Source organism: Neoarius graeffei, chromosome 3 (assembly GCF_027579695.1).
Source record: "Neoarius graeffei isolate fNeoGra1 chromosome 3, fNeoGra1.pri, whole genome shotgun sequence".
Taxonomy (NCBI): Eukaryota; Metazoa; Chordata; class Actinopteri; order Siluriformes; family Ariidae; genus Neoarius; species Neoarius graeffei.
Window position 1 is genome coordinate 8,316,524 of NC_083571.1, and position 144,179 is coordinate 8,460,702.

The 144,179-nt window shown below is 40.8% G+C and overlaps 3 protein-coding genes across 7 annotated transcripts in view; 2 read left to right on the plus strand and 1 right to left on the minus strand.

Moving 5' to 3' along the window:
* The first annotated feature begins 6,155 nt into the window (after positions 1–6,155).
* armt1 (acidic residue methyltransferase 1) lies at positions 6,156–99,141 on the plus strand. Of its 2 annotated transcripts, XR_009654284.1 has the most exons (6): positions 6,156–6,221; positions 10,605–10,710; positions 12,053–12,294; positions 17,630–17,795; positions 26,794–27,839; positions 99,127–99,141. XR_009654284.1 is itself a non-coding variant. In XM_060916353.1 (5 exons), exons 1-5 carry the CDS (start codon positions 6,166–6,168, stop codon positions 27,595–27,597), a joined length of 1,374 nt encoding a protein of 457 aa, XP_060772336.1. In that variant the 5' UTR covers positions 6,156–6,165; the 3' UTR covers positions 27,598–27,842. The 2 variants fall into 2 exon arrangements, 1 of the variants encoding a protein (XP_060772336.1); XM_060916353.1 differs by lacking the exon at positions 99,127–99,141 and having other exon boundaries at positions 26,794–27,842.
* Positions 37,260–115,366, plus strand: esr1 (estrogen receptor 1). Of its 4 annotated transcripts, none has more exons than XM_060916350.1 (12): positions 37,260–37,882; positions 37,968–37,992; positions 60,504–60,537; positions 60,817–60,976; positions 61,417–61,864; positions 84,090–84,328; positions 89,801–89,917; positions 98,136–98,480; positions 101,835–101,973; positions 107,170–107,303; positions 107,881–108,064; positions 108,167–111,948. In XM_060916350.1, exons 5-12 carry the CDS (start codon positions 61,518–61,520, stop codon positions 108,441–108,443), a joined length of 1,782 nt encoding a protein of 593 aa, XP_060772333.1. In that variant the 5' UTR covers positions 37,260–37,882; positions 37,968–37,992; positions 60,504–60,537; positions 60,817–60,976; positions 61,417–61,517; the 3' UTR covers positions 108,444–111,948. The 4 variants fall into 4 exon arrangements, with proteins under 4 accessions (XP_060772333.1, XP_060772335.1, XP_060772332.1 ...); XM_060916352.1 differs by having other exon boundaries at positions 61,425–61,864; XM_060916349.1 differs by lacking the exons at positions 37,260–37,882; positions 37,968–37,992; positions 60,504–60,537; positions 60,817–60,976 and adding an exon at positions 114,955–115,366 and having other exon boundaries at positions 61,410–61,864; positions 108,167–108,465.
* A 3,689-nt stretch (positions 115,367–119,055) lies between these two features.
* syne1a (spectrin repeat containing, nuclear envelope 1a) overlaps positions 119,056–144,179 on the minus strand; it is a 491,960-nt gene continuing 466,836 nt past the window's right edge. Inside the window, 9 exon segments of the mRNA XM_060915606.1 lie at positions 119,056–120,044; positions 127,210–127,268; positions 127,712–127,804; positions 134,322–134,534; positions 134,611–134,739; positions 137,058–137,258; positions 138,287–138,486; positions 140,657–140,783; positions 142,356–142,414. Coding sequence (XP_060771589.1) covers positions 119,783–120,044; positions 127,210–127,268; positions 127,712–127,804; positions 134,322–134,534; positions 134,611–134,739; positions 137,058–137,258; positions 138,287–138,486; positions 140,657–140,783; positions 142,356–142,414 — 1,343 coding nt within the window. The 3' untranslated portion in view covers positions 119,056–119,782.

The window sequence follows — 144,179 nt, forward strand, 5'->3', positions numbered from 1 at the left end:
ATCGACGCTGTTCCACAATTATCGACACCTTTGTCCACAGTTATCGACACCGTTCCACAATTATCAACAACTTTGTCCAGTTATCGACACCATTCCACAATTATCGACACCTTTGTCCACAGTTATTGATACTGTTCCACAATTATTGACACCTTTGTCCACAGTTATCAACACCTTTGTCCACAGTTATTGATACTGTTCCACAATTATTGACACCTTTGTCCACAGATATCACCACCGTTCCACAATTATCGACACCTTTATCCACAGTTATTGACAGCGTTCCACAATTATCGACACCTTTGTCCACCGTTATCGACACCGTTCCACGATTATCGACACCTTTGTCCACAGTTATTGATACTGTTCCACAATTATTGACACCTTTGTCCACAGTTATCAACACCTTTGTCCACAGTTATTGATACTGTTCCACAATTATTGACACCTTTGTCCACAGATATCACCACCATTTCACAATTATCGACACCTTTATCCACAGTTATTGACAGCGTTCCACAATTATCGACACCTTTGTCCACCGTTATCGACACCGTTCCACGATTATCGACACCTTTGTCCACAGTTATTGACAGTGTTACACAATTATCGACACCTTTGTCCACAGTTATCAACAGTGTTACACAATTATCGACACCTTTGTCCACAGTTATCGACACCGTTCCACAATTATCAACACCTTTGTCCACAGTTATCGACACTGTTCCACAATTATCGACACCTTTGTCCACAGTTATTGATACTGTTCCACAATTATTGACACCTTTGTCCACAGATATCACCACCATTCCACAATTATCGACACCTTTATCCACAGTTATTGACAGCATTCCACAATTATCGACACCTTTGTCCACCATTATCGACACCTTTGTCCACAGTTATCGACACCGTTCCACAATTATCGACACCTTTGTCCACAGTTATCGACACTGTTCCACAATTATCGACACCTTTATCCACAGTTATTGACAGCGTTCCACAATTATCGACACCTTTGTCCACAGTTATCGACACCTTTGTCCACAGTTATCCACACCATTCCACAATTATCGACACCTTTATCCACAGTTATTGACATTGCTCCACAATTATCGACACCTTTGTCCAGCGTTATCACCACCGTTCCACAATTATCGACACCTTTGTCCACAGTTATCGAGACCGTTCCACAATTATCGACACCTTTTTCCACAGTTATTGACACTGTTCCACAATTATCGACACCTTTGTCCACAGTTATCGACACCGTTCCACAATTATCAACACCTTTGTCCACAGTTATCGACACCATTCCACAATTATCGACACCTTTGTCCACAGTTATTGATACTGTTCCACAATTATTGACACCTTTGTCCACAGTTATCGACACCGTTCCACAATTATCGACACCTTTGTCCACAGTTATTGATACTGTTCCACAATTATTGACACCTTTGTCCACAGATATCACCACCGTTCCACAATTATCGACACCTTTGTCCACAGTTATTGACAGCGTTCCACAATTATCGACACCTTTGTCCACAGTTATTGACAGCGTTCCACAATTATCGACACCTTTGTCCACCGTTATCGACACCGTTCCACGATTATCGACACCTTTATCCACAGTTATCGACACCGTTCCACAATTATCGACACCTTTGTCCACAGATATCGACACTTTCCACAATTATCGACACCTTTGTCCACAGTTATCGACACCGTTCCACAATTATCAACACCGTTCCACAATTATCAACACCCAGATAATTATTTATTTAAAAAAATAATCGGTATGTGGTATTAAGTTAACAAAACATAATTTTGATTTAAATTCTGTTTTCCACAGACTCCGGGAGCAAGCCGGAGCGCGCTGCTTAATTTGAGGGGGAGCAAGCCGGAGCGCGCTCCGGAACCTCGGCCGGAGCACTCCGGGAGCAAGCCGGAGCGCGCTGCTTAATTTGAGGGGGAGCAAGCCGGAGCGCGCTGCTTAATTTGAGGGGGAGCAAGCCGGAGCGCGCTGCTTAATTTGAGGGGGAGCAAGCCGGAGCGCGCTGCTTAATTTGAGGGGGAGCAAGCCGGAGCGCGCTGCTTAATTTGAGGGGGAGCAAGCCGGAGCGCGCTGCTTAATTTGAGGGGGAGCAAGCCGGAGCGCGCTGCTTAATTTGAGGGGGAGCAAGCCGGAGCGCGCTGCTTAATTTGAGGGGGAGCAAGCCGGAGCGCGCTCCGGCAGCTATTTACACTGGATCCGGTGTAAATAGCTGCCGGATCATAATTACAGTAAACTAGTAAATCCAGTAAAGGAAAAACTTGAGACTGAAAGGTTTTAACAGTCATCCAAATGACTGAACGTAAACATTGCTACAGTAACATACTAGCTACTATGTTATTGACATTAGCTAGCTTGATCTTCAAAATGGCGGACACCGGGGCGTCACGTGACCCTGTGACGTCAGGTGAAATACCTCAATTGAGTGTATAAATGAATATACTTTTCAGAAGTTGGACATTTCTGTATTGTAAATCCTTTTTTTGATTGATCTTAGGGAATATTCTAATAATTTGAGATACTGGATTTCTGATTTTCATGAGCTATAAGCCATAATCATCAAAAGTAAAACAAAAAAAGGCTTTAAATATTTCACTTTACATGTAATGAATAGAATATATGAAAGTTTACCTTTTTGAATTAAATTATGAAAAAAGGAACTTTTTCATGGTATTCTAATTTTTTGAGATGCACTGGTGTGTGTGTATATATATATATATATATATATATATATATATATATATATATATATATATATATAAATAAAAGAGAGCTAGGATTTCTTGTCGTGAATCAGGCGGTGTAATGGTCATTTATTTGTGTGAAGTGAAAGGGAGGAAGTGTAAATACCTTCAGTGCTTAAAATAAAAGAAAGCACTAAATGCCAAGTTATTACTCGACTAACTTGTCTGCTGTTAGTCGAATAACATTCTGAGCATTGTTTTCTTTTCAACAACTTTTTTGGCAGCTTAATTGTTTAACTACAAGGAAGAAATTGTTTATTAGATTATGGAAATACTTAGTAAACTGACACTGATAATACACTGCATTATGCACTTTGCATAATGGTTTGTATAATAATTTGTTGTTGTTGTGAGTCAGATATGATCGAAATCTTTTTGTGTGTGTGTATGAACAACATACAATATTTGGATATTTGTCCTGAATATTTTGACAGTTAAAGCTGTAAGCTGCTGCTCTCACAACACAGATACTGACGGAGTAAACAGACGAGGGCTTTGTGCTGCTGCGTAGCAGGATATGAGCTTAAGGGGAAGTACAACTTCAGAAAAAAAAAGTCAGGAAATGTGGAAGATATCACACACACACACACACACACCACAAAGCAAAGCGACAAAAGAGGAGGTATAGCTGTGTTCTTTCTTCACAATATGGATATTGAAAATCCAGATGTTTTTGACGTCCTGATAACAGCAGCTTCATTCGTGATTGATCAGGTTGCTGATAAGAGATTGAAAAGACAAATTAAGTAAAAAAAATCATAATTAACCATTAAACTATTCTATTATTGTTTCTATTAAAATGTCTATTATACTGTCTGTCTTTTATTACTTTGATACTGAAAAAGGTAAAGATGTAAAATTGTAAAACATCAGCATAACAGAAATTTTAAATAATGCATAATTTGCTTAAATGTCTTAACAATCTAATCATCAAATGATGAATTGTTCATTCCTTTTTTTCCCTGCATCATTTAATGAAAATATATTCCTGAAAATAAACATTACCAACAGCTGAATAGTTTCAAGATTGGGTTATATTATACAGTGGTGCTTGAAAGTTTGTGAACCCTTTAGAATTTTCAATATTTCTGCATAAATATGACCTAAAACATCATCAGATTTTCAAACAAGTCCTAAAAGTAGATAAAGAGAACCCAGTTAAACAAATGAGACAAAAATATTAGACTTGGTCATTTATTTATTGAGGAAAACGATCCAATATTACATATCTGTGAGTGGCAAAAGTATGTGAAACTCTAGGATTAGCAGCTAATTTGAAAGTGAAATTAGAGTCAGGTGTTTTCAATCAATGGGATGACAATCAGGTGTGAGTGGGCACCCTGTTTTATTTAAAGAACAGGGATCTATCAAAGTCTGATCTTCACAACACATGTTTGTGGAAGTGTATCATGACACGAACAAAGGAGATTTCTGAGGACCTCAGAAAAAGCGTCGTTGATGCTCATCAGGCTGGAAAAGGTTACAAAACCATCTCTAAAGAGTTTGGACTCCACCAATCCACAGTCAGACAGATTGTGTACAAATGGAGGATATTCAAGACCATTGTTACCCTCCCCAGGAGTGGTCGACCAACAAAGATCACTCCAAGAGCAAGGCGTGTAATAGTCCGCGAGGTCACAAAGGACCCCAGGGTAACTTCTAAGCAACTGAAGGCCTCTCTCACATTGGCTAATATTCATGAGTCCACCATCAGGAGAACACTGAACAACAATGGTGTGCATGGCAGGGTTGCAAGGAGAAAGCCACTGCTCTCCATAAAGAACATTAGCAAACTGCAGACAAGCAGCAAAGATCACGTGGACAAGCCAGAAGGCTATTGGAAAAATGTTTTATGGATGGATGAGACCAAAATAGAACTTTTTAGTTTATATGAGAAGTGTTATGTTTGGAGAAAGGAAAACACTGCATTCCAACATAAGAACCTTATCCCATCTGTGAAACATGGTGGTGGTGGTAGTATCATGGTTTGGACCTGTTTTGCTGCATCTGGGCCAGCACGGCTTGCCATCATTGATGGAACAATGAATTCTGAATTATACCAGCGAATTCTAAAGGAAAATGTCAGGACATCTGTCCATGAACTGAATCTCAAGAGAAGGTGGGTCATGCAGCAAGACAACGACCCTAAGCACACAAGTCGTTCTACCAAAGAATGGTTAAAGAAGAATAAAGTGAATGTTTTGGAATGGCCAAGTCAAAGTCCTGACCTTAATCCAATCGAAATGTTGTGGAAGGACCTGAAGCGAGCAGTTCATGTGAGGAAACCCACCAACATCCCAGAGTTGAAGCTGTTCTGTACGGAGGAACGGGCTAAAATTCCTCCAAGCCGGTGTGCAGGACTGATCAACAGTTACCGCAAACGTTTAGTTGCAGTTATTGCTGCACAAGGGGGTCACACCAGATACCGAAAGCAAAGGTTCACATACTTTTGCCACTCACAGATATGTAATATTGGATCATTTTCCTCAATAAATAAATGACCAAGTATAATATTTTTGTCTCATTTGTTTAACTGGGTTCTCTTTATCTACTTTTAGGACTTGTGTGAAAACCTGATGATGTTTTAGGTCAATAAATGCAGAAATATTGAAAATTCTAAAGGGTTCACAAACTTTCAAGCACCACTGTATCTTTATTATTTAGTCCTTTTTTTTTATCTCTAAACATTAAAAAATTTTAATATTTGAGTTACTCTTTGTCAAAGTATGTTCCATGAAATCCTGCTCTGCTTTGTAAAAACAACCAAACAAAAATAACCCCAAAACCTAACATTACTTAGCTTTGCAATGTATACATTTATATAAAAATTGTAAAATCATATACAAATGCATGTATATACACATACTGTAAAACAATTAAATTGTTTTTATTCTTAATATTAAATAAAATAAAAACATAACTACATTATTATTTTTTTAAATGTACATTTTGTATAACATTGTAATTATTAGTGTATATTATTTGTTTATAATAGCATAATTAAATTAATTTCTAATATTATTGTGGACTTTATATACACTGTAACACCATTATATATATTTTAATAAAGATTATAACATCATGAAAATATTTTAATGAAATGATTTCATATTAAAGAATTCTGCACGCGACCACTAGAGGGCAGTGCTGTCTACGGCGTGAAGTAGAGAGCGCTCGAAAGTCATTTTTAGCAACATTTTTTTTTGGTAAATTTATCATTTTGTTCAAAATATAAATGTTTCATAACATATAAGTATTACATTTTTGGTCAATCTCAAGGAAAATTCGCTTTTGTTGTTGGACCTTTTTAAATAAAGTTTTTTTTAAAGGATTCAGAACCACTTCCTGTTAACGTTAGCCAAGATGGCGGCGGGTCAAGATTTTACTCCTCCACCGTCACTGTCAGCTAAATTTGAAGGGTATGAACGTTGCATTTCATTTAATTACAGCTTTATTTTAATATTTAGGAAGATATCTAGACTTTGAGCACTGTCAAACAGGAGATAATATTTACTTAGAGCTCAGAGTGTTTGTTGTTCGCTGCCTGGCTAGCCTGCTAAAGCGCTTTTATGTGGCTGAATCGCAAATTGGTTCCTATTGGGTAAGTAGGGCACTATATAGGGCGTGTAGACGCTGTTAATGTGTACCCTACTTAGTGTACATATGTAGGGAGTGAGAGATATTTGGGATTTAGTCGCTGTATATTGCAGGCACTTGGGCAATTATTTATTATTGCAGTGCAACCAAGCCAGAGAAAATGTGTTGCAAGCTTTTATCAAAAATATTAACTTGTATTAAGATGCTCTTTAAAAAAAAAAAAGAGTTCAACATTTTTAGATAATAGATTTAATATTCATGTTTGTAATGAAAGTCCCACTTTAATAATAATAATAATACAACCCCGATTCCAAAAAAGTTGGGACAAAGTACAAATTGTAAATAAAAACTGAATGCAATAATTTACAAATCTCAAAAACTGATATTGTATTCACAATAAAACATAGACAACATATCAAATGTCGAAAGTGAGACATTTTGAAATTTCATGCCAAATATTGGCTCATTTGAAATTTCATGACAGCAACACATCTCAAAAAAGTTGGGACAGGGGCAATAAGAGGCTGGAAAAGTTAAAGGTACAAAAAAGGAACAGCTGGAGGACCAAATTGCAACTCATTAGGTCAATTGGCAATAGGTCATTAACATGACTGGGTATAAAAAGAGCATCTTGGAGTGGCAGCGGCTCTCAGAAGTAAAGATGGGAAGAGGATCACCAATCCCCCTAATTCTGCGCCGACAAATAGTGGAGCAATATCAGAAAGGAGTTCGACAGTGTAAAATTGCAAAGAGTTTGAACATATCATCATCTACAGTGCATAACATCATCAAAAGATTCAGAGAATCTGGAAGAATCTCTGTGCGTAAGGGTCGAGGCCGGAAAACCATACTGGGTGCCCGTGATCTTCGGGCCCTTAGACGGCACTGCATCACATACAGGCATGCTTCTGTATTGGAAATCACAAAATGGGCTCAGGAATATTTCCAGAGAACATTATCTGTGAACACAATTCACCGTGCCATCCGCCGTCGCCAGCTAAAACTCTATAGTTCAAAGAAGAAGCCGTATCTAAACACGATCCAGAAGCGCAGACGTCTTCTCTGGGCCAAGGCTCATTTAAAATGGACTGTGGCAAAGTGGAAAACTGTTCTGTAGTCAGACGAATCAAAATGTGAAGTTCTTTATGGAAATCAGGGACGCCGTGTCATTCGGACTAAAGAGGAGAAGGACGACCCGAGTTGTTATCAGCGCTCAGTTCAGAAGCCTGCATCTCTGATGGTATGGGGTTGCATTAGTGCGTGTGGCATGAGCAGCTTACACATCTGGAAAGACACCATCAATGCTGAAAGGTATATCCAGGTTCTAGAGCAACATATGCTCCCATCCAGATGACGTCTCTTTCAGGGAAGACCTTGCATTTTCTAACATGACAATGCCAAACCACATACTGCATCAATTACAGCATCATGGCTGCGTAGAAGAAGGGTCCGGGTACTGAACTGGCCAGCCTGCAGTCCAGATCTTTCACCCATAGAAAACATTTGGCGCATCATAAAACGGAAGATACGACAAAAAAGACCTAAGACAGTTGAGCAACTAGAATCCTACATCAGACAAGAATGGGTTAACATTCCTATCCCTAAACTTGAGCAACTTGTCTCCTCAGTCCCCAGACGTTTACAGACTGTTGTAAAGAGAAAAGGGGATGTCTCACAGTGGGAAACATGGCCTTGTCCCAACTTTTTTGAGATGTGTTGTTGTCATGAAATTTAAAATCACCTATTTTTTCTCTTTAAATGATACATTTTCTCAGTTTAAACATTTGATATGTCATCTATGTTCTATTCTGAATAAAATTTGGAATTTTGAAACTTCCACATCATTGCATTCCGTTTTTATTTACAATTTGTACTTTGTCCCAACTTTTTTGGAATCGGGGCTGTAATACTATTCTGTCAGATTTTGAATCAAACTCATAAAAAAATGTGAATTTGATTAATTGGTGACTGCAAACTGAATAAAATGAGTCTGTGATTTATATTTTGGGTTTGAAATGAGTACTTGGAAAGTGAATAAAAATTTAAAGATTTTTTTTTTTTTTAATGTGATTGTTGTTTTTAGTACAAATCCACCAAGAAAATACTTTGCTATCACAATGAAGTGCAGTTGTGTACATTTTTAGTATGTTTTTATTTTTATTTTATTTAGAGTATTAAAGCCACACCTAAGAGACGGTGAAAAAAAGAGAAGAAAATAAACTGGAAGGAAATTTTAAAAAAAATTATGAAAATATAAGTAATAAACTATAGTAGAGTGGCGACTACGATTATCAACACCTTAACGATCTTTAGGCCGTTGCGAAAGTAGAAAAGACTTTCAATACGTAAATTGTGCATGAATAATTACTCAAACTTCCACTGGGGGGGAAAAAAAAGAGTTGATTCCTGATTACTTCGCGTATCAGATCACGTGACACCATTCCACAATAATCGACACCTTTGTCCACAGTTATCAACGCTGTTCTACAATTATCGACATCCAGATAATTGCTTATTTAAAAAAATTAATAATCGGTATATTAACAAAACATAGTTTTGATTTAAATTCTGTTTTCCACAGACTTTTATATTTCGTCCAAAATATCTTTTATATAAATATCTGGATGTCGGTGTTTATGTAAATGAGGACGTAATTGTAATGTTTGTAAACAAATGAACCGATAATGTTTAATCTGCGTCAGAAAATCTTTTTGTTCCACTTTCTACCCGCTTTCTCAGTATTTTCGTAGATCACATTTTGTTCATCATTCGTTGTTGTTTGTATTAATTTCTAGTTTTGTCGTTTACCAATAAACGTCAACAGGAAATCGACACTGTAACCGCATGAACATCCAGGTCAAAGGTCGCATATCATTCCTCGAACCCAAATATAAAATGTCTCCTGATATTGTAATATGTGGTAGAGATTTACAACAAACTGCAAAAAAAAAAAATTCTGAATGGAATCGAAAAATCTGAATATTTCAAGCAGGTCATTTTTATATGCTCGGAATTTAATTCTGCTCTAATTCTATTTATTGCAATCGGATTCCAAATACTCTATAAACATTCCATTCTGTTATGAATCAGAAAAAAAATTATAATAAATCACAGCACTTTTTTATTTTTTTTTAAAGTACTTCATTGTTCTACTTCAGCAATGTTACACAAAGATCGATCCATAACAGTTGTAAATGTCCCTTAATCCCGCAGGGTGTCGATAATGGTGGACACCGTTAGTGGAAAGCGATCACTATTATCGACACCTCACGTGAGTGACTTCTCAAACGCACGTTTAGATACAAAATGGCGGCTGTCGAATGAAAGAGTGAGAAACAAAGTAGGTTTGGACGAGGAGATCATGAAATATCGGTGAATTTCCACCATGCTTACCTGCGATGATAACGTCCGGGTTTTCCGAAAAATTGCTGATCGTGCGGAAAAAAATTCCATCTCGGGTAACGAGCTGTGTCATCGGATGACAAGATCAAAGGGCGAGGGCGGGTCTTCCGGTTGATTGATTAACCAATAATAACTGTTGGAACTGAAACTCAGCTTTGGAAAATTGTTTTTATTGGTAAATCTGAAAAGGTGTCGATAATTGTAGTCACTGTTCTATTATCATTTTTTTTTTCAAGGATTAAAAATATTTTCTAATGAAGTGCAAATCTGAGAAGTCAAGAGTTTGTTAGCCACGTGTTTAAAAAAAAAAGGTTATAGTTTTTCATATATACTGTATAATATTTCCATTTTATTGTGTATTAAAGCTGGTCTTGTGAGAGGATGAGGGGGAAAAAGAAAAGGAAATAAATGACGAAAAAGGTGGAGAGAAAAAAAGAGAACAAATATGTACAAGTGCATACAGTCTACACATCAACAAATTAAAATAAAAGAATTTCACAGCAAAAAAAAGAATAAATACAAATGACGCCCACATACACTGCACTTTTATTATATATTCTGCATTTCCTGCCTTGATATTTCATAAACTGGTGTGTGTGTGTTAGTAACTGTTGATATATACGAAATATTATACACACTTTAAGTGTTTTTATATGAGTGAGCTGATGTTTTACTTTTGTAATAATCCTTATATAGTCACATGACCACAGGAACATCTGAATCTGATTTCTTCACACCCTCATCAGAGTTCCTTGTGTGTTATGGTACACATATATCTTTATTTTTCTTTCCCCCCCTCAAAGATCTTTTGCGTATCTGACGGTGAGAGACAGGCTGCCGACGATCCTCACCAAAGTCATCGATACCATTCATCGAAACAAAAACAACTTCTTCGAGAAACATGGAGAGGTAAAAATAAGAAAAGCTCATGTGCAGAAATTGTTGCTTCATGTTTTAGCACGCACACTGTCGCGTCCTGGGTTCTGTAAATGACGCCAGCCAGATTTACTAATCGTGATTTAGTTCATCGGGTTAATTCAGTTCTTTAACTGCACCTCAGAACGGGATTAATGCTAATTTAATAATTGAAAACCTGATGATGAAAGGCTATTGCGAATTGTACGGACGCCTGAAGAAGGCGTTTGAGGTTTTTTTTCCTTTTCTTAAACACGGTTACTTTGCATTAACAGAAAAAAAAAAAAGTTTGTCGTAGAGGTTAAGTTCACTTTGACCGGGGTGCACAAACTTTCGCAAACAAATGTATCTTGTTATAATGGATCATATTGTGTTGAACGTACTACTTTTAATATCAGTATAGTTTGCACTTTAAAGTGAAAATGCACTTGCATAAATATTCCCTGCCCCGCCCCTCCCCGCCCTAGCTGCGGTTTCAAACAACTCCAGAGTTTGTTCGAGAACGTACCGCGTGAACAAACGGCATCATAAAAGCCAAGGAGATCAAATCACGTCCTAGAAAAAAAAAAATCAATATCAGTCAGGGTTTGGATTTTGAACACGTGGCTCAGACCTGATCCGGTTCCTCCTACCTGGGCGGAGTCGAATCAAAATCCAGTGTGTGGAGACACCTCCAAGAGCCTCGGAGTGTAGAGGTCAGGGTTAGGTTTGTAGGACAAGTTGGAGCAGGACCAACTTGTAGCGACCGAGAGTGACTCTCAATGTGATGCTACCACCACCGTGCTTTAATCTTGATGCTTTAATATTAAAAACAATGGTGAGGCTTTAAGAACTATCAAGAAGGTAATTTAATTTAATTTTTTTAAACCTGGCTCGCTGATTAAAGCACTTGGATACGGGCTGAGTCCCAAAATGGGTCTGTATTGGATAAACAGAGAACTATGTAGGGTGTGTAGAATTTTATATACCCTTCGAAGTGCAAATACTAAGGACATGAGATACATTTAGGATTCAGCTGCCGCACACTGCAGAGTCTTTACGTATAGCGTGTATATAGAATGTTATTAGCTGTACGTAATGTTATAATTTTACAGATCAGTTAAAAACTTTTGCAGGTGTTTTTGTTCTTTAAATAGGTCGACATCCATTCATTCAGGGAACACATTTAGCAATAAAATTGTCACAATGAAAGTTCTGGAGTTTGGTAAAACGCAGCACGATGCTGCCACCACCGTGCTTTAATCCTGAGTTCAAAAACATCGTTGAGAAGCGGAACGGACAAATCTGAGATCACGTCACAGTCCAGTCCAGCTAAACCAGTAATTCATATCAACAGGTGGGCGTGGACGCAGAGAAAAGAGCCATCTCTTTCCTGTCCAAGCTGAGGAACGAGCTGCAGACGGACAAACCTGCGTTGCTCCTGACCGACGATGCGGACGATACGGAAGCGTGGAACCGGTACATGCAGACGCAACAGGATCTGATGGAGGACGGGCAGCCGGTCAGTTGGTTCAAGTCGCCATGGCTGTACGTGGAGTGCTACATGTACAGGAGGATCCAGGAGGCCTTGTGGCTAAGGTGAGGTTAACCTTTTTACTGAGGAGGAGGTTCCTCCTCACAGTACAGTATGAACTATCTGAGTAAGTCACAGTGTTGAGGTTAATCTGCATTCTAACATCTGAAAAATGCTTTTCTTCTTAGTTTTATGTATTTTTCTGTTAATAATTATTATATAGTACACGTCAGGAAAAGGGAATTCACTGAAGGGGAAAGGACGTGAAAGATGAGCGCTAACATCTGGGAGCAATTACTTTTGCTTCATGCTGACGTTGTTTAAAGGATGTACACAGAACCTTTATTTTTAAATACATTTTTGAGTGGATAGTATCTCCATCGTTGACTCTTGTATGCTGCATAAATGGGAATAAAAATATTTATTTTTTTCGCGGTCCCCTTTCCATCAAATCCTGCGCTCTGATTGGCTGGCGAGCGGGTCCATATCCTACGGTACGGACCCCGGTTACGGACCTCTGGCGACTTGCTGTTCACAACAACAAACATAGTAGCGTTTTTTTGTCAACATTTATCTTTTTTTTTTTTTTTTTAAATAAGATTTATTTATAAGATTATCAAAAATATTATAAATTTTTGCCAGCATTTCTCAGGAGAATAGCATTAATTTTACAGCATGGATAGCGATAACGACAGTGTTCACAGCGAAAGCGAGTTTTACTACCCTGAGGAAGGAGAAATAAAAGAAAACATTTCAGGAGAAAGCTAAAAACCTGTAACTTGCTAACGCCGAGCAAAAACATGGCTGAATCCTGAATGACTCCTATTTGTATAAATCGGGCACTACATAGGCGGTAAAATGTAGTTTTTTTCCTGCCATGGAAGTGCACTTGTATACCGAGGAGGAAGCCATTTGCATTACAGCCGTGAATGAGGATTCAAAATGGCGGCTCGGCTCGGTTTTCCCTTTCGGGCGCTCTCGTTTTCTGTTAGAATTTGGTAAAGAAAAGAATAAATATATTATTTACCAGCTTAAGGTCGGTCCGTATGATGAAATACCGTGACCTCGGCCTTAAATACTGACCTCGACCCAGAGGGCCTCGCTCAGTACTTTCAAGACCTCGGTCACGGTATTTCACCATACGGACCTCCCAGCTGGTAAATAACATATATATTTGTTTTTTTCGTGGTCCAAATCCTGCGCTCTGATTGGCTGGCGAGCGGGTCCGTATCCTATGGTACGGACCCCGGTTACGGACCTCTGGCGACTCGCTCGTTCACAACAACAAAAAACATAGTAGCATTTTTTGTCAACATTTATCTATTTTTTTAAATAAGATTTATTTATAAGATTATCAAAAATCTTATAAATGTTTGCCAGCATTTCTCAGGAGAATAGCATTAATTTTACAGCATGGATAGCGATAACGACAGTGTTCACAGCGAAAGTGAGTTTTACTACCCTGAGGAAGAAGAAATAAAAGAAAACATTTCAGGAGAAAGCTAAAAACCTCTAACTGTTGCGAACGCCGAGCAAAAACATGGCTGAATCATGAATGACTCCTATTTGTATAAATCGGGCACTACATAGGCGGCAAAATGTAGTTTTTTTTTCCTGCCATGGAAGTGCACTTGTATACTGAGGAGGAAGCCATTTGCATTACAGCCGTGAATGAGGATTCAAAATGGCGGCTCGGCTCGGTTTTCCCTTTCGGGCGCTCTTGTTTTCTGTTAGAATTTGGTAAAGAAAAAAATAAATATATTATTTACCAGCTTAAGGTCGGTCCGTATGGTGAAATACTGTGACCTCGGCCTTGAATACTGACCTCAGCCCAGAGGGCCTCGCTCAGTACTTTCAAGACCTCGGTCACGGTATTTCATGATCCGGACCTCCCAGCTGGTAAATAACACGTATATTTTTGAGAGTTAAAATCGACTGCAAAGTTGGCGTTCGAGCTGCCCCGCTGAGCCAGCCAGCCCTGAGTACGTGACTTCACGGCAGGAACCAGTTTTAAGGCCGAGGCCTTTGACAGCTATAGACCAAAGTCATATAAATAAAAATTAATGGTGAAAGTAAGAAATACCATTACTGACTTGCTCAAATAAGACTGATTTGACTTCATTGATTGTGGGTTGACTCTCATTAAAACAGGATCAGTGTTATAACTCATGCAACATACATGTACATGCATGCATTTTCACTGATAAAACGTAAAAGGCTAATTAAATAATCAGAACTGAGACAATCACATTCTGAAGCAAATAATCTTATACCGCGAACTTAAACACACAATACAAGTTACATGGATTAATCTAAATGCAGGTAAACAACGCGTTTTTGTTGTTTTGTATCCAAATGAGAGTCGGAGCTTACCCGTCTGTGTTCTCGCTACTTGTGGCCGATTGTTTTGAAACAATCTGACTTTCACTTGTTCGTTCAGTTCTCCGTTCATTTGCTTCTTCCACGTAAGGGCAAGATATTGCTGCTGAGGCAAGCATATCCAGCGGAGAAATATAACTCCGATTCCAAAAAAGTTGGGACAGAGTACAAATTGTAAATAAAAACGGAATGCAATAATTTACAAATCTCAAAAACTGATATTGTATTCACAATAGAACATAGACAACATATCAAAGTCGAAAGTGAGACATTTTGAAATTTCATGATAGCAACACATCTCGAAGTTGGGACAGGGGCAATAAGAGGCTGGAAAAGTTAAAGGTACAAAAAAGGAACAGCTGGAGGACCAAATTGCAACTCATTAGGTCAATTGGCAATAGGTCATTAACATGACTGGGTATAAAAAGAGTATCTTGGAGTGGCAGCGGCTCTCAGAAGTAAAGATGGGAAGAGGATCACCAATCCCCCTAATTCTGCGCCGACAAATAGTGGAGCAATATCAGAAAGGAGTTCGACAGTGTAAAATTGCAAAGAGTTTGAACATATCATCATCTACAGTGCATAATATCATCAGAAGATTCAGAGAATCTGGAAGAATCTCTGTGCGTAAGGGTCAAGGCCGGAAAACCATACTGGGTGCCCGTGATCTTCGGGCCCTTAGACGCCACTGCATCACATACAGGCATGCTTCTGTATTGGAAATCACAAAATGGGCTCAGGAATATTTCCAGAGAACATTATCTGTGAACACAATTCACCGTGCCATCCGCCGTTGCCAGCTAAAACTCTATAGTTCAAAGAAGAAGCCGTATCTAAACATGATCCAGAAGCGCAGATGTCTTCTCTGGGCCAAGGCTCATTTAAAATGGACTGTGGCAAAGTGGAAAACTGTTCTGTGGTCAGACGAATCAAAATTTGAAGTTCTTTATGGAAATCAGGGACGCCGTGTCATTCGGACTAAAGAGGAGAAGGACGACCTAAGTTGTTTTCGGCGCTCAGTTCAGAAGCCTGCATCTCTGATGGTATGGGGTTGCATTAGTGCGTGTGGCATGGGCAGCTTACACATCTGGAAAGACACCATCAATGCTGAAAGGTATATCCAGGTTCTAGAGCAACATGCTCCCATCCAGACGATGTCTCTTTCAGGGAAGACCTTGCATTTTCCAACATGACAATGCCAAACCACATACTGCATCAATTACAGCATCATGGCTGCGTAGAAGAAGGGTCCGGGTACTGAACTGGCCAGCCTGCAGTCCAGATCTTTCACCCATAGAAAACATTTGGCGCATCATAAAACGGAAGATACGACAAAAAAGACCTAAGACAGTTGAGCAACTAGAATCCTACATTAGACAAGAATGGGTTAACATTCCTATCCCTAAACTTGAGCAACTTGTCTCCTCAGTCCCCAGACGTTTACAGACTGTTGTAAAGAGAAAAGGGGATGTCTCACAGTGGGAAACATGGCCTTGTCCCAATTTTTTGAGATGTGTTGTTGTCATGAAATTTAAAATCACCTAATTTTTCTCTTTAAATGATACATTTTCTCAGTTTAAACATTTGATATGTCATCTGTGTAAAATATTCTGAATAAAATATGGAATTTTGAAACTTCCACATCATTGCATTCCGTTTTTATTTACAATTTGTACTTTGTCCCAACTTTTTTGGAATCAGGGTTGTAAGACGGCTGGTCCACTCATTCTCCATACTGTGTATTCCGCCATTACTGCTCGGCTCAGGCAATTACTAAAACCCAGGACGGGACGTCACTGGTTTTAGCAACAACCGCGGGGAGGTCACTGCCCGAGCGATAATGTGTTCCGTCCCGGGCTTTAGCAACAGCCCTTGGCTCACGCTCCGGGAGAACTAGTGCAACTGAACTAACTTTCCTTTTCTTGTTTTCTTTTCCTTTAATTGTTGGTACTGCACCCTCTTTCAATACGGGCTTATAGCCAACGCTCCTCAACAGATCAGAGGTCTCGTACGAGTCCTCAGTAAAATGTGCAGAGCAGAAGAGAGACCACTTCGTAGGCGCCCAATCCGTGAATTTCTTGCAAAACACGTCCAAATCTTTGCAGTTTGAACATTCTTGGGCCATGAATGCAACATAAATCCACCTTCTGTCGTCTTGCTGCACCCGCCAGCAACACATCTACGTGGCATGACGAGAAATAAATTGGCTCAAAATGGAGGATCGGCGTTGCAGCCAGCTCTGTGTTTTAGTATAGCGGAAATGGCGAGGAGACCGATAGACTTCCTGCTGTGACGTTACGGACGTCAAGGTCGTTCACTCAGACCGCTACCTATATAAATCACTTTAATCGTAAAAATTACGATATTAGATTTATTGTTAACGCTTAAAACCATTCCTGTGCCATTCTTCAGGTCTCAAGGCATTTATAAATGAAAGTGAGGCCATGGTTCTGCGTATATGCTTTAAGTCCAATTTAATCTAAGTTAATGAGTCTCGGTGAAGTGGACTATGGTTTCTTTTGTTGGTTTAAAAAAAAAAAAAAGCAGCTAGTGATGATTAAGTAGTATCGAGGTGTTCGTCTTGTCCACTGGCACACTTCAGGGTTAGTAAAACAATCAAGGGGTCCCCCCAATCTTTGGCTGCTCCACTTGCCCCCCAATATATCTGTTAGCATGCTAGCCTTAGCATTTTAGCAAATTAGCTTGAGCATGCTAGCTGTTAGCTTAGCATGTTAGCATGCTCGATGTTAATGCTTTGCTGTATCTGCACACTCATGCTGTGAGCTCAGCCATTTAAAACAGATTTTAATAAAGCGTGAGGTCTCGTGTCTGATCCAGTTACTATTGGTGCCCCTGTAGTTTGTTAGTATTGTTGACACCAACTGTACATATGATAATTTCACTTGACCAATCAATGGTGTGCATTATTTTTAGCTCCACCCATACGTTCCTGTTTGGTGCGATAAGTCTATAACAATCAACAATACACTGTTTCTCCCCCCCTCCCTCCCCACATCAAAGTCCTCCAATCGGTGATTTTGACGCCTTTAAGGAAGGAAAGACGAACAGCTTCTTCGAGTCCCAGCAAGCGATCATCTCGCTGTGTACGTACCTACGAGAGATCCTCGCCACCGCCGAGAACGCAAATGAGAAATGGCTCTTCGAACATTTCCTCAGGTTTCTGCAGGTTGGTATACCCTAGCACAAGCTGTAACTTGTTTTCCAGGACGCTTTGTCCATGGAAGTCTTAAATCGGTCTGATTTTTTTGCGGGGGTTTGAGCAACTGTGAAACTGTAACATCTGTAACCTCTGGACTCGAGAATAATGTTGGTGCGACAGCTTGACTCATGAGGTTGTAACTTTATGAACAGTAAAACAGACCTGCTTTAATGCACTCGGTACGTAGTAGGCGGTCAGATCATAACGTGTACACATCAAATGGCCCTTTCCCCGGGACATAAAGTATTGGCACCCCAATCCATCCATTTTCATGCTCACATGAGGCCATGATTTAAACCAGGGCTTTTCAAAGTGTGGGGCGCGCCTCCCCTAGGGGGCGCCAGAGTTCTTCGGGGGGGCGCAACGTGAGGAAAAATAAACCAGAATAAGTTACTATTGCGGACATTTAGCGAACTTCAGCTAGCCTTTACCAGAGACAAAATGGATCAATTTTTAGTACCTAAAGCTACAGTGAGTGAGGAGACGGAGTCTGGGCCAAGCAAAAAAACAGAGCCTCCAGGATGTTGCGATTTGCAACTTCAGCGCAAATTCAACCAATCCCTGCGAATTCAGGGCGGTGTTGCAATTATATCCAATCACCGCAACTTTCCCGCAAATTTGACCAATCGTTGGCGTCGTCTTGAGGTGACATCGACAAACTACCTTCCGCCTTACTTCCGTGTATGCGTTCAAGAGAAGCAGCATGTGCGCAGTGTTGCCAGATTGGGTGGTTTCAAGTGCATTTTGGCGGGTTTTGAACATATTTTGGACTGGAAAACGTCAGCAGTATCTGGCAACACTGCATGCGCGAGTCAGTGTTTATGTAGGCTTAAATTCTGTTACTGAAAGTGTGTTATGTTTACAGTGAAGGACTGTGCGCACTTTACATTATTTTTTACTTAATACAAGAAATTAATGGATGCCAACATTTTTGCCAAAATGGTATTTTATTTTCCATTGTTTAGGCAGCTTCAGCATCATACTGTGAGATTCTGTTCAAATTGTTTTTTTCTTCTATGAAGCCTGAGCCATTTATTTTATTAGTTTATAATTGTTTAATTTAGTCTTCAGGAGAGACTGCCTGCACACAGTACTAGTATTAATAGTTGTTTTTTTTTTTTCTTACATGAAAGCTGAGGCATTTATATTATATTTGAAGGTAACTTCATGTTGTGCTGTGAGGTTCTCTGCACTTTAACTTTTGAACCAACAGGTGCATTTGGATAAGTAAAGCCTATTTTTCTGCATTTTTGTAGTCCTGGTAATCTTTTATATTGGTAAAGTTGTTTATAGGACCATTTCTCAGTGTCTTTGTTTTTTTAATCAATAGTTTTTCAGTAATAACTTAATATTTAACATATCACTCAATTTTAATCACAAAAAGAGAAAATCGCAACAATTTCTCGCAACTTTCACTTCCTCCCGCAATGTAATCGCAACAAAAACCTAAAAAACACCGCAACTTTCATCGCAATTTTTTGGAAACTCCTGCAACATCAGACATTTTAGCCCACAACAATCACAAAAAAGGCCCGCGGAATCCTGGGGGGACTGAAAAAAGAAGGAAGTATGACCACGATTATTTAAAGTTTGGATTTTCATGGACTGGATCTGAAGATGCTCCACTGCCACAGTGTGTTGTCTGCCAAGAGGTGCTAGCTAACGATGCTGTGAGATGTTTGAAATATGTAAAACAAGATGTTTTAAAAAGCACAGATGTTTAAAATGTGAAAAAGAAAATAATGTGTACAACAACCATTTTTTAAAAAGACGAATGGAACATGAAGTATAGCAACAACAAAAATTGTAAGGGGGGGCGCTGTTGTTTATTTGCTCTCCGAGGGGGGGGCTGACTCTCCCACACTTTGAAAACCCCTGATTTAAACCATTGTGTCACTAGACAGGACGGGATAAGTTTCATAGGGTCGCACATCTCCTCTGAGATTGTGTCCAAAAAAATAATCAAATTAACGCATGCTGAGCAAGTTTCTACCCGTTACCTGTTTAATCAAATTAAAACATTCATGGTTTGACGTTAACGGTAGTCCGACTGTCCGGGACAACCAAATGTTTGGTCCGGACAAGTCAAATCCGCATCTGCCTGTCCAACAGGACGAGTTGAATATTTGTTAAATCACAATTTTTTATAGTAATTATTCAAGAGTTACATCAATAAAGTTCCAACAAAACTAGTTAAACCCCTCAGTGATCCGGCCGTGTTACTGTTTACAAAATTCCGGGGAAGCCGAGTACAGCACGTGCGTGTGTAAAAATAACCATGTCGTAATATCTAATTATAGATTACTAGACTCATCAAAATTGGGAAAATGTCGATCATTTATCTTGATAAAATAAATATCTCTGGTGTATCTTCATTTCATTTAATTTGGACATTTGTTGTATTTTTCTTTTGTATGGTTCACGTTCCGGGGGAATTTTACGACCGTGCTGAACTCACTCACTTTGAGTTGTTTTCATTCACAACGTGACTCTGTTGCCCTGATCATGTCCAACTCGTTTTCTTCAAATTAATTAGCTCATCTGGTCATAAGACTGATGAGCTGTTACCATGGCGTGGCATCCGTCGTCTACAATTCAGTTAAATCGTATCTCCTCCGTCAGTTCTCCACGGATTTCCGTTCCGATTGTTTTGTTTGAAAGAACTCGTCACTCCACACATGGTCGTTGTCTTTTTTTTTTTTTTTTTCTGACGAGTTACTAATTAGGTCAAATGAATGAATTTTCCAGGCCTCTCACTAGAATTGTGTCCCCCCTCAGATTTATCATGCGACTTTAGATCTGATCGACGTTTTGGGTCGATCTTTTCTGGAAGAACAAAATGTAGTCCTTTTGTTGATTTTGCTGTTGTAAACAGTTTGTGGTGGAGGTGGGTCTTCTCTCACATCGTCACATTTCAGTTCTGTTTGGCGGTTTGGTCGTCATGGTTGTTTTGACGGAAGGCCAGATGAGCGACTACGTCCTTGACGTTCTGGTTTATACTTCTTCAAGTTTTGCTCGATTAATCCGGATTTAACTTTATTTCCTGCAGAAGCTTTGAATTTGGGTGCGTCAAACTCTTAAAACTACAGATCAGGTAATGGGTTAGAACAATAACATGCGCACCATAATGGGGAATTGGATAGTTTTTGTTTATTGTTACAGTTAAAGTTTGAGGTTTTTTGAAAAATTTATAAATCATTAAAGGTCCCATGGCATGGTGGTTTGTTGATGCTTTAAACGGGCTCGTGGAGGTTTCCGGATGTTATATCCGCAGCCTTTCTCGAAATGAACCCTCGGCACGTAAATATAGCCTCCTGGGAGAAAGCCCCATTTCAGCGCTTTTCCCAGTGCGTCGTTTTGCTAATGAGAAGCATGGAGGTGGGGAAGGGTAGAGGGTGGGGGCGGGCCATGGGGGGAGGGACTTGACCAAGCTGCACACACACATACTCGCTGCTATCAGCGCCTGTAGCCACGCTGCTAAGACAACCCCGTTCTTCCTCGGACTCCTTTCGTAAACTCAACAGGACACAGAGAACAGAGAGTGAGAGTGTTCGGAGTGGTAGTTTACGAACGTATAATACCCTAGGCTTGAACACGCACTCCATAACCAAAGAGGATAGAAGCAGCAACTACAGCAACATAGCGCTTATCCAACAGAAGACATGCATTGCGGAGCAATAGTCAAACATAAGCTCATAAGTTACAGTCAATTTCCAGACTAAACTCAGTTTAACAGAGCATGCTGCATGCTCTTTAGTTTTGTAGCGCAGATTACCTGGCTAACTGCAGGAAGCGGTTAGCTGCACAGCTAATGTAGCCATTGCAAGGCTAACGCACCGATTTTAAAACACGGCAAAACGACTTAAGTTATACACTTACTTGTTCGGTGTTTGTTGCTGATGCGGCAGGGATGCTTGGTACGGACCCAGGCTTCAGTGACAGTTGATGTGCAAAACCTGCCCTGTACTGTCCCAAGTTGTGGAAACATTCATCAGGAAAATGCTTCCGACAAACATGCACCGTCTTAGGTAGACTCGACGGCGTATTATTGAAGTAAATAAAATTAAGCCACTGCGTCTTCAGGGGCTCTCCCGTCGGCAGTAAAAACAGACTCCTTTCTGTGTTGTCACATCCATGTACAGCGCAACTTCCATGTTTCGCTCGCTTAGGTGATGCCATGTTGTTGTGTCCTCCCTCTATGGTCTCCTCACTACAACTGGGCGGGGCAATCCATACAGTGGGTGGGAATCCAGAGGGGGGGCGTGGGGATCATCTCCCTTACTGACATAGTAAAGGGAAGAGTTTATCAACGCGCCGTTTTGACGCGCCATTCTCAAATGTTGGGCATAGTTTGGTTTACACATTATGAAATTTCTAGCCACTGGGGTGACTTAAGAAGGTCAGAGGAACTCATTTTAATGTTAAAAAACCTCAAAGTGAAAATTTCATGCCATGGGACCTTTAAAGCATAATGATGATCATTACTTATTACTGGGTTTCACGTGACGTCACATCTGCCTCGTTAGTTATTCAAAACTTTAGCTGGTGGTCCACCAAAGCTCAGCTGACAAAGCGTTTGTATGGAGACGGTTCATTGCTCGGATGAAAAATGCCGTACGCTTGCGTTGTTTTAGGTTGTTTGTAGCGAATCGATCAAACCGTGAAACTGGTAAAAGTTTCTTCAGGGTTCAACGTGAACTAATGAAACGCAGGATTTCACAAAAAGACGTGGAGAAAGGCGGCTTTTCAGTGAAATCGAAGGGAGCCGAGTCGAAGCGTGCTGGAGTTTGCGGCGATCACTTGGTGAAAGGTTTGTATTTCCCTCTCAGCTCTGTCCTTAGTGTTTTCCAAGTACTTTTCTTGCTGTGTGTCGTTATTTTACGCTACTTTTTTAAGTCCCGAAGCGCTAAAGCTGATTCTCCAGCTGTTTCGTTGTTTCCTCCTCACAAAGTCCATATGCATGAAGGTTGCGACAAAATTCTTCCCCAGCCGTACAGTTACAATGCGCCGTGATCACGTCTTCTCCGTCTTGTTTAACTAAGATCCAGGTCTTTAAAGGGGTTTCTGATGATCTTTGTGAATGATTTAGCGGAGAGATAAGAGCCAAGACGAGTGAGAATCAAGCCAACTGTTGTTTGTTTGCACTTTGTTGTAAAGACGCGAATGAAAAGCTTAAAAAAATCATACTTAGACGGGCAAAAACAATCCAGGATTCATTGGGCAGCGACTTGATAGCGAGGTCCTTTACCCAGCCACGTACAAAAAAAAAAAAAAAGTTGTAAGCCTCCGTACTCTTCCACGCTTTCATCTGTTCTGCGGTGTAGAAGGACGTCTGCAACACCAGATAGTTCGAGATGTCGGGGAACTTGACTGAAGGGTCGTTTTCCAGATCGTATGATAAATCCTTCTTTCCCAGACTGTAGGGGTCGATTCCATTGCACATGGCGATCTTCTGAATACATCTAAAGCCAGCAGTGGCTTCTAGATTACGAGCGTACTCTGATAACTTATCGCTAGTTGTTTGTGCTACGGCAGCCGTTTAGACTATGGAATCAATTTTGTGCCAAAATGTTCATACAATACTTTTGAAATGTCAAACAAAAACGACAAATCAAAATACAAAAAAACAAAAAGTCAATTTTTTTTAGACTGGCAAACAAATTATTCGTGTAATCGTGCAAAATATCAGTCTATTACTCTTCAGAAACCTTTTATTTTTGTTCCGTGTCTTTCTCGGTTTTGTTTGACGTAATTTATTTTAGTTGCGATTCCAGCTTTCTCGTTTGCGCTCCCTGACTTTTTGCTTGCAGTTTTGGCACAAACTTCACGTGTGGGTGGGCTGTCCAGGAATGCATTCCCATTGGCTAACTTGTGTTTGACTGACAGCTACGCTCAGCCATTCCCTACTCGGATTCTGGCGGACTGTTTGACGAGTGACCGATCCATTGACGGTAAACAAGGATCGAGTGGACTTCAGTGGCGACTATGATATTGAATTAATTCAACAAAGTGTAAGTGCGGGACAAATGTGTTGTATGTGTTGCAGTAGTGCACATTATGCAGATATTTCGTGGCAAGTCAAATGTTAGCCTTGGCTCCACTACCCAATATAATAGCTGTCTTGCTAACATTAAAGGCGTCACGCAGTGGCGATAAAAGTCGCATTATTCTGCACCAGAATGCTTTCGAGATTCGAAATAAATTGACCGTCGATTTTTCAAAAGCTTCCCGCGGTTGTAATCGGTCCTTATTTGGTCATGCCCATCACTTGAAATTTCCCGCGTTCGCAGCGCCCCCTCTCGGTCAATGGAACAGCTGCGTGACGTCATACCAGTAACCACTCGGTGCAGTCGCAATGGCGGACACACCAGAAAATAGGAGCGATGCTGAGGAAATTAGCTTTGATTTTACCGATACAGAAGAAGAAAATGGCCCACAAGTAGAGATTTTGACAGCTGAATGTCCTGGTGGTATCCAGCCTTACAGATTTGAACCTGAGCGCTCATCTTCAGAAGAAAATGAGGACAGTTCTGACGACGACAGAAACGAAGACGAGAATGAAGAAGACCGGCGACTTGAAGACTTGTTTTGGTTGGTTTCTCTGACTAAATCACTACTTGTGTGTATTTTTAAAGACCATTTTCACTTGAATTAGAATGCTGTGTGATTAATCTATGATTATGTGTAATACTGATAGCTGTAGGGGGTGAAAGTATAGCTAGAAAGATTGAATTCTAGCAACTTGACAGCTTGCGATCTCGCGAAATGCAGTGGGCCTTCTGATACAGTAGACCCCTTGATATTCCAGTTTTCATCATTTTCCTTTTATTGCGGTTGATTTTAACTTGATATTCAGTATGTTATAGGCTGGGAGTATTGAGCTTTGTATTGTATTGTTTAGTAAACGTACAATCGTCAGTAATAAGTGATAATTATTAGTTAAAGGCAGCTCTGTGGCATAAATCTTTCAATTAATCTTCTGTCATCCATTTGCTAAAATTATGTGCCACATATGTTATCAAGACAACACTTCATGTGACAAAGAAAGATATGACAAATACATAAATGTATGAAAATCATTTTGTACGATTAATGATTGATACATAGAAACACTTAAAACATTGTGTTTTTAAAAAAATATTTTTTTTCTATCAATACCTAGCCATGACCTTGAAATCAGATCCATTGATAACAACAGTCACAAATAGTGTTCAGTGTTCGTTGTTACAGCCAAACACAATACACCGATTAGGCATTTTGTATCACAGAATATTAATACATCATTTCATAGTGTTTTGAGTGTTCAAAACTATCCACAAACTGAATAAATCCACAAAATCCGCAATGTAAACAACTCTGGTAAACGCACGCTATAGAGAAAACATGGCGACAGGCCAGCATCACCCAAGGGAGGTTACTGGTATGACGTCACACATAAGTTGACCTAGTTAACGGCTGGCTGCCTAAATTTGGCTGTGCACGTCAACTTTAAATGCTTGTAGCGGGCGCATCGTGACACTGAGATCGCGGGAAACCGAGGGGCTTGAATAACCCACCAAACCCGACATTTTGACACATGATATAGCCCGATTGCTGAAATTACCTCACGATGCCTTTAAACACGCCTGCATAATGTGTACTACTGCAACACGTACAACACATTTGTCCCGTACTTACACTTTGTTGAATTAATTCAGTATCATAGTCGCCACTGAAGTCCACTCAATCCTTGTTTACCGTCAATGGATCGGTCACTCGTCAAACAGTCCGCCAGAATCCGAGTAGGGAATGGCTGAGCGTAGCTGTCAGTCAAACACAAGTTAGCCAATGGGAATGCATTCCTGGACAGCCCACCCACACGTCAAGTTTGTGCCAAAACTGCAAGCAAAAAGTCAGGGAGCGCAAACGAGAAAGCTGGAATCGCAACCAAAATAAATTACGTCAAACAAAACCGAGAAAGACGCGGAACAAAAATAAAAGGTTTCTGAAGAGTAATAGACTGATATTTTGCACGATTACACGAATAATTTGTTTGACAGTCTAAGAAAATTGATTTTTTTTTTGTATTTTGATTTGTCGTTTTTGTTTGATATTTCAAAAGTATTGTATGAACATTTTGGCACAAAATTGATTCCATATTAGACCACCAGCTATTTCACTTCTGGTAAAACCGCTAAGGAAAGTCACGTGACTGAAACCCTGATTTTTGATAAACTTTGTTCAACAGTTTCCTGTCATTGAACTTATAAATACATCAGAATTAAAAAGGTTATGGTCAGGCTTAAAGTCTAAAGTCCTTCCTGCGCCATAGGGCGGCACCGATCTCCATTTCGATAGCCTTCAGTCTCTCGCCTATTACATAGCTAGGGTTACAGTGGGGGGCGTGTCCTCCGGTAACCGCGAGAGTTTGACTTCCTACTCGCATCTGTATTGTAGCGTGCCTTGCCAGATGGCAGTAGGAACCATTTTTATGATGGTCTTTGGTATGACCCAACTGTGAGTAGACCTCGCAATCTCCCAATCGAGAGGCGGACGTGCTAACCACTAGGCCACTCGCAGTTCAGGTCAGGACGAGTGAAAAATCTTACTGCTTAAAAAGTTACGGTAACGTCGCGCTCCGACACTGACATCCAAAAAGCTTTATGGCTTGAATCAGGAGCCAAAATATGATTATTGCACAACATTTAAATAACGTGGCTAACATTTTCAAAAGTTTGGTTACGTATGTAAAATAACTCCGTATTGGATCGGCTCGCTTTCCCAAACTAAATGTCATTTAAACCTCAGCGGCTCAGACCAAGAAGAATCAGCTACCGAAGATGAAATACTTAAATGAACGAATAAATGCTAAACCAGTGTTGCTCGAAACTTCTCCAGATGTATTTCAATAATCCCTCATTGGCCTTCCATTGATTTGATTTGATTTGATTTGATTTGATTTTTGTCCTTTCGGATCTTCTCCCAGGTATCCCTGTGGGGAAACAGGTGTGATCTATCCATCTCCGCTGGCGTGGAAAACTCTCAGAAGACCAGCCCGATGGATTCTCTGTCTGATCTGCAGCACTTCATCCTAGTGGACGATTCAGAAAAGGTTTGGTCCTTGTTAACGTCATCTGTCCAAGGTTCTGGAGGAACAAAGAAACCCGGTGTCAGACTGGACGTCATTCTAGACAACGCAGGCTTTGAGCTCGTCACTGATCTGGTACTGGCAGATTTTATGGTCTCCGTCGGTTTGGCGAAGGAAGTCCGTTTCCACGGCAAGTCCATCCCGTGGTTCGTCTCCGACGTCAACCAGCGGGATTTCGATTGGACCATTTCTCAAACCGCAGCATCCAATCATAAGCACATGTCGTCCTGTGGCGTCCAGTGGAAGCGCTATGTGAAAGACGGGGTGTGGTCGTATCACGACCATCGCTTTTGGACTTTACCGCACGAGTTCTGCGACATGCCAGCGGACGCCGCTGATCTCTACGCCACTCTACAGGGTTCCGATCTGATCCTGTTTAAAGGAGACCTGAATTACCGCCGACTGACTGGAGACAGGATGTGGGAGCACACGGTGCCCTTCGTCCGAGCGCTCCGGGGCTTCCTGCCCGCTCCGCTGTGCAGCCTCCGGACTCTGAAGGCTAACGTGCAGGTCGGGTTAAAGCCGGGCCAGGCGGAGAAACTCTCCTGTCAGGACGCCGAGTGGATGACCAGCGGCAAATACGCAGTCATTCAGTTCTGCAGTCCACTTGAAGAACAGCAGCAGCAGCAGCCAAGTGCTTAAACATGTCAAGAGAACAAGATTTAAAATAAATAAATAGATAGAGAGGGATCGAGAGAGAAACAAAGTTAAGTTTTTTCCTTCATTACAAGCCTGAATAATTTCTCTCGTAATGCTTTTTTGTTTATTCTTAACCTCAGAGTCTTATCAGGTGACGCTTTTCCAGGTAGGTAAAAATGTCCCGCAGTAGTGACTCAATGGAACTGGACTTGCGTTTTTGTTATATTCATAAAGGAATGTCAAAGGTTGTGTGTTGTTTTTTTTTTTTTTTTTTAAACAACCAGAGGGGGGACACACCCACGCCTATTAGATATTCAGTTTGTTAAGCCGTGAATGAAAACCGCAATACCCAACTAGAGCGGCGACTACAATTATCGACACCTTAACGATCTCTTGGCCGTTGCAAAAGTAGAAAAGACTTTCAGTACATACACTACTGTTCAAAAGTTTGGGGTCACCCAGTCAATTTTGTGTTTTCAATGAAAAGTCACACTTTTATTTCCCACCATAAGTTGTAAAATGAATAGAAAATCTAGTCGAGACATTTTTCTGGCCATTTTGAGCATTTAATCGACCCCACAAATTAATGTGATGCTCCAGAAACTCAATCTGCTCAAAGGAAGGTCAGTTTTATAGCTTCTCTAAAGAGCTCAACTGTTTTCAGCTGTGCTAACATGATTGTACAAGGGTTTTCTAATCATCCATTAGCCTTCTGAGGCAATGAGCAAACACATTGTACCATTAGAACTAGGGGTGTGCATTGGCACAGCCCTCACGATTCAATTTGATTACGATTCGGAGGGTAACGATTCGATTCAATCCGATTCTACGATGCATTCACTACGTTTACATGCACATAGAGAGAATCGAATTTCTGCCGTTGCTCGACTGAAATCGAAGTTCAAAATGCCATGTATACACCTTAATTCGGCTGAAATTGAACCGAACTTGATTTCTTGGAATCGAGCTACACGACCTAGTTTATGCGATTTCTGCCGAGCTACTTTGTGCATGTATACCCTATCGAGCTAGTTGTCGAGCTACTTCCGGAAGTGACGAGTGACGAGACCACAAGCGGGAAACACAACAGCCTCAGTCGGCATGACAACAGTAGTAGCGAGCAGCAGAAGAGGTCAGGAGGAACAAACGAAGAAGAGAAAATGGCGATGTAGAGCTCTCTGAAGTGTGGGTGGAGCACAGAGGACGGCAGGACAAAGCTTCTGGTACTAATAGGCTTTTTATTGTCAGACTTTTCAGTTTAACAGCCTACTTTTATTCTTGAGAGAAAAACACACACGCGCGCGCTGTGTTCTAGTCCCGGGATGAGCTGTCCCCTCTGCTCTCCCTCTGCCTCCTTAAATAGGGCGCGGTTACTGGGAAGACACACAAACACAGGTTAATTACCGTCAGGTGTAGTTATTCTGCCGCTCACCTTCCCTGGCTCCGCCCTCCTGTCACAGACCGGCGCTTGACCACGCCCCCACTGCCACAGGCAAGCAGAAACGTGCACTTCTGGAGCAATGAGGAGACAGAGTTCATGCTCATTCAGCTTAAGGAGTTGAATATATTAAAATTCATGGACGGGAGAAAAACGCGCAATGGAGAACACGGAACTGATAACTTTGTTTACACTCTTGAATAGCTCTTCTTCATGACGACAACCGGAAGTGTACCAACACGATGGGGCGTGTTGCGCCACCTGTGGCTCGGGTGCACAATGCACCTCACACAATAGCTCGATTTCAGTTGTGTGCATGTAGGATTGGATTTCTCTGGCACCCTGCTGGGACCTTCAGCTCGATTACCACAGCAGCTCGATTTGGATGTGCATGTAAACGTAGTCACTGTGATGCGTTAAAATTTTACTGAAAGCAAGGCAAATTTTTCAGTAGTCATGAGGCAGTCAGATACTGAACAACATTTTATTGGCTGTTGTGTGTATCACTCCTGTTTTAAACAAAATAAAATTGAATGTTATAGAGTTTCAAATATGAAAAAGAAAACAAATTACAGCTTTTTCGTGCTTTGAATGAGACCAGATCTTTCTTTTTTACACACAGGTCTTGTCTACTTTCCCATCAACTTCGTAGAATCCAAAATGTGCCCAGATGTCAGCTTTCCAAGCTTTGGATGCGTTAATAATAACCTGTCTCTCACAGTCCTCTTCCTCCGCCTCAGCCATCTTGCTAAGCTAGTGCTCTCTCGACTGGTGTGCAGCTACAGACTGCGCATGTCTGTGATGTTGCTCCGGAAATGCCCACGGAAGGTTTTTTTTTTTTTTAATACGCTGAATCGATCTGGCATGTTGCCGAATCGATGCTGAATCGTCCATGCCCCGCATTGCGATGCATTGCCGAATCGATTATTGTTGACACCACTAATTAGAACACTGGAGTGATAGTTGCTGGAAATGGGCCTCTATACACCTATGGAGATATTGCACCAAAAACCAGACATTTGCAGCTAGAATAGTCATTTACCACATTAGCAATGTATAGAGTGGATTTCTGATTAGTTTAAAGTGATCTTCATTGAAAAGAACAGTGCTTTTCTTTCAAAAATAAGGACATTTCAAAGTCACCCCAAACTTTTGAACGGTAGTGTAAATTGTGCATGAATAATTACTCAAACTTCCACTGGGGGGAAAAATGAGTTGATTCCTGATTACTTAGTGTATTGGATCATGTGAACCCGTTCCACAATTATCGACACCTTTGTCCACAGTTATCGACACCTAGATGATTATTTATTTCAAAGAAAAATAATCAGTATGTGGTATTAAGTTAACAAAACATAGTTTTTATTAAAAATGTGTTTTCCACAGACTTATATTTCGTCCAAAATATCTTTTATATAAATATCTGGATGTCGGTGTTTATGTAAACGAGGAAGTAATTCTAATGTTTGTAAACAAATGAACCGATAATGTTTAACCTGCGTCAGAAAATCTTTTTGTTCCACTTTCTACCCGCTTTCTCAGTATTTTCGTAGATCACATTTTGTTCATCATTCGTTGTTGTTTGTATTAATTTCTAGTTTTGTCGTTTACCAATAAACGTCAACAGGAAATCGACACTGTAACCACATGAACATCCAGGTCAAAGGTCGCATATTCCTCGAACCCAAATATAAAATGTCTCCTGATATTGTAATATGTGGTAGAGATTTACAACAAACTGCAAAAAAAAAATGCGTATTTTCTGAATGTTATAGAAAAATCTGATTTCAAGCGTGTCATTTTTTTTTATATGCTCGTAATTTAATTCTGCTCTAATTCTATTTATTGCAATCGGATTCCAAATACTCTATAAACATTCCATTCTGTTATGAATCAGAAAAAAAAATTATAATAAATCACATCACTTTTATGTTTTTAAAGTACTTCATTGTTCTACTTCAGCAATGTTACACAAAGATCGATCCATAACGGTTGTAAATGTCCCTTAATCCCACAGGGTGTCGATAATGGTGGACACCGTTAGTGGAAAGCGATCACTATTATCGACACCTCACGTGAGTGACTTCTCAAACGCGCGTTTAGATACAAAATGGCGGCTGTCGAATGAAAGAGTGAGAAACAAGATAGGTTTGGACGAGGAGATCATGAAATATCGGTGAATTTGATGAGTAAAAACATGTCCGTGATCTTTCCACCATGCTTACCTGCGATGATAACATCCGGGCTTTCCGAAAAATTGCTGATCGTACGGAGAAAAAAAATTCCATCTCAGGTAACGAGCTGTGTCATCAGACGACAAGATCAAAGTGTGAGGCGGGTCTTCCTGTTGATTAATTAACCAATAATAACTGTTGGAACTGAAACACAGCTTTGGAAAATTGTTTTTATTGGTAAATCTGAAAAGGTGTCGATAATTGTAGCCGCTGCTCTATAAAATTTTTTTTTTTTTAACCTCTCAACCAATCAGATTGCAGGGCAAGAGGGAAAAACAGAACATAGAGGACAAAGTGACTGTAATAATTAATCTGGTTAGTTAATGAGCAAAACGTGAGATTTATGAAAATATCCAGTGTAACTAAAAATAATAAAGTTATTCCACGAAATCGAGTCGTACATGACGAGGCGTGTAGCACCGAGTCGGCTATAACTCATGTACGACCAGATTGAGTGGAATAACTGTTTTATTTTAGCCACATTCGCTGGATTTTGAGAAACGGAGCATTTTTATTTTTTTGTAAATTCGATAAACAAAAAGTTTACACAAAACGTCCGACAAAATAATTTCTGCTTAGAACGTAAACAAACCGATGAAATGACAGGAACAATTTGTGAAAAATGCAATTCTTTGGGGGGAAAAAAATGATGCGTTCTTACCATCAAATACTTTTTTTATTTGATGGTAAGAACGCATTTTTTATTTATTTTTCTAAAAAGTATTTTTTGGGGGTTTGTTTTTGAGTAGAGTTTTTATTTCATCCTCGGTCGGTTCAGCAAAACGCTCCACCATTTTGCTTTTCTCTACTCACGGTATATGAGCCAATAGCCTTGTAGTAGAGTAGCCAATCAGAGCGCGCGATTGCTCAACTAGCATGAGGACACGATTTTTTTTGAGGTGCCGAACCTCTCCTAGAAGTTGCTCTGGATAAGGGAGTCTACTAAACGTAATCAACAATAAGCATTTTGAGCTTTAGTATATTCCAGATGTCGCGCCAAATTTCTTGCGTAAGCAAGCGCTCATCGTACGAACTATCCAGCGCGTAATAGTATCCAGCTCAATAAATGCAGCCGGAGGGTTTGTATTTTTTAGGATCTTCACTGTAACGTCACTAAATGTTTACATTGAAGTCACACAAGCATGATTGATTGCTGTAGATTTTCTTTATTTCTCCACCATGGCGAAGACAAACTACTGCCTCATCACTGGAGTTCCATCGATCTTTATTGTGTTTACTTTGAGTACAACTTAATGTATCCAAGCACGTACTGTAAAGGGTAAAATTGACACGATGATGACGGTGTGTGTTGATGAGGCGGTCACCATAGCGAGCACTTTTTTTTTTCTTCCTGTTAAAGTGCTCGTCTAATCAAAATTGCATCATAAAATCCCTCAAATTGGTTGTACAGTTCACCGAGAAATAAAAAAATTGGTTCGAAAAGTAAATTTTTTTTTTTTGCGCTTCTGAATTCTTCTGTTCCAAAAATCACTACAAGCTCGTCCACCGTTATATCCACAGTGGCGTGCGTTCTTGATACTGATTCTTTTGAAAAAGACGACGAAAGCTTTTCAAATTCGTCCTCGATCTTTGGTTGTCTGTCTGAGGACTATTTCAAACCTATAGCCATGGAGAAAGAGGTGGACGAGTACGCAAGCAAAGTCGCTTGTGAAGAAAAAGAACAGCTGCTCCAGCAGTTTTCTGGAACCCAGGAAGTTAATACATAGTTTGCCTTTTTTTTTTTTTTTTAAATCCCCTGCTGGCTGAAAGACCCAAAGGGGGGTTATGTCGTGGTGATGTCCATCTGTCCGTCCGTCCGTCCCAGGAAGGGTGCTTACCTTCTGAAATCAACTCCCCTCACAATTTTTGGAGGAATTTCATGAAACTTGGCAGGATTCTTTGTTCTATGTCGGTAATATGCTTATTGTAATTTCGTTAAATTCAATCGGATTTTACCAGAGTTATGGCAGAGTTTCCAGCGGGGGATATTGTGCTCTCAGAGCACTCTTGTTCACTGATTTGGTGCTCGACTTTAACAGTTACGATAAAGCCGTGTGTCTCTGTAATTGTCATCGTTGTAAGCTCACTTGGTAGGCACAAGTTAAAAGGATAAAAGACTAAGGACAACTAATAAATCCAAGCAACAGGCTAAACACTTGAAGTGACCTCTCTTTGTCCGTACAAATCAAACCTGTAAGTGTCCCGCCGACTTTGGGCTGTAATGGATCAAAATTTTGCTTTTTTTATTGGCTACACTTGAACAGCCTTGAACAACACACACCTCTGAGGAGACGTGCTTTAGTTTTAGTTTTGTTGTGGAATTTAAAAAAAAAAAAAAAAGTGCCACAATTTGCAAAGCAGACGAAGCCAGAAACGCCGCAAACTTTCAAGCGTTGTGCGTATGACATCACTTCTTTTGAACGAACAGTAACTTATCAGGAACGCATTCATGTAATGACGGACTCAACAAGCCAAACAGAACATTCCCGGTCTCGTTATTTAAAATACAATTGAGACAGTAAACAGTTTAACATTTCTAGTTTCATAAGGTATAATTTCCAGGAGTGATGTCATTTTCATAGACTAGCACTTTACAGTGGATATAAAAAGTCTACACACCCCGTTAAAATGATCGCGTTTTCTGATGTAAAAACAAATGAGACCACGATAAATAATTTCAAAACTTTTCCCACCTTTAATGTGACCTACAACCCCAATTCCAAAAAAGTTGGGGCACTATGTAAAACATGAATAAAAACTGAATGTGAAGATTTGCAAATCATGGAAACCCTACAACATATCAAACATTGAAACTGAGACATTATTTTTTTTTTTTCAAAAAACATTCATTTTGAATTTGATATCAGCAACATGTTTCAAAAATGTTGGGACAGGGGTGTGTTTACCACTGTATTGCATCACCTCTACTTTTAACAACACTCTGTAAACGTTTGGGAACTGAGGAGACCTACTGCTGTAGTTTTGAAAGAGAAATGTCATCCCATTCTTGCCTGATATAAAATTTCAGTTGCTCAACAGTTCGGGGTCTCCTTTGTCATATTTTCCACTTCATAATGCACCAAATGTTGTAAATGGGAGACAGATCTGGACTGCAGGCAGGCCAGTTTAGCACCCGGACTCTTATACTATGGAGCCATGCAGTTTTAATATGTGCAGAAAGTGGTTTGGCATTGTCTTGCTGAAAGAAACAAGGCCTTCCCTGAAAAAGATTTTGTCTGGGTGGCAGCATATTGCTCTGAAAAGTGTATATATCATTCAGCATTAATGATGCCTTCCCAGATGTACAAGCTACCCATGTCACGTGCACTAATGCCCCCTCATACCATCATAGATGCTGGTTTTTGAACTGTGCGCTGATAGCAAGCCGGATGGTCTCTCATGGACGTGGTGTCCATGATTTCTCAAAAGAATTTCTACTTTTGATTCATCAGACCTCGGGACAATTTTCCACTTCGCCTCAGTCCATCGTAAAAGAGCTCGGGCCCAGAGAAGGCGGTGTTTCTGGATATTGTTTATATCTGGTTTTAACTTGCATTTGTGGATGCAGTAATGAAGTGTTTTCACAGACGATGGTTTTCTGAAGTGTTCCTGAGCCCATACAGCGATTTCCACTACAGACACGTGTCTGCTTTTAATGCAGTGTCTCCTGAGGGCCTGAAGATCACAGGCATCCAATGTCAGTTTTCAGCCTTGTTTCTTGCATACAGAGATTTCTCCAGATTCTCTGAATCTTTTAATGATATTATGGACCACAGATGATGTGATCCACAAATTCTTTGCAATTTTACATTGAGGAACATTATTCTTAAATTGTTGCACTGTTTGCCCACGCAGTCTTTCATAAAGCGTTGAACCCATCCCCATCTTTACTTCTGAGAGACTCCGCCTCTCTGGGAAGCCCCTTTTTTTTTTTTTTTTTCTTTTTTTTTCTTTTTTAAATATATATCCAGTCATGTTACTGACTTGTTGCTAATTAACCAAAGTAGGTTTTTTTTAAGCATTACACAACTTTTTCAGTCTTTTGTTGCCCCTGTCCCAACTTTTCTGAAACGTGTTGCTGACATCAAATTCATAATGAGCATATATTTTTTAAAAAACAATAATATTTCTCAGTTTCAACACTTGATATCTTGTCTTTGTACTATTTTCAATTAAATATAGGGCTTCCATGATTTGCAAATCTATGCATTCTGTTTTTATTTATGTTTTACACAGTGTTCCAACCTTTTTGGAATTGGGGTTGTATAACCTGTACAATTCAATTGAAAAACAAACATCTGTTAACGGGGGGGAAAAAAAACGTACAATAAGTTGGTTGCGTAAGTGTGCACACCCATCTCTCATTATCTCTAGCCGCTTTATCCTTCTACAGGGTCGCAGGTCCCAGCTGACTACGGGCGAAAGGTGGGGTACACCCTGGACAAGTCGCTAAGTCATCACAGGGCTGACACATAGACACAGACAACCATTCACACTCGCATTCACACCTACAGTCAATTTAGAGTCACCAGTTAACCTAACCTGCATGTCTTTGGACTGTGGGGGAAACCGGAGCACCCGGAGGAAACCCACGCGGACACGGGGAGAACATGCAAACTCCACACAGAAAGGCCCTCGCTGGCCACGGGGCTCGAACCCGGAACCTTCTTGCTATGAGGCGACAGCACTAACCACTACACCACCGTGCTGCATGCACACCCTTAAACTAATACTTTGTTGAAGCACCTTTTGATTTAATTACAGCGTTCAGTCTTTTTGAGTCGGAGTCTGTCAGCCTGCCACATCTAGACTTGGCAATATTTGCCCACTCTTCCTTGCAAAAGCGCTCCAAATCTGTCAGATTGCGAGGGCGTGTCTTGTACACAGCCCTCTTCAGGTCACCCCACAGATTTTCAATTGGCTTTAGGTCTGGGCTCCGGCTGGGCCGTTCCAAAACTGTTTTGGGGTCGTTGTCGCGCTGAAAGATGAAATTCCTCTTCACTTTCATCTTTCTAGCAGACACCTGAAGGTTTTGGGCCAAAATTGACTGGTATTTAGAACTGTTCGTAATTCCCTCCACCTTGACTAAAGCCCCTGTTCCAGCTGAAGAAAAACAACCCCAAAACATGATGCTGCCACCACCATGCTTCACCGTGGGTATGGGGTTCTTTTGGTGATGCGCAGTGTTGTTTTTGCGCCAAACATATACCTTTTGGAATTGTGGCCAAAAAGTTCAACCTTGGTTTCATCAGACCATAACACATTTTCCCGTGTGCTTTTGGGAGTTGGCTTTTTTTTTTTGCAAAATTTGTCCATGCCTGGATGTTTTTCTTTGACCCTACCTTATAGTCCAGCCATATGGAGAATACGGGAGATTGTTGTCGCATGTAGTACACAACCAGTACTTGGCAGAAATTCCTGCAGCTCCTTCAGTGTTGCTGTCGGCCTCTCGGCAGCCTCCCTGACCAGTTTTCGTCATGTCTTTTCATCAATTCTGGAGGGATGTCCAGTTCTCGGTAATGTCACTGTTGTCCCATATTTTCTCCACTTCTTCTTGATGCCTGTCTTCACTGTGCTTCATGGTATATCTAATGGCGTGGAAATGTTCTTGTACCCTTCTCCTGACTGATACCTTTCAACAATGAGATTCCTCTGATGCTTTGTAAGCTCTCTGTGAACGCTGGCTTTTGCTGGACGATGCAACTGAGTAAATGTCTGAACTTTATTTGGGGTTAATCAGAGTCATTGTAATTGATGGCAGGTGTGAACCCAAAAAGACTGAATGCTGTAATTAAATCAAAAGGTGCTTCAACAAAGTATTAGTTTAAGGGTGTGCACACTTACAGTACGCAACCAGCTTATTGAACGTTTTTTTTTTTTTTATGTTTTTCCTCCAAACAGATTTGTTTGTTTTCAATTGAATTGTACAGGTTATAGGTCACATTAAAAGTGGGAAAAGTTTTGAAATTATTTATCGTTGTCGCACTTTTTTTTTTTTTTTAAACATCAGAAAAACCGATCATTTTAACGGGGTGTACACTTTTTATATCCACTGTAAATAAATAAACAAACCACTAACTCCAGGTATGAATGCGCCATTTTCTACACTCGTCTTTAAGATTTCACCACAAGTCCTGTCACCTTAAACTTACTACTGCTCAATAAGTTCTGCAGATTCAAAAGCTTTATTTTGTATGAAAATTTTATTTCCTCACCTGCCTGGCAGGAGCTCGTTTCTCTGTCAGGACGCATGTTTTAAAAAGGAAAAAAATGTTTGTAATCTTAGTTCGAAACTAGTTCTAAAGAGGACATGCTGTTTATTCATGAGAGACTTGTTTTTAGTCATCTCCTGTCATTAAAGATTAAAACAGGAATCTAATGTTATTCTAGTGACTGACTGATTGTGTTTCTCCATATTACAACCCAGTGACTGGATGTTAATTCTACAGAAGTTCGTCTCGGTCAGATGGTTTACATGCTTGTTTTTGACCGATGTTAACCGAAATGTGGTGTTTACAATGGACCGCTGTATTTTTATTTTTTTTTTAATTTTTTTGCATGAATTGTGTTTCAAAAGGATGAATGGAAATACCTTAACTTGGGAAAAGATCTGGGGGTAAGTTGTACTGATTGAATGCTGTTTAACAAACAAATGCACACATTAAACTCTAATGCTGTGTTTTGGTATCTTTTGTGTACAGCGTATGATTGCACGACTACTACAAGGTCAGTACTGCAAAGGAACAACATATTTTATTGAACCTGATGCACTTCCTTTGGTAATGAAAATAAATGGAGGAAAAACCCAACAACTTAATTTATTAAAGAGAACGTCTAGACCGAAGTGTTAAGTTGAGCCACACCTTAATGACCATCTCAAGTGCTGAACTTGAGCAAGTACAACTCCAATTCCAAAAAAAGTTGTGACGGGGGCATGTTTACCACTGTGTTGCATCAGCTCTACTTTTAACAACACACTCTCTGCAAACGTTTGGGAACTGTAGTTTTGAAAGAGGAACCTTGTCCCATTCTCGCCTGATGCACAATTTCAGATACTCAGCAGTCCAGGGTTTGCTTTGTCACATTTTCTGCTTCATAATGCGCTAAATGTCAGACAGGTCTGGACTGCAGGCCACTTTAGCACCCCAACTCTTTTACTCCAGAGCCATGCGGTTTTAAGATGTGCAGAAAGCGGTTTGGCGTTGTCTTGCTGAAAGAAGGAAGGCCTTCCATGAAAAAGATTTTGTCTGGATGGCAACATATTGCTCTGAAACATGTTTACATCATTCAGCATTAATGATGTCTTCCCAGATGTACAAGCTACCCATGTCATGTGCACTAATGCCCCCTCATACCATCACAGGTGCTGGCTTTTGAACTGTGCACTGATAGCAAGCCGGATGGTCTCTCTCCTCTTTAGCCTGGAGGACGTGGTGTCCATGATTTCCAAAAAGAATTTCTACTTTTGATTCATCAGACCTTGGGACAATTTTCCACTTCACCTCAGTCCATCGTAAAAGAGCTCGGGCCCAGAGGAGATAGCGGTGTTTCTGGATATTGTTTATATCTGGTTTTAACTTGCATTTGTGGATGCAGTAATGAACTGTTTTCACAGATGTTGGTTTTCTGAAGTGTTCCTGAGCCCATACAGCGATTTCCACTACAGACACGTGTCTGCTTTTAATGCAGTGTCTCCTGAGGGCCTGAAGATCACAGGCATCCGAGGTCAGCTTTCAACCTTGTCTCTTGCATACAGAGATTTCTCGAGATTGTCTGAATCTTTTACTGATTCTATGTACCATAGATGATGTGATCCACAAATTCTTTGAATTGTTGCACTGTTTGCCCACGCAGGCTTTAATGGAGCGGTGAGCCCCACCCCATCTTTACTTCTGAGAGACTCCGCCTCTCTGGGATGCTCTTTTAAGTCATAATCGTGTTACTGACCTGCTGCCAGTTGACCTAATTTTTTTTTAAAGCATTACACAACTTTTTTCAGTCATTTGTTGCCCTGTCCCAACTTTTCTGAGACATGTTGCTGACATCAAATTCAAAATGAGCATACTTTAAAAAGAAAATAATTTCTCAGTTTCAACATTTGATATATTGTCTTTGTGCTATTTTCAATGAAATATATAAGGTTTCCATGATTTGCAAATCTTCACATTGTTTTTATTTCTATTTTACAGTGTCCCAAATTTTTTTTTTTTTGGAATTGGGGTTGTACTTTGAGTATTTTCAAGATACATGGTGTTGACGAAATTAATGAAGTTTTGTCTATTCATACAGTGGGGCAAAAAAGTATTTAGTCAGTCACCAATTGTGCAAGTTCTCCCACTTAAAAAGATGAGAGAGGCCTGGAATTTTCATCATAGGTACACTTCAACTATGAGAGACAAAATGAGAAGAAAAATCCAGAAAATCAAATTGTCTGATTTTTAAATAATTTATTTGCAAATTATGGTGGAAAATAAGTATTTGGTCAATAACAAAAGTTCATCTCAATACTTTGTTATATACCCTTTGTTGGCAATGACAGAGGTCAAACGTTTTCTGTAAGTCTTCACAAGGTTTTCACACACTGTTGCTGGTATTTTGGCCCATTCCTCCATGCAGATCTCCTCTACAGCAGTGATGTTTTGGGGCTGTCGCTGGGCAACACGGACTTTCAACTCCCTCCGAAGATTTTCTATGGGGTTGAGATCTGGAGACTGGCTAGGCCACTCCAGGACCTTGAAATGCTTCTTACGAAGCCACTCCTTCGTTGCCCGGGCGGTGTGTTTGGGATCATTGTCATGCTGAAAGACCCAGCCACGTTTCATCTTCAATGCCCTTGCTGATGGAAGGAGGTTTTCACTCAAACTCTCACGATACATGGCCCCATTCATTCTTTCCTTTACACGGATCAGTCGTCCTGGTCCCTTTGCAGAAAAACAGCCCCAAAGCATGATGTTTCCACCCCCATGCTTCACAGTAGGTATGGTGTTCTTTGGATGCAACTCAGCATTCTTTCTCCTCCAAACATGACAAGTTGAGTTTTTACCAAAAAGTTCTATTTTGGTTTCATCCGACCATATGACATTCTCCCAATCCTCTTCTGGATCATCCAAATGCTCTCTAGCAAACTTCAGATGGGCCTGGACATGTACTGGCTTAAGCAGGGGGACACGTCTGGCACTGCAGGATTTGAGTCCCTGGTGGCGTAGTGTGTTACTGATGGTAGCCTTTGTTACTTTGGTCCCAGCTCTCTGCAGGTCATTCACTAGGTCCCCCCGTGTGGTTCTGGGATTTTTGCTCACCGTTCTTGTGATCATTTTGACCCCACAGGGTGAGATCTTGCGTGGAGCCCCAGATCGAGGGAGATTATCAGTGGTCTTGTATGTCTTCCATTTTCTAATAATTGCTCCCACAGTTGATTTCTTCACACCAAGCTGCTTACCTATTGCAGATTCAGTCTTCCCAGCCTGGTGCAGGTCTACAATTTTGTTTCTGGTGTCCTTTGACAGCTCTTTGGTCTTGGCCATAGTGGAGTTTGGAGTGTGACTGTTGGAGGTTGTGGACAGGTGTCTTTTATACTGATAACGAGTTCAAACAGGTGCCATTAATACAGGTAACGAGTGGAGGACAGAGGAGCCTCTTAAAGAAGTTACAGGTCTGTGAGAGCCAGAAATCTTGCTTGTTTGTAGGTGACCAAATACTTATTTTACCGAGGAATTTGCCAATTAATTCATTAAAAATCCTACAATGTGATTTCCTGGATTCTTTCCCCCCATTTTGTCTCTCATAGTTGAAGTGTACCTATGATGAAAATTACAGGCCTCTCTCATCTTTTTAAGTGGGAGAACTTGCACAATTGGTGGCTGACTAAATACTTTTTTGCCCCACTGTAAATGAAAATCTCAACAAATAGAAATCGGTGTGTAAATTAGCTACTTGTATACAGTAGCTTTGTAGCAAGTCATAATTTGTGACTTAATTTGCCAAGAAATCAGGGCTTTGAACCAGAATTTTTCCCTATTGGTTCGTTCTGAACAGAAACGGAATTTTAACGTTTCCGGTTTTGGGTTCCACCATTAAATAGACGTTCCCGAACCGGTTAGAACAAAAAAATTTCCTTCCCGGAACGGTTAATTACGTTCCCTGTCAGCTGTTTAACAAATGGCTATAAAATTATGTCTCTGTCTCATCCAGCTTAAGCCAAATATAGGCTAATTCTATTACAACCTTCATTAAATAAGACAAGAAATAATTCAAAACAATTATTATTTCAAATGTTGGCGATTTGGATTCTCAGTATGTCTTCCCATCTACACAAACAGAAAAAGTGCCAAAAATGAAAGAGAATTCGTTTAGTGTGTTACCAAAGGCTAGTCAGGCCCTATGCATTGATAGGCTAACAGAGGTTAACATCATTTAATGTTCGCGAGCCTCTCATTAACGTGGACAAATATATTGATATCGTGTTTGAAATTGACGTTTTTGAATAACGATAGACTGCAATATTTACCTCTTATTTAAGATGTGGAGACGTGATAGTAGTCCACCCTCCCGCTCTCTCCATTCAGTCAGCGAACGTCACACAGGAAGTGAACCCCAGCGGGTCATAGAAACTTGCGCAGGAGAAGAATGACTTTTTTATTTGTAGGCTACGGAAACTTTGAGGAACGAAATAAAAACCGGTATTAACCGGTTACCATTATTTTTAATAAGCGTTTCTGTTCCGGAACATAAAAAATAATAAAGTTTCTGGTTTCGTTTCTGTTCCATGTGAAATAGAAAAAGTTCCCGGTTTTCGTTTTCGTTCCTTGAACCGGTTCAAAGCCCTGCAAGAAATGTACGGTACTAATCATCATCATCATCTTGGGGTTGTGCTGTTATAGGAAAATAATCAACAGGATGGTGCAATGAAGCAGAGTTACTGTTACCGTTGAGCCTCTTATACCACAGCAATTTACCAACTTTGTTATCGAATTACAAAATAAAGACGACACGTCTTCGTATTTTATCCATTTATAGCTACATTTAATGTTGTGGACTTTCCGCGAGAGAAATGCGTTCCTGTTCTCTCTCACATTTATAGCAGCTATAAATAGTTTTCTCTCACACTCTCTCTTTTTTTTAATTTTTTTTCCCTCTTTCCTCTCTGTCTTGAAAATGCAGCTTGTCATGTTACCAAGAAATCTCAAAGGGTTCTTGGTAAACTATCTGAAAATGTAGTTAAAGCGCCGATGCTGGAGACTCCTTCTGTATAAGGGCTCTTTCACATACAGCATGTACTTTCTGGGTCTACAAAATCAAATTTTTGTGTTTCTCTGCTACCAAAAATGACCTTTTGAGATGGAAATGACCTGTGCAGGATTTCAGAACTACAGGTCGTGTACCGGGCGTGTTACTGTGGTGAGAAGACGGACAGCATGTAGTATATTCCTAAAACTGACCACCTTTCTTATAAGCCACAAGAGTAAGGCCAGGGTTTCCGCAGGGCATTAAATTAGATTTACTGATTTCTGCAGAAACCCTGAAAGGAAAACAAAGTGAAAAACTGTTGGAAAGGATATGACTTGCGTTAAGGACAATTTTCCAGTCCTGTGCAGCGATGTTTGTACACAGTAATGACTGTAATAACAACTAAAGTGGTGACTGTCCTTGTGGTTTTCCGGAGAGGACACTTTCTGACTGGCTCCCATTTCAACCACATGTGAAGCGCCGCTGCAAAAGTGTCTCACATCTGCTTTAAGTCCTGTGTGGGGTGTGGGATTTTTTTTTTTTAAACCGTGCAACAACAGAATACAGGCTTCTGCTTCAAAAGAGACAAATATTTTGTTCAAAAACATTTTTGACACACACAGGATCCTCTCAGATGTGCTTAGTTTACCAAAAAAATTAACTTCCACTTAAATATCTTTGTGAATGAAAGTATAGTGCTCAGCATAAATGAGTGCACCCCCTTTGAAAAGTAACGTTTTAAACAATATCTCGAACACAATTTCCAAAATGTTGACAAGACAAAGTTTAATATAACATCTGTTTAACTTATAACGTGAAAGTAAGGTTAATAATATAAACTTAGATTACACATTTTTCAGTTTTACTCAAATTAGGGTGGTGCAAAAATGAGTACACCCCACAACAAAAACTACTACATCTAGTACTTCATGACTTTTAATGACAGCACCAAGTCTTCTAGGCATGGAATGAACAAGTTGGCGACATTTTGCAACATCAATCTTTTTCCATTCTTCAACAACGACCTCTTTAAGTGACTGGATGCTGGATGGAGAGTGATGCTCAACTTGTCTCTTCAGAATTCCCCAAAGAAAATAATTTCTTTCCACCACAAAGGTGAAGGCTACAAGAAGATCAGCAAAGCTTTACTTATCAGTCAGAATACTGTAGCAAAAGTGGTACAAAAATTTAAGAAAGATGGAACCGCAACCATCTCACAGAGACGTCCAGGTCGTCCACGGAAGTTAACACCTCGACAGGAGCGTCTTCTGATGAGAAGAGTTGAAGAAAATCGGCATGCAAGTGTGGGGCTGCTGGTGTCGGGGAGCTGCATTTCATTGATGGCATCATGACTTCACAGACGTATTGCTCTATACTGAAAGAGAAGATGCTACCATCACTCCGTGCCCTTGGTCATCGTGCACTTTTCCAACATGACTAAACGCACATCTAAGGCCACTGTTGGATTTGTGAAGAAGAACAGGGTGAAAGTGATTCAGTGGCCAAGTCTGTCTCCTGATCTGAACCCAATCGAGCACCTATGGGGAATTCTGAAGAGACAAGTTGAGCATCACTCTCCATCCAGCATCCAGTCACTAAAAGAGGTCGTTGTTGAAGAATGGAAAGAGATTGATGTTGCAAAATGTCGCCAACTTGTTCATTCCATGCCTAGAAGACTTGGTGCTGTCATTAAAAATCATGAAGTACTAGATGTAGTAATTTTTGTTGTGGGGTGTACTCATTTTTGCACCACCTTAATTTGAGTAAAACTGAAAAATGTGTAATCGAAGTTATATTATTAACCTTACTTTCATAAGTTAAACAGATGCTATATTAAACTTGTCAACATTTTGGAAATTGTTTGTGTTCATTGAGATATTGTTTAAAATGTTACTTTTCAAAGGGGGTGCACTCATTTACGCTCAGCACTGTACAGTATACGTCCCAAAGTACAACCGAGTTAGGGCTAAAAAATTTTTTGCAATTCTGAATTTAACCAGTAAAATCTAAGACCCCGTCCACACGTAGCCGGGTATCTGCTAAATCGAAGATATTTTTCTACGTTTTGGCCTGTCATCCACATGAAAACACATCAAAAATGAATATTTAAAAAAACTCCGGGCAAAGTGAAGATTTTTGAAAACTCCGTGTATGCCTTTTCGTGTAGGCAGAGATAACCGGAGTTTTGCGTTTTAGAACGTCACAATCTGCGCCAAAAAAACGACAACAAATCTGCCCTGACGTCAAACGTGCGACCTTTGTTTACTGCAGAAGCCAGATTAAGCATGGACTTAAGCTAGCCGCACACTACGGCGATCCACGCGGTACCGAACCGACCCATTTCAGAGCCGACTCCCAACAGGGCACGCACATATCCCCCGACTGTTGACGAGTGCAGTCGCGATTGAAGCGACACGTGACAATAGCTTTGTGATTGGCTATTGGATATAGTTACTGTTAAATCCAACACTTGAAGATGCTACAGGCTGAATTACAAATGACACAACATGGAATATGTAGCGCACTATCTAGGCTGCATGAGCTATTATTCCCAACCTTAAATAGTGCACTTATATAGGGGAGTTAAAGCGATTTGGAATTCAGCCACACAACTTGAGCAGAGTGGCTTTCCAGCCCACTGTGTCTATGGATAAAGCTTCAGTCTATGGAATTACAGTATATACCTGCATTAGGTGCTACCAACACGTATTTCTCGCGCTAGAAATAGTGTTTAATGATGTCACGTGTTATATGCGAAAGATATGATTAGCTATTGCTAGCGACTCTCGCCGATCAGTCTGGCTCCCGATTAGTTTTTCGAATCGGCTGTGAGATGAGTCGGTACCATCGAAAACTAGTCTTTACGCCTGACTCGCGACTTCAGTTGGCTCGGTACGCTGAAAATCGGCGTAGTGTGCGGCTAGCTAAAGAGTAATGGATCGGAGTAGTGCCTTGAAAGCGTTAATTATTGTGCAGGTGCTATTTACATGTTTAATTTTAGAAGCCCAACTACTGCTCCAAGAGCACAGGCGATGTGATTAGGGGGTAGGATTTGGGGAAATAATGCCATCTACAGGTTTGGAATGCTTATGAATGTGATTGAAAACGCAGATGTTCGGTTATGTGTGGAAGGGATTTTTTTTGTAGATGAGGTGGTGTGAATAAAACATTTTTATAAACGGAGGGGGGAAAATGTTCGGTTTTAAAAATACCTGGCTACGTGTGTACATGGCATTAGTCTAATATTTAAAGTAGAATTAAATGAAATGACCACAAGGTCAAAACTGAGCCACGTTTGACCTTATAAAAACATGTACGACGAGTTTGAATGAGTGGAATAACTGTTTTATTCTATCCACATTCGCTGGAATTTGAGAAACGGAGCACTTTTATTTTTGCAAATTCGATAAATAAAAACTTTATACAAAACGTCCGACAAAATAATTTCCGTTTGGAATGTAAACAAACCGGCGCAATGACAGGAGCAATTTGTGAAAAATGCGATGAGAATTCTTTAAAAAAAAAAACGTTTTTACCATCAGATCCTTTTATTCCATATTTTGTTGTTTTTTTGAGGTTTTGTTTTCGAGTCGAGTTTTTATTTCGTCCTCAGTTGGTTCAGCAACACGCTCTGCCATTTTTTTTCTCTACTCACTGTATATGAGCTGATATCCTAGTAGTAGAGTAGTCAATCAGAGCGCATGATTGCTCATATCCAGTGAATGTCATTCTCATTATCTCTAGCCGCTTTATCCTGTTCTACAGGGTCGCAGGCGAGCTGGAGCCTATCCCAGCTGACTACGGGCGAAAGGCGGGGTACGGTACACCCTGGACAAGTCGCCAGGTCATCACAGGGCTGACACATAGACACAGACAACCATTCACACTCACATTCACACCTACGCTCAATTTAGAGTCACCAGTTAACCTAACCTGCATGTCTTTGGACTGTGGGGGAAACCGGAGCACCCGGAGGAAACCCACGCGGACACGGGGAGAACATGCAAACTCCGCACAGAAAGGCCCTCGCCGGCCACGGGGCTCGAACCCGGACCTTCTTGCTGTGAGGCGACAGCACTAACCACTATGCCGCCCTCCAGTGAATGTGGATAGAATATATATAGTTGCATGAGTGAGGTTGGTGTTATTCAAAAAAAAAAGGCAACCATATGAAACAGCCCAAACATGAAGTAAACATCTCCTTCGAGAGAACTTCACCAGACGTACAAGCAGGCTTGGAATACTCGAGTCCGACTCGTGCTCTAATTTTAAGGACTTGTGAATTAACTGCACTCGGACTCATAAATTGGAGACAAGGGCTTGGATTTTTTCTTTATTTCTGTAATATGCCATAATAATTTGGCATAAAATATTTGTTTCTATCTACATTAATTTTGCAGAAGAGAATGCACATTCACCTCTTGAGGAACAAACTAACGTTAACAGCGCTAAAACGCCTGGAGAGAACGCCACTAGGATTGTCCGCTTTGCTTATACAGACTTCTCGTGCAGTGGGAAAAAACGCACTGCTGTGTGTTCCATATGTAGAAGAACTATCGAGGAGACGACGGGGACAACCTTGAACTTCAATCGTCATTTGGCGAGACTCCACCCAGAGAAGGAAGTGACACGCTATGTTCATTGCCCTGTTGATAATGGGCAGGGCTTGCTTGCTGAGCGATGAACTAGCTAGTGTTAACCCTCTCTCATGTTATTTGGCCTGTTGATAGTGGGCGGGGCTTGCTGAGCGATGAACAAGCTTTTTATCTGTAGCCTGTTGACTAAAATGGGGCAGTCGAGCAGGAACGTTAGTCCAACACAGCAGCAGAGACGCTTTCACGTAAAGGCAGCAATAGCCACCGTCAAATGGTGGTCTTGGACTCGACTCCAAATTTTCTTTAATGACTTGGACTTGAACGCTGGGGACTCGAGGTTTGGGAAGGTGACTACAACACTGCCTACAAGTACACATTTTCCTCTTTAAATAAAAACCGCTTTCAAAATATTATTATTATTATTATTATTGGATGTGGTCTGTACAATCCCCTGTGAACGGGCTGTTACTATAGAAATGATAAAGTATCAGAACAAGTACATTAAAACTTATAAAATTTTACATGTGCCTAAGCCTTTTGATCAGTACTGTACATGATGATGATGATGATGATGATGGAAAATGAATCAACACCTTCTGACCAAGCAGAATCCACATTCCAGGGTGGTATAACTGTGAAAAACATCGCACAATACGCTCGTCTCATCTAAAGATATTTCAAAGCTCATTTTCAGAGCTGAAATGACAACGTGACATCTGTTCAGGTGTCCAAATATTTGTACAAGGTCACCTGTTCAATCAGGGGTCATTCAAGCGAGCAGGAGCCAAAATCCACATTCTTTAATTCACCAGAATGATTCGGAAACCTATCTAACGAACATGTTATAGGAATGACGGTGTACTTTGTAACAGGTAAATGTAATGTTTTAACAAGATGTGGAAAGATAGACAGACTTCAGTGTCATGCCATATGACGCACCTGAGGTTCTCATTTGCGTGTCGTTTTCAAGGCCGCGCCGTGTCCTGTTTTATGTATTCATCATCCAAATGCACTTTGTGCTCTCTTAATGAGCGTAAATGCACCCTCAAGTGTGCTTTCTTACTCAAAATTCCATATTTTCTCAATCAGATCTATCAAAGTAAACTAGCTTGACGTCACAACTTGTGAAATCACAACATTCAATTTAAATATGGTAACGCTCCAAGCAGAGCTAAATTACTTTTAAGAAGCACAATTAACAGTTATTCCACGAAATCGAGTCATACATGAGCTGATAGCCGACGAGAACATACCACATAAACTAACGCTATCATGAAAACCAAGGAGATATCAAATCCTGTCCTGGAAAAAATCAATACCAGTCAGGGTTTGGATTTTAAACATTGTGACTCGGACCTGATCCAGTTCCTCCTACCTGGGTGGAGCCGAATCAAGATCCATGGTGTGGAGACGCCCCCGAGTGTTTCACTGTAGGTACGGTGGTGCTTGAAAGTTTGTGAACCCTTTAGAATGTTCTATATTTCTGCATAAATATGACCTAAAACATCATCAGATTTTCACACAAGTCCTAAAAGTAGATAAAGAGAACCCAGTTAAACAAATGAGACAAAAATATTATACAACCCCGATTCCAAAAAAGTTGGGACAAAGTACAAATTGTAAATAAAAATGGAATGCAATAATTTACAAATCTCAAAAACTGATATTGTATTCACAATAGAACATAGACAACATATCAAATGTCGAAAGTGAGACATTTTGAAATTTCATGCCAAATATTGGCTCATTTGAAATTTCATGACAGCAACACATCTCAAAGTTGGGACAGGGGCAATAAGAGGCTGGAAAAGTTAAAGGTACAAAAAAGGAACAGCTGGAGGACCAAATTGCAACTCATTAGGTCAATTGGCAATAGGTCATTAACATGACTGGGTATAAAAAGAGCATCTTGGAGTGGCAGCGGCTCTCAGAAGTAAAGATGGGAAGAGGATCACCAATCCCCCTAATTCTGCGCCGACAAATAGTGGAGCAATATCAGAAAGGAGTTCGACAGTGTAAAATTGCAAAGAGTTTGAACATATCATCATCTACAGTGCATAATATCATCAAAAGATTCAGAGAATCTGGAAGAATCTCTGTGCGTAAGGGTCAAAGCCAGAAAACCATACTGGGTGCCCGTGATCTTCGGGCCCTTAGACGGCACTGCATCACATACAGGCATGCTTCTGTATTGGAAATCACAAAATGGGCTCAGGAATATTTCCAGAGAACATTATCTGTGAACACAATTCACCGTGCCATCCGCCGTTGCCAGCTAAAACTCTATAGTTCAAAGAAGAAGCCGTATCTAAACATGATCCAGAAGCGCAGACGTCTTCTCTAGGCCAAGGCTCATTTAAAATGGACTGTGGCAAAGTGGAAAACTGTTCTGTGGTCAGACGAATCAAAATTTGAAGTTCTTTATGGAAATCAGGGACGCCGTGTCATTCGGACTAAAGAGGAGAAGGACGACCCAAGTTATCAGCGCTCGGTTCAGAAGCCTGCACCTCTGATGGTATGGGGTTGCATTAGTGCATGTGGCATGGGCAGCTTACACATCTGGAAAGACACCATCAATGCTGAAAGGTATATCCAGGTTCTAGAGCAACATATGCTCCCATCCAGACGACGTCTCTTTCAGGGAAGACCTTGCATTTTCCAACATGACAATGCCAAACCACATACTGCATCAATTACAGCATCATGGCTGCATAGAAGAAGGGTCCGGGTACTGAACTGGCCAGCCTGCAGTCCAGATCTTTCACCCATAGAAAACATTTGGCGCATCATAAAACGGAAGATACGACAAAAAAGGCCTAAGGCAGTTGAACAACTAGAATCCTACATTAGACAAGAATGGGTTAACATTCCTATCCCTAAACTTGAGCAGCTTGTCTCCTCAGTCCCCAGACGTTTACAGACTGTTGTAAAGAGAAAAGGGGATGTCTCACAGTGGGAAACATGGCCTTGTCCCAACTTTTTTGAGATGTGTTGTTGTCATGAAATTTAAAATCACCTAATTTTTCTCTTTAAATGATACATTTTCTCAGTTTAAACATTTGATATGTCATCTATGTTCTATTCTGAATAAAATATGGAATTTTGAAACTTCCACATCATTGCATTCCGTTTTTATTTACAATTTGTACTTTGTCCCAACTTTTTTGGAATCGGGGTTGTACTTGGTCATTTATTTATTGAGGAAAATGATCCAATATTACATATCTGTGAGTGGCAAAAGTATGTGAACCTTTGCTTTCAGTATCTGGTGTGACCTCCTTGTGCAGCAATAACTGCAACTAAACGTTTGCGGTAACTGTTGATCAGTCCTGCACACCGGCTTGGAGGAATTTTAGCCCTTATTTTTTTTTTTTTAAACCTGGCTCGCTGATGAAAGCACTTGGATATGGGCCAAGTCCCAAAATGGGTCCATATTGTATACATCGGGAACTATGTAGGGTGTGTAGGATGATTTTATATACCCTCCATAGTGCATATACTAAGGACTTGAGATACATTTAGGATTCAGCTGTCGTACATTGCCGAGTCTTTACATATATCATGCGTATGTTTAACAGTTATTCCACGAAATTGAGTCGTACATGAGCTGATAGTCGGCTATAAGCCATGCACGGCCAGATTGAGTGTAATTGTTTTATTCTATCCACATTCACCGGATTTTGAGAAAGTGCACTTTTTTTTTTTTTTTTTTTTATATTTTGCAAATTCAATCAGTAAAAACTTTTCATACAAAACGTCCGACAAAATAATTTCCGCTTAGAATGTAAACAAACCAGCAAAATGACAGGAGCAATCTGTGAAAAATGCAAGAATAATTTTTTTTTTTTTATTCTTTCTTACCATCAAATACTTTCATTCCATATTCTGTTGCTTTTTAAAAAATTTCTTTTAGGGTTTTGTTTTTGAGTCGAGTTTTTATTTCGTCCTCGGTTTGGCAACACGCGCCGCCATTTTGTTTTTTTCTCTACTCACAAGCTGTATATGAGCTGATATCCTAGTAGTAGAGTAGCCAATCAGAGCACGCGATTGCTCATATCCAGTGAATGTTGGCAGAATAAAGTTTGTGAGGCTTTCAAACAACTAGAACTGAAATATTATATTATAAAAAGGTGCAGCTTTATACAAGTACTTCTACTCCACAGGCATGTTTGTCTGACAGCTTTAGCTTTAACGAGTGTTCCTTTTCAGTTTACAGATTTTATTTGTTATAAACTGACAGGTTGATTGTAACTTTATAGGTTGAGAAAATGGTCCTTCAGCTGAATTAGCTATTTAAAAAAAACAGTCTCGGATTCACTGGAAGATGAAAACGAGGCTAATTTTCAGAGCTCATGAATGCTGACTTTTTAGAGAAACATTGTTCGAACAGGACACCGAAGCCACAAACACGTGGTGATCTTATAAAAGATGATGCATGACTGTAGAGTAAACTCTCTTGGTCAGCTCCATGTCATCCTAAATTGGAGAAACGAGAGGCGTCTTTACCATAGATTGCGATGCGAGTGTGTCCTTGGCAGCGTTGCACAACTCAATAGCCCCCCCCAAGCATAACTACGTCATCACTTGTTTATCGCAATGCATTTGAGAACATACGACATAAACCATCATGAACACCAAGGAGATATCAAATCATATCCTGGAAAAAAAAAAATCAATATCAGTCAGGGTTTGGATTTTGAACATTGTGATTCACCCCTGATCCGGTTCCTCCTACCTGGGCGGAGCCGAATCAAAATCCATGGTGTGGAGACACCTCCGAGTGTTTCACTGTAGGTAAGTGCGTTTGTTCCGTGTCTCATTAGAGGTCAGGGTTAGGCTTGTAGGATGACTCGGAGCAGGTGCAACTCCAGCCCTTGGAGCAACCAAGAGGATGAGTAACTCTTAATGTGATGCTACCACAGGCAGGTAGTGATCCAATCAGCGTCTTTCCAAGGCAGCGCTCCTGCAGTCTGAGCTCAGAGCTTTTTTTTTTTTTTATATATATATATATATATATATATATATATATATATATATATATATATATATAAACATTTTTGGTGACCTTGACCAGATGACCCTCAAAATGTTGTCGGTTCGATTTGAGCCCAATGCCCATCTATCCTGAAAGTTTCATGAAGATTGATCCAGCCGTTTTCCCGTAATATCGTTAACAAAGAAATCCGACTGAAAACAATACCTCGCCCCCTGGTGGACTCCGTCCCGGGCGAGGTAATGAGTGATTGGTTAAATAAACTTGATTTCAGGAAACCCGCTGATCTGCTGTGTCATGTTTTAGTACAGGGGTGGCCAACCAGTTGGAGACCAAGAGCCACATTTTTTACTGTATTACCGCAAAGAGCCACATCATACACATGGGCACACGAACATCACCCATCTCTTCCTCTCTCTCTCTCTCACACACACACACACACACACACCTCTGCTCAGCCAGATTAATAGTAAATGTCACACACCAACACATTTACTCCTACAGTACTAAGACCACAGGCTGAGGCCAGTCATTTTTAACAATGAACATTGTGTGCACTTACTATGCATGCTGCTTAGTGGGACTCATGGCATTACCAAAAAAAAGCCACACCATACACATGACCGCACATGAACATCGTCCCCCCCTCTCTCACAGACACACACGCACAAGCACGCATCTCTGCTCAGCCAGATTCATAGTAAATGTCACACGCCAACATGAGAGAAATTTACTCCTTCAGTCAGTACTAATACCACAGGCCAGTCATTTACAGCAATCAATATTGTGTGCACTTACTATGCATGTTGCTTAGTGGGACTTCTGACATTCCTTGCCTTGAACAATCCTCTTCAAATCTGGCTTGTATTCCGTCGTTGCCACTCGAAGCAGTTCTTTCACATGGGTGTCAGTCAGAACAGAACGATGCTTTGACTTCACGTGTTTCATGGTAGATAACACAGACTCGCAGACGTATGTTGACCCAAACATTGACAGTATTTTAAGCGCAGCCCGTTTCACATTCGGGTATTTTTCCAATGGCACACTTTTCCAAAACTCAATGGTGCCTTCCCTCAAAACAAGTTTCAGTTGGTCTTCCTCACGAAGATCGATCATCTCCAACTCAGCCGCAGCCTCATCTGTGACAAGCGGGGCTTTCAAACAGTCCATCTCCGCATTGAATGGGTCGACGAGGAACGTAATCTGTGGCCTTTTCAGTTGTATATCACGGAACCGGGTTATAAAGCTTTCGTGCAGGTTTCAATTAGTGTTGCATATCTGGCTCCTTGCTTATTCAGGGAGGCGGGAAGCTTTGAAATGAGCTAATGACGACTGACATATAAGGCAGAATGGCTTGCCATTACGTTCAACAAAAAAGTATAAACTCTCCCACTCTGTTAAAAATGTCCTATGTTCGTCTTCATATTTTCGTTTTGCTGTGCATTTTTTCATTGCCATTTTGAGAGGCTACTTGACACAAGATACACCTTGCCCAAAAACTTAGCGATTATCTCACACACATGCGCATTTGACATGACCTGAAAATACCGTAATATACCCAAGCAAAGCGAAGATGCATTTGACGAAAATACCATACTGAACTCAAGCAAAGCGCACACGCACATAAAAAAAAAAAAAAACACAAACACAAACTTCGATATGAACGTAAGAGCCGCATGACACCGGGCAAAGAGCCGCATGCGGCTCGCGAGCCGCGGGTTGGCCACCCAAGTTTTAGTATAAATGCGTTTACTTCAATAAATGGCACTGGTGAGCTACACTGAACATTATACCTTATACCCGAAAGAGAACCCTTCGTGGTTTGGGAGTTTTATCGGTCCGACAGGCTCGTTCGGCCGCAGAGTGCTTCGGTACGTTGAGAGGCAAAGGCTGAAGAATGCATCTTTGTTTTCTAGGCTTTGGAATATCGCTAGTTTCAGACGATGAACAGTGTCAATTGTTATCTTCTATAACCGAAGGCCGTTCCGCAGACCACGGAAATATTGCTGGGTCACAGTTTAAATCCGTCTTTTTCCCACCAGAGAAATGAAAGCGACAAACACTTGTCCATTTTGATTCAGTTCCAAGGTTTTCATTGCAGATTAAACTTATCCATTTCTTTCTTCTCTTCTCCTCGACTGGCAGCTGATAAAAGCTCAAATGAGGTGTTCTCTTTTGTTGTAGAGACACAGTCAGGCACACAGCAATTCACTTTAGGCGGCATGGTTAAAACCGGTTAGACACAACAATGCAGTGTTTAACAAAGGCAAAAGTAAACGATACGGCGGAGCTGATCCCGGGTATCACCCATAATGCATTGGGATGATGTAAACAAGTGATGACGTAGATATGGGTTAGGGGTATTCACGCTCATGGAGTTGAATTTCTTGGTTGAGACACACTGCGAAAGGTCTTGGGTTCAAATCCCGGACGAGCCCCCATTTTGTTACGATCCATCTTGTAACAAAAGAGGAGAACGAACATCTTTAAATTAGAAAAGTCAACTTAAAAGTTAAACTGAAGAAAGAGTTAACGTTAAACCAAGAAGGCCCAAAAAGGACAGCTGCCACTAGTCCCTCTCTCTCTCTCTCTCTGGTATCTACCAAACTGGCCTGAGTTTCCCAAAAGCATCGTAGCACAAAGATCATCGTTAAATGGTAGCGCGAGCAGCACAATGAGAACACTCGAGGCTTTTGGGAAACCCACTCCTGATCTTTTATAGAGGCTGAACCAGGTGAGCAGGTGGGAGGAGCCAACACAAAACAGGAAAACCAAACGAGCCCAGAGATCTTTACAGTGATATACTGCAGATAGCTGGATTTCTGCTGCCCTCCGCTTTGCTGAGTATGTTGTGGAACGTACAGGCGATATTGCTGTATTCGGTCTTTCTCTTGCCTTCTGATGGAACGTCCGAGGAAAGATAGCTGGCGTTGTACGACCGTGTTGATTGGGGGCGTGGTCTCTGTTTGCTTATAAATTTGTTGGAGAGGGGGTTTAAAGGCATTGATTTTCCCATCTCATTATCTGTAGCCGCTTTATCCTGTTCTACAGGGTCGCAGGCAAGCTGGAGCCTATCCCAGCTGACTACGGGCGAAAGGCGGGGTACACCCTGGACAAGTCGCCAGGTCATCACAGGGCTGACACATAGACACAGACAACCATTCACACTCACATTCACACCTACGCTCAATTTAGAGTCCCCAGTTAACCTAACCTGCATGTATTTGGACTGTGGGGGAAACCGGAGCACCCGGAGGAAACCCACGCGGACACGGGGAGAACATGCAAACTCCACACAGAAAGGCCCTCGCCGGCCACGGGGCTCGAACCCGGACCTTCTTGCTGTGAGGCAACAGCGCTAACCACTACACCACCGTGCTGCCATGCATTGATTTTCTCCTCTAGTATTTTATTTTATTTATCACATGTACATCTCAGGAACGTAAAGCAGCATGATGAGCACGGAGGCCTTGAAGAACTTGATTTTCAATAAAATGCTAGCTCTTGACTGCCAAATGTTCTTAAGTTTCCAAAACTTGCGACCTAATGGTATATAAAGTAATTAAAATTAGTTCAACTTTAAATATCAACAGCAATAAAAAAAAATGCAACATAGAGATTAATGCAGCTGTAATATTCACCAAAAAATATCACATATCATAGTAGAACACGGACCGGACCATTTTACTGCACAATAGTGTTGTAGTCAAGTCCGAGAACAAGACTTCAACCGCACCTTTATGTGAAAGCGTCTCTGCTACTGTGTTGGCCTTGCGTTATTGCTCGACTGTCCCATTTTAGTTAACAGGCTACAGATAAAAAAGCTTGTTCATCGCTCAGCAAGCCCCGCCCACTATCAACAGGGCAATGAACATAGCGTGTCACTTCCTTCTCTGGGTGGAGTCTCGCCAAATGACGATTGAAGTTCGAGGTTGTCCCCGTCGTCTCCTCGATAGTTCTTCTACATATGGAACACATAGCAGTGCGTTTTTTCCCACTGCACGAGAAGTCTATAAACAAAGCGGACAATCCTAGGGGCGTTCTCTCCAGGCATTTTAGCGCCGTTAACGTTAGTTTGTTCCTGAACAGGTGAATGTGCATTCTCTTGCACGGAATTAGTATAAAAATTAATATAGATATAAATATTTTGCGTCAAATTATTATGGCATGTTACAAAAAATAAAGAAAAAAATCTGAGTCCTCATCTCCAATTTACAAGTCCGAGTCCAAATCAAGTTACGAGCCCTTAAAATTGGGGCACGAGTCGGACTCGAGTACTACAAGCCTGTTGCACAATGAGTCCTTTTACTTTTGATACTTGAAGTACATTTTGCTGTTAATAATAGGGGAGAGTGGGGTTAGATGAGCCACTTTTTACATTTTTCATCATAACTACATGTTAAAGCCATTTTTGCTTCCAGTCTACACACCATACCAAATTTCAAAGTGTACTGTTACTATCTGAGCAAAACATAATTGATAAGCTCTTATGGTTAGAATGATATTACCTCTTGAAAAAAAAATGTCAAGTGGCTCAACTTACCCCATGCACGGGGTAAGATGAGCCACTGTGTGGGGTAAATTGAGCCAACACAAAACATGTTAGGTTAACAAAGTAAACAACTTTTATTATTAGAAATGCAATCAATGAATCAAGTCAAGTCAATCAAGTGGGGGATAGGGCCGTTGCATAGAGAAGGGGAGATGAAGAGAGAGGTGATAGAACGAGGGATAGATAGGGAGGGATAGATAGATGGATAGAGAGAGAGATATGCGTAGATAGATAGAAAGAGGGATGGTTAGAGAGGGAATGAGAGATATACTATATTATAGAAATTACTAAAACAGTAGAACAGTGCCAAAAAAATCTTATTTCTTTCAGTAGGTTAAAACATTGCTAAAACATGCAGCAATCATTCCATCAATCATTTCATCATTATTCAATGTTCCAAGCGTTCAAATGGCAAGGGAACACCATTTGCCTCTCCTTCCGTGCTGTCCCCCCAACAGTAAAGGGGCGGGGCAATTTTTTCACAATATCCTGTCTTGACAGGACAGCCTCATCTTTCTCTTTGAAGACAAAGGTTGGCTTTCTTGCAGAGCCATGGCATGACCGGCTTCTTTTGAGAAATCTTGCCTCTATTTCGAAGACATCCAATTTGATTATCTGGCCAATGAAGAAATGCACTTTCTTCTTCCCCGTGTATTTTGCCACAACATAATCCCCCACATCTAACAACTGGTCTTCCTCATCTGATGTCATATATATATATATATATATGTTGTTGTCATATATGACCAGTAAATGTGAAAACTTAAGTGTCATCCATATTGGGTAAGCTCAGCCACCAATGGGGTAAGTTGAGCCAGTGGCTCAACTTGCCCCACATCTAATGGCTCATCTTACCCCATGGCCACCATTTTGTAGAAAAATGCTAATAAAGGGGATTAGGCTAATCAAAATTATTTTTATTAGCATTCATATCATAGCTTAGAAAGCCACTAACTTAACCCTAATGTGTCTAAATATTATTCTACTTTTGTCTTCTCTAAATCATCTTCACTGTGGACAAACATGGAATTGACTTAGAAAGCACAAAAACACATTTTTATAAATATCTCCCTCACCTAGTTTGACATGTGGTGCTCCTCTCCACAAGTGTAAGTAAATGGTCCCGCCCCCCTTTGAATGTGGTCACATGGTCACATTTGTTTACTGTTTCTTAGAAACAGGGGGTGGCTCATCTTACCCCCTGGCTCATCTTACCCCGCTCTCCCCTACATATGTTTATTTAAAGGAGAACTGAAGGCAATGTTTTTATCAAAATTCTATTTCTCTCATTTTATTCAATATCGGAATGCATTTTTGATCGCTATTTTGTTGCTGCTATAGCAAGTTAGGAGTGTTTGAAATATGCTCTGTAATATATCAGTCCATATGTCAAAGCGATTGCCATAAACAAGATTCGTTGAGACCTGTGCGAGACATCGTAGGACGGAAGTAAAACGTACAGCGGAAATCAAAGTGACCGACATCTGCCAACGTTGTCAAAAGACACCCGCGCCCTCTTTCAAATGCTGACGTAATCAAGCTGGAAGTTTTGTTTGTTTTGATAGCAATCAGGAAAGTTTGAAAAAAAGTCAGCAGCAATCGCCATTTAAACTCGTTTTTGTGCAACACTTCATTTGGAAAACAGTTTTCAAAATGGCGGCACTGACACCTGGCTGACACTTCTTCACGTTTCGAAGTCTCGCACAAGTCTCATGAAGATCGCGCGGATAAGCGACGCCTGCCGTGGACCAAACGAACTAAATTCAACACGGCTAAAAAACCGAATAGGCTGATAAGTATAATATTTAATTGCAATTAGTTGCTAATATGAGTCACAATATAAGGTTACTAAAACCGAAAACGCAATTGAATAACACGCTAATTAAGAAATAAAGCAAGTTTAAAAATGACTTCACTTCCCCTTTAAAGGTTCTGACTATAAAGTTGAATTCTGGATGATGCAAAATTTTCTATTGCTGTTGGAGTTTCGAGATGTTTCACTCCTACACACACACACACACACACTGTGTATCCTGTGTGTAAATGTTTTGCCGAGATAAAAAGCGTCCCGCATTTTATGGTTCCAGAGACTGCTGAAGCAAGTGAGTAACAATATCGCGTCACGTGACCACCGTGGGACGTGTCTGAGCTACTTTTAACCAAAACAAGTCGGCGTGGGCAAAAATAGCGGCCTTTGCTCTCCTGCCATTAGATGACGACCTTTTTCTGGACAGAGAACTAAACAGTAAAAAAAAAATTCTAGGTAGCGCTTAGCTATCTTAGCCTTAGGCCCACTTTACACGGGGACGGTCTGAAACAAAAACGCAACAGTCCGTTTTGGTTCTCACTTTTTTCTGCGTCTACACGACCATTTTCAAGGAGGAAATCTGCATCTATACGGTGACACATAAATGTGTGGAATTCAATTGGATGTGCATGCCAGGCGGCTAGATGGTGCTGTGAAAGACCTCCGCTATGTCTGCACGCATGCGCAACGTCTTCCGTCTTGTCTGATCTGCACATCTGCGCCGCGAAAACTTTGACTACTCTGGCTATGGTAAGTAAGAAAGTAAGTAAAAAAAGTAAGAGCATACTATACCCGCCTCTGTTCATTAACGGTATATGTGCAGATTCGGTATAGATGTTCGAAGGACTCCTGGACGTTTATTAAAGCTGCCAGAGCAGCTTGAAGGTCCGTTGGATCGATGTAATCAGACATGCTCTTACTTTTTTACTTACTTTCTTACTTCCCGGGCTGGCATGTACAGTATATGACATATGTATGACGTAAACGCGTACCCGACGTGAGCAGATCCGAGCAGAGTTTCGCGTATTGGGTAGTTTAGACGGATATGCAACGGGGGCTGTTTTTAACTTATCCACTCTGGAAGGCGTTTTCAATTTTTTCCGTTTTTCAGCCTCGGAAACGCCGTCCCCGTGTAGACGAAAGGCACTTCCGATAGTCGTTTTTACCCGACAGCGTCCTCGTGTAAATGGGCCCTTAGAATACATGGGTTTGACTCGGGCACGGTAGCGAGTATGGAGTTCACCGAATGTTTTGATCTTCCAGAGAAAGAAATGAGAACACAAAAGCAGGAACAGAGAAAAGATATACTGTATAAATATTTTGTCTTTTGTTTCACGGATCTATTCAACCACTAATTACATCCCAGCGACTCAAAACTCTCCAAGATTGATGCAGAGTCACAATGTTTTCCGCACGTCGCCGTCTTGCATTGTTATGCTAATTATTTAAAGCTCCTTCTTTCTGTCGGGCTGTTTGGTTGGTTTACCTCGGGAGGGAGGCAAACGGTCCCAAAATGGAGAAAAGCGACCCTCAGGACATCAAAACGATCACATCCTGTGCATCCGTATGGTATTGTTCTTGCGAGACAGAGGAAAACACCATACACAATTTAAAAAAAAAAGTGTGTGTGTGTAATAAATATATATAATATATAATATTTCAGATGGCTTTGCAGTCAGCAGCTTTAAGTAAGGTTTTGAATGCAGGACTTTACTTCATAGTGTTTAAATGTTAGTACTTTCACTTGAGTCAAAGATCTGTACATTTTGGGTTCTATTCCCAGTGCAGGGAGGAAAAAATTGTTCATTCTTTTCTGTAGTAATTTCTCACACACATTCAGAAACGCTGGAGTATTTGGTTAATTTAATCGGCTGTAATTCTCCGCCATATAACAAATCGTTTTAGAATTACTCATTCTTTCCGAGCCATCCTTTTTTTAATCCACGGCCTCTGTACTGATAACCTTCTACTCAGAACTACTGCCCACCAGGTTTCCATTTCAGCCTTCTGTCTGTGTTAATAAATATCAAGCAAGATGTTGTTGTTTTTTTTTTTTTTCTACAGTACTTCACCTTTCATCCTGCATCACAACCACCAGGTGAATAGACCTTCTTTTTGAAATATTTAATCATCAGGTGCCAGAATATAACGCGATTACTTATGCTTGAACCTCATATTAAGTGTTTTGTGTGTGTGTGTGTGTCGTTTTGTTTTTTAAAATCAGTCACCTGAGAAAATGTCTGGCAGATAAATGATGTGCTGACCTCCTGCCACTCGTTTGTTTACCTGGTTGCGATGACCTGGTCTGGTGCCATTCATATCGACCGAGAGCTGTGTCTTTTAGCTTGTTTGTCTCTTTTTTTTTTTTTTTTTTCAGGAGGAGAGAAAGAAAGACAGACAGGGAGGGAGAGAGAGTAAGAGAGGAAGCAGAGCTGCAGAGAGAGACGAGGGTTTAGACAGGAGAGATGTGCATCAGGATAACAAACGGTGATAAATCTGTCGTTTAATCAACTTTGCTAAGTTTCGTCCAAAAGCAGGTGAATGTTTTTGGTTTTTTTTTTCCTTTTTATGTTCTTATGTAAAATCGAAGCTGTGATGCGTTAACTATTTTGTGTGTGCTTTTGTAAATGCAGTTTTCTGTCTATATTGAGATGCATTTCTGCTATTTTTTTATTAGATGGTGTTAAATTGTTACAATTAAAGTGCACTTTATTGAATTACATAGTCTAAAATCAAATGAAGCTCTAAAATATTTAGAGCAAAGAAAGAAAACTGGGGGGGGGGGGGGGGGGTAGTATGTGGGACATTGGTCGTGTGCGTGTGTGTGTGTGGGAGGAGCTCAGCCGGAAGTGAGAGAGGAGGGACGGAGTGAGAGAGAGAGAGAGAGAGATTTAGTAGGAAAGAAACTCTGAGTGTGTGCACTGAAAGTCATGCCAGTTGTCTTCTTTATGTGTGTGTGTTTCCACTGTGATGTCAGGAGAGCAGGCTCGTGTTGAAGCTCCGGCTGGTGCCAGGCAGCGACGCAGGAGTGAGCTAGAGGGGTATTCAGCTACTCTCGCTTCCCTCAAGCTCTCACCCATGTACCCGGAGGAGGAGCAGCGCACAGCGGGAGGCATGTCCTCCACCGTTCACTACCTAGACGGGACGTTCGACTACACCACCACTACCACCGCCGCCACCACCAACACCAACCCCGATGCCTCAAACTCATCAGTGGACTACTACTCAGCGGCCCCAGATCTTCAAGTTGCCCCAGAGCCTCAGGATGAAAACCTGCAGCCCCTGGCTAACGGCTCCACCAGCCCCCTGGTGTTCGTTCCTTCGAGCCCGCAAGTCTCGCTGTTCCTCGGCCATCCTCCTCCAGGACAGCACACGGCTCAACAGGTCCCGTACTACCTGGAATCATCAGGAACCTCCATTTACAGGTCAGAGGGGCTTGGGGGACTCTAACAAGCTTTAACTTCTGATAGTCTGATCAATCAGACTCACATTCTGGACATGCTTTAACAACAAGGTTCAAATGGTGGGAAAAAAAACACCACATTCCAATAATCATTATATTTTTTATAAATTTTTAACTTGATACATTGACGTAAGACTCATTCTAGATTGGAGCCCAAAAGTCCGAGACCACGTAGGGAAGAAGCAAAAGAACGAAATCTGTAAGATTCTTCACGGTTTCTAGGTTGCTGTTGATGTCTAAGCAAGTTTACCATGTCGATCCTTTGTACCAAAGATCAGATTTTCCTCAAACCTTCACCCTTCTGTTGAAGCACCAATGGAAAGACACTTTTCTGGGTTTGAGCTAACATCCAACATCAGGTTAGTAGGTGCCAGTTTGAATGCATGGCGGCGTTGGAGGAAGAAGGTGTACTCTACACACCGAATACTGTACTAAAAATTTCTTTTCAAGCAAAGACGACGCCGTTTTTAATAAAATGTTGTTTTGTATTAAAAATGAAAACATTAATTTTCCACTCATGCTCAATTAGTGACCTGCTATTCGTCATTCATTTCACTTGCACCTTTTCGTATTAGTTTTACTCATGAATAACTGAACATGAAACCGATCATGATTGGGAATTTTAGACTTTTAATGTATATTCATTACTGTTAACCTGAAACAGGTGTAGTGTCGCCGCTTTAAGTTTCAGAAACGTGCATTGAAAGAAGACTGATTTTCTCTTTCTAGTACTATATATAATTTTTTTTTAAAATTAAGTCTGATTTTAATTAGCCAGGACATACCATTCCTCAAGAATAATACACTCTCAGAAAATAAACTACATTATTGTACCTTTAGTGCTACAACAGCTTGTCAGTGGACCCTCTAAGGTACTTATTTGTACCCTTTGTATACTGCTTGAGAACATATATGGACCTTTTTGGCCCTAATAGGGTTTACATTGTACCTTGGGGGACAGAACTGGACTCCTGTATACTGTAGCCCTATTTCTAACAGTGTATTGTAGCTTATATATTACTGTACTGTCAGTGCAATCAGTAAATAACATGATTTTAAGATGAATAGCTACACACTGACAGATTACAGGGTTGAAATGGTATAATCAATCAATTAACTATAAGAACTTGTATTTTTTTAAATTGTATATTTATTTATTATTAATACTGTGTTACCCTGAAGATGTGGCGTAAGACTCAGAAACCAGCATCGAAAGGCATTTAATTTGCTATTTCTTCAATTGTACAATATACAGGATACATTTTTGACTTTTTTTTAAATTAATTAATTAACAAACTCCCACTTGGAATGAACATCTATCTCTCACAACTCTGGTACGAATCTCAATACAGTTTCCAAATAATCTGCTTTGAGCGATCACTGAACTGAACATTATGGAGGAGTTTAAGGGGTTAAAATGGTGCACGATGCATTCAAACAAGCAATCACATTCATAAATAGTGAAGTTTTATTGTATATTTAAATAATATTGGCTGGCGTTGAGTGGTCTATCAGATATATTCCATTCAGCTAGCATGATACTGAACGAGTCGAAGACGAGTAGCTGAATGGAATATATCTGATAGACCATGGAAAAAAGTCAGCCATTATTATTATTATAATGCACATTCAATGGAACAATTATAGATTTTACAAAAAGTTCAAGGTGAACTGAAGTCATTTTTAAACTTGCTTTATTTCTTAATTAGCGTGTTATTCAATTACGTTTTCGGTTTTAGTAACCTTATATCGTGACTCATATTGGCAACTAATTGCAATTAAATATTATACTTATCGGCCTATTCGGTTTTTAGCCATGTTGTTGAATGTAGTTCGGTTGATTCACGGCAGGCGTCGCTTATCTGCGCGATCTTCACGAGACTTGTGCGAGACTTCGAAACGTGAAGTGTCAGCCAGGTGTCAGTGCTGCCATTTTGAAAACTGATTTCCAAACGAAGTATTGCACAAAAACGAGTTTAAATGACGATTACTGCCTACTTTTTTCAAACTTTCCTGATCGCTATCAAAACAAACAAAACTTCTGGCTTGATTACATCATTGTTCGAAAGAGGGCGCGTCTGTCTTTTGACAACGTCGGCAGATGTTGGTCACTTTGATTTCCGCTCTACGTTTGACTTCCGTCCTACGATGTCTTGCACGGGTCTCAATGAATCTCGTCTACAGCTGTTGCTTTGACATGGACTGATATATTACAGAGCATATTTCGAACACTCATAACTTGCTATGGCAGCGACAAAATAGCGATCAAAAATGCATTCCGATATTTAATAAAATGAGAAATAGAATCTCATCTCATAGAATTTTGATAAAAAAATTTGCCTTTAGTTCCCCTTTAAGAACAGGGCGGTAATTTACCAATATTGAATGCTGATTCTGATCGAATGTAATTCAATGTTCTGTCGATCCAATGTACTGTACAAAGTCAAAGTTCTAACAGTAAAAATGGTACAAGTCCAAAAAGCCTGAACAACAACCCAACTTGTATACACGCTATATCCAGGTAGACAGTTCAAGTTCAGTTACTTTTGGTCGTAGTTAATTGTTACATTGCAGTTCAAAACAAAAGGGCTTTGCTGAGTGAAGTCCTCTTGTAAAAGTCTCCGTCACTTTCCTCACCTCTAAGTAGAACTTTGATGATGCTTCCGCTATTGCGCACTCTTCCAGTTTTTCGATGTCCATTGGTATGTTTTTTTTTTCTTGTAAATATGTATGAAGAATATCCAGTGAAGTTCTGGTAGCCTTTCAGGAGTTTAATGCATCTTTCACTTTCAAAATTCTCTCTAAATCTTCTGCTTTTAATGAAGCAAACCTCACGGCCATTTTTGTTTACAAACTGTTAGTCACTTGCGAGTGCGCAAGTTTTACATCTCCGATGTGTCTCTTTTACAGTTTTTCCATATATTTAATGTGGAAGATTAAATGCATGCAGAAGTGGACAGTACCGAAGTACATTTACTTTAGTACTTAAGTACACTTCTTGAGTATCTGTACTTTACTTGAGTATTATTATTTTTTTTTTTTTGGAAACTTATGACTTCACTACATTTGAAAGACAAATATCGTACTTTTCACTCCACTACGTTTCTATCAAGGTCCTCGTTACTATGAAGCAGCTTTGAAAGTGGATGTTTTTTCTTTTCTAAAACGTGATTGGTTTTCTCACAGGTGACACTGAGTCAGCCGATCAGTAATCACTAGGGTCACGTCACGTCCATAGACTGGATAAAATCAAGTTCAATGATTTCTCAGCAGCATTATTTAACATGATCAGTTGATGGCAGAATGGAAGGAGGCGGTTCTTCCGCGGAATGAACACACCCAGGTCCATACCTCAAACCCATGTTTCAGTTTTCTGAAAGGATTAAAGATTCGTTTCGTTTTAAATGTTTGCTTTGTTTGTTGAAAATGAACCACATCACGGCCTCCAAAAACTCTCCGTCCGACCTGCGGAAGCATATTGAGGTCTGTAAACGTTTTATTCCAAGAGAAAGCTTGTAATGAAGTTGTCTGTGCTTTTAGAGCTAGTGGTAACGTTGCAATAGCTATGCAGTCTGGTTAGTCAAATGACTTTCTATGGATTTGCCCATCAAGTTGCCGTCGCCTTGTCCACAGCTAACGTCTACACTTAGCTAGTTAACTTGGACACTGTTAATTAGCATGTAAAAACAGAGTTCTGCTAACGTGAATAATGTTAACATCTGAATTCCTTTCAGAAATATGATTTGGCATAATCTTGCCAAATAAAAAATGTAGAAATATTTATTTTCTAGTAACATTAGATACCCAATATGACTGAGTTTGAAAAGAGTTTGCTAGCATGTCAGGTGGTGCGTCATTGACTAGCTAGCTTAACGTTAAACCACCATGATGGCACAGCATGTGTTCATTTTGTGAATTCACAAAATAATCCAGTCGGTTGCTTCAGAGGCATGAGGTTTTTTAAGTGTTGTGACAATAATACAACGATGCGTTGACAGAAAATGTACTTTTTTTTTTTTAAAGATATTTTTTGGGCTTTTTTCACCTTTATTGGATAGGACAGTGTAGAGACAGGAAATGAGCGGGAGAGAGAGACGGGGAGGGACCTCGGGTCGGAATCGAACCCGGGTCCCCGGATTTATGGTATTGCGCCTTATCCACCTGAGCCACGACGCTCCAGAAAATGTACTTGAGTATTTTTAAAAGCAAGTATTTCAGTACTTAAGTAAAAATTTGACTGAAGTAATGAAGTTGGGTACTTTGTCCACCTCTGAATGCGTGAAGAATATTGAGGGAAGTTTTGGTAGCCTTTCGGGTGTTCAGCGTGTCCTTCTCTTTAAATCTTCCACTTTGAATGAAGCAAACCTCACAGCCATTTTTAAAACAAACTGTTAGTCACTCGCTAGTGCAGAAGTTTTACATCTTCACTGTGTCTCTTTTCCAGTTTTTTGATGTCCATTGGTATGTTTTTCTCTTGTAAATATGCGTGAAGAATATCCAGTGAAGTTATGGTTGCCTTTCGGGTGTTCACTGCATCTTTAGTTTCGGTTTTCAGTTTATTTATTTAGTGCTTAAACCTAGCACTGAATTAACCTCATCATCTCTCTCTTCCAGCCGACAAGGAAATGATTGTGCGCATGCACAGCAGAAAAGTTTTGTCATTGGAACTTTGCACGAGCTCCGATGTATGACATTGCACGCCGTCAAGACAACACAATATTATAACAATATTGCACGCTCATTCTCTATTGGGGAGAGCGGCGTAATACACGGAGTATAAGTGATATGATAATATTGCATGCCATCAATAAACCCACTAGAAGGGAATAGAACACGTTTTTATTCTATGGAAAAAGTGGCCTGTATGTATAATAATTATTGATATTAACCTTATGATATGGATTAAGACTCGGAGATCTGCATCTCAGGATGTCTAATTTGCGATTTCTAGAACCCTTGAATGTTTTGGGTGAAAACTTTTTTAGTTTATCTGAAAATTATAAGATGAATAACTAAACAATAGGCTGAGAATTTTTATTTTTTATTTATTTATTTTTTTAAGCCTTACATAAGATATGTTTGTCCACAAAATCGTCATCGTTTGCTCACCTTTCCTCTTATTAATCTTTCATTTAGTCAGCAACAGTGCAAGGTTTCATAACTAATTCAAGACCTGTGTTCGGTTTCCTTTGTCACATCGACCACTGACTCATTTCTGTTTTAAGGTTTCACCTTTTAACCTTTCACGCTTGCCCACATATAACGTGCAATTTTTTCTACTAGTTTCGCTGACCTGTGCTTTAAGATGAATAATAAGCTGTGTGGGTGGGGTGGGTGTGTGTAGGGGTAGTTCAGCATCGAGCCATTCTACACTCTTAATAATGGCTCTATAACACTACGAACTAAATCTGTATGATCCAAATAATGAATATTTATCCAAATATTCTCATCAACTCCGCTGAAGACAATGGCTTTGGATGTTTTTCTCACATGACGGTTTCAGAGAGCTGAGACGGAACCTGTTTTGCTTTTAAACCTTGAGAAAGGAACAATATGTGAGAATAACAGGGGTGTGTGCTGGGATGATCACTTCCTGTTGGAGTACAGAGAGGAGATGTTCTATGATAAGCACACTTACTATAACAACTTCTAAATATTTCATCATAGATGTTAGGGGGAACAAAAAAAAAAACCTTTTTACACTTTAGGACTTAACTAGCTTTTATTATTTTCCTTACGTTTACTGCCTTTTTTTTTTTTTTAATTGTAACTTTTATTTATTTATTCATGCATATACATTATACACTTTCTATATTATGTTCTTCTGTTGGTCACTTCTACTGTTTTTATTGTATTTTTTTTTTAAAATCCTTCATATTTTGTTTTTTTGAGCACTTTTTTAGCAATAAATAATTTATTTATTTATTTATTTATTTATTTATAAAATGCATTTAAAAATTTGTGTGGACCAAAGTCCTACATTTAAACCAATATTTACAACCCCGATTCCAAAAAATGTTGGGATGTTGTGTAAAACGTCAATAAAAACAGAAAACTGTGATTTTGCAAATCCTTTTCGGCTGATATTCAGTTGAATATAATGCAGAGAAAAGCTATTTAAGGTTCAAACTGATTGCTTGTTTTTTGTAAATATACACTGCAACACTTTCCAAAAAAGTTGGTGAAGGGGCGTGTTTACCACGGTGTTACATCACCTTTTTTTTTTTTTTAACATCACTCAGTCAGTGTTTGGGGACTGAGGACACTCGTTTATGAATTTTTGAAACGGGTGAAATTTTCTCCCATTCTTGTTTGACTTCGGTTTCTCAACATTCCGGGGTTTCTGTTGTTGTATTTTGCTCTTCATAACGTGCCGCACACTTTCAATGGCAGGCCAGTTTAGCACCTGCACTCTCTTACTATGAAGTCATATAGTTTACACATGCTGAATGTCGCTTGGTATTGTCTTGCTGGGATTAGCAGGGACGTCCCTGAAAAAGTTCATTTGGATGGCAGCATTAATGGTGCCTTTACAGATGTGCAAGTTATCCATGCCATGGGCACTAACACAACCCCATACCATCACAAATGCTGACTTTCGAACTTTGTGGTGGTAAAAAAAAAAATCTGCATGGTCCTTTTCCTCTTTAGCCCAGAAGACATGATGTCCACGATTTCCAAAAATAATTTGAAATGTGGACTCCTCAGACCACAGCACGCTTCCACATTGCGTCAGGCTATCTCAGATGAACTCAGGCCCAGAGAATTCATCAGCATTTCTAGATGTTGTTGATATTTGACTTTCACTTTGTATGGTAGATACATCAGTGAACTATGTTGAACAACAGCTTTACAAAGTGTTCCTGAGCCCATATAGTAATGTCCTTTATACAGTCAATGTTGGTTTTTCAGTCTTGCCCCTTACGTGCAGAGATTTCTCTGGATTCTCAGAGTCTTTTGATGATGATATAGCTTGTCAATGGTGGAATCCTTAAGTTTAGAATGGAAGACTCCCGTCTCCCAAAACAAGTCCTCTACGGTCAATTGGGCTCAGGAAGAAGGGCGTGAGGGGGTCGGAGAAAACACTTGCAGGATAATCTTGAAGGATAATCTTGAACGTGTCGCAGGATGGCAAAAGGTTGTTTGTGAAGGTGTGTCCTACGTTGAACTAGAGAGACGACACAAGGAGCAAGAGAAGGCACCTCCACCAGCCACTGCTGAAAGGTAAGGTAGCTGTAAGGGCCCGGTCCCACAACACCAATAACTATAACTCTGACTATACCTGAATTTAGTTCCAGTCTGGAGTAGTCACACCACTACTATAATCCCGACTATAATATCAGTTGGTCCTCCCACTCAGGGAAATAAATGCATGCAACTTAGGCATAGTCATGGAAGTTTTTTCCAAGGAGTAGCACATTATTCTGGGTCATACTGTACAGTTTGGACTTCAAAACAACCCATGCATACACTCCGGTGGTTGATCTAATACGGATAGGTCATGGACTATGTAAATATAATAAAAAAGGATACAAAATAAGGAGTGCTTACGGATTTTAATATGGATGCTAATAATTTGCTGATTGGTCACGGACGTTTCAGTATCTTATAGATTGGTTACTGATTTCATACGGATGATGCATCACACACAAAAAATTAAGAAGTCTAAAACAAATGTTTGGACCGCCGAAGTTCATAATTAAAATATCTTACCTGCATGTATTACTGGGCCTTAATGAGTGTGGAAAATTGTGTGCCTCTCACGTTGGACTGGTCAGCCACCTTAGGGTGCACAAGTGAAGTTCAAGTGGACAATCGCACTCGTTTAAAGTGATTCCTGATGATGATGACATTGAGAAATGTAGTTCTTAAACTGTTAGACTGTTTTCCCACACGTTTTTATCCCCCGCTGGCTGAAAGGCCCGAAGGGGGATTATGTCGTGGCGATGTCAGTCCGCCCGTCCTGGGAAGGGAACTCTCCTTCTGAAATCAACTCCTCTCACAATTTTTGGAGGAATTTCACGAAACTTGGCAGGATTCTTTGTTCTATGTTGGTAATACACAGATTGTAATTTCGTTCAACTGGGTCACATTTTACCAGAGTCACAGCCCTTGATTAACAAAATTATACTTTGACAATTTCATAAGAGTGTGTTTTCCTTCTGAAATCAACTCCTTTCACAATTTTTGGAGGAATTTCACCAAACTTGGTAAAAGGCATTGTTATATGTCAGTAGTACACATAGTTATTTTGTTCAATTTGGTTGCATTTTACCAGAGTTACAGCCCTTGATTAACAACCTTGTACTTTCATAATTTCATGAAGGTGTGCTCGGCTTCTGACATCAACTTCTCTCACAATTTTTGGATGGATTTCTCAAAGCTTGGGACAAGGCCTTGTTATATGACGGTAATACGCATATTGTGATTTTAATTTTGTTTGTGAAAATTTTCCCAGAGTTTTGACTCTTGATTAAATAACTTGTACTTTGGCAATTTCATGAGGATGTACATTCTTCTGAAATCAACTCCTCTCACAATTTTCGGACAAATTTCACCAAACTTGGCAAAAGGCCAATGACCATTTGATTGATTGATTGATTGATTGATTGATTGATTGATTGATTGATTGATTGATTCCGAACAGTAAAGAAGATATATTAAAAAAAAAAAAAAACAATCATCAAAACATCGTCATAAGCAAACAGAATAGCATAGCCACAAGGCAGTAACATAATAATGTTCAGAAAGGATTAGGAAGAAGTAAATAACTTATCAAATCCTAACCCTCTATACCACCACTAATTAAATGTCACTTTCCACCATAATAAACTATATATACAAAAGAAAACAAAATCAACAAAAAAAGAAAACGTACCAACATACGAAGACATACCAACATGGTATAATATCGATCAACTCATATAGATACTTATGTTATGCATATATACACACATGCAATACATATATACAGTACATACATGTACACATACCTATAACTATACACATCCATACATACACAGACACCCATATCATAATTATGCATATTATGCTTTTTTTATATATATATATATATATATATATATATATATATCTCACACACACACACACACACACACACACACACGGATATATATATTATATAAAATGTGAGTGTATGTACCCATACCCACATATATACACTTATATTATCAATAGAATGTTATTGTAATTCCTCCTCCCTATACCTCATAAAGATCTGTTCCTTATACCTTTTTTTGAACTGGTTTATAGTTGTACATTTCATGAGCTCCACATTCAAACTATTCCATAGCTTTACTCCACAAATAGAAATACTGAACATTTTTAACATTGTCCTAGCACTGCGAATTTTAAATTTCAATTTCCCACTAAAATTATAGCCCCCCTCTCTATCTGAGAACATTGTTTGGATATTCCTTGGTACTTTATAATTCCTTACTTTGTACATTATTAAGGCAGTTTTATATTCTATAATATCCCTGAATTTTAAACATTTTGAATTTAAGAATAGTGAATTAGTATGATCTCGGTAACCAGCACACTGAATTATTCTTATAGCTCTGTTTTGAAGTATAGTTATTCTATGAAGTGAACATTTATATGTATTTCCCCGCACCACTGAGCAGTAATTTAAGTATGGTAAAACCGGGGAACAGTAAAGAATGCGGAGTGAATTATAGTCCAGGACGTGCTTAGCTTTACTCAACACAGATATGCTTCTTGATAGTTTAATTAGTATGTATTTTATATGTGATTTCCAATTAATTCTATCATCTATTATTACCCCAAGAAATGTATTATTAGAAACTCTTTCAATATCAACACCATCTACCTGTACATTTATTACCCATATATTATTTTATTATTAAATAACATGATTTTTGTTTTAGACAGATTTAATGATAATTTATTTCGATCAAACCAACTTTTTAACCTGCACAATTCTGAAGAGATTGTTTTCTAACTCATGTAAATTTGTTCCAGAACAAAACATATTTGTGTCATCTGCAAATAATACCATCTTAAATATCTTTGATACATTGCACATATCATTTATATAAAGAATACTTGGCAAAAGGCCAATGACCATTATATGGCAGTTATACACATATTGAAATTTCGTTTAATTTGGGCAGATTTTACCAGAGTTATGCCCTTGATTATTAACAAACTTGTACTTTGGCAATTTCAACAAGGTGTGCTTGCTTTCTGAAATCAACTTCCCTCACAATTTTTATCCCCCGCTGGCCGAAAGGCCTGAAGGAGGATTATGTTGTGGCGATGTCTGTCTGTCCGTCCGTCCCGGGAAGGGTACTCGCTTTCTGAAATCAACTCCTCCTCTCACAGTTTTTGGAGGAATTTCACAAAACTTGGCAGGATTCTTTGTTGTACAACCCCGATTCCAAAAAAGTTGGGACAAAGTGCAAATTGTAAATAAAAACGGAATGCAATAATTTACAAATCTCAAAAACTGATATTGTATTCACAATAGAACATAGACAACATATCAAATGTCAAAAGTGAGACATTTTGAAATTTCATGCCAAATATTGGCTCATTTGAAATTTCATGACAGCAACACATCTCAAAGTTGGGACAGGGGCAATAAGGCCCTGTCCACACGGCAACGGATTCAGGTGACTCCGATACAATTGCTTATCGTTTAGGCCTGGCGTCCACACGGCACCGGTGTTTTGGGTGCCCAAAACGCAATCTTTTTGAGAACGGGTTCCAGAGTGGAAAGATCTGGCAACATTGCCGTTGTGAAGTCATCTGGATGAGTAGAACGGATTTGTTTACGATGACGTCACAACCACATGACTGTGAGTGCTTCACGCCGGGTAGAAGTGTAACGAATATCACCAGGAAAAAGCCTTACAGAGCACTAGTGAGAGTGAAACACGAGCTTGGATATTATTATTATTATTATTATGTTCAGTGTTAGTTCACAGTAGTAATGCAAGAAGCAGAATAGTGACAGTAATAGTGAAGCAAAAACATGCAATTGTACAAACACTGCAGCTCTACAGCAAAATATTCATTTATGAAATGGTCTGATTCTTAACACCAGTAGTGCCAATGATCTTCTCATTGCGATGCGAGTTGTCAACAAATCCTATAACTTGGTTCATGAAACGTGCTTACAAAATATTTTCACTGTGAATATTTGTGTAATGGTGCAATCCCGCCAGCAAAAATAGGGGGGAAAAGGAGCGATCTCACCTCTTCAGATGTTGATTTAAGTCCGACAATATCAGGTCCATATGGCAACGCAATGCTTGCTGAAAACGATGCAATACACATGCCACACCTCTAGGGGCGCTGTAAGACGGTCCCTTCGGAGACACCAGAACAATAGAAGTAAGGACGCATGCGCATAAACTATTATGCGCGAGACTTCATATTAGCCACAAAGTCAGGAAAATCTGTTTGTAAAATTACATTATAATGACCAAATACAATGAAAAGTGTTTTTTCCAGTCTCACCTGTGAAAGGTAATCACATGTGATCTCGTTTGGACAGCAAACCTGTTGGTAAAGTTAAACGCAGCTAATCTTTATTCTCCGCTTTGACCTCTCCAAAATGGCGGCGAGGATGACACATGATTCTACGCGGAAGGCGGCGTCTTTAATGGTCCGGAATAAATTGAATGATACACGTTAATGGATTAATTTGCTGTTTCTCACCTGTGAAAGGTAATCCCATATGATCTCGTTTGGACGGTAAACCTGTTGGTACAGTTAAACGCAGCTAATCTTTATTCTCCGCTTTGACCTCTCCAATATGGCGGCGAGGATGATGTATGATTCTACGCGGAAGGCAGCGTCTTTAATGGTCCGGAATAAATTGGATTAATTTGCTCCTCTACGCCCTTTTTAAGGAATGTATTGTACTGATTGTTGCCCATTTGGACGCGATATATTTTTAAATAACATCTCGTTGCCGTTGTCATGTGGATGTAGCCTAAGAGGCTGGAAAAGTTAAAGGTACAAAAAAGGAGCAGCTGAAGGACCAAATTGCAACTCATTAGGTCAATTGGCAATAGGTCATTAACATGACTGGGTATAAAAAGAGCATCTTGGAGTGGCAGCGGCTCTCAGAAGTAAAGATGGGAAGAGGATCACCAATCCCCCTAATTCTGCGCTGACAAATAGTGGAGCAATATCAGAAAGGAGTTCGACAGTGTAAAATTGCAGAGTTTGAACATATCATCTACAGTACATAATATCATCAAAAGATTCAGAGAATCTGGAAGAATCTCTGTGCATAAGGGTCAAGGCCGGAAAACCATACTGGGTGCCCGTGATCTTCGGGCACTTAGACGGCACTGCATCACATACAGGCATGCTTCTGTATTGGAAATCACAAAATGGGCTCAGGAATATTTCCAGAGAACATTATCTGTGAACACAATTCACCGTGCCATCCGCCGCTGCCAGCTAAAACTCTATAGTTCAAAGAAGAAGCCGTATCTAAACATGATCCAGAAGCGCAGACGTCTTCTCTGGGCCAAGGCTCATTTAAAATGGACTGTGGCAAAGTGGAAAACTGTTCTGTGGTCAGACGAATCAAAATTTGAAGTTCTTTATGGAAATCAGGGACGCCGTGTCATTCGGACTAAAGAGGAGAAGGACGAACCAAGTTGTTATCGGCGCTCAGTTCAGAAGCCTGCATCTCTGATGGTATGGGGTTGCATTAGTGCGTGTGGCATGGGCAGCTTACACATCTGGAAAGACACCATCAATGCTGAAAGGTATATCCAGGTTCTAGAGCAACATATGCTCCCATCCAGACGACGTCTCTTTCAGGGAAGACCTTGCATTTTCCAACATGACAATGCCAAACCACATACTGCATCAATTACAGCATCATGGCTGCGTAGAAGAAGGGTCCGGGTACTGAACTGGCCAGCCTGCAGTCCAGATCTTTCACCCATAGAAAACATTTGGCGCATCATAAAACAGAAGATATGACAAAAAAGACCTAAGACAGTTGAGCAACTAGAATCCTACATTAGACAAGAATGGGTTAACATTCCTATCCCTAAACTTGAGCAACTTGTCTCCTCAGTCCCCAGACGTTTACAGACTGTTGTAAAGAGAAAAGGGGATGTCTCACAGTGGGAAACATGGCTTTGTCCCAACTTTTTTGAGATGTGTTGTTGTCATGAAATTTAAAATCACCTAATTTTTCTCTTTAAATGATACATTTTCTCAGTTTAAACATTTGATATGTCATCTATGTTCTATTCTGAATAAAATATGGAATTTTGAAACTTCCACATCATTGCATTCTGTTTTTATTTACAATTTGTACTTTGTCCCAACTTTTTTGGAATCGGGGTTGTATGTCGGTAACACGCAGAATGTAATTTCGTTCAATTCCGTCACATTTTCCCAGAGTTATGGCCTAATTTCCAGTGGGGATATTGTGCTCTCGGAGCATTCTTGTTCACAAAGTGGTGAACCTCGCCCCATCCTTGCTAGTGAACAACTGAGCCTTTCCAGTTACCAAAGAACCTGTTTCCATGTAGAATGTTTCAAACTGGTGGTTTTTTCAGCTTCCACAAATTTCCCAGTCTTTTATTGCTCTTGTCCCAACTTTTTTGGAACGTGTCGCAGGCAGCAAGTTCAGAACGAGTGTATATTTCCAAAAAAACAATCAAGTTTATCAGTTTGAACATTTAAATATCTTGTTTTTGTGTTCTATTCAATTGAATATAGGTTGAAAAGGATTTGCAAATCATTGCATTCTGTTTTTTATTTACGTTTTACACAGTGCCTGAAGTCTTTTTAATTAACCATCTGAATAATTTATTTATACTTATTGTTTTCACATGAATGTAGCAGTTTACATAAAGCAAACTAAACACCTTTTAACTATTCTGTTATATTTAATGATTTATTTTTTTCCCATTTACTGCGTCTGAGGTACAGTGGTGCTTGAAAGTTTGTGAACCCTTGAGAATTTTCAATATTTCTGCATAAATATGACCTAAAACATCATCAGATTTTCACACAAGTCCTAAAAGTAGATCAAGAGAACCCAGTTAAACAAATGAGACAAAAATATTATACTTGGTCATTTATTCATTGAGGAAAATGATCCAATATTACATATCTGTGAGTGGCAAAAGTATGTGAACCTCTAGGATTAGCCGTTAATTTGAAGGTGAAATTAGAGTCAGGTGTTTTCAATTAATGGGATGACAATCAGGTGTGAGTGGGCACCCTGTTTTATTTAAAGAACAGGGATCTATCAAAGTCTGATCTTCACAACACATGTTTGTGGAAGTGTATCATGGCACGAACAAAGGAGATTTCTGAGGACCTCAGGAAAAGCGTTGTTGATGCTCATCAGGATGGAAAAGGTTACAAAACCATCTCTAAAGAGTTTGGACTCCACCAATCCACAGTCAGACAGATTGTGTACAAATGAAGGAAATTCAAGACCATTGTTACCCTCCCCAGGATTGGTTGACCAACAAAGATCACTCCAAGAGCAAGGTGTGTAATAGTCAGTGAGGTCACAAAGGACCCCAGGGTAACTTCTAAGCAACTGAAGGCCTCTCTCACATTGGCTAATGTTCATGAGCCCACAATCAGGAGAACACTGAACAACAATGGTGTGCATGGCAGGGTTGCAAGGAGAAAGCCACTGCTCTCCAAAAAGAACATTGCTGCTCGTCTGCAGTTTGCTGAAGATCACGTGGACAAGCCAGAAAGCTATTGGAAAAATGTTTTGTGGACAGATGAGACCAAAATAGAACTTTTTGGTTTAAATGAGAAGCGTTATGTTTGGAGAAAGGAAAACACTGCATTCCAGCATAAGAACCTTATCCCATCTGTGAAACATGTGGTGGTAGTATCATGGTTTGGGCCTGTTTTGCCACATCTGGGCCAGGACGGCTTGCCATCATTGATGGAATAATGAATTCTGAATTATACCCGTGAATTCTAAAGGAAAATGTCAGGACATCTGTCCATGAACTGAATCTCAAGAGAAGGTGGGTCATGCAGCAAGACAACGACCCTAAGCACACAAGTCGTTCTACCAAAGAATGGTTAAAGAAGAATAAAGTTAATGTTTTGGAATGGCCAAGTCAAAGTCCTGACCTTAATCCAATGGAAATGTTGAGGAAGGATCTGAAGCGAGCAGTTCATGTGAGGAAACCCACCAACATCCCAGAGTTGAAGCTGTTCTGTACAGAGGAACGGGCTAAAATTCCTCCAAGCCGGTGTGCAGGACTGTTCAACAGTTACCGCAAACGTTTAGTTGCAGTTATTGCTGCGCAAGGGGGTCACACCAGATACTGAAAGCAAAGGTTCACATACTTTTGCCACTCATAGACATGTAATATTGGACAATTTTCCTCAATAAATAAATGACCGAATATAATATTTTTGTCTCATTTGTTTAACTGGGTTCTCTTGATCTATTTTTAGGACTTGTGTGAAAATCTGATGATGTTTTAGGTCCTGTTTATGCAGGAAATATAGAAAATTCTAAAGGGTTCACAAACTTTCAAGCACCACTGTAAATAACTCATGACTCTGTGTTTTGATGCTCGATGGTGGTCCAGCTTGTCTCCAGATGTTATGCAACAGTGTGATGGATAACAGAATTTAGTATAAAACAAACATTTATTTGTACTAGAAGAGGAGGTTAAAGGTGAACAAGAGAGCCCATGTGACCCTCATTTCTTTTGTGCCATCATATGTTTTGTCTCACATGTTAGTTTTGACATTTCTCAGTTTTGTGTTTAATCACAGAGGAGATGCGTAAAAATGTTATCACAAACGTCACACCAAGAAAGAAGTACGACATATAGGCTTTTAGTTGGGGTATATCATCAACAATAATATACACTGACATTAAAACCACCTGCCTGATATTATATCGTGTATCCTTTTGCCACCAAAATAGCTCTGATGTCAAGGCCAGGACTCCAGAAGACCTCTGAAGGTGTCCTGTGGTATCTGGCACCAAGGCATGATCAGCAGATCCTTTAAATCGTGCAAGTTGCGAAGTGGGGCCCCCATGGATTGGACTTGTTTGTGCAGTTCAATTGGATTGAGATCTGGGGAAACTGGAATTTCAGGGCGGCATGGTGGTTAGCACTGTCCCCTCAGAGCAAGAAGGTTCTGGGTTTGAGCCCAGTGGTCGACGGGAGCCTTTCTGTGTGGAGTTTGCATGTTCTCCCCGTGTCTGTGTGGGTTTCCTCCAGGTGCTCCGGTTTCCTGTTAGTCCAAAGACGTGCAGTGAGGTTAACTGGCTACTCCAAATTGTCCATAGGTGTGAGTGAGTGTGAATGGTTGTTTCCCAGGCCCAGAAATGGGAGGGTTGTGGCAGGAAGGGCATCCGGCGTAAAACTATGCTCCAATCAATATGACGTAGATCAATAGGGTCCACATGGCAGTACCCCGACCTGGTAACAGTGCTGGACAAGGAAGAAGATGAGATGATGATGATTATAATGATGATGATAGAAATTGGAATTTGGAGGCCAAGTCAACACCTTGAACTCTGTCATGTTCCTCAAACCATTCCTGAACAATTTTTGCAGTACCAAAAACCAGTACCAGTGTATTATCCACTGGCATTAGGGAACACTGCTGCCATGAAGGGGTGTACTTGGTCTGAAACAGTGTTTAGATTTGACCGGAATGTAGCTACACAGCACTGTACGCAGTAAGCTGTGATGTACTGTGCGTTCAGACTCCTTTTTATCATAACCAGCTTTACGTTTTTCAGCAATTTGTGCTTCCGTTGCTCTTCTTTGGGATCGGACCAGGTAAGCCAGCCTTCATTCCCCATGCACATCAGTGTGCCTTGGCCTCCCATGCCCCTGTCGCTGGTTCATCAGGTGTCCTTCCTTGGGCCACTTTTGGTAGGTACTAACCTACTACAATTTGACCCTTGTTAAAATCACTCAGATGCTTACGCTTGCCCATTTTTCCTGCTTCCAACACTTCAACTTCAAGAACTTACTGCTCTCTTTCTTGTTGCCTAATACTGTATATCCCACCCCTTGACAGATGCCATTGTAACACGATAATCGATGTTACTTCACCTCAGTGAAATGGAATGGTTTTAATGTTCTGGCTGATCGGGGTGTATATCGTCATACGCTCAACCGGCCATTTTAATAGAAACAGCCGTACCCCGATCATTTATGCAGTTATTTGTTCAGCAGTGCATAACATTATGCAAATATGGTCTTGGTGACTTTCTCACCTTAATACCAGTCAAGCACTGTTACTGATCAGAAGGTCAGAGGTTCAAGCCCTAGCACCACCAAGGTGCCAGTGTTGGGTTCTTGAGCAAGGCACCTAACCATATCTTCTCCAGAGGCATTGTATCAAGGCTGATCCTGCGCTCTGACCACAACTTCTTAGCAAGCTGGAAAGAATTTAGCTGTACTGTAATGTATATGTGACAAAGACTTTCTTATTCTTCAAGTAGCTGAGCATCCATTTATGGCCTCGATTGCCCCATCTTATCCTTGACCTGCAAGTGACGTCAAAGCAAAATAGAAACCCGGATGTCAGCCATGTTGGTGGAGATACAAATCCGGGGTCAAGCGACATTCCGTACAAATCATAGTCACGCATGTGCAACTCTTTGTTTTTCCACTGCTTTAAGCATTCTTTTAGCTATGCCATATCTTTGTGCTGTATTTGGTTATGGTCACAACAGTACTCATGACCGTGGCACGTTCCGATTTTTTAGATTTCCGTCCGTGATTCGGAAAGAGGGCGAGGAAACTCTGAGGCTTGGTACAGAGAGGAGACAAGGGGCTCAGGACACTTCATCCAATGACCATTTCGTCCAATAGTTAAGATGTTTTGTCCAAAGCCTTTTTCATACGCACTATCAATTATTTTATATTTCAGGTGTTCGTGAATGAAATCCCCACGAGAGTGCTGCTCAGCGCCTAAAGATTTAACATGATCCAGAAGGCTTTAAAAATTTAATAAAACTGCCAGGGGAGCTCACAGTGAAGCCAAATTTTACTGGCACCTCCCTCTAAACCTCCCCCTTCGAAAGAGCATGGTCTCGGGTCGGTAGGACTACATCTCGGCCCGGGATTCACAAACAAAGCCCCCACAAGAGCGCTGCTCCGCGCCTGAAGATTTAATATGATCCAGTCGGAAACATAGACATGCAAGCGAGCAGCCTACAATGACTATGGAGTTAAACCCATCCCAGGGTCAGCAAGTGGCACGGGCTGACGTGATTACGCCCCTTAGTACACTCTTTAGTGTCGAAGCGCATGTACTATGGCACTCTTTTGCTTGACAAAAATGTTTTTTGCTTCAGTCAGATTCCATTGAGAATTCCTCCTTTTTTCAAACAAACAAATACCTGAAATATAAAATAATTGATAGTGCATATGAAAAAGGCTTTTTACAAGATACGTCAACTATTGGACGAAATGACCTGTATTCATACTCAATGGTCGGTAGAAGCGTTTTATCTTCAGAAAAGTCTGACTTTTTTTTAAATAATATGGGTCAAAACTGCACATATCTATCTTTGTATCGAATCTTTGCTTGATTGTTCAAATTATGGTAATACTGAGAAAATGTCATGGATGACACCATATCATGGAGTTGTCTCAAGCTGGTTCCATCAGCAGGAACAATGAACAGGAGATGGTAGAACCATAGAATCAGAGCTTGAACGTGAAGCTGGTAAATTTTCAGAAAAGGACCAGAATCTCAAAGGAAGGCTTCCAACAGCTTATGGAATCCATGGTATGAAGAATTGAGGATGTTCTGAGAGCAAACTGTGTTAGTTTGACTTTCCTAATACAGTGGCCAGTGAATGTATTTAAATTTTTCCCACACTTAAGGAACAGCTCTGAACAAACAACCCAAGCTGAACTTTGGCTTGTCATCCAGAGGATTCATGCATAAACCATTCCCAAGATAAATCCCACTTGGCTCCAGTAGACTAAAACAAATTCAATATATAAGCATGAAAAGGTCACAGTTGGACAGTTGTGTTGGTTTCTTTTGAATCCAACTGGATTCTTATTGTCAATAATAATAACCCTATCTCCTATGCAGCGATAATGGGGGCCAAGCATTAGTCACACATGCACATTTATTTTGGTTCCATGGTGAAACTGCAATTCATGTCCTGTATATTTTTCACCTTCTTGAAGTTGATATATTTGTGAACATTTTCCAGAAACAGCAAACCTAGTTTTGGAATGACACGAAGCTTATTGCTGATCGTATTTCAGCACTGTAACATTTAGTTACGGATTTTCTACAGAGATGCAACACCTGGAAAAACAGTTAGCTAGACTAGTTGTTGAAATGTGCTTTTACACTCAGGGTTGTTTTCTTCAAATCCCTCAAAGATTTATAATTTTTAAAAGTTTAATCCTTTGGGGTCAAGAGCCTCTCTGGCGAAGCTCGACAGGTTTAGAATGAGTAGGTCATGTATTTAGATAAATATCTTCGAGTCTTTTATCATACAAGCATGATAAACATATTGACACACTTTTACATTTTCCTGTGTGCCCACTGCCAAATGTTATAGTTTTTAAATGACCTAAATTAGATGAAACATAAAATGTGTCACCTTACTCAGTCACACCGGAGTCGGAGCGCTGAGCGCACACTTACACATTCATAAGACTGTTCACATGGTAACGTCATGATAATCACTTTTATTCTTTCGGTTTCTCTCAGGAACGCCCACAATAAACAGGATAAAATCTGTCAGCCATAGTTTAGGCTATTTTGAGGTAAAACTTGTTTTGAGATGACACGCGGATTTTATGCGCGTCGGATGATTCAGGACAGCGAATCATGATTCATTTCATGATTCAGGACAGCCATTCAGTTCGATCTTGAGAACTGCGACACTGATGAACGGTGCCCAACTTTTTAAATTTTTTTTTTTAAACTTTGACTCGATCCAGCTCGAGTAAGTGTAAATATTTCTTCTATTTCTGATGAGCAGATCGGTTGATATGCATGCGATGTAGTGCAGACACAGGAAAAAATAACTGAGAATTTTTTCCAGAGTTAAAAGTATTTTCCTTAAAAATAGTTAATTTTGCTGTATTTTGAGTTTAGAGAGTAAAATTTGGAGTTGGAGCAAAATTACAGAGTAATTGTGTAACAGAGTCGGTTATGGCTCTGAACTGAGTAAAATAGTACAAGAGTTCATTTCAAGACACACTGAAAAGAGTCAAATACCAAAATAAAGTTAAATACCAGATAAATGAAGGTGTTGTAAAAAGCAGTTTGAGAACTGTGTTGGAATGTGTGAAAAAACATGACCTAACCCATTGGGACTTGACCTGATGGGATTAAGAGTTGGCAGTGGAAGGGGGTTTTCACTCTTCTCATTGAACGGAATGGAATTTTTTACCCTTCTCATTGAATACCCCTCCCACTGCCAACCCTTTATCCCAAAACAATAGGACATATTAATTTTTTGATGGCTAGTTACAGTAATTGTCCAAATCAATGGAACAGATTTTTGTGCTTGATCCATTCCTAATACTGAACAGAACCTCAAGTGATCAAAATGGTTCATCGGTTCAATTTTATTCGCATTAATATATTACCATACAGTTTGTGACAGAAGTATTAAATAGAAATAAAATGTGAACTGAACAATTAAAGGTAGACTGCCTTTCAGATTTTTCAAGTGAAGGTCCATCCATCCATCTATTATCTCTAGCCGCTTTATCCTGTTCTACAGGGTCGCAAGCAAGCTGGAGCCTATCCCAGCTGACTACGGGCAAGAGGCGGGGTACACCCTGGACAAGTCGCCAGGTTATTGCAGGGCTGACACAGAGACAAGCAATTATTCACACTCACATTCACACCTACGGTCAATTTAGAGTCACCAGTTAACCTAACCTGCATGTATTTGGACTGTGGGGGAAACCGGAGCACCCGGAGGAAACCCACGTGGACACTGGGAGAACATGCAAACTCCGCACAGAAAGGCCCTCGCCGGCCACTGGGCTCGAACCCAGGACCTTCTTGCTGTGAGGCGACAGTGCTAACCACTACACCACCATGCTGCCCCAAGTGTAGGTCATGAAAAGAATTTTCCCCCCGACACCCAATTATTTTTGTTTAGTGGACCAAAAGCTATTGAATTCGAATCACAGACTTCCAATTTTATTAGGTTATTTTTATTTATTTATTTATTTATTTATTTATTTTTAAATAGAACAGATAATTAATTTATCTCCACGTGGCCCTAAATTCTCCACAATTTTTTCCTGCTTCACCATGACCCAATTCAAGATACTACGTCATGCATGACATAGTGGTGGGCTTTCCCTGTTTGCGCAAGGCATTGTGGGATACAAATTTGAAACAGGAGAGAAAAATGGCGGACGTGAGTGTGCAAATGAAACGTGAAAGACCAACTACAGTAACGGAAAGAAAGCAAGAAGAAAAGACGTTATGTTATATACGAAGGAAAGGAAACGCAGGACCAAACTAATAAATATCGGCACTCAGCGAGCACCTCGGTGTGATCAGCTGTTCGTTTAGCGACAGAATGATGGAACTGTCAGTGCACGCTCAAAGGTAAACCTGTGCGTGCACACGCACGGACTTCCTCTGTCTGCCTGACTGCGCAAAGCGAGCAATTTCATGCATGTTATTTGCTTTAATCCCCTCAAATTAAATAACTTCCCCTCAAATTAAATAACTTCCCAGCCACAGGATGGCCTGGGTGGTTTTTTTTTTTTTTTTAAAGATATTACAGAAATAAACATGTATCACAACAACCAAATTTCAAAGGGAACTAAATTTCACCGATTTTATGAAATCGAAAGGCTGTCTAGCTTTAAATGCCTTGTAGCTATACGTTGTCTTTTAATGGTGTCCTAAAGGGGTGCTAACTTTTACAGCTGACTTGCTGCACATTTCGTACAGCAATTGTTCTCTATTTTGGCTGCATAGTTTTTTTTTTTCAATTTCGACGATATTAATTTTGCTACAGCACACTAATTATTGATGCTAATATAACTTGATATTATATTACTTAGCTATAGTCTTTTCTCAGTTTAATCCAGGTGTCATACTTATTGGTAATTGCTTACTAATTACTAACTGTTAATTATGTCAGCAATTCTTTTTTTTCTTTTTTTTTAAACTCTCTTCAATCACAGGTCCAGTATCTTTGCCAGTGCAGGGTCACGAGTGGAGCTTTGTAGCGCCACCGGCAGGCAGGATGTCTACACTGCAGTGGGGGCCTCGGGACCGTCAGGGACTTCGGGGACTTCAGGATCAATCGGATTGGTGAAGGAGATCCGATACTGCGCAGTGTGCAGTGATTATGCCTCAGGATACCACTATGGAGTCTGGTCCTGTGAGGGCTGTAAGGCCTTCTTCAAGCGCAGTATACAGGGTAATCCCAACTTCATGATTTTATACTGCGTCAGAAAACGGAGTTAATTCCTGAAAAACAGTTTCGATGTATATGATGTGATAAAACACTATTCAAACTTCATATTTTATGGGTTCAGAGAAATATAAATGATTAAATAACTAATAAAAATAACGTTTTTATAATTAATAACCAAATTTATGATCCATTTTTATTAAATTTTTTTCCACAAAACATTATTTATAAAAACATGCATAGAAATATTTAGCTTGAAAAAAGAGAACAAAAAATTATGATTTTCACGATTGAGCACAGAATTTTATCACAAAAGCTGCTTCGAGTATGACAGCATATTGGGAACATTTTCTAAATAAAATATTTTTTAATAAAAGGAAGGTGGGAGGGTGGTAATATTCTGAAAAAAACATCTCAAATTTTCTGAGATTATAAAGTTAAAAAAAATTCTTGGGGGAATTTGTAAATTCAAAAGAGAAGGATTTTTTTTTTTAAATTGTCACTGTAGTTATACAACCAAATTTAGTTTGGTAGCACTCAGAGAAAACCACAGCAATAAAAAGAATATACAACCCCGATTCCAAAAAAGTTGGGACAAAGTACAAATTGTAAATAAAAACGGAATGCAATGATGTGGAAGTTTCAAAATTCCATATTTTATTCAGAATAGAACATATGACATATCAAATGTTTAAACTGAGAAAATGTATCATTTAAAGAGAAAAATTAGGTGATTTTAAATTTCATGACGACAACACATCTCAAAAAAGTTGGGACAAGGCCATGTTTCCCACTGTGAGACATCCCCTTTTCTCTTTACAACAGTCTGTAAACGTCTGGGGACTGAGGAGACAAGTTGCTCAAGTTTAGGGATAGGAATGTTAACCTATTCTTGTCTAATGTAGGATTCTAGTTGCTCAACTGTCTTAGGTCTTTTTTGTCGTATCTTCTGTTTTATGATGTGCCAAATGTTTTCTATGGGTGAAAGATCTGGACTGCAGGCTGGCCAGTTCAGTACCCGGACCCTTCTTCTACGCAGCCATGATGCTGTAATTGATGCAGTATGTGGTTTGGCATCGTCATGTTGGAAAATGCAAGGTCTTCCCTGAAAGAGACGTCATCTGGATGGGAGCATATGTTGCTCTAGAACCTGGATATACCTTTCAGCATTGATGGTGTCTTTCCAGATGTGTAAGCTGCCCATGCCACACGCACTAATGCAACCCCATACCATCAGAGATGCAGGCTTCTGAACTGAGCGCCGATAACAACTCGGGTCGTCCTTCTCCTCTTTAGTCCGAATGACACGGCGTCCCTGATTTCCATAAAGAACTTCAAATTTTGATTCGTCTGACCACAGAACAGTTTTCCACTTTGCCACAGTCCATTTTAAATGAGCCTTGGCCCAGAGAAGACGTCTGCGCTTCTGGATCATTTTTAGATACGGCTTCTTCTTTGAACTATAGAGTTTTAGCTGGCAACGGCGGATGGCACGGTGAATTGTGTTCACAGATAATGTTCTCTGGAAATATTCCTGAGCCCATTTTGTGATTTCCAATACAGAAGCATGCCTGTATGTGATGCAGTGCCGTCTAAGGGCCCAAAGATCACGGGCACCCAGTATGGTTTTCCGGCCTTGACCCTTATGCACAGAGATTCTTCCAGATTCTCTGAATCTTTTGATGATGTTATGCACTGTAGATGATGATATATTCAAACTCTTTGCAATTTTACACTGTCGAACTCCTTTCTGATATTGCTCCACTATTTGTCCGCGCAGAATTAGGGGGATTGGTGATCCTCTTCCCATCTTTACTTCTGAGAGCCGCTGCCACTCCAAGATGCTCTTTTTATACCCAGTCATGTTAATGACCTATTGCCAATTGGCCTAATGAGTTGCAATTTGGTCCTCCAGCTGTTCCTTTTTTGTACCTTTAACTTTTCCAGCCTCTTATTGCCCCTGTCCCAACTTTTTTGAGACGTGTTGCTGTCATGAAATTTCAAATGAGCCAATATTTGGCATGAAATTTCAGAATGTCTCACTTTCGACATTTGATATGTTGTCTATGTTCTATTGTGAATACAATATCAGTTTTTGAGATTTGTAAATTATTGCATTCCGTTTTTATTTACAATTTGTACTTTGTCCCAACTTTTTTGGAATCGGGGTTGTAAATAAAATAAATCAAATACGAGATAAAGGAAGTGAGGGAATTGCAGCGTAGGCAGATATTGCACAATTGTACTAGGTGTATTTACATTCCTATGTGTAAAGTGATCAAGTAAATAAAATTAAGTGCCATGGAAGCAAATATTGCACAGATTGTAATAATTTGAGTCCTGAATGTAAAAGTTGGATGTTCCAAAATTAAGAAATCACAAAGTTATGAGGAAAAAAAAAATCTCATTCTTCCCAGCTTCCTGGCTGCAGTGCATTCTGAGAAATGTAGTTGAAATTCTCTTGGTGCTTTAGATTTTTATCTCTTGCCATGAAGTGCGCAGGGGGATTTAGGAATGGAGTCCGTCCTTCCATCTGTCCGTTTCAATCTGGACAAGTTTTCTCAGAAACTACATAAGCTACATCAGTGAGACTTTGCACGCTCATATTACTGAAAAAGCTGGGTAGCGTTTTATGGAGGTGTCATAGCACTTATGACATCATAAGTCAATATTAAAGCAACGGGATTATAAGGGCGTAAGCATTGAGAGGTCTTCATAAAATGCTCGTGGTGGGGGATGGTGATGACCATTTTTCTTGTTGTTGTTGTTGTTTATTATCATTATTATTATGTAATTGACTGCGTTTCCTGTAACTCTTTGCTCAGTCATGGTGTCTGTGATGTAATGAAGTGATGTTGATCCAAGTGAAGCAATGTGATTCCTTGACAATTAAAAAAACAAACATTTTTCCACTTTTTTTAAATCATAAATTTACTTTTTAATCTCAGAATTTCTAAGTTTTATTATTCTAGCAAATTTATGACTTTATAATCTCAGAGAGCATATTTTTATCTTGCAAAATATCCGACTTTAATCTCAGAAATTCTGAGGGATTTTTTTTTAAGTTTTATATATATATTTTTAAATATATAAAATCTACAATGACATATGCTGTGATCATATTCTGGTAAGTTTGTAGTTATCTAAAAAAATTATAATTCAAAGCATTAAATAATAGTCATGATATGTACAATATCTCGCATCATCCAGGCTTAAAGCTATACTGCTTTCAGATTTTACAGGTTTCGGTCATGAAAAGAATTTTTCCCGATGCCCAATTATTTTTGTTTAGTGGACCAAAAGCTACTGAATTTGAATCACAGACTTCCATTTATTTATTTTTTAAATAGAACAATTCATGAATTTAAGGCCATGTGGCCCTAAATTCTCTGCTATTTTTTTCCTGCTTCACCGTGACCCAATTCAAGATACTATGTCATGCATCACATCACATGGTAGGCTTTCCCTGTTCGCGCAAGGCATCGTGGGATACAAATTTGAAACAGGAAAGAAAAATGGAGGACGTGCGTGTACGAATGAAACGTGAAAGACCGACTACAGTAACGGAAAGCGAGAAGAAAAGACGTTATATTATATACGAAGGAAAGGAAATGCAGGACCAAACTAATAAATATCGGCGCTCAGCGAGCACCTCGGTGTGATCAGCTGTTCGTTTAGCGACAGAATGATGGAACTGTCAGTGCACGCTCAAATGGAAACCTGTGCGTGCGCACACACACGGACTTCCTCTGTCTGCTTGACTGCATGAAGAGCGATTTCATGCGCATTATTTGCTTTAATCCCCTCACATTAAATAACTTCCCAGCCACAGAACGGCCTGGAGTTTTTTTTGTAAGTTTTTTTTTTTTTTTTTTAATAGACATTACAGAAATGTACATGTATCACAATGACCAAATTTCAGAGGGAACTAAATTTCACAGATTTTATGAAATCGAAAGGCCGTCTAGCTTTAAATGCCTTGTAGCTATACATCGTCTTTTAACAGTGTCCGACTCAGAGCAGCTCGGAATCCTCACATTGTTTTTTTTTTTTAAACCTTACATTATTCTTTTTAAACCTAAATTATTATTTTTTTTAAAACCTCAAGACTTTCCCATGATGGAAAACACCATTAGAAAGCACCGACACTGAAGACAGGAAACTATTCATGTGTTTCACAAGCTATAATGTGTAGTGTATATTTTAATTATTTTGTGTCAGGGGCCCTGACACAAAATAATTAAAATATACACTACACATTATAGCTTGTGAAACACATGAATAGTTTCCTGTCTTCAGTGTCGGTGCTTTCTAATGGTGTTTTCCATCATGGGAAAGTCTTGAGGTTTTAAAAAAAATAATAGTGATTGTGAGCAGGGTTTGTGAGCAGGGTGCCGGGATTGTGAGCAGGGTTTGTGAGCAGGGTGCAGGGATTGTGAGCAGGGATTGTGAGCAGGGTGCCGGGATTGTGAGCAGGGATTGTGAGCAGGGTTCCGGGATTGTGAGCAGGGTGCCGGGATTGTGAGCAGGATGCAGGGATTGTGAGCAGGGATTGTGAGCAGGGTGCCGGGATTGTGAGCAGGGATTGTGAGCAGGGATTGTGAGCAGGATGCCGGGATTGTGAGCAGGATGCAGGGATTGTGAGCAGGGATTGTGAGCAGGATGCCGGGATTGTGAGCAGGACGCAGGGATTGTGAGCAGGGTGCCGGGATTATGAGGGTAATAATCTGTGATGGAGACATCGTCATATGCTTCTGTCTTCAGATCAGGGCTGGAGACCAAGTAGATTAACAAAACACTGAATTCTTTCTTTCTTATTTTGTCTTTGCTTTGTCCTTGTTCTTTCTTTCATTCTTCCTTTCTTGTCTTTCTTGTTTCTTTTTATTTTGCTTTCTTGTTTTGTCTTTTTTGTCCTTGTTTTTCTTGTTTTTCTTTCTTTCATCTTTTTCTTGTTTTGTCCTTGTTCATTCTTCCTTTCTTGTTGTCTTTCTTATTTTTTCTTGTCTTCTTTGTTTCTTGTTTGTATTTTTTGTTCTTGTTCTTTCTTTATTTCTTTTGTCCTTTTTCTTTATTTCTTGTTTTTTTCTTGTTTCTTTCATTCTTGTTTTGTCTTTTTTCTTTTGTTTGTTCTTTCTTTCTTTCTCTCTCTCTCTCTCATTTTGTATTTCTTGTTTTGTTCTTTTTTGTTTTGTCCTCGTTCATTAGTTCTTTTTCTTTTTTGCTTTGTCTTTTTCTTGTTTTGTTCTTTCTTTCTTTCTTTCTTTCTTTCTTTCTTTCTTTCTTTCTTTCTTTCTTTCTTTCTCCTATTGTCTTGTCTTATGATTAGTAAAATAGTGATAAACTTTTTCCATTCAAAAATCATGGGAGCTGCAAAATTTTTGCGCTTGACGATAAGTTTAAAAAAAAAAAAATATATAGCAGAAACAGATTTCCAATATTTGAATTTAATGTGCATTTTATTTTCTGCCTGTGTCGCAGGTCACAATGATTACGTGTGTCCAGCAACCAACCAGTGCACCATCGACAGGAATCGCAGGAAGAGCTGCCAAGCATGTCGCCTACGTAAATGCTACGAAGTAGGCATGATGAAAGGAGGTGAGTGTTACACACATCTGGGCATGTTCACACATTACTTCAACAGATTTACACGTTTAGGAGTTACACATGGTTTGATGTAACTAACGTCTCACTGAACCTTATGTTTCAGCCAACATTAAATAAATACAACGGGGCTTTAGAATGTTCTAGACTTCTGCATAAATATGACCCAGAAACATCAGATTTTCACACAAGTCCTGAAAGTAGATAAAGAGAACCCAGTTAAACAAATGAGACAAAAATACGATACTTGGTCATTTATTTATTGAGGAAAATGACCAAATATATCACTGAGTGGCAAAAGTATGTGAACCCTTTTAGGATTAGCAGTTAATTTGAAGGTGAAATTAGAGTCGGTGTTTTCAATCAATGGGATGACAATCAGGTTTGAGTGAACACCTTGTTCCTGATGTTCACAACACATGTTTGTAGAAGTGTATCCTGGCACGAAGATTTCCCAGGACCTTGGAAAAAGAGTACCTGATGCTCGTCAGGCTGGAAAATATTACAAAACCATCTCTGAAGAGTTTGGACTGTTTTGGACCAGTGTACAGTCAGACAAAATTCAAGATCACTGTTAATCTCCCCAGGAGTGGACCGACAAAGATCACTCCAAGAGCAAGGCGTGTGATCATGGCCGTAGCCAGCTATGAGGCCTCCGCGGTCCCTCGGTCATTTTTAAGAGCGGAAAATACATTTGTACGCTAAATATTCAACTGGATAAAAAAAAAAAGAATAACATTAAAACGTCTCCGTAAAAAGTGCATTGTTAATTATGTTAAACGTTGATTCTGTCTTCTGTGTCTGTTAGTGCGGCTCTGAGACCAAGAACACAAAAACGAATGAGGGCGTGACTCGGGGGAGGAACACAGTGCAGGAGACACGTTTTTTTTCATGGTAACCATCAGCGCACTTTCATGAAGCTGTTCAGTTTACATTTTCGAAGCAGCGCAGTTTTGTCCTCATTGCTTGGGCCAGATCAAACCATTAAACAACCTTAAATTATTCTTACTCTTGCCACATACAGGATTTTTTTTTTCAAAACTGATGATATTCAGTTCAAACACCATTAAAAGTAATTTCAGGAATTACTCTTGTGTGACGTGTAATTCACCCCTTTCATTTAAATATGTCGAAAATTTTTGGCGCGCGCTTTGCGCATCACGGACCTCAGTGATTTTAAAACGCTGGCTACGGCCCTGTGTGTGATGGTCTCCGAGGTCTCAAAGGAACCCAGGGTAACTTCTAAGTAGATAAATGTCCCTCTCATACATTGACTAATGTTAATGTTCAAGAGTTCACCATCAGGAGAACATTGAACAACAATGGTGTGCATGGCAGGGGTGGAAGGACAAAGCTACTGCTCTCCAAAAAGAACATTGCTGCTCGTCTGCAGTTTGAGAAAGATCACATGTACAAGCCAGAAGGTTACTGGATGAGACCAAAATAGAACTTTTTGGTTAAATGAGAAGATTGTGTACAAATGGAGGAAATTCAAGACCATTGTTACCCTCCCCAGGAGTGCTCGACCAACAAAGATCACTCCAAGAGCAAGGCGTGTAATAGTCGGTGAGGTCACAAAGGACCCCAGGGTAACTTCTAAGCAACTGAAGGCCTCTCTCACATTGGCTAATGTTAATGTTCATGAGTCCACCATCAGGAGAACACTGAACAACAATGGTGTGCATGGCAGGGTTGCAAGGAGAAAGCCACTGCTCTCCAAAAAGAACATTGCTGCTCGTCTGCTATTTGCTGAAGATCATGTGGACAAGTCAGAAGGCAATTGGAAAAATAGAACTTTTTGGTTTAAATGAGAAGCGTTATGTTTGGAGAAAGGAAAACACTGCATTCCAGCATAAGAACGTGATCCCATGTTTGAAACATGGTGGTGGTAGTATCATGGTTTTGGCTTGTTTTGCTGCATCTGGGCCAGGACGGCTTGCCATCACTGATGGAACAATGAATTCTGAATTATTCCCGAGTGAATTTTAAAGGAAAATGTCAGAACATCTGTCTATGAACGGACTCTCAAGAGAAAGTGGGTCATGAAGTAAGACATTGACCCTGAGCACACAAGTTGTTCTACCAAAGAATGTTTAAAGAAGAATCAAGTTCATGTTTTGGAATGAACAAGTCAAAGTCCTGACCTTAATCCAGTAGAAATGTTGCGTGAGCAGCTCATGTGAGGAAACGCACCAACATCTGAGAGACGAAGCTGCTCTGTACAGAGGAACGGGATAAAACTCCTCCAAGCTGATGTACAGGATCTGATCAACAGTTACAACAAACATTAAGCTACACAAAGGGGTCACACCAGATACTGAAAGCAAAGGGTCACATACTTTTACCACTCAGTGATATGTAACAGTGGATCTGGGGTTTTTTTCTAATAAATAAATGAATGACCAAGTATAATATTTTACAAGCACCTCTTTAAATATGACAATTATTGAATGAATCGTCTCTTCGATGAAAGCGTTTTGTTTTTCCACAGGCTGTTTGCAAGTCACGTCTTAATCCTACGCTTGGTGAAGAATTAGACCAGTAACACACTGACTGATATCTAATCAGACTGACGTGTTAACACACACAGACAGACTGTCAGGGTCAGGGAAGACGCTGGAAAATAACAATAGCAATACCGATATGCTCCGGCTAACGATTTACGTAATCAGATTCAGGGGGAAGAAAAAAAAAAGGCGCGTCGAGGTCAGCTTGAACTAGTTCATTCATGCGGTTCTCCAGAATGAATTGTGCTTTTTATTGTATTTTGTGTCACGCTTGAGCTGTAATTTGATTTGTTGAGCTCATTTCCTTCGTCAGGTGAAAGGCTGAATCAGAGTGATTGAGCATGAAGCTTCAGCAGTCGTGCTACTTGTGTAAATCCACGCTGTTTGGATTTTACTGCTAGTGTTGGGGGAAACCGCAGTTTGGAGAACTTCATGTCCGATAACTCCGTTCTGTCAGAAATCGGACAGCTGGAACTTTCTTTTCAGCATTGAGCAATTATTGGGAATCCTGGTTAAGATTGGCAACAAGGTTTCTTGCGTAGTTTCTTCATTTGGTTGCAAGACACTGGTCTCTGAATTATTAGCGCCCCACCACCATGGTAAAGTCTCCAATGGGGAGAACAGCAGCCCTGAGTGTCAAACTCAATCATCTAACAAGATTAGAGACGCTTAGACGCTCTTCCATACACAACATTCCAAGCCCGTTTATATTTTTTAGTTTGTGTGTGGGGTTTAGTCTTCAGTTCTTTTTTGTTTTTTTCCATTTCTGTGGTCAATGTTTTTGGGTCATCATCATGGTGAAAGATCCCTCTGAGAGATCGCCAAGAAAAAGGGCCAAGTCTTGGAGCTTTTTGCCGTATGACCTCAGATGCACCACTGATTTTAATGTTTTCAAGAGTAAGCTAAAAACCGTGCTCTTTCAGCAGGCATTTGCATGAATTAGCTCATATATATATATATATATATATATATATATATATACACACACACACACACACACACACACACACAGGGGTAAAAAAGTATTTAGTCAGTCACCAATTGTGCAAGTTCTCCCACTTAAAAAGATGAGAGAGGCCTGTAATTTTCATCATAGGTACACTTCAACTATGAGAGACAGAATGGGGGGGAAAGAATCCAGAAAATCACATTTGTCTGATTTTTAAAGAATTTATTTGCAAATTATGGTGGAAAATAAGTATTTGGTCAATAACAAAAGTTTCTCAATACTTTGTTATATACCCTTTGTTGGCAATGACAGAGGTCAAACGTTTTCTGTAAGTCTTCACAAGGTTTTCACACACTGTTGCTGGTATTTTGGCCCATTCCTCCATGCAGATCTCCTCTAGAGCAGTGATGTTTTGGGGCTGTCGCTGGGCAACACGGACTTTCAACTCCCTCCAAAGATTTTCTATGGGGTTGAGATCTGGAGACTGGCTAGGCCACTCCAGAACCTTGAAATGCTTCTTACGAAGCCACTCCTTCGTTGCCCGGGTGGTGTGTTTGGGATCATTGTCATGCTGAAAGACCCAGCCACGTTTCATCTTCAATGCCCTTGCTGATGGAAGGAGGTTTTCACTCAAAATCTCACGATACATGGCCCCATTCATTCTTTCCTTTACACAGATCAGTCGTCCTGGTCCCTTTGCAGAAAAACAGCCCCAAAGCATGATGTTTCCACCCCCATGCTTCACAGTAGGTATGGTGTTCTTTGGATGCAACTCAGCATTCTTTCTCCTCCAAACACAAGAAGTTGAGTTTTTACCAAAAAGTTCTATTTTGGTTTCATCTGACCATATGACATTCTCCCAGTCCTCTTCTGGATCATCCAAATGCTCTCTAGCAAACTTCAGACGGGCCTGGACATGTACTGGCTTAAGCAGGGGGACACGTCTGGCACTGCAGGATTTGAGTCGCTGGCGGCGTAGTGTGTTACTGATGGTAGCCTTTGTTACTTTGGTCCCAGCTCTCTGCAGGTCATTCACTAGGTCCCCCCGTGTGGTTCTGGGATTTTTGCTCACCGTTCTTGTGATCATTTTGACCTCACGGGGTGAGATCTTGCGTGGAGCCCCAGCTCGAGGGAGATTATCAGTGGTCTTGTATGTCTTCCATTTTCTAATAATTGCTCCCACAGTTGATTTCTTCACACCAAGCTGCTTACCTATTGCAGATTCAGTCTTCCCAGCCTGGTGCAGGTCTACAATTTTGTTTCTGGTGTCCTTTGACAGCTCTTTGGTCTTGGCCATAGTGGAGTTTGGAGTGTGACTGTTTGAGGTTGTGGACAGGTGTCTTTTATACTGATAACGAGTTCAAGCAGGTGCCATTAATACAGGTAACGAGTGGAGGACAGAGGAGCCTCTTAAAGAAGTTACAGGTCTGTGAGAGGCAGAAATCTTGCTTGTTTGTAGGTGACCAAATACTTATTTTACCGAGGAATTTACCAATTAATTCATTAAAAATCCTACAATGTGATGTCCTGGATTCTTTCCCCCCATTCTGTCTCTCATAGTTGAAGTGTACCTATGATGAAAATTACAGGCCTCTCTCATCTTTTTAAGTGGGAGAACTTGCACAGTTGGTGGCTGACTAAATACTTCTTTGCCCCACTGTATTTGGATCATTCTAGAATTCGGAGTACATTTTGCGTCTCCGAGATAAACCTTTTGTTATTTTCCACAAAATAAATCTTTATTGAATCAGTTTTGAATCATAATGACAAACTTTCACTGATAGCAATGCTTGATGTACGTTTTGGACCCAGTTTAGCCATAAAACATTCACTAAATGACTCCCCCCCCCTCCCCCCACCTTATTGGCCGGTCTTCGACTCCTGATTCATCCGGTCAATTCGAATAAACAGGAAGTGATTCAGTCTAACTATCTGTTTTTTGAGGCTTATTCTATTAACAGTTATAAAATCGAGTGTCCGTTTTTTGTATTATGTGAAATTTCAGTCATATATATATATATATATTTATATTTATTTATTATTTTTTTTTTTAATCCATCCCAATATTCTTGTCAACTCTGTTATAAAATCCACAAAGAATTTTAATAATACACATGACTGATAAACCTGCACCGAGTGATGTCACTTCCTCTGATGGGAAACTTCAGAAAGGCACTGAGGGAGAGAATGTTATGTTTCTTCTCTCATTAATTGAACAAAATGTTGAGGATTTTACACCAACAGTAGATTAATTATTCATCCTATGTTATTGTGATATCGGAGTGAATATCTCGCTTGTTTTATTTTTTTTTAAAGAATAATGTGATTAAAATCCATAAAATTCTGTTTTTATATACGCCACGTGGTAGCTAGTTTGAGGTTTAATGTGGCGTTAAGACACAAAATGGTGGGAAATGTCAACCCTGTTATCAGCGATTCCGTTAATGGATTGCCCAGTTTAACGATAAGAGTTGATGACACTGTTAGTCGTCAATACTTGAAATGTACCCGCAATTATACAACCCCGATTCCAAAAAAGTTGGGACAAAGTACAAATTGTAAATAAAAACGGAATGCAATGATGTGGAAGTTTCAAAATTGCATATTTTATTCAGAATAGAACATAGATGACGTATCAAATGTTTAAACTGAGAAAATGTATCATTTAAAGAGAAAAATTAGGTGATTTTAAATTTCATGACAACAACACATCTCAAAAAAGTTGGGACAAGGCCATGTTTCCCACTGTGAGACATCCCCTTTTCTCTTTACAACAGTCTGTAAACGTCTGGGGACTGAGGAGACAAGTTGCTCAAGTTTAGGGATAGGAATGTTAACCCATTCTTGTCTAATGTAGGATTCTAGTTGCTCAACTGCCTTAGGTCTTTTTTGTCGTATCTTCCGTTTTATGATGCGCCAAATGTTTTCTATGGGTGAAAGATCTGGACTGCAGGCTGGCCAGTTCAGTACCCGGACCCTTCTTCTACGCAGCCATGATGCTGTAATTGATGCAGTATGTGGTTTGGCATTGTCATGTTGGAAAATGCAAGGTCTTCCCTGAAAGAGACGTCGTCTGGATGGGAGCATATGTTGCTCTAGAACCTGGATATACCTTTCAGCATTGATGGTGTCTTTCCAGATGTGTAAGCTGCCCATGCCACACGCACTAATGCAACCCCATACCATCAGAGATGCAGGCTTCTGAACTGAGCGCTGATGATAACTCGGGTCGTCCTTCTCCTCTTTAGTCCGAATGACACGGCGTCCCTGATTTCCATAAAGAACTTCAAATTTTGATTTGTCTGACCACAGAACAGTTTTCCACTTTGCCATAGTCCATTTTAAATGAGCCTTGGCCCAGAGAAGACGTCTGCGCTTCTGGATCATGTTTAGATACGGCTTCTTCTTTGAACTATAGAGTTTTAGCTGGCAACGGCGGATGGCACGGTGAATTGTGTTCACAGATAATGTTCTCTGGAAATATTCCTGAGCCCATTTTGTGATTTCCAATACAGAAGCATGCCTGTATGTGATGCAGTGGCGTCTAAGGGCCCGAAGATCACGGGCACCCAGTATGGTTTTCCGGCCTTGACCCTTACGCACAGAGATTTTTCCAGATTCTCTGAATCTTTTGATGATATTATGCACTGTAGATGATGATATGTTCAAACTCTTTGCAATTTTACACTGTCGAACTCCTTTCTGATATTGCTCCACTATTTGTCGGCGCAGAATTAGGGGGATTGGTGATCCTCTTCCCATCTTTACTTCTGAGAGCCGCTGCCACTCCAAGATGCTCTTTTTATACCCAGTCATGTTAATGACCTATTGCCAATTGGCCTAATGAGTTGCAATTTGGTCCTCCAGCTGTTCCTTTTTTGTACCTTTAACTTTTCCAGCCTCTTATTGCCCCTGTCCCAACTTTTTTGAGATGTGTTGCTGTCATGAAATTTCAAAATGTCTCACTTTCGACATTTGATATGTTGTCTATGTTCTATTGTGAATACAATATCAGTTTTTGAGATTTTTAAATTATTGCATTCCGTTTTTATTTACAATTTGTACTTTGTCCCAACTTTTTTTGGAACCGGGGTTGTAGAACAGGCCACACACACACACATGCGTTTTGGAGGTATATTTATTTTTATACATTATTATTAGTTATATTTAGTAAGTCGTTTTAGTTGTTTGGCGTTTTTGAAAACCGTATAGTTGAATTTGCGCGGTATAAATAAATATTGTCTTAACCTCCTGGCAGAGACAACCAGAACAATACAAACCAAAAAAAAGGGAATTTCAAAGCCAAGGAAAATAAAAAATTTTATGGTTTTTAATTTTTTTTTTAAACAAACCAACAAAAACAAAAGTTAGTGGTGATAAAGTTTGCGAATGGCTGATGACACTTGACTCCGCCCTTTTTAATGTGTCAATCAGTGGGTGGCAAAAAGTGGGCATAACATCTACATGTACACACCTTTTTATTTTTTTATTTCACATTTTATTTGTAAAGCTGCCGATTTCCATAAGTTGTAAAGGAATTGTCTGCCACCGCTATCAACTGGTAGTCGAACGGCATTGTGGGTAATCTCGGAAGCCATCGGAAACTCAAATTGCCTTTTTCTTTTTTTTTTAATTGTTCAGGTTAGATTTCTCCTTTTAAGGCTAAAGGTGAGAATAAATACATAGATGTGTGTGTGTTAGAATTAGAATTCTAACGAGCCTGTATATGAAATGCTGATGCTATGTCCTTCCTCAGGTTTTCGTAAGGAGCGTGGCGGTCGCATCATGAAGCACAACAGAAGGCACAGTGGGCTGAAGGAGCGGGAGCGAGGTTATAGTGAAGCCCAGAGTGGTTCTGATGCGAGAGAAGCACCTCCACAGGATGAGCAGAGCAGCTCAGGGACCGCGGGCGGGGTAGCGGGCGTGGTGTGCATGGCTCCGGAACAACTGTTGCTGCTGTTGTTGAGGGCGGAGCCGCCCACTCTGTGCTCGCGGCAGAAACACAGCCGACCCTATAGCGAGCTCACCATGATGAGTCTGCTCACCAACATGGCCGACAGGGAGCTCGTTCACATGATCGCCTGGGCCAAGAAAGTGCCTGGTGAGAGAGCGAAATGACCACTGGTCTTTTAAAAATCGTTTGCACAATACAACTGGAATGTCCTAATTGTTTCGAGTCCTGGCGGAGTTTTCATCAGCCAATCAGAAACTTTATCATCTAACATTATCCAAATTTTTTTTTCTTTTGCTCTCTTGATTAGCATAAAATGATATTTTAATTACACAATAGCTATGCTAGTCATACATGTAGCTGGTCAATTTCGCATTTATTAGTAAGATAGATTATTAGGTGCTATAGTGGGCGAGACTCTTTACTTCACCCTGCTAATTTTCTTTTAAGATTATCCCTCTTTGCTAAGCTAAAATGGCTTCCCTTCCCCCACCTGCTTTATACAGTATAATACATGTGTACACAGTATTTCTTAATATATCTGTTCAGAAATGACAAAGCAAACATTACAAGAAGTTCTGTCAACTCTCCTTAGGCTAATAAATTAGTAGGCTGGCTAGCTAGCTAATCAACTTGCTAGTTTAGTTTTTGCTAGTGTTTTCATAGTAGCAAGAGTTCTCCCAGGATAAGCGAGAAGGATTTATTTGATCTTTCTTTTCCTTCTGGTTTCTTGGATGAATTTACTCCAGTTTGGGAAAAACATGCTAGCTTAGCTAGCTCGACTTTCCTCCCTGAGGTTAAAAAAAAAAAATTAGCTCATTTAGCTTAGCACATGTGGTACTTTTTATGAAATCAGATCATGTTGTAATATAAATATTGTGTGTGTGTCAAGGTGTTTTTTTTTTTTTTAAAAGTTGGCTTTTTTTTACACTTGTGACAGAATAGCTAACAATTTAGGAGGATGAACGTTAGGGTGGTCCCGAAATGTATGGGAAAACATTTTTTTTTACCAAAACATTCCGACCACCCTACCATTTTTTTTTTACTTAGGCTAAAAGAAGGCAACAAGCAAAATTTCAGAAAAATTGGTTAATATTTAGAGGTGCCACACGAGGTTGCAAATCGGGTTAAGCCATTAACGTTAGCTGGTGCGTAGACTGTTGCAGAGAAGATCTCAAACCCCCAAAAAGTCACAGTTCTAGAGGGAATACGCCACTTCTATGAAAAAGAAGAGGCAGGAAGAGTTTATAGACTGATAGAAGGTTAACGTTCATGCACTAAGGGGTTCTTAAACAATGAGCACCGATCGTAATATGCTGATGAAGTTGTGAATGCTTTTCTTTCTATGTTTTTCAGATGGCTAGCAACAGTAATACAAGTAGTACCAGTGGTGCAAAGCACAAAACCAGAAAGAACAATTATGTTTGGTTAATTGGTCCCACTTCCAAGGAACTGTCTGGGAGAAAGCTTCCTTCTGCTAGGGAAGTCCTTAGGCCAAGTTTACATTAGACCGTATCTGTCTCGTTTTCTTCGCGGATGCACTGTCCGTTTACATTAAACCGCCTGGAAACGCCGGGAAACGGGAATCCGCCAGGGTCCACGTATTCAATCCAGATCGTGTCTGGTCTGGTGCTGTGTAAACATTGAGATACGCGGATACGCTGTGCTGAGCTCTAGCTGGCGTCGTCATTGGACAACGTCACTGTGACATCCAACTTCCTGATTCGCTGGCGTTGGTCATGTGACGCGACTGCTGAAAAACAGCGCGGACTTCCTCCTTGTATCACCTTTCATTAAAGAGTATAAAAGTATGAAAATACTGCAAATACTGATGCAAATACTGCCCATTGTGTAGTTATGATTGTCTTTAGACTTGCCATCCTTCCACTTGCAAGTGGTAAGTGATATGCGCTGGGATCACACACACAGCGGCTCAGTCCCGAATCAATGCTCGTGTGCTTCACTCGCGCGCTCTGTGAGCTGCGCAGGGCCGGAGTGCGCACCCTCCAGAGGGCACTCGCTGTTCAGGGCGGAGTGATTTGGAGCGCAGGATGCCTGCGGAGCCGAGCGTATCCGTGTATTGGTGTTGCTGTGTGCAGGCGAATCGTGTATTGGTGTTGCTGTGTGCACACTAATCGTTTTAAAAACGTTAATCTGATGATCCACTGATACGGTCTAATATAAACCCCACCTTAGTGTGGTGTTTTATCTCCACAAGACACCATAATACCGAAGGGTTTAGAAAATCACAGACAAGTAATAGCTATTGTTACTTTGAACACAGGAAGTTATATTACTGTATTGTTTGTATTAATATGAAACAGTTAATAAGCCACATTATTTTATATTGTGTCTTGAGTGAAAACTTTAATGGCTTTGTGGCACCTCTAAACATTGTTCAATCTTAACCAAATTTCGCACAATAACTTCTTTTAGGCAATGTAAAAAAAAAAGGTAAGGTGGTCGTAACAAAATCCTAAAAAAAAAATTTGAGGACCACCCTAATGAACGTTAACCAAACTACTGTGTGTTCATGAGTTAGCAATGTATGCAGGGTTGACTAGAGTTGCTCTGACTTGAGAAGGCCATCTTTCGAACTCATGATCTCCAACCGAAAGACTACGACATTTATCGATCTTTTACTGAAGGTGTACATGGAGGTTTTTTTTTTAAAGCCAGATGGAACATGATGTTACAGAAGTATCCTTGGTGACAACCTTGTGTGTTTGCGTAACTATGGCAGCACTGTCGACAAGGCAGGTGCTCTAGCGTCAGATGACGAGGTCACTCACACACACACATACACACATAGAGCAATAAGAAAAATGAGTACAATTACTGTCATCAGTGTTCCTGCTCATTTGACTCGACCTCTGACTGAGCCCTTATCTCTCGCTCTCTCTCTCATGACACACACACACAATACAGAGAGCCAAACTTAAGGCATTACAAAATATCAGGCATAAAGTGCAAAGAAGTGGGATCTCAGTCTGTGACAATGTTTATAAACCTTGTTTGACTTTTTTTTGGTCAAATTAACCTTTTTTTTTGTTCTATTTTATTGGTTTTATTTAAAACAGTTTAAAGGGCCGATCTGTAAGTTTTAAACATGTTCCTAGACCTATAACAATCACTTGATTTGAAGTACACAAAAACAGAGTCTGCTTTGCAATGCTGCCATAGCATGGATCTCCTTAATTTCTACATTTCAGGCTTTGGTTTCTGTTTTTACAACCTGGAAATAAGCTCCGCCCACAGCAAAAAAGAGCTGCTTATAGTTTAATGTAAAAAAAAAGGGGGGGGGGGGGTCTGGGAGGTCAGTTTAACACATACATAATTTTAAAGTTGTTAATAATTATGAATTAAGTAAGTGTTCTTTTCCTTAACAAAGCTTTTGTTTGTGTCCGTCTCATCCTAACACCTATAATGTTCAAACATCCTCTGCAGATGTGGCTTCTGTTCCTTTTAAAAATGAAACATGTGTATTTTTCTTCCACTGTGCAGGGTTCCAGAATCTCTCTCTGCATGACCAGGTGCAGCTTTTGGAAAGCTCCTGGCTGGAGATTTTGATGATTGGTCTCATCTGGAGGTCCATCCACTCACCTGGAAAACTCATCTTTGCACAGGACCTCATCCTTGACAGGTAATGACCCAACTTTATTGTTTACTGCTCTCAAAATAATAAAAAAATTTTGTTTATTTATTTTTAAGTCTCAATGGTTTGGTTTGCCCCTCTGGGGGAACCATTAAGGGTTCTATGGATAGATGGATGGTTACTTCTGTGTGTGTGTGTGTGTGGGGGGGGGGGATAGATGGTTACTTCTGTGTTTATGGGTGGCTGGATAACCCTGGATGTATGTAAAGATGGACTGATAACCATAGATGGATGGATAGACTGGTAACCATGGATGGATAACTGTGTATGGATGAATGGACTGGTAACCATGGATGGATAGATAGCCAACCATGGGTGGGTAGAAGGATGGTTGGCTAACCCTGTGTGGGTGGATGGATGGAGGGGTAACCCTGTGTGGGTGGGTGGATGAATGGATGGATAACCCTGGGTGGATTGATGGATAACCCTGTGTGGGTGGGTGGATGGGTGAATGGATGGATAACCCTGTGCGGGTGGAGGAATGGATGGATAACCCTGTGTGGGTGGGTGGATGGATGGAAAACCCTGTGTGGGTGGGTGGATGAATGAATGGATGGATAAACCTGTGTGGGTGGATGGATGAATGGATGGAAAACCCTGTGTGGATGGGTGGGTGGATGGATGAATGGATGGAAAACCCTGTGTGTGGGTGGATGGATGGATGGATAACCCTGTGTGTGGGTGGGTGGGTGGATGGATGGATGGATAACCCTGTGTGTGTGTGTGTGTGTGTGTGTGTGTGTGGATGGTTGGATAACCCTGTGTGGGTGGGTGGATGGATAACCCTGTGTGTGTGGATGGATGGATGGATGGATGGATAACCCTGGGTGGGTGGGTGGATGACCCTGGGTGGGTGGATAACCCTGTGTGTATGTCTATTCCTGTGATGTATGTATGCTGTTGGATAGATAAATTTGTGTGTGTACTTTTTCACATGTTCTCACACAGTCATTTTTCAAAACTTTTTATAATTACTTTTATTAATCCTTTTGGAAAAGGTCACAGTCATTATTTTTTAAATGACTGAGATGGAAATGAATCTTTGGAAGATCTGAGCTAGTGCTGAATCGAATATCTAATAAAATTCTAAGCACGACTAGAATTTCTTTTCTTTTTTTTAAATGTCCAGAAATGTCACATCTAGCGCTTTATTATTGTATTTACAAAAAATGTGACTGTCGTAAAAATATATTTTTGGATGAATTTGAGAATTTTATGCGGAGTTTTATAGAGATGGAGATTAAACATTCATTCGTTAGTCCCAGTCTTTCTTACTTATCTCAGTAGAAATATAAAATCCTGTTAAAAATTACAATAAAAGGAAATGACATTTTCTCTGCATTTAGAATTTTCATTTCGCGTTTTTCATTTTCGCCTGGCTCTCGACACAGCACTCATCCAGCTGCTGCACAGGGACCTGCTAAATGTCACTGTGTTCCGCTGGCTTTTTCTATTTTTCTATTTCCTGCTCATTTTTGTGATGATGCAGAAGTCCCGCTGTGCGCCGAGCACCTTGGAGGAAAGTCATATCCTATGTAATACGATTGAATTATTATGATTATTATTATTACTAATGAAAAATAAATAGATCGGGCTACAAGAAAGCCTAAGAATGCTATTGGCAGGAGAACGCCTAGCTGCTCTTGCAAAGGTCTATGTAATTAACCAGGATGTGGCTGTGGAGCGAGCAGGCACCATCATCGCAGGCTGAAGAGGAGAGAATCTGATTAAAAACAGGCAGGAAGAGTCGAAGAGGCTGGTGAGAATGAGAGAGGAAGAAGAAAATGGGTGCTGGGTTAAGGTTTAAGAGCGTGGGAGTTGGGGAGGGAGAGAGAGAGAGAGATAACCTTTAATACTCACTACAGGTACAACGTGTGCTCTCCAGCCAAAAGTAAACAATGTACTCGGCAGCGAGAAATACAAAGACCGTGTGTGTGTGTGTGTGTGAGAGAGAGAGACACTGACGCAGAATATTATAGCTGTTTATTCGACAGCGTTATTGACGTCTCGATTCTGATTGGTCAGAAGGTGTTGATTAATTCTCTATAACAGCATCCCTGACAGAAGTGTAGCCCCAAATCATATATTAGAACAAAATAATTTTGTTCTTAAACCTAATATATAACTATCAACTGATAAAATGTACTCATCATTCTTTAATGAACCCCTTAATGTTTTTATCACTGGCAAGTTGTTGTGGTATAAAGGGAGGGGAAACACTTTGAGATGTGCTGTTATCGGAAAATAGTCAACTTGGTAAAGCGTTTTCCTTTATCCTGTAATGGCACGCAACTGGTCAACGACTACAGTTCTTTATTTATAAAAACAGAATGTCAAGGACGTAGTCACTCATCTGGCCTGCCATCAGAACAACCATGACGACCAAAACATCAACCAGAACTGAAATGTGACGATGTGAGAGAGGGGACCAACCTCCACGACAAACTGTTTACAACAGGAAAATCAACAAAGGATGAAATGAAATTTTGCTCCCTGAGGAAAGATCGACCCGAAACATCGATCAGAACCGAATTTGGATGATGAAATGAGAGAGGAGATACAATTCTTGTCAGAAGAAAATGTATTAAGTTGACCTGATTATTAATTTGTTTGGCAATACAATGACCAAATGTGCAGAAGGTCGAGTTCATTCAAATAAAACAATCAGAACTGAAATCCATTCAGAACTGAAGGAGGGCGGAGACACGATTTAACTGAAAATAAATAAAGTTGTAGGAAAATCAACAAACAACCGACCAAGTTTTGTTCCTCAAGGGAAGATCGACCCAAACCATCAATCAGAACTGGAATCGGAAGAGAAATCTGACAGGAGATGCAATTCTAATCAGAGGTTTGGCGAATTCGTAACAACGACCCCGTTTTGTGTGGAGTGATGAGTTCTTTCAAACAAAACAAATGGAACGGAAATCCACGAAGAATTGACGGAGGAGATACGATTTAACTGAAATGCGAACAACGGATGGACGCCACGCCATGGCAACAGCTCATCGGCCTTATGACCAGATGAGCTAAGAACGACTTGTACATTTTATCCACCTCTAGTTGCACTTTTTATCCCTCGCTGAAGGTCAATAAGACCAAAAACTCAGATTGTCATGTTACAGAGAAGCCACAAACCCATCTGTCCTTGAAGATGCCGGAAAACTTCAGCTTTACCTCCGATTGTTACGAAGTGCTGACACTAGGAAGTGGAGACTCCTTCCATAAATGTTAAATGAATCTAGGTTCCAGGATTGCCGTGGCTTGTCAGAGTTCAAGAGCTACACTTGGATCCATTATACCGTAAGAATGCTGGAGTATTCCTTTAAACGTCTTCCATTTTTTTCCAGTAGCGTCCTGCTGCGATGTCTTTTAAATTTTGGGGAGATTTTCAGGGGTTGTTTGAAGGTGTGAACGTTGTCCGTTGCATCTACACTCTCAGAAACTAAAGTATATTACTGTACCTTTAGTGGTACAATGGCTTGTCACTGGATCAGTACCTTCTAAGGTACTTATGTGTACCGTTTTTATACTGATTGGGAACATACATGTACCTCTAAAGTACTGGTTTATCTCCAGCTGTCTGAAACACCCCTTTTTCTCAGCAACCACAAATCAGTCACTTGGTACCAAACTTCAGCTTGGGGTTCTAGACCGTGTTTACCGTTTTCAGGTCTGTCGAACATCGACTTCCTGTTTACCAACTGAATGTATTTATGAAACATATAGCGTGGATTTACAAAATTTATCACATTTTCATCAGCAACTACAAATCACAACTGCTTAATATTTGGTACCGAGCTTGGGGTTCTATACCGTTTTCAGGTCTGTCGCACATCGACTTCCTGTTTACCGACTAAATGTATTTACGAAACATATAGCGTGGATTTACAAAATTTTCGTAACTTTTTCTCAGCAACTACAAATCACAACTGCTTGATATTTGGTACCGAGCTTCAGCTTGGGGTTCTATACCGTGTATGCCATTTTCAGGTCTGTCGCACATCGACTTCCTGTTTACCGACTAAATGTATTTACGAAACATATAGTGTGGATTTACAAAATTTTCGTAACTTTTTCTCAGCAACTACAAATCACAACTGCTTGATATTTGGTACCGAGCTTCAGCTTGGGGTTCTATACTGTGTATGCCATTTTCAGGTCTGTCGCACATCGACTTCCTGTTTACCGACTAAATGTATTTACGAAACATATAGTGTGGATTTACAAAATTTTCGTAACTTTTTCTCAGCAACTACAAATCACAACTGCTTGATATTTGGTACCGAGCTTCAGCTTGGGGTTCTATACTGTGTATGCCATTTTCAGGTCTGTCACACATCGACTTCCTGTTTACCGACTAAATGTATTTATGAAACATAGCGTGGATTTACAAAATTTTCGTAACATTTTTCTCAGCAACTACAAATCACAACTGCTTGATATTTGGTACCGAGCTTCAGCTTGGGGTTCTATACTGTGTATGCCATTTTCAGGTCTGTCACACATCGACTTCCTGTTTACCGACTAAATGTATTTATGAAACATAGCGTGGATTTACAAAATTTTCGTAACATTTTTCTCAGCAACTACAAATCACAACTGCTTGATATTTGGTACCGAGCTTCAGCTTGGGGTTCTATACCGTGTATGCCGTTTTCAGGTCTGTCGCACATCGACTTCCTGTTTACCGACTGAATGTATTTACAAAAAAACACAGCGTGGATTTTGATGCTATTTCAAGAAACAAAATGCTATTTCAAAGTGACCGTTTCCCAGGATGCTATTTGAAATCCCTGGGGAGAGACACTGCTCTTTACTTACTTGTTTCAGGGTTAATTATTTGTTGAAGTCAACATTCATAATAAGTGTCCTATTCCTTCGATCGCTTGCATTCTGATACAAGTGAGAATGGGGAGGGGACACGTAAGTGAGCAGTAGCTCACAGTTGATCTTACTGGCCCTGAAAAGGTACACATAGTTAATTTGAGGTCCAATAATGAGCCCTAGGGGGGTACATTAGTGTAGACTGTACCTGGAAGGACAGAAATGGACTCCTACTGTACCCCTGTTTCTGACTGCGTAATTCTACCATAGCACCATGACCATTAAATAAAGTCTAGGACTGTTTAACAAAATAGTGTGTGTGTGTGTTGCATTTAAAGCCTACCTCTGGTTTTGTAGGAGTGAAGGAGAGTGTGTGGAGGGCATGGCTGAGATATTTGATATGCTTCTGGCCACCGTGGCCCGTTTCCGCGCCCTCAAACTCAAGTCCGAGGAGTTCGTGTGTCTCAAAGCCATCATACTGCTGAACTCGGGTGAGTACTTCAACAAAACAGAAATAATACTAGACAGACAGTGATTTTGTGCTAGCTTTTACAAACCGGGACGCCTAGTCACTGTACTCTATAGATCCGGAACGGTAAGAGATAGAGAATGAAGCTTAGTGAGGAAAAAAGCCTGTTTTTCATGAATCATTCTGGTTTGGTGATCCAGATCAATACCAAAAGTCGTAGTAATGTTATTCAGCCCAGAGGTATTGTTCATGTGAAATTTGCTGATGATTGAATAGCGTCATAAAAATGTTAGGAGGATGATAACAACAACCACCCATTGAAGAGATGGTACTATTCCCTGCAGTGGAATATAAACTCAGTAATCAGTGAACAACAATAAACAACCACTTTCTTTTAACATTTGCCAGCTTTGCTATATGTTATCACCTTTCATGAATGCCTGTCTCGCTATTTCAAAGCTTCACCTCAAAATGCTACAAAAGTACTTAATAAATAAATATGATAATAATTATTAGAATAGGGTTTTTTTTCAGTTCTATGGAAAATTTCTTTCCAGTTCCTTATTCTAAGCTGTTTGAGGTGTGTGTGGGTTGATTAGGTGTGTTTTCGTTCTGCTCCTCCCCCGTCGAACCCCTGAGGGATGGCTTCATGGTGCAGTGCATGATGGATAACATCACGGATGCCCTCATACACTACATCAGCCAATCAGGAATCTCGGTGCAGCTCCAGTCCCGGCGTCAAGCCCAGCTCCTGCTTTTGCTCTCGCACATCAGACACATGAGGTAAAATATACAGACGGTACGAGGAACTTCCAATTTCACTCCGTTGTACATCTCTGTCTGATATGTTTGTATCTCTCTCTTCGTTGTGTGTGTATATATAAGCTATAAAGGGATGGAGCACCTCTACAGCATGAAGTGCAAGAACAAAGTTCCTTTGTATGATCTGCTGTTGGAGATGTTGGATGCACATAGGCTTCGCCCTCTGAGCAAAGTGCCAAGGAACTGGGCTGACAGAGTGTCGTCTTTACCTACTACAATCACCACCACCACAACTACCAACACCACCACCCACCACCACAATCACCATAGCTGCGTCTCTGTATGTCCTGCAGACGAACAGTCCAACCCGCCGCATCCTGACCAAAGACCAAGCCCATGAAAGAAGCATGGTTGTTTTCAAGGTTGGAGCTCAATTCAATCAGGTCCTCTTAATGGGAATGTGTCCAAAGTGATGATTTTCACTGACTTGGTTTCTTGCAACTTGACCACCGTTCTTCATTGGGTTTCAACTTGACCCCCTTCATGGATTGGGATGATGAAAGTTTGACATAATGCTACGACATGTGCAAACCCCCCCACCCCCAAATTCTTTAAAGACCTACAAAGAGCAGCTTGTTCAAGTTAACTGGAATTAAATCGCACCAGAGTTCTATGGAAAGGAAAAAGGAAGTGGGTCCCAGCTGTTCCTTCAAGAGCAACCCATTGAAATGGACTCGATAGTAATAAAATAAGTCACTGCAAAATCTCCAAGACCCTTACGATCCATTATAGAAAGGTAGAATTGAACTAATTGAGTATCTGGAAAATCCTATGAGGTCAAATGTAAGTGATAAAAATTTGTTGTAATAGTGACAATGTACACAATGAGTCAGCGAATTATATACACGGGGAAAGTTCTTTGTATTCGGTTCTTTGGATGCACAGTTTATACAAGTTTCGAGTTGTATATAAGCCATGTACGACCAGATTGAGTGGAATAACCGTTTTATTCTATCCACATTCACTGGATTTTGAGAAACGGAGCATTTAAAAAAAAAAATATTTTTGTTGCAAAATCCATCAATAAAAACTTTATACAAAACGTCTGACAAAATCATTTCCGCTTAGAACGTAAACAAACCGGCGAAATGACAATAATTCTCGAAAATAAAATGCATTCTTACCATCAAATACTTTCATTCCATATTTTGTTGCTTTTTTTTTAGGGGGGGTTGTTTTTGAGTAGAGTTTTTATTTCATACTTGGTTAGTTCAACAACATGCGCCACCATTTTCTTCTTCTTTAGGGTTTTTTGGCGGTTGGCAAACCAACTTAAAGGTGCATTACCGCCACCGACTGGGCTGGAGTGTGGAACAGGACATATTGGGGAGAAAAAAACAACTATATTCTTTTAGCTATTTCTGTTTCTTTTAAATACTTGATTTTTTGAGGTTTTGTTTTCGAATAGTTTTTATTTCATCCTCGGTTGGTTCAGCAACACGCTCCGCCATTTTGTTTTTCCCTACTCATGGTATATGAGCCGATATCCTAGTAGTAGAGGAGCCAATCAGAGCGCGTGAATGCTCATATCCAGTGAATGTGGATGGAATCGGCAAGATTATACAAGTCACCTATGTGTAATTTGTGCCTTGGCCAGATTTTTCTTGAGTAGTAGCATTAAGCAGGTTTTTTTCCTTATCAACGGATATCAAACGGAATACGATGTAATGTAACATAAAAGCAAGAGATGATTCAAAAACGATGGAAAACATTTAAATAAATCTAAAGGTGATGGTACCCGGGGCAATTTTTTTGGACAATGTTGCCGACAATTGGCAACAACCAATCAGATAAGAGCAACTCGCAAAAAAAAAAATTATGAGCTGCCCACATGAGAGCTAACGTTATCCCTACATAGCTAGCGTTAACTTTCAGCTAACTATGTTAGCAAAAACCCAATGGTTAGTTAGCTAAATCCCATTCAATCTCTATGGAGTGGTGGTTAGCTAACAGCAGTTTATACTTAGCTGAAAAAAAAAATTGATATCTTAATTCCAACCTGAGCACATCTTACCAACATAAAAAGATACAAGTCGTCTCTCTTTTTCTTCGCTCCACCGCCGGAGACACCGCCATCTTTGTTGAAAATTTCAGAAGCTCTCGGGTGGTCGTGTGACTTGCTGCTAGCTCTCTGATTGGATGATCTTAAAAAGTTGCCCAAAACGATCAAAATCGAATAGAAATCATGTTGCCCGATCTCAATGGAAAAGTGTCGAAGCGGAGTTGCCCGGCAAAAAAGTTGCCCCGTGGATCATCACCTTAACAGTTGGATCATATCGTATCGTATCGTGTATTGCTGCATGAACGAATAGTCCTAACTGTACGGTAATTATCAAATTAATCACTGTAAAATTGGTTTAATTGAACAAAATGGCTTCCACATTCATTATTCAGCAGCTTATAAAATAGCACTTGATCCAGCACACCTTGTTTATTTCCATGTGCGTTTTCTTCTTTTATATCTTGCGCACAAATTAACGAAGGCACAAGACACTAAACGGAGCTCATCAAATCGTAATACATGTGCGAGATCGAGGCTATGAGATCATAGTTTTTAATTCTACAGTATTTTCAGTTGTTGGATTAATAAAATAATCAATATTTTTGCTCTCCTGTAAAGAAATCCTGAAGGATAAGCTGACCTAGCATTCCTCTGCTACACTTGTCGAATTGTTGCTTGTAATTTTATCCGTAATAATTTGGTCCGGAGCTAAGCGATGTCCGTGGTTAAGATGCGTCTCCTGTGATCTCCTCTGTGCGTAAAAAAGATTTGAAAAGGATGATGCGATCAATTATTATAACGTAAATGTCGGTGTGACATTTTGTAGTTACATTAAACTAGACTTATTACTGCTCCTCGCTTGAGTCCAGGTCAGAATTCCGACTCTCTGAGACGCGCCTCAGTTTTACTCAAACACCACTTGCGGCATTTGTACGTCAATCAATCAATCATGGGGAGTAGAAATGATTTAGAAAGCATCTTTGTTTACCAGCTTTTTAAAAAAAATTGTTTATGTTCACTCTATTACAGACTTACCAGTCAGGGGGAAAAAAAAAAAAAAACCCGCTGTGGGTTTTTAATTAATGCATTGTCGTCTTTGGGCCCTTCGTTTCTTCCTCAAGTGTCACAATGGACTATATTTCTTTTCCTTCCCTTTGTATCATTACTGTCTTCAGTGACGTGTTTGCAGCAGCATTTTGCCACACTTTTTTTGCGACACCAAATTATTATTATTTTTTTTAAATATGAACTATGGTTTCACCAGGAACCTGACTCATGAAAATTAGATTGGACCCCTTCAAGTGCTCTCCTTACTTCTGAGCGAAGGACATTTTAAAAATACTCCTTCAGATGCCTCCTCCTCCAGGACACTACACGGGCCTAAAGCCACTCGGATTGCCCGAAGCTTGAAAACGAACCCGTGCGATTAGACGGATGCTGTATCGTATACGAGTCGTGCACTAAAAACAGTACAGTGGAAAAATAATCGACTCTGAAAACTGCTGATGAACGTATGTCCTTTCTAATCAGCAACTTGATAAATAGAAATCTTTACTAGATCTGTTATGTGAAACTGAATTAATCAGGGATCCAGAATGAATTCAGGCATGATTCAGAGAGAAACTTAATTCTGCAGTCGGGTGAGTACCTTGTCTTTAGTAAATGTGTTAATTCCAAGTAATTTCTGATGCATTCTGGATGTTGCATTTTATGTAGTAACTTGTGTTTAAAAAAAACCCGACCAGGTTTGTATAGAAGGACTTGGTGCAAAATGAGCCTTTATAGAAATATGAGTAATTTAATTCAGTACACTAAACTGGTTTAATTCTATTGCACTCTGATTCTCCCCCTTTTTTAAAAGGCACACTTATTGAAAATAAATCTGCCACGAATACAATATACTACGTCTGTCAAAAGTGTATTTTATTTATTTATTTATTTAAATACTGACCAAGAAAATCAAATCATGTGGAGATGGAGGTTGACATCATACAACAGTGGTTATATTAGTCATATACCCTGATACGTTAACTGATCTGAAGGTTGGGGGTTCAAGCCCTAGCACCACCAAGCTGCCACTACTTGGCCCTTTTTGCTTCTGGGAGTCCGTCTCCTGGCTGATGCTCTGCTCTGGTCTGACCTCATCTGATAAGCTGAGATGTGCGAAGAAAAGAATTTCACCAGGGCGGCACGGTGGTGTAGTGGTTAGCGCTGTCGCCTTACAGCAAGAAGGTCCGGGTTCGAGCCCCGTGACCGGCGAGGGCATTTCTGTGCGGAGTTTGCATGTTCTCCCCGTGGGTTTCCTCCGGGTGCTCCGGTTTCCCCCACAGTCCAAAGACATGCAGGTTAGGTTAACTGGTGACTCTAAATTGAGCGTAGGTGTGAACGGTTGTCTGTGTCTATGTGCAGCCCTGTGATGACCTGGCGACTTGTCCAGGGTGTACCCCGCCTTTCGCCCGTAGTCAGCTGGGATAGGCTCCAGCTTGCCTGCGACCCTGTAGAACAGGATAAAGCTGCTAGAGATAATGAGATGAGATGAGAATTTCACCACGCTGTAAAGGATTACCAACAGTCTTCTGGCCACAGCTTCTTGCAGCAGCCTTTGTGATCGAACATGGTCCATTGAGAGGTGTCTCACTGAAGCTTCTGCCAAACACTTTCAAGCAACCCAAATGCCCCAAGTCTGATGATACAATCATAAAATCACTAATATCAAACGATCTAAAAGCTATTTCAATAGAACAACAAATATCAAAGGCAACAGCAAAATTCAATTAACTTAGATCAGTGCTTACCAGAGGAGATCCGTCAGGGCCTTCTAGGTCTTCAGAGAAGCCCAAACATATCAGCACTTTAAACGTTATATTTAATTTCTTTCATTCTTTCACAGTTTCATTATAATCATTCTCTGTCAAATTTGCTTCAGGAATGAAAGGGTTACTGTCCTGAAAACATTAAAATCGAGTTATCCAATGAGATTTTGTTTGTTGTCTCTAGGCTGAGAAGAGTTTAGAGCTGCTCAATCACTGGTTAGGACTTCATTGCCGGGACAGAAGGCCATAGCAGTGTATGTTTATGTAGGAAGTGACAGATGACTGATTGGTTAATCAGATTTTGATTTATAGTAGGAGGAAACCAAAAATTTATCACCTTTGGTAGCTTAGCCACGAGTCAGCGTCGTTAAGCGCAGCAGTGAAGTCACCTTCCAGCTGGTGTAGCGTTCACCAGTATGCTAATAAAGCTGTCAAGCGAGTGCTATCTATCAAGAGCAAGTAGCACAGGCTAACGACCGAGAAACTAACATTTCTGTCTCCAGACTCCTCTTCCACGCTGCACGCTCGCTACAGTATTTTTCACTCAGACTTAAGTATTCATTTCCCTGTGTAATTTAAAACCAACAGCGACGCACAATGGAGCGACCTGGCAGCCTGCCGCAAATCTCTTGCAAAATCCTTTGTCTTGTTGCTTTTTTTGGTGTCTGGCTAAGGCTTGGCTGAGCTCAAGTCCCAGCTCCAATAGTAACGGTTCGCCACTGGTGCTTGCAGACAACAAGGTCAACATGTCATTCAGAAAAATATTGGAAGCATGTGTTAGATCTCACTTGGTGTGTGGAGTACAAGCTTGGCTTCCAAAAGAAAGGCAGAAAAGGCAGATGGATGTGTGTTGGTTTCAACATTTGAGAAGTATGGCGAAAGACGGATGGAGAAGACGTAATTTGGAAGAGGGGGAATACTAATTCGTGTATTCCAATGATGACGTACAGAACATTTTGTGAAAGCCAACCCCCTGTGGAATTTCATCTATGCACAACATCTGAGGTGATGATGATCTTCCTTCAGGGTTGAAGATGACCATGACTTCAATTTGGTGGGTGGCGGTTGTGGGTCCGGAGGTGACCTAATGAGGCCAATCCAGGCTTTGAAGGTATACCCACGTGTCAAGCATGGATGGGGAGGTGCTATAGTAGGGGTGGTGGTAGTTCAAGCCTTCCATGTAGCTTGTTTCTTCTGGGCCTTGGCGATGCGTTTCATTGCTGCTGCACTGGTGAGCTTTACTCGCCATGCTGGATGATCCTGAGCAAGTAACTCCCAGGAATTGAAATTGATTTGTAGGGGTTTAAGGTTTATTGGACACGCATGCCAATCTGAAAACACCACAAGATGTTTGCCAAACCTACCAGAAAATCTTATCTGGATAAAGATCTCTGAAATACCACTCACCAATTGAACAAGTGAAGAAGCTGACACAGCCAAAGTTGGAGTTTGCCAAGTTGCTTCATTGTCAAACTAACTTGCCTCACTCGCTTCAGTGAAGTTTAAAGAGGACAGGACTCATTGACCTTTGATCCAAGGTGCTCTGGTATCAAGTACACTCATGAGCAACCTTGTGTTTTAGCCTTCTGTGCAAGCCAAGGAGTATCAAAGACTAAGAACTGAACAGCCACCAGTACCATCTCGAGCGTGTTAAACCTTCTCCAAGTTGGTTATTGATCAAGCTGCCACTGTTGGGCTCTTGATCATCATCATCTCCTCCCTTGTCCAGAACTATTGCTAAGTTGGGATACCCTATTGAGCCACGCCTCATATTAATTGGAGCATAGTTTTACGCCCTTCCTGCCGCAACCCTCCCATTTCCGGGCTTGGGAAATAACCACTCACATTCATGGGTAATTCAGAGTAGCCAGTTAACCTAACTGCAAGTCTTTGGACTATAGGAGAAACTGTGGCCCCCATCAGCCACTGGGCTCGAACCTAGAACCTTCTTGCTGTGAGGCGACAGTGCTAACCACTGCACCACCATGCTGTCCTGTTGGGTTCTTAAGCAAGCTCTTTATTCTTCTCTGTTCCAGGGATGCTGTATCATGGCTGACCCTGCGCTCTGACCCCAACGCCTAAGAAGCTGGGATATGAAGAGAAGAATTTCACTGTACTGTAAAGTATAGTATGTGACTGAGGAAGGCTTTCTATTAAGTCTGAAAACTCTGAATTGTTTGGTGGCGATACGAAAACAGCAGCCAGAGGTTTTCTTCCTGACACCCCAAACCTTAAAAAGACAACTCCTGTCTTTTCTACCTGGAAAAACTTTTCCAAGTCTCCCAGCCTGGGACTGACGAGTATCTCCACACTATATTCTCTGTGAACTCCAGAGTAGGAGAGGGACCAACCCCAAATGAAATGCATGATATCCGAGCTCATCCTGTGTTTATATCTTTTGATCTTGTACAGTACGTAACTCGAGCTTTTTTCCTGTCAGTAAAATGATTTCCATCGCAAAGGTTCGTCATCTCATGTCTGCAACCTGACTACTATTTCACCTGACCCTGACCCACAACATGGCTTCACCTCACCATTTTGGGCTGATCGATCAAGCGATGGGTAGATACTTTGTTGATACTGAGGGAAATTTAGGAAGTTTGACTTGGTGGACCAGTGGGTAGACCAAGCCCTCATGTTCGGACACCACCCCAAGGTCTGACTCCAGTCCGATAATCCAGGAAAGGTGTAGTAGTCTTTTTTTTTTTTTGCACATTTCAAGGGGGGGTCTTCAGGATCCCTCTTCATATCTGTCTGACTTTTAGTCAAGGGTTCACTAAAGTGTACACGACTGACAGCATTAATCTCCCAGACGTTCTTCAAGGAACACAAGAACCTTCAGATTGATGGCTAAGGCGGCACACATTTATTGCATGTCTGACGCCTTATTTATCTTTCCGAGCAGGAAGCTGAGCGTGTGGCCCTGAGCTGAGCAAAGCCGAGGAGGATAAGTAGTGAGCTGCAAGTGAACGTTTACATGATGTTGCTCTATTGTAGTGCTGCACCCTGCTGGACAAACTTGGTATTTTTAGCATTGTATTCCAGTATTTGGACTGTGTACTTATAACAATGACGACGTAGCTCACTCTGGCCCCGTCTAGTCCAGAAGGAACGCTCTAAAGTGGGGCCACCTTGCACAGTAAATGTTGTAAGCTATACATAGAAGTCATATACACCCTAGGAATAGGTAGCTATTCGCCAGAAAGAATCCAAAATGGTGAGGAATTGACCGAGAAGTTATTTTTGTTGAACTGCTTAAGGCATTAAGGCTTAATTAGTCCATAACGTCATTAATAATTGTAGAAAGTATATGCACTCTAGGTACCCCTACCTTCATGCCAGAAAGAATCAAAATCGGTGAAGAATTGAGGGGGAAGAAGAGAGTTTCGTGAAAGGTGGACGACGCCAGACGGATGGCATGAGCTCATTAATGCAAGGTAGGAGAAGTAATGTGGAATAAAGTGCCACTAAATTCACAATGTTTATTCTCTGTGTGGTGAAATAATATACAGTGGTGCTTGAAAGTTTGTGAACCCTTTAGAATTTTCTATATTTCTGCATAAATATGACCTAAAACATCAGATTTTCACACAAGTCCTAAAAGTAGATAAAGAGAACCCAGTTAAACAAATGAGACAAAAATATTATACTTGGTCATTTATTTATTGAGGAAAATGATCCAATATTACATATCTGTGAGTGGCAAAAGTATGTGAACCTCTAGGATTAGCATTTAATTTGAAGGTGAAATTAGAGTCAGGTGTTTTCAATCAATGGGATGACAATCAGGTGTGAGTGGGCACCCTGTTTTATTTAAAGAACAGGGATCTATCAAAGTCTGATCTTCACAACACATGTTTGTGGAAGTGTATCATGGCACGAACAAAGGAGATTTCTGAGGACCTCAGAAAAGGTGTTGTTGATGCTCATCAGGATGGAAAAGGTTACAAAACCATCTCTAAAGAGTTTGGACTCCACCAATTCACAGTCAGACAGATTGTGTACAAATGGAGGAAATTCAAGACCATTGTTACCCTCCCTAGGAGTGGTCAACCAACAAAGATCACTCCAAGAGCAAGGCGTGTAATAGTCGGCGAGGTCACAAAGGACCCCAGGGTAACTTCTAAGCAACTGAAGACCTCTCTCACATTGGCTAATGTTAATGTTCATGAGTCCACCATCAGGGGAACACTGAACAACAATGGTGTGCATGGCAGGGTTGCAAGGAGAAAGCCACTGCTCTCCAAAAAGAACATTGCTGCTCATCTGCAGTTTGCTAAAGATCACGTGGACAAGCCAGAAGGCTATTGGAAAAATGTTTTGTGGACAGATGAGACAAATAGAAATTTTTGGTTTAAATGAGAAGTGTTATGTTTGGAGAAAGGAAAACACTGCATTCCAGCATAAGAACCTTATCCCATCTGTGAAACATGGTGGTGGTAGTATCATGGTTTGGGCCTGTTTTGCTGCATCTGGGCCAGGACGGCTTGCCATCATTGATGGAACAATAAATTCTGAATTATACCAGTGAATTCTAAAGGAAAATGTCAGGACATCTGTCCATGAACTGAATCTCAAGAGAAGGTGGGTCATGCAGCAAGACAACGACCCTAAGCACACAAGTCGTTCTACCAAAGAATGGTTAAAGAAGAATAAAGTTAATGGTTTGGAATGGCCAAGTCAAAGTCCTGACCTTAATCCAATGGAAATGTTGTGGAAGGACCTGAAGCGAGCAGTTCATGTGAGGAAACCCACCAACATCCCAGAGTTGAAGCTGTTCTGTACGGAGGAACGGGCTAAAATTCCTCCAAGCCGGTGTGCAGGACTGATCAACAGTTACCGCAAACGTTTAGTTGCAGTTATTGCTGCACAAGGGGGTCACACCAGATACTGAAAGCAAAGGTTCACATACTTTTGCCACTCACAGATATGTAATATTGGATCGTTTTCCTCAATAAATAAATGACCAAGTATAATATTTTTGTCTCATTTGTTTAACTGGGTTCTCTTTATCTACTTTTAGGACTTGTGTGAAAATCTGATGATGTTTTAGGTCACATTTATGCAGAAATATAGAAAATTCTCAAGGGTTCACAAACTTTCAAGCACCACTGTATACTCAGCAAAAATAAAAACTTGACACTCATTATTTTTCAAATAGTGTTTAGAAACTTTTCTTGAAAGAGTTCTTGTTGTGATTATGGTTAAATGCATTGTCAATGGCATTACGTCACATTCATTCTACTGGTCGGGCCTACGTAGCATGTGCGAGAGCACTGCACGCTAAAATCACGTTTCCACGTGACACAAGTGCCGTGACCTATTGATACACGTGCAATTGATCTCACGGTAGCAGAGTAGAGCGTCATCTCAGAAAAACAAGGTTTTATGGTTAATTATTCGTTAATTTGCAATGCCACGACTGTCAAACATTCAGTGTGAACGTGCCGTTGGCATGCTGAGTACGGGAACATCCGTCACTGACGTTGCGAGGGTTATGGGATGCAGTCGACAGACCATCCGTAATCTCCAGACACGTCTCCATCAAACTGGCACCACAGCCGACCGCCCCCGTCCTGGTCGACCATGTGTGACGTCACACGCAGAAGACCGACAGATTGTCTTGCGTCATTTGTGTAATCGGTTTGTCACTGCCGCATCCACTGGGAATGAATTGTTTGGAGGTCGAGTGACTGCCCAAACCATTCGAAATCGCCTGCGCTCTGCTCTGCATTAAGTTGTGACTCACAGTTTTTGATCATGGACACTGTCGTCGCGTTTCCGGTGGAACCGATTCCATGACCTGTATGCTATAGCATCTTTAATGACAAGATAATTGAATACAATCGTTATTTCAAACCTATTTTCCAAAATGTTCAAATTATTGACTTTGAAACGAGTGTAAAGTTTTTATTTTTGTTGAGTTTGTCTACTATACCACTATTGCACTAGACTGAAGATTGGACTTGGCTGTATTTAAGTGTAGCTTGAAAGCTTTACGTAGAGAACGTCAGGTTTGTGTTTAGCCCCGCCCACCTTGTGTGATTTTAAGTTTTATAATACTGTAAAAGAGGGAATCCATGATGTACAGGTTGGTGGGGGGGGGGAACCAACCCATGAACACAAAACTATGTATATATTAATCAGAAAGGCCTTCTTTACTCTCCGTGTTAGTAAACTGTACACTCATAAATAAGCACTGACAGTTTCATAAATGATGTTTTATACATTTTTTTTCCACACCCTAGTGACCTACTAGTACAGTATTTAGAAAAACAAAAAAAAGCTTGGCTCTTACAGAAGACAAGCAACTATCAGTGATTGCTTAGTGTTAAAAAAAAAAAAGCATCAACCGCATGCCATGATGATTAAAGATTAAAAAAAACCCCAAACACTTAAATAAATACATCTTTAAAGGGCATTCAAATACTTATCAAAATCACTAAGTGAAATTTTATATAGCTTTTTGTATCTCAAATACAATCTTCAAATGAAAAAATAATTTTCACAAAGTTTTGCCGGACGGTTTAAGTGCAGTACCTTAAAATACGCTTGCGTCAGTGCTATAAAAGTCTGATTCATTTCTTCATTATCCTGTTTCCCCCAAAGGATCCTGTTCAGGCTTCGGCTAACGATCAGATCGTCGTGACACTTCTGATTGCAATCAATAATTTAAAGTAAAAAAAAAAAAAAAAACCACAAACAAAAATCAAAATAGCAGCGGTGTTTACCTGTACACGGATAATATTCAAATATTCAGCTTTGGCTAATAGACAGTCTTATGAGCTCACTTCATAATGGCCCGCCTCCTGAGGGAGGGAGGGAAGCGTGTTCGTGTGTCTGGGGAGGGGTTGCAGGGGGACCTCAGATGGGCGGGGGCCCATTGGTGTAGCGCAGCATGGGGTGGAAGGAGCGGGCAAAGTTGTTGTGGTTGGCGCAGCTGTAGTCCTCCTCAGTGATGGGCACCAGACACGCCAAGCCCACAATGAGCAGCAGCAGGAGCTGCAGAGGCAGAGCCGCTCGCAGGACCCGCAGCAGGAAGGGCTGGCAGCGAGCCGCAGCAGCGCCACCGCGTGGCCCGGAAGAGCCACAACGAGAGGAAGCGCACGCAGAAACCCCGAGGGACCTGAACACGAGAGCAACATGTTAACGCTCACCAGACCGCGATGCATTAATGACATGAAAGTAACGTTATTGGTGGATTTTTTTTTTTAAGCAGTATTAATGAACCGAGAAACTACAAAGTAATGAACAAATATTTTCAGTGCTTTGATTCATTGCTTAAAATCAAGCTGATGACAACTAAGTTATTTTATTTTTCTACCAGAACTTTTAGTGGCTCTTTTTTTTTTTCTTTTTTAAACACAAGTTTAATAGGAACTTGTTGATTCTAAGATTCTGGTTCTTAGCTGCAGGAGAGGAACCCAATTCTGCTGTTGCATGCCGAGGTGCTTTTCTGCTCCCCACAGTTGTAAAGAGGGATTATATGAGTTACTACAGTGTCTTGCAAAAGTATTCATCCTGCTTTGTCGCATAACGATCTGGAATTAAAATGGATTTTTGGAGGGTTAGCACCATTTGATTTACACAACATGCCTACAACTTTTAAAGGTGAAAATTGTTTTATTGTGACAGACAATAATTAAGATGGAAAAAACAAAACTGGAGTGTGTGTAAGTATTTCCCCCCTCCAAAGTCAATACTTTGTAGAGCCACCTTTTGCTGCTATTCCAGCTGCAGGTCTGTATTAGCTTAGCACATCTAGCCACTGGGATTTTTGCCCGTTCCTCAAGGCAAAACTGCTCCACCTCCTTCAAGTTCAATGGGTTGTGTTGGTCTACAGTGATCTTCAAGTTATGCCACAGATTCTCAATTGGATTGAGGTCTGGGCTTTGACTAGGCCATTCTAAGACATTTAAACGTTTCCCTTTAAACCACTCCAGTGTGGCTTTAGCAGTATGTTTAGGGTCATTGTCCTGCTGGAACGTGAACCTTCGTCCCAGTCTCAAACCTCTGGCTGACTCAAACAGGTTTCCCTCCAGAATTGCCCTGTATTTAGTGCCATCCATCTTTCCTTCAGTCCTGACCAGCTTTCCTGTCCCTGCAGATGAAAAACATCCCCACAGCATGATGCTGCCACCACCATGCGTCACTGTAGGAATGGTGTTCTCAGGGTGTTGGGTTTGCGCCACACATGGCGTTTCCCATGATGGCTGAAAAGATAAATTTTAGTCTCGTCTGACCAGAGAATCTTCTTCCATGTGTTTGGGGAGTCTGCCACATGCTGTTGGGTAAACTCCAGACGTGTTTTCTTAAGCAATGGTTTTTTTCTGGCCACTCTTCCATAAAGCCCCGCCCACTCTGTGGAGATCCGCTGTGGATCTTTGCAGCTCCTTCAGTGTTGTCTTTGTTGGATCTCTGATTAATGCCCTCTTTGCCTGGTCTGAGAGTTTTGGTGGGCGGGGCCTTCTCGCCAGGTTTGTAGTGATGCCATATTCTTTCCATTTTGCTATAATGGAGCTCTGTGGGATATTCTTTAGAACCCAGCCCTGATCTATACTTCTCCACAACTTTGACCTGTTTGGAAGCTCCTTGGTTTTCATGTTGCTTGCTTAGTGTTGGAGCAGCTCTTATTTAGGGGCTTCATATGAAAGGGGGTGAATACCTATGCACACTCTTGTTTTTTTTATTGTGACACAAACAATAAGATTTAAAAAAAAAAAAATCTAAACAATGTGCACCTTTAAAGTGGTCAGCGTGTTGTGTAAATCAAATGGTGCTAACCCTCCAAAAATCCATTTTAATTCCGGCTTGGAATGCGACAAGACAGGGCAAACACCAAGGGGGACGAATACTTTTGCAAGACACTGTAGATCCTTCCTGGCAAAAAGCTCAAACCAATCTGCTCATTTTCCTCTGACCTCTCTTTTCAGGAAGGCGTTTGTTTCCACCCACCATTCTGTTGTGCGTGAAAACCCGAGGAGATCAGCAGTTTCTGAAATACTCAAACCAACACCCATGCCACAGTGAAAGAAATTCACACTTTGAGATCATGATTTTTCCCGTTCTGATGTTTGAACAGTAACTGAAGCTGATGATTTGATGCACCGTGCTGCTGTCGAGGAATTGGCTGATTAGAGAACTGCATCAAACAGCAGGTAGATAGATGGATGGATGGGTGTTCCTAATAAAGTGGCTGGTGCATGTAGTTCCCTTTCTACTTAAACTCTCATTTCGTATTCATTTAGTCATTAAACGTACGCAGAAAAACGATGCGCATCGAGGCCAAAAATATTTCCGACCACAGCGTAAACATCAAACTGTGAATTTCTGTTCAGACATTTCTCAAAATGCTTCATGCACATGGTCACTTCCTGCATGCAATAAGGGGTTTCAGGAGGTTTGAGCATATTTAACAAGAAATTACAGCTTGATTAATATTTAAAAAAAAAAATCAGTTGGGACTTTGTACTGGTTGTGGTGAGTGGAAATATATCTACTAAAAATATGGATGAAGTTGGCAAGTATGTTTCAAAAATACGCTTTTAAGATTTAACGCTTTTTCCGTTAAACTCGGTGCCGTAATCACCACAGCTGTTTTTGATCATTTTCCAGTTGAAGTCGCCGGTTAATTTTTGGATGCAGTAGCTGATGATTAGAGCTGCTGTTGCACAAAGTCCCAAATAAGTAGCAAAACAATATAATCAGCTCAAAACATAAAAACAAAGTAATTGTTTAAAGATTGAAATAACGACTCCATCGTGTTTCATGTGGACTCTAGAAATGTCTGAGGTGATGGAGGGAGAACGGTGCTTCATCTGAGGCTCACAGTGGGATCACAGCACTGACCGATAATCAGCACTGAACGGGTTACTTTGCTGATAAAAGCGTTTATTTATTTATTTATTTTTAAGAAGTACGGACTGCATGTTGGCGTTGAGTAAATCAAACCAAACCAAACATACTTTCGGTGTTTTTCAGAAACATGGGAATGAAGCAGCACCAGAGTTCGCTTCCACAGTCAGAGGAAACGTAAGAACGTGCCGATGTTGTACCACGTGCTCGGTTATTGTTCAGCTGGTTGTAAACATGGTTAATTAATCAGAAAATAATCGAGTCGCCAGGTCTGAACACAATTTCCATTTCGCCAATTTCCAATTCCAATTTCGCCACCTCGGTTTTTCCTCTCACCGTAGCCTCAGTTTTTCCCCACCACCTTGGTTTTTCTCTCATCGTCGCCTCAGTTCTTTTTTTCCCCCGTTGCCTCAGAGTTTTGCCATGTCGCCTCTGTTTTTTTTCCCCTGCCACCTCGGTTTTTCTCTCACCGTCGCCTCAGGTTTTTTTTTTCCCCCGCCACCGTCGCCTCAGAGTTTTGCCATGTCGCCTCTGTTTTTTTTCCCCTGCCACCTCGGTTTTTCTCTCACCGTCGCCTCAGTTTTTTTTTCCCCCGCCACCGTCGCCTCAGAGTTTTGCCATGTCGCCTCTGTTTTTCCCCGCCACCTCGGTTTTTCTCTCACTGTCGCCTCAGTTTTTTCCCCCGCCACCGTCGCCTCAGGGTTTTGCCATGTCGCCTCTGTTTTTCCCCTGCCACCTTGGTTTTTCTCTCACCGTCGCCTCAGTTTTTTTTTCCCCCCCGCCACCGTTGCCTCAGAGTTTTGCCATGTCGCCTCTGTTTTTTTTCCCCTGCCACCTCGGTTTTTCTCTCACCGTCGCCTCAGGTTTTTTTTTCCCCCCGCCACCGTCGCCTCAGAGTTTTGCCATGTCGCCTCTGTTTTTCCCCGCCACCTCGGTTTTTCTCTCACCGTCGCCTCAGTTTTTTTTTCCCCCCGCCACCGTTGCCTCAGAGTTTTGCCATGTCGCCTCAGAGTTTTGCCATGTCGCCTCTGTTTTTCCCCTGCCACCTTGGTTTTTCTCTCACCGTCGCCTCAGTTTTTTTTTCCCCCCGCCACCGTTGCCTCAGAGTTTTGCCATGTCGCCTCTGTTTTTTTTCCCCTGCCACCTCGGTTTTTCTCTCACTGTCGCCTCAGTTTTTTCCCCCGCCACCGTCGCCTCAGGGTTTTGCCATGTCGCCTCTGTTTTTTTTCCCCGCCACCTCGGTTTTTCTCTCACTGTCGCCTCAGTTTTTTCCCCCGCCACCGTCGCCTCAGGGTTTTGCCATGTCGCCTCTGTTTTTCCCCGCCACCTCGGTTTTTCTCTCACCGTCGCCTCAGAGTTTTGCCATGTCGCCTCGGTTTTTCTCTCACCGTCGCCTCAGAGTTTTGCCATGTCGCCTCGGTTTTTCTCTCACCGTCGCCTCAGAGTTTTGCCATGTCGCCTCGGTTTTTCTCTCACCGTCGCCTCAGAGTTTTGCCATGTCGCCTCGGTTTTTCTCTCACCGTCGCCTCAGAGTTTTGCCATGTCGCCTCGGTTTTTCTCTCACCGTCGCCTCAGAGTTTTGCCATGTCGCCTCGGTTTTTCTCTCACCGTCGCCTCAGAGTTTTGCCATGTCGCCTCGGTTTTTCTCTCACCGTCGCCTCAGAGTTTTGCCATGTCGCCTCGGTTTTTCTCTCACCGTCGCCTCAGAGTTTTGCCATGTCGCCTCGGTTTTTCTCTCACCGTCGCCTCAGAGTTTTGCCATGTCGCCTCGGTTTTTCTCTCACCGTCGCCTCAGAGTTTTGCCATGTCGCCTCGGTTTTTCTCTCACCGTCGCCTCAGAGTTTTGCCATGTCGCCTCGGTTTTTCTCTCACCGTCGCCTCAGAGTTTTGCCATGTCGCCTCGGTTTTTCTCTCACCGTCGCCTCAGAGTTTTGCCATGTCGCCTCGGTTTTTCTCACCGTCGCCTCAGAGTTTTGCCCTCACCGTCGCCTCAGTTTTTTTCCCCCGCCACCGTCGCCTCAGAGTTTTGCCATGTCGCCTCAGTTTTTTCCCCCACTACCGTCGCCTCAGAGTTTTGCCATGTCGCCTCAGAGTTTTGCCATGTCGCCTCTGTTTTTCCCCTGCCACCTTGGTTTTTCTCTCACCGTCGCCTCAGTTTTTTTTTCCCCCGCCACCGTTGCCTCAGAGTTTTGCCATGTCGCCTCTGTTTTTTTTCCCCGCCACCTCGGTTTTTCTCTCACTGTCGCCTCAGTTTTTCCCCCCGCCACCGTCACCTCAGGGTTTTGCCATGTCGCCTCTGTTTTTCCCCGCCACCTCGGTTTTTCTCTCACCGTCACCTCAGAGTTTTGCCATGTCGCCTCAGTTTTTTCCCCCCGCCACCGTCGCCTCAGAGTTTTGCCATGTCGCCTCAGTTTTTTTCCCCCGCCACCGTCGCCTCAGAGTTTTGCCATGTCGCCTCAGTTTTTTTCCCCCGCTACCGTCGCCTCAGAGTTTTGCCATGTCGCCTCTGTTTTTCCCCGCCACCTCGGTTTTTCTCTCACCGTCGCCTCAGTTTTTTTTCCCCCGCCACCGTCGCCTCAGAGTTTTGCCATGTTGTCTCTGTTTTTTTCCCCCGCCACTGTCGCCTCAGAGTTTTGCCACGTTGCCTCAGTTTTTCTCTCACCGTCGCCTCAGGGCGCTTTCACACCGCTAGTCCGATTATTTGATCCACACCAAGCAGTAAAATTGTTACATTGTAGCATACAGACTGTGTGTGGTCTGTGTTCACGCATGCAAACGAACCAAATTGGTCTGAATGACGTTTCGTCATCTTCCGGTGGAAATAAGCGCCAATTTGGCCTTTCACAATGGAGCGACATGGTCGCACACTGTTTCTTGCGCTGGTCATTGCTTTTTATATCGTCAACATTACCCATTTCTGGCAAAATATCCAGTTCCGGAATGAGTCGTGGCTGCAGCTGGAGAACAATCTTCGGATATACTGGATTCACCGAAGGCGTACTGTATAGCGCGCCATTTCAGGCAGAGGAGACGCGCTATTTTCACCAATGCTGTCCTGCTGATGATGAGACGAGCACCTTTCCAAAGACCCACAAGGTATGCTATAGTCTGTAAGTGGCTGCACCCTGACGCAGCTGAAACATCTGTACTGTTGTAATGTCAATTTAATTGAAACTCCTGAGTTGGTCCAGGTTCGCGTTCTCACCAGAGTTTGACATTTGGTGCGGAATCAAGCAGACCGAGACCACCCCTTTTTGGAGGTCTCGGTCCGCTTGATGCTTTCACACCGACGAAAACGAACCGAACTAAGAGCTTTTGGTTCGAATGGACTGTTTAGTGCGCACCAACTGCTGTTGGTGTGAAAGCACCCTCAGAGTTTTGCCACATCGCCTCAATTTTTTCCCCTGCCATGGTCGCCTCGGTTTTTCCCTCACCGTTGCCTGAGTTTTGCCACATCGCCTCAGTTTTTTCCCCTGCCATGGTCGCCTCAGTGTTTTGCCACAGTTTTTCTCCGTGGCCTCAGTTTTCCCCCGCCACCTCAGAGTTTTTTCCCACTGCCACCTCGTTTTTCTCCCACCGTCGCCTCAGAGTTGCTCATTAAGGATAAATTTATTAGTTGATATGTTTAAAATCTATATTTTTCTCTAAAGCTGCTTTGCGATAAGGTTAAAAGCGCTATACAAATAAACTGACTTGACTTAACGGCTTTATTCCACTGTTGCATTCTCAAATCCGATTGGCCGGAGAGTCCCGATTTCATTTTCTACAACCGACAGTAGTGCAGCTGCAAATCACAGGTTTATATTCACATGCTTATTCTAATACATTTATCGTTTCCATGGTGACTGCTCATTCACAGGGACTTGTACAGTAGATGTGCCACAAAACCTTGCATAATTGTAGATATGATGAAGTTTTCTGGGAAGCCATGTCCTAATGGTTAGAGAAGCAGCTTTGGGACCAAAAGGTTGCTGGATTGATTCCCTGGGCCAGCAGGAATGGCCGAAGTGCCCTTGAGTAAGGTACCTAACCCCAGCGGCTCCCCGGGCTGCTCTGGATAAGAGCGTCTGCTAAATGTCTGGAATATAATGTCATGCTAAGTTCGTGTTTGATAACCTCCTGCACTCTCTGCTGAATCGGTAAAGAGGAAATGACCGACTTTAAATATTTGTGGCCTACTTTATCATGCAGTCTGTTGCACGTAGCATTTGTGGACTGACCGAGGTCTTGATATGACGTGTCCCATGCGAATTTGGTGCGCGAGTGTGCGCTGTGTTTTTTTTCTTTTTTCCTCCCTGAACCAGAGCTTGAACTATTTTACTGGAAAAACCACACCACTGAAGATAAAAATGACCCTCTTTCCAAGATCTGTGTATATGATGTATTCATCATCATCCTCATCATCATCACGGTTCTAGAGTCCAGGAGACAGGTACCTGTGGCGCGGCAGGCCGGATGAGGATCCTGCTCCTGACACATTACATTTGCTCCGTAGCTGTTGTGCAATGAGCAAAGGGAGGAGGGAGGGAGGGATGGAGGGAGGAGGGGAGGGTAAAAAAAGAAAGAAAGAATGTTTCAGTCCAAGCAAATAAAGACAAAGCTTGTGGTCACAAGCAGAGGCATAAAGCTGGCTGTCAATCATACCATCAATAACAACGGAAGCAAAAAAAAAAAAAGCAAAGGAACTCAGAAAAGTGAAGATGATTCTGTGTTTAAAAAAAAAAAGGGGGCTCAAGAAAGCCGGCTTTCCAGAGCAGACGGGATTGAACTCGGAATTGAGTCTGAGCTGGAAAGCCGGAGTTTTCTTGTTCTCCAAAAAAAGAAAAAAAAATGTTTACGCAGAACAATACAAAGCGTCCATGCGGGTCGTCTAAATCTGGGTTATTTATTGACTCCCACCGCTGATAAATAATCAGAAGACGTGAGAGACTGGATTACCGTGTGATGTTGAACAGGAACGCTGACCACAGACACGGGACTGGCTGACCCTGACGTGTCCACGTCGTCGGCCGCAGACCAAACGGACGGCACCTGAGAGGCAGAGCGTGAGCATCATCATCAGCGAATCACTTCTCAGACTCTTTAAAAATAAAAAACCCACCTTTTTATTATTCTGCATTTTATACACGGTTTTGGGAGAAAGAAGAATGACAAAAACCAGACTAATCTTTCCAGATGTAATCTATTAAGGAAAAAAAAAAAAAGAGCGAGAGAAGGACATGATGGGACTAAAATCCTAAAAGCTAACCTGGAATAAAGACACGACTTCACGGCTGCTTCTGAATATTTAGAAGCCCTACGTGACCGTGTGCTCAGGATGCTCCGCCCACACTCATACACCAACTGTATTCTTTTAGATATCAGTGTTACGACTGTGGTCATAATTTGTGCTTAAAAAGTTGTTTTTTGTAATACTTTCAATCTGATAGATGATTGGTTGCCCCACCAGGTCATCAGCTATAAATACACCCAAGATGGAGGCAGACGGGCATTTCCTCGTCTCATTTTCCAACCAACCACACATTCGATTCCTTTTCATCCCCCGCCCAAACGAAGCTCGGCAGGAGATATAGAAACGGGTTCTGTCTGTCTGGTCACGTTTTCATTTCTGGGCCGTATCTTTAAAACTACTGAAGATATATCTTCATGAAACTTTGTGTCAGAGGTGGACAGTGACGAAGTACATTTACTTGAGTATCTGTACTTTTACTAAAGTTTCCAAAAAAAAGAATACTCATGACTTTAACTTCACTACATTTGAAAGACAAATGTACTTTTCACTCCACGACATTTCGATCAAGGTCCTCGTTACTCGTTCCTATGAAGCGGCTTTGAAAGTGGATGTTTTTTCTTTTCTTTTCTAAAACGTGATTGGTTTTCCCGCAGGTGACACCGAGAGCCGATCAGTAAGCACTAGGGTCACGTCACGACCATAGACTGGATAAAATCAAGATCAGCGTTATTTAACACGATCAGTTGATGGCAGAATGGAAGGAGGCGGTTCTTCTGGAGAACGGACGCACTCATGGCCCATGAACCCATGTTTGTTTTTTTGAAAGGATTAAAGAGTCGTTTCGTTTTAAATGTTTGCTTTGTTTGCCGAAAACGAACCACATCACTATGGAAGCAATTTTGTGCCAAAATGTTCATACAATAATTTTGAAATATCAAACGAAAACGACAAATCAAAATACAAAAAAAAGAACAAAGTCAATTTTTTTAGACCGGCAAACAAATTTTGTGTAATCGTGCAAAATATCAGTCTATTACTCTTCAGAAACCTTTTATTTTTGTTCCGCGTCTTTCTCGGTTTTGTTTGACGTAATTTATTTTGGTTGCGATTCCAGCTTTCTCGTTTGCGCTCCCTGACTTTTTGCTTGCAGTTTTGGCACAAACTTCACGTGTGGGCGGGCTGTCCAGGAACGCATTCCCATTGGCTAACTTGTGTTTGACTGACAGCTACGCTCAGCCATTTCCTACTCGGATTTTGGCAGACTGTTTGACGAGTGACCGATCCATTGACGATAAACAAGGATGGAGTGGACTTCAGTGGCGACTATGATATTGAATTTACACTTTGTTGAATTAATTCAATATCATAGTCGCCACTGAAGTCCACTCCATCCTTGTTTACCGTCAATGGATCGGTCACTCGTCAAACAGTCCGCCAGAATCCGAGTAGGAAATGGCTGAGCGTAGCTGTCAGTCAAACACAAGTTAGCCAATGGGAATGCATTCCTGGACAGCCCGCCCACACGTCGAGTTTGTGCCAAAACTGCAAGCAAAAAGTCAGGGAGCGCAAACGAGAAAGCTGGAATCGCAACCAAAATAAATTACGTCAAACAAAACCGAGAAAGACGCGGAACAAAAATAAAAGGTTTCTGAAGAGTAATAGACTGATATTTTGCACGATTACACAAATAATTTGTTTGCCAGTCTAAAAAAAAATTGACTTTTTGTTCTTTTTTTGTATTTTGATTTGTCGTTTTTAGTTGATATTTCAAAAGTATTGTATGAACATTTTGGCACAAAATTGATTCCATACATCACGGCCTCCAAAAACTAGCCGTCCGACCTGCGGAAGCATTAGGGTGCATCAGTTGCCCCCTAAAAATGAAAAGTTCCTCCGATCATGATGCATTTTTGTTCCTTTTGGTAAGAAAACACACTGGGTGAAATATTTTGACAAAATTCAAAAGTTTAATGGCGGCACCCGGAGCTCAAAGTTATGGAAAAAGCTGCTATTTTATGACAAAATTTCCATCACTTTTCATGAAACATTATGGCACCTTATAGAGTATACCAAATATCTTAGATACACATTTTTAGTCCATATTCTAAATATATTATCAAGCACAGTTTGAGTTTTAGCTGTGCATTGAATCATTGTTCAACTACTTTTAAACAATACAAATGTATTATGAATCACATTAATGCTTCTCAATCCCTTGCAAAGGTTCTTAACATGATCTCTGGCTCACAAGAAATCAATAAATGGAGTCCAACATTGTGATTCAAACCTTACGCAAAAACATAAAATAAGCGTTTTTTTTGGCAAAAAATGAACCTCATGGTGCCACCATTAGACTTTTGAATACGGTCAAAACATTTTACAGGATGTCTTTATTGGTGAAAAGGAACACCCAAACAAAACTGCATCAGATTTTATGAAAGTGAGGGCAACTGATGCACCCTGGGAAGCATATTGAGGGATGTAAACGTTTTATTCCAAGAGAAAGCTTGCAGTGAAGTTGTCTGTGCTTTTAGAGCTCGCGATAACATTGCAATAGCTATGCAGTCTGGTTAGTCAAATGACTTTCTATTGATTTGCCCGTCAAGTTGCCGTCACCTTGTCCACGGCTAACGTTAACACATAGCTAGTTAGCTTGGACACTGTTAGTTAGCATGTAAAAACAGAGTTACGCTAAAGTGAATAACGTTAACTTATCTGAAGTGCTTTCAGAAATGTGTTTTAGCATAATCTTGCTAAATAAACAGAATGTAGAAATCTTTATCTAGTAGCGTTAGCTGCCGAATATGATTTCGAGTTTGAAAAGAGTTTGCTAGCATGTCAAGTGGAGCGTCACTGACTAGCTAGCTTAACGTTAAACCACCATGATACACAGCATGTGTTCATTTTGTGAATTCACATTTCTGTCTTTGGTAACGGCGTTAGGTTTTGTAAGCGCTGTGGCAATAATACAACGATGCGTTGAGAGAAAATGTACTTTTAATACTTAAGTATTTTTAAAAACCAGTACTTTAACTTAAGTAATGAAGTTGGGTACTTTGTCCACCTCTATTTTGTATACATATCAAGCAACATCTGAACTGGTGCCTTTTGGATTTTTGAAAAAAGTATTTTTCAAATTTTCACAAAAAAAAAAAAAGATTTTGACTTAGTTTCTAAGAGCAATGCTGGTTTCCGGAGCGTATATACAAAACTATTCACGATAGGGATTTGAAACTTGGTATACATGTTAACAAGGTGATGCAGATGTACCTTTTCATACTGAGAAATCTGGATTTTTCATGTTTCCATGGAAACAAGTTCAGACTTAGTATTTCAGGTTAGTCTTAGGGGTAGGCTTCGTTTCTGGAGCAGAACTTGAAAACTATGAGTGGTACGGTCTTGAAAGTTGGTATATGTGTTGATTTTATATATACGCCTTAATCCCGACACGGGCAATAAACAAAAAAAGAGTCAGAGTCCCTCTGAGCTCATGGCGCTTCATCCTGCGGATTTCAGAAATAAGGTGACGCCAACCGCGGTGGTCCTGGATAACGTCTTTCCATGACTCGAGAGCGCCCCCCTGTTTCAGAACATCCTCTAGGGTGTCTTTATATCTAAGACGAGGGCGCCCAACTTTTCTTACTCCTTCATTTAACACTACATACAGGAGAATCTTTGCAGGGCGGTCATCTGGCATGCGTGCAACGTGCCCCAGCCACCGCAGTCTGTTTCTGATCAGTGTAATCTCAATATCTGTGGCATTGGCTCGATCTAGTACTTCGTCATTCGTACATGTGTTGATTATGTAATGTATATGTGCCTTTTGATACTAATTTTTAGCTCAGCTGGACCAAAGGTCTGGTGGGTTTATTATACCATGGGCTGCTGAGGTCGGTGTAAAGAGGCAGGGTTGGTTTCCTGCAGCAGAACTTGAAAAAGGTGACAAATAATATCTTGAAACTCGGTGTATAGTTGGTATATAGGGCGGGGGATACAGATGACGCTGTCTTCTTGTGTATTTTCCATTTGTTAGTGTCGGTTGGGGTAGCAGGGGTGGATTGCCAGTTTTACTTCCCAGTTAAGACTTTTGTTTTTTGTTATTTTGGCCTTGGTCCACCTTGAAGTTAAACCCAGGTGGTTATATTTTTCAGTCACCTCTGGAACCACAACCGCCACCCACCAAATTGAAGTCATGGTCATCTTCGACCCCGAAGGACGAACATCATCATGTTTATGTAAATAAAAACACTTTTTATCACCTTGAACTTGGGGAAGATGGGGCCTATATTTCATGTTGTGTCTCAGATACCCCTAGACGGGGCATAACTGTAAGGATGAACAGAATTGACACTATTTTCTTGCCTGAATCAACACAGCCAGTCGTAACGAGTTACAGTAGCTAGTTAGTTACTCTCTAACTTTTACATCAACTAGCGGAAAAAACCGCGAAGAGCATGTCCGCCTCTCGATCAGGAGATCGCGAGTTGTACTCGTGGTCGGGTCGTACCATCATAAAAATAGTACCTACTGCGATGTGGGGAGTCAAACTCTCGTGGTTACCAGAGGGCACGCCCCCACCGTAACCCTAGCTGTATAGATGAGAGGCCGAGGGCTATGGAAACGGAGATCGGCGCCGCCCAATTGCATGGCGCAGGAAGGACTTTAGACTCTTTAGAGTGGAATAAAACGTACAAACTCACGAAATCATTCATTTCTGACGTTTCTTCTTTCACCCCCCCCGCAGCTTCTTCGTACATCTAACATTAGTGACATCGTAAATTGCAACGTATATTCTTTTCACACCACAGCCGGCCCGTCTGCACTCGTCTGATTGATAGATGAACCTTTTCGATCAGTGTTTTTTTTAAAAATATATTTTGTAAAGAAGAGCCTCGTAAGTCCCAGCGTTAAGAGCGTCCAAATTACAGACAACTCGTCCCGCCATAAAGCCTACCATGTTAAATACGACGGTTCGTAATAAAGAACGCACAGGAAAACATTACGCCGCTTCAATGGTTGGTCGGAGAACATCGTCCACCTTGGCGAGTCTGATCACAATGCTGTTGGACTTGAACATGGACAACCTCCAAGCCCTTCCGCTCAGAGTAGGTAGCCGTGCACCTGCACGCTAGTAACCATGGTAACTAATTGATTGTCACTCCATCAGACCCGCCTCCTGGCTCGGATTGGTTGTTTTGATTCAGGCACGGTAGAATCGGAGCCTGATTTTTTTTCCACAGATTATCCGTCTTGTGGACTTCTCTCGGGACATAGTGACAGTTTTAGCAAATGCGACTACAGGTTCCATACTGCAGCTTTAACTTTTTGGTTTATATTTTCCCCCTTATTCACCCTTCCAAAGCGTAAATCTGATGTGAAGGAAATAATAAAGTGATCAGAAAGAGAGCTCATTCATGACCTGCCGATACGTCAAACATCTGTTTCCGGTTGAGAGTACATCGTGCGCATTCTGGCTGCCGCTTCTCACCAGAGCTTTTTTTTTTTAAAGATATTTTTTGGGCTTTTTGCACCTTTATTGGATAGGACAGTGTAGAGACAGGAAATGAGCAGGAGAGAGAGAGACGGGGAGGGATCGGGAAATGACCTCGGGCTGGAATCGAACCCGGGTCGCCCGGATTTATGGTATGGCGCCTTATCCACCTGAGCCACGACGCCCCCACCAGAGCTTTTTTTTTTATTTTATTTTATTTCTTTTTCTATTTTTTGTGTAGTTTGATGTTTGAGTGTTTTGTCCACCGGTTGTGGTGTAGCTCCGGACCCAGTTTTGGGCGTCGGTTCGCTCCTAGCGATGGACTGCAGTGAGCTCGTTGCTCATTTTACATTGTGGTTGTCCAGCGCTCTGTGCTTTAACGCTTGGCGTGATGTTCCGAGTGATGTTGCTCGGTGGTGTCGCGGCGGCTGTGCAGGCGGTTTGGGACGCACCAGCGCTCTGCATGGCAGTGCTTCTGTGCTCGCTTTGTGGATCCATGGCGTGGTGTTCGAGCGATGTTGGAGATGTGGGACTTGTTTTCGTGCGCCTTTTGGTGGGACTGTGGCTGCTACACCACGGGAATTACATCCTGACCCCTACTTGGTGGACTTTTTATTTATTTTTTTCTTTCTTTGTCTATAATTGTAAAGCGTCCTTAGGTTTTTTGAAAGGCGCTATATAAATTTAACTTATTATTATATTTTGGAGCCACAGAGCTTTCTGAACCTTCCATCAAAAGCACACGTTAGATCTGAGCTCACGTTGGTGCTTGGACCCCTGAATGTGAATCATATAAATAGTAAGTAATAGCTCTCAGGACTGACGTTTGCGTCTCCGGAGGTCTGGAGCCGTTTCTCGAGCAGCTGCAGGTCGGAGGTGACGGCGTTCAGCAGCAGGCGGAGGCGGTTCCCGATGACGTGCACTCTCTCCTGCGCCTCCAGACTCTCGCTGCCCTGCGCCTGCACCAGCAGCTGCACCGAGAGCTCCTGCAGGCTGCTCACACTGCGCTCCGTGTCCCGCAGCTCCTGCTCGATTTGCTACACACACACAGACATCACTCACTGACTAACTGAACCCGATTCTGTCCTCCACACTTATGTTCCAGTGTCTTACCTCTAAGGCTCTGTAATGGGCTCGGAGTGTGTGATGGTCCAGTCCTGGGGCGACAGGGACGATTTCATTCCTCCTCCGGTCGATGTTCTCTAACCAGAGCAGGAGGCCGTGGCTCAGCTCGTGGAACTCCTGTGAGAACGGAGTAAATACCAAAACACATCAACATTAGTTCTACACCCAAATTCATGAACTGACTAACAAGTGCTTTTTTAACATGCTGCGCTGAATCAGAGTCTCCGTTCTGATTGGTCAGATGGTGTTGATTAGTTTTCTGTAACTGCACCTGCAGATCACAAGTTTATATTAACGAGCTCGTTCTCTTAAGACGTTCTCATCTATGGAAGGAGTCTCCAGTGTCGGCGCTCTATAACAGGCAAAGGGGATGTTTTCTGACATCAGGATTATCGCACAGCTCTGATTTGCTGTTATTTGGAGGAGGACGATGATTATTACTTAATTATAAAGTGCAGAACGTTTGTCGAGGTGCAGCGTAAACTCGTTTGTGATCTACGGAAGTCTGGGTCCTGCTTTCAGCTTCAAACATCTGGACGGCTACGTGTTCGAGACTTCTCAGACGTTACATCCTGCTCTGGTTGTTTTGTCAATGCTTTCTCTCATTTAGGACCTGCTTCCTTCTTATACCACAGCGCTGTTGAATTCTCAATTCCGATTGGACTGAGGGTGTTGGTCAACAACTTCGACTTGTAATGGTGGACACGCCGTATAAATAAACAAAGGAAAAACTATAAAATGTTGCGATGGTGGCGTTTCCTGGAAAGGAAATTGTTTGTTGATTTATTTATGTCCATCACATTAAAGGAGAACTGAAGGTAAATTTTTTTTTTTTATCATCAAATATCGGAATGCATTTTTTATCACTATTTTGTCGCTGCTGTAGCAAGTTACAAGTGTTTGAAATATGCTCTGTAATATATCAGTCCGTATGTTAAAGCGATAGCCGTAAACGAGATTCGTCGAGACCTGTGTGAGACATCGTAGGACGGAAGTAAAACGTACAGCGCAAATCAAACCCTGTGTCCGAAATCGCTCACTCGTTCACTACGCCCTATATAGGGAATTACTATATAGAGGACTATACAGTGAGCTCATTGGTGAAATAAAAAAACGCTTTCGGACACTAGTCCGTCACGCTGGTATTTACGTCATTACTGTCGCACGATTAAAACGTGCCAGATCAGTCGGCTGCTGGGTTTCAAAATAATAAACCCACGCATGTGTTTTTGTGATGAATCCATATTATACTGAGCGCATTTCCCACATTAATCAATACAAAGTCCCTGCAGCTTTCAGTTCTTTTAAATCAAGGCTGAATCCTTTCTTTCTTTCTTCGCCGCTGCCTTTTATTAAATCACATTTGAGGCTTTTAATTTGATTTCTTTCAGCGCGACCGCAATGCATGATGGGATATATTGCTTTGGTTAGTGACCATCGCTGTACACTACTTTCCGTGATGCATTGTGGGATACTTTGAGTGCACTATATAGGGTGTAAATAATCCTCACTAAGGTTTCGGACAGGACTACAAAATGGCGTCCTCGCTATATATATATAGTGCCCTGTATAGTGAGTAGGGAGCGATTTCGGACACGGGTTGTCAAAAGACGCAATCAAGCCGGAAGTTTTGTTTGTTTTGATAGCGATCAGGAAAGTTTGAAAAAAGTAGGCAGTAATTGTCATTTAAACTCGTTTTTGTGCAATACTTCGTTTGGAAAACAGTTTTCAAAATGGCGACACTGACACCTGGCTGACACTTCTTCACGTTTCGAAGTCTCGTGAAGATCGCGCGGATAAGCGACGCCTGCCGTGGACCAAACGAACTACATTCAACATGGCTAAAAACCGAATAGGCCGATAAGTATAATATTTAATTGCAATTAGCTGCTAATATGAGTCACGATATAAGGTTACTAAAACCGAAAACGCCATTGAATAACACGCTAATTAAGAAATAAAGCAAGTTTAAAAATGACTTCAGTTCCCCTTTAAATGTAACTCTAACCAGACAAAAAAAAACCCCGACATGTTCTTTCATAAATACAAAAATTGTACTTGCTTGCAAATTACTGTAATATAAAATGAATAAACCGCTTCAGGATGTGGCTTTAAAGGAAAATAATCAACTTCAGGGTGGTAACGGTGTGGGAACTCTGCTTCATCAAACCAGCTGATCGTGTTATTCCTCACTTCTCTTGGTCCTGCAAGTGTCTCATTACGATGATCACGAACTCAGGACCTCGGGAAACGTTTATACGAGCAGATTTGAGCTGAAACTCTATGGATTTGATTTAATATTAAAAGAATCCACTTGAAATTGAAGATAATGTGTATAAATCTTTAGTGCTTTAGGAATACAGCTGTATTCTTTTTACCTCCTCGAAGGGTGCACAAACTTTTGCACTAGACTCTGTGTAAATGTGTGTGTGTACCTGGCACTGCATGAGTGCGTCCTGTAGCGCTGCTCTCCACTGCTGCAGGTCTTTACCCAGTCGGTCCCAGCGGGAGTTCATCTCCTTCAGCCTCCTCCTCAGCTTCCTGCTCTCCTCGCCGTCTGATTGGACGAGACGGACGCTGCTCAGGTTGATGGACAGCACCGTGGGCTTATGGGCGTCCAGCTCCTTCTGCAGATCCTGCACAGAGAACCAAATATGCTGAAGTGGAGTGTGTTCAGTGTCTCAGTGCACAGGAAGTGTGGCGATGATTATTATTATTATTAATAACGCTTGTTTGATTTACTTATTCATTGTAATCATCTAAAAAGTTTTGTTTTTGTTATAAATAAATGTTAATCATAACATTTTTTGATTTATTTGTTAATTAATTGTAAGGCTGTTACTTCTTGTTAACATTAATACCTTTTATTTTGGTTATTGATTTGTTTATTTAATAGAATGCGTCCATTCAATTAAAGGTCACTTATTAATATTAGCAACTTAATTAACTGATGGATCGATTGGTTAATTGTCTTCTTATATATTTTTTGCTTCAATTTCTTTACTTGTCCATTTAAGTTATTATAAATATGTATATTAAATAAATATTAAATAAAATTAACTTAAATTAAATAAATATTAAAAGTCTTGATTTACATTATTATTAAAATTTATTCATTTCTTCAGTTATGGAATTAATTTAATGAATTAATTAATCAATTGATTGTTTTGTGGGGGTTTTTTTGTTTTAATTTCTTTACTGTCCCTTTAAAAGAAGTCTTGAATTAAGTTATTATTCTAAAAATGTAATTAATTGCCCTCTTTTTTGTTTTAATTTCTTTGCTTGTTGCTATTTAAAAAGTCTCGACTTGCATTATTATTAAAATTTATTTATTCATTGATCAGTTGATTGTCTTGTTTTTTAATTCCGTTACTGTCCATTTTAACAAGAAAGACAATTCTAATAATTAATTAAATAGTTATTTTCCATATATAATTTCGTTACTATCCTTTTAAAAGTCTTGGCTTAAGTGATTATTAATAAGGTGTATTTATTTATTTTATTAATTAACATTTGTTTTAATTTCTTTACTTGTTATCTATTTAAAAGTTTCATGTGTCCATTCGTTCATTGGCTTCAGCTGTTATTAATTGTTTGTTGTCGGTCGGCCGGCTCCCGGTAGCGGTCCTGTCGAAGCGTGGTTTTGGACGCGTTAGACACCCACCTTGAGTTTCTTGATCCTTTGATCGATGGTGTGTATATCTGTGCTCAAGTCCCTCCCCTTCAGCTCAGCCAGCTCCTCCTCTGTCCAGCTAAGCCACGCCTCCATAGCCTCCAGGTCGGAGGTCAGCTGTTGCCACAGCAGCAGGTCTTCGTTGGAGTTATGGGACTGAGCCTGGATGAGCTCCCAGCGCTCGATCACACCTACAGAGGAAAAAATATTCCACATCAGCGCGAGACTGCACCATCACGGACCTCCAACGGAACGTCGTCTTGCTCATTGTTCACTAAACGTCACAGCGCTCAGGACAAAAAACAAGTATGAAATAAATACGTGACATTACTGTGTGACCAATCAGAAAACACGATGCAATCACATGATCTGCAGCAAAAACAGGTGAACCGCCTTTAAACAAAGAACACGCTTCCATACTGGTGCGTAAAGGAAAAACCCTTCAGTGTTATTGTTTATCATTAGTGTGATCTTCAGCGCTGGTCAAAATCTGCGAGGTTTTTTTTTTAAGTTTACACTTTGGTTTATTTTTCACAGGAGTTTTCCTGGATCTCTGTGTGAAAACCTCCAGATGTTTCCCCAAAACAAGCTCCAGTAATCTCTCGTTCGCTAAAACACAAGTCTGTGAAGCTCGAGTTCTCCAAAAAGCTCTACTTTCAAACTTCCTGGTTCCTGGAGCTCTCCCTCGAGCAGGAACTAATTCCCACAACTCTCCCATTAATTAAAAAAGCCGATATACAGTTGTGTTCAAAATAATAGCAGTGTATTTAAAAACGTGAGTAAGGCTCAAAATCCTTATAATAGTTTTTATGTCCATGCATTGGGAACACTGCACATTATATTCTACATCAAAACATGAAGAAAAATGTATCAATATTTTAATTACTTTACAGAAAATGAAGAAAAATGAACATTGGGCTGTTCAAAAAAATAGCAGTGTCTGCATTTTTCATTACAAACTCCAAATATTTACTGTATAAACTGAAAACAATCTTAAGGGTTTAGTATTCCTGTGAATCACTAAACTAATATTTAGTTGTATAACCACGGTTTGTGAGAACTTCTGGCACCTGTGAACAGGTATTCCAGCCCAGGATGATTTGACAACATTCCACAATTCCTCTGCATTTCTTGGTTTTGCCTCAGAAACAGCATTTTTGATGTCACCCCACAAGTTTTCTATCGGATTAAGGTCCGGGGATTGGGCTGGCCATTCCATAACTTTCATTCTGTTGGTCTTGAACCCTGATGCTGCTTGCTTACTGGTGTGTTTGGGGTCGTTGTCTTGTTGAAACACCCATTTCAAGGGCATTTCCTCTTCAGCATAAGGCAACATGACCTCTTCAAGTATTCTGATATATGCAAACTGATCCATGATCCCTGGTATGCGATAAATGGGCCCGACACCACAGTAAGAGAAACATCCCCATATCCTGATGCTTTCACTGTCTTCAGAGTGTACTGTGGCTTGAATTCAGTGTTTGGGGGTCGTCTGAAAAACTGTCTGCGGCTCTTGGACCCAAAAAGAACAATTTTACTTTCAATCAGTCCACAAAATGTTTTTCCATTTCTCTTTAGGCCAGTCGATGTGTTCTTTGGCAAATTGTATCCTCTTCAGCACGTCTTTTTTTTAACAGTGGAACTTTGCGGGAGCTTCTTGCCGATAGATTAGCTTCACACAGGCGTCTTCTAATTGTCACAGTACTCACAGGTAACTTCAGACCGTCTTTCATCACCCTGGAGCTGATCATTGGCTGAGTCTTTGCCATTCTGGCTATTCTTCCATCCATTCGAATGGTAGTCTTCTGTTTTCTTCCACGTCTCTGGCTTTGCTGTCCATTTTAAAGCACTGGAGATCATTTTAGCTGAGCAGCCCATCATTTTCTGCGCTTCTTTACAGTATACGTTTTACCTCTCCAATCAACGTTTTAATCAAAGCACGCTGTTCTTCTGAACAATGTCTGGAACGACCCATGTTTCTCAGGTTTTCAGAGAGAAATGGATGTACAACATGTGCTGGCTTCATCCTTAAATTAGTGCCACCTGACTGACATCTGGTTTTTCACAGAATGAATGATCTCACGAATTAAACTCCACACTGCTATTATTTTGAACACGTCCCTTTCACTTAATTATTCGATTACACAGACTCAGGAGCATGCATATCATGAATGTCGGGTCTGTTGGTTTTCTATGACTCTACTACACCTACTGGTAAATTATTTGCCATGTAGTAATATAATTTCTACCAAAAACAGTGATTGATCTGGTTAGTCGTGTTGGACTGCTATTATTTTGAACACAACTGTATATCCTGAGTTCCTGAAAAGGTTCCTGAAGGTGTTCTTGCATGTCTGTAACCTGTGTTCTGTGGTTCTGCGTTCTCGGGGTTGTTTAGTCCCGCCAGGTCGCTCTCTTCCTCCTCCAGCTCGCCCTCTGCCCTCTTCAGAGCGTTTATGCTGTCTCGACAATCTCCCATCAGACGCATCTACACACACACATGAAAACATCATGCAATTAAAACACCTTTCTTACAGAGATGCCTTTATAAAAAAAAAAAAAAAGTTTTCGCCTCCCGTTCAGACCGAAATGACATTTTTAACCACAGGTAATGCTTGAGGAATTTTTTGGTTATGAATAAATACTACGGAAAACGCGTCTATTTCTCCTTCGCTTGTTTTTCCATCATTTCGGATTCGGAATTAAGGAATGATCCAGATGTTTATCAGGGGTTGAGAAGACGGAGAAGGGTTTTCGAGGTGCTGCAAAATTTTAATCGTCCAAAACTGATTTCTGGAGACGTTGATCACGGTTTCATTTAAAATAAGGCTCGAGGAGCAGAGTAAAGGCCACGCGGAAGAGCCGAGTTGTACCTCCAGGTCCGGTTTAGTTTTTATTCCCGTCACACTTTAATCCGATCCAAAATGAGAAAGGAAGCTATCTTTGACTTGCGAGCGACGCCAAAGCAAAACAGAAACCCGGATGTCGGCCATGTTGGTGGAGATACAAATGCGGCGTCGAGCGACATTCCGTACAAAACACAGTCACGTGTGCGCGATTCTCTCTTCGTTTTGCCGCTGCTTTAAGCGTTCTTTTAGCGAGGCCATATCTTTGTGGTCACAACAGGACTCGTGACCGATTTTTTAGAATTCCGTCTGTGATTCGGAAAGAAGGCGAGGAAACTCTGAGGCTTAGTACGGAGAAGAGACGAGGGGATCGGGACACTTCGGCCAAAGCCTTTTTCATACGCACGATCAATTTATTTTATATTTCAGGTATTCGCGATCGAAAGCGCTGCTCCACGGCTAAAGATTTAACACAATCCAGCCGGGTTTAAAAATTAATAACTCGGCCAATGGAGCTCGCAGCGAAGCTAAATTTTACAGGCACAGTCTCGGGTCGGGATTCGCAAACGACGCCCCTGCGAGAGCGCTACTCTGCACCTGAAGATTTAATATGATCCAGCCGGAAACATAGACATGCAAGCGAGCGGCCTGCAATGACGAGGGAGTTAAACTCATCCCAGGGTCAGCAAAGTGGCACGGGCCGATGTGGTTACGCCCCTTAGGTGTCGAAGCTGCTTCGGTCAAATTCCATTAAGAATTCCTTGTTTTTTCAAACCAACAAGCACCTGGAATATAAAATAATCGATAGTGCGTATGAAAAAGGCTTTTTTTTTACGAAATGTCTTAACTATTGGACGAAATGACCTGTATTCGTACTCGACGGTCGGTAGAAGCGTCTTATCTTCAGAAAAGTCTGACTTTTTTAAAATAATCTTAGTCAAAACCCGCACACGTCTATCTTCTCTTTGTATCGAATCTTCACTCGAGCGTTCAAATACTGAGAAAATTCAGCTTTGTTTACAGACGCGCTTTGAGCGGCCGCCGTCCTGGCGCACGCTCATGGTGGACGCTCACGGACGGCGTAGCACATTTCGATCACGTGCTTGCAAGGAAAAATGATTTCGGATATTTGACCCTTTTTGGATCGATTCCCAACTCTAATCTGTCCGTCTTCCGGTTACGATGATCACTACTGTGAATAAAGGTGTACTTACGTAACCACTGTATGAGCTGTTATGGCTGTCGAGGTCCAGTACGTTACGAGCCGCGTCACCTGTGAGGGAATAAAGTGTTAGAACGGCGTGTAAAGAAAAAGGATGAGACCCCGAGCGAGGATCATGCCACAGACTCACAATGTTAATGAAGAACGCTGACACCGAATTACTAACAACAACAGTGACTATGGGTCAAAGATGAGTTTCGGTCAGAAGGTGTTGATTTTCACATGATCTCTAAGAGAATGCATGTTTGATCGCTATCTTGTCGCTGCTGTAGCAAGTTATGAGTGTTTGAAATATGCTCTGTAATATATCAGTCTGTATGTTAAAGCGATGGCCGTAAATGAGATTCGTCGAGACCTGTGCGAGACATCGTAGGACGGAAGTAAAACGTACAGCGCAAATCAAACCCTGTGTCCGAAATCGCTCACTCGTTCACTACACCCTATATAGGGAATTACTATATAGAGGACTATACAGTGAGCTCATTGGTAAAAAAAAAAAAAAAAAACGCTTTCGGACACTAGTCCGTCATGCTGGTATTTACGTCGTTACTGTCGCACAATTAAAACGTGCCAGATCAGTCGGCTGCTGGGTTTCAAAATAATAAACCCACGCGTGTGTTTTTGTGATAAATCCATATTATACTGAGCGCATTTCCCACATTAATCAATACAAAGTCCCTGCAGCTTTCAGTTCTTTTAAATCAAGGCTGAATCCTTTCTTTCTTCTTCGCCGCTGCCTTTTATTCAATCACATTTGAGGCTTTTAATTTGATTTCTTTCAGCGCGACTGCAATGCATGATGGGATATATTGCTTTGGTTAGTCACCATCGCTGTACACTACTTTCCGTGATGCATTGTGGGATACTTTGAGTGCACTATATAGGGTGTAAATAATCCTCACTAAGGTTTCGGACAGCACTACAAAATGGCGTCCTCGCTATATATATATATATATATATATATATATATATATATATATATATAGTGCCCTGTATAGTGAGTAGGGAGCGATTTCGGACACAGGGGTTGTCAAAAGACGCACGCGCCCTCTTTCGAACGCTGACGTAATCAAGCCGGAAGTTTTGTTTGTTTTGACAGCGATCAGGAAAGTTTGAAAAAAGTAGGCAGTAATCGCCATTTAAACTCGTTTTTGTGCAATACTTCGTTTGGAAAACAGTTTTCAAAATGGCGGCACTGACACCTGGCTGACACTTCTTCACGTTTCGAAGTCTCGCACAAGTCTCATGAAGATCGCGCGGATAAGCGACGCCTGCCGTGGACCAAACGAACTAAATTCAACATGGTGAAAAACCGAATAGGCCGATAAGTATAATATTTAATTGCAATTAGCTGCCAATACGAGTCACGATATAAGGTTACTAAAACCGAAAACGTAACTGAATAACATGCTAATTAAGAAATAAAGCAAGTTTAAAAATGACTTCAGTTCTCCTTTAAAGAACGTTCATTTTTCTCGGACGCTATCAGGTCTCTGAAAAGGATTTTTGAAATCTGCGACTACTTTTACTTGAAATAAGATTTCAGATTAAATCCGCTGGAGGATCCCTTTAAAGCTGCTGTAACAAACAGGAGCAAAACTGTTCGGCAGACGTTCCACGTCCAACGTTACACGCAACTATAAAAGGATAAAAAAATATATATATTCATTTAAAATAAATAAATAAAACAAACAACACTTCAGGGCGGTGACAGTAGCTTCACCGCAGCACCCTGTCCTGTTCTTGATTATTTTCCTCTCGCAGGAAGAGATGAGTTTTACTAAAGACAGGAAAGCTAATACTGATCCGAATGAAT

What these genes read in the sequence shown, in the direction of transcription:
- armt1 (XM_060916353.1), top strand. Translation starts at nt 6,166, where the DNA reads ATGGCGGCGGGTCAAGATTTTACTCCTCCACCGTCACTGTCAGCTAAA. An exon ending in CTGTCAGCTAAATTTGAAGG is followed by an intron (nt 6,222 to 10,604) that starts GTATGAACGTTG and finishes CCCCCCTCAAAG; the next exon opens with ATCTTTTGCGTATCTGACGG. An exon ending in CAGGAGGCCTTGTGGCTAAG is followed by an intron (nt 12,295 to 17,629) that starts GTGAGGTTAACC and finishes CCCACATCAAAG; the next exon opens with TCCTCCAATCGGTGATTTTG.
- esr1 (XM_060916349.1), top strand. Translation starts at nt 61,410, where the DNA reads ATGTCAGGAGAGCAGGCTCGTGTTGAAGCTCCGGCTGGTGCCAGGCAG. An exon ending in CAGGACCTCATCCTTGACAG is followed by an intron (nt 101,974 to 107,169) that starts GTAATGACCCAA and finishes CTGGTTTTGTAG; the next exon opens with GAGTGAAGGAGAGTGTGTGG. An exon ending in TCGCACATCAGACACATGAG is followed by an intron (nt 108,065 to 108,166) that starts GTAAAATATACA and finishes TGTATATATAAG; the next exon opens with CTATAAAGGGATGGAGCACC.